Source organism: Zootoca vivipara, chromosome Z1 (genome assembly GCF_965207765.1).
Source record: "Zootoca vivipara chromosome Z1, rZooViv2.hap1.1, whole genome shotgun sequence".
Classification (NCBI taxonomy): Eukaryota; Metazoa; Chordata; class Lepidosauria; order Squamata; family Lacertidae; genus Zootoca; species Zootoca vivipara.
In genome coordinates, this window is record NC_142583.1 from 53,737,012 (window position 1) to 53,877,900 (window position 140,889).

The 140,889-nt window shown below is 44.5% G+C and overlaps 5 protein-coding genes and 1 long non-coding RNA gene across 13 annotated transcripts; all 6 read left to right on the forward strand.

The window, feature by feature from the left end:
- Window positions 1-7,882: 7,882 nt before the first annotated feature.
- Window positions 7,883-13,294, forward strand: LOC148687386 (uncharacterized). The gene is made up of 2 exons (XR_015947792.1): window positions 7,883-8,697; window positions 12,161-13,294. It is a non-coding gene; the product is annotated as an uncharacterized LOC148687386 (long non-coding RNA).
- Window positions 13,295-25,758: 12,464 nt separating this feature from the next.
- Window positions 25,759-34,684, forward strand: LOC118083852 (radial spoke head protein 6 homolog A). Of its 2 annotated transcripts, none has more exons than XR_015947793.1 (6): window positions 25,759-26,503; window positions 28,135-28,369; window positions 28,847-29,605; window positions 30,918-31,142; window positions 33,165-33,282; window positions 34,326-34,684. XR_015947793.1 is itself a non-coding variant. In XM_035112820.3 (6 exons), exons 1-6 carry the CDS (start codon window positions 25,848-25,850, stop codon window positions 34,555-34,557), a joined length of 2,139 nt encoding a protein of 712 aa, XP_034968711.2. In that variant the 5' UTR covers window positions 25,759-25,847; the 3' UTR covers window positions 34,558-34,684. The 2 variants fall into 2 exon arrangements, 1 of the variants encoding a protein (XP_034968711.2); XM_035112820.3 differs by having other exon boundaries at window positions 30,918-31,056.
- A 2,478-nt stretch (window positions 34,685-37,162) lies between these two features.
- On the forward strand, window positions 37,163-77,597 carry CENPE (centromere protein E). 4 transcript variants are annotated; one of them, XM_035112329.3, is made up of 37 exons: window positions 37,254-37,590; window positions 40,814-40,908; window positions 41,146-41,235; window positions 41,316-41,434; window positions 42,139-42,261; window positions 42,528-42,609; window positions 43,495-43,562; window positions 44,148-44,213; window positions 46,808-46,859; window positions 47,887-47,974; window positions 48,545-48,674; window positions 49,472-49,591; window positions 50,606-50,740; window positions 51,485-51,620; window positions 52,623-52,720; window positions 53,391-53,447; window positions 53,534-53,689; window positions 55,015-55,089; window positions 55,300-55,434; window positions 55,582-55,713; window positions 56,470-56,647; window positions 58,086-58,237; window positions 58,975-59,283; window positions 60,651-60,962; window positions 61,693-61,851; window positions 62,563-62,781; window positions 64,248-65,138; window positions 65,693-65,995; window positions 66,308-66,610; window positions 67,083-67,241; window positions 67,626-67,808; window positions 69,070-69,270; window positions 71,532-71,641; window positions 72,309-72,406; window positions 73,366-73,528; window positions 75,386-75,741; window positions 77,380-77,597. In XM_035112329.3, exons 1-37 carry the CDS (start codon window positions 37,535-37,537, stop codon window positions 77,493-77,495), a joined length of 6,225 nt encoding a protein of 2,074 aa, XP_034968220.3. In that variant the 5' UTR covers window positions 37,254-37,534; the 3' UTR covers window positions 77,496-77,597. The 4 variants fall into 4 exon arrangements, with proteins under 4 accessions (XP_060134466.2, XP_034968220.3, XP_060134465.2 ...); XM_060278482.2 differs by having other exon boundaries at window positions 37,263-37,590; window positions 55,585-55,713; XM_060278483.2 differs by lacking the exon at window positions 55,015-55,089 and having other exon boundaries at window positions 37,163-37,590.
- A 3,858-nt stretch (window positions 77,598-81,455) lies between these two features.
- On the forward strand, window positions 81,456-95,184 carry BDH2 (3-hydroxybutyrate dehydrogenase 2). Of its 2 annotated transcripts, none has more exons than XM_035113436.3 (10): window positions 81,456-81,571; window positions 82,527-82,606; window positions 84,289-84,367; window positions 86,542-86,638; window positions 87,081-87,189; window positions 88,592-88,652; window positions 91,081-91,194; window positions 91,390-91,448; window positions 92,429-92,521; window positions 94,535-95,184. In XM_035113436.3, exons 2-10 carry the CDS (start codon window positions 82,535-82,537, stop codon window positions 94,586-94,588), a joined length of 738 nt encoding a protein of 245 aa, XP_034969327.3. In that variant the 5' UTR covers window positions 81,456-81,571; window positions 82,527-82,534; the 3' UTR covers window positions 94,589-95,184. The 2 variants fall into 2 exon arrangements, with proteins under 2 accessions (XP_034969327.3, XP_088517243.1); XM_088661117.1 differs by having other exon boundaries at window positions 81,544-81,571; window positions 81,989-82,606.
- A 3,186-nt stretch (window positions 95,185-98,370) lies between these two features.
- Window positions 98,371-114,686, forward strand: LOC118084406 (sodium/hydrogen exchanger 9B2). 2 transcript variants are annotated; one of them, XM_035113891.3, is made up of 13 exons: window positions 98,371-98,784; window positions 99,736-99,884; window positions 101,335-101,434; window positions 103,124-103,304; window positions 103,415-103,585; window positions 105,059-105,201; window positions 106,226-106,353; window positions 107,335-107,510; window positions 108,079-108,185; window positions 108,381-108,530; window positions 110,597-110,705; window positions 112,980-113,116; window positions 113,983-114,686. In XM_035113891.3, exons 3-13 carry the CDS (start codon window positions 101,345-101,347, stop codon window positions 114,220-114,222), a joined length of 1,632 nt encoding a protein of 543 aa, XP_034969782.3. In that variant the 5' UTR covers window positions 98,371-98,784; window positions 99,736-99,884; window positions 101,335-101,344; the 3' UTR covers window positions 114,223-114,686. The 2 variants fall into 2 exon arrangements, with proteins under 2 accessions (XP_034969782.3, XP_088517241.1); XM_088661115.1 differs by lacking the exons at window positions 112,980-113,116; window positions 113,983-114,686 and adding an exon at window positions 111,419-111,676 and having other exon boundaries at window positions 98,568-98,784.
- Window positions 114,681-140,312, forward strand: LOC118084407 (sodium/hydrogen exchanger 9B2-like). Of its 2 annotated transcripts, XM_088661116.1 has the most exons (13): window positions 114,681-114,819; window positions 114,917-115,027; window positions 119,509-119,606; window positions 120,288-120,426; window positions 122,136-122,306; window positions 124,039-124,181; window positions 125,269-125,396; window positions 130,392-130,567; window positions 134,006-134,112; window positions 134,730-134,879; window positions 136,100-136,208; window positions 136,743-136,879; window positions 137,824-140,312. In XM_088661116.1, the coding sequence occupies exons 3-13, from the start codon at window positions 119,550-119,552 to the stop codon at window positions 138,037-138,039; spliced, it is 1,533 nt and encodes a 510-aa protein (XP_088517242.1). In that variant the 5' UTR covers window positions 114,681-114,819; window positions 114,917-115,027; window positions 119,509-119,549; the 3' UTR covers window positions 138,040-140,312. The 2 variants fall into 2 exon arrangements, with proteins under 2 accessions (XP_088517242.1, XP_034969784.1); XM_035113893.3 differs by lacking the exon at window positions 114,681-114,819 and having other exon boundaries at window positions 114,889-115,027.
- The last annotated feature ends 577 nt before the right edge of the window (window positions 140,313-140,889 follow it).

The window sequence follows — 140,889 nt, forward strand, 5'->3', positions numbered from 1 at the left end:
GAGTGGTTTTGTCCCTCCCAAAATGACCCGCCGTTGGGTTGTCGTGCATCTGCTTGAGGACCGTACGTCTAAGCTGGGTGGTGGGCAGGTACAGTGCACCTTTGTAGAAAAGCAGCCCCCTGCGTTCTGCAAAGTCTTTTGCCTGCTCCCCCCCCCCTCTCGGTTCTCTGAAGATGCGGTTGGCAAATTCATCCGCTGCCGTCAGTGCTGTGAGTTCTGCCTCGCTCACCACTGCTGCTCCGCAGGACCATGCTGACGGGGGGAAAATGTGCCTGGGTGCCGGTGGCGCCTCCTCCTCCATGTACTCTGGCTTGCGGGAGAGGGCATCCGCCCTGACATTCTGCTCTCCCGGGATGTAGTGTATGGAGAAGTTGAAGTTCGAGAAGAACTCTGCCCACCGTATCTGCCGCTGGTTGAGCACCCTGGCAGTTCTCCAGAACTCCAGGTTTTTGTGGTCCGTGCACACTTGGATGGGGTGCTTGGCGCCCACCAAGAAGTGTCTCCAGTGCTGGAACGCAGCGTGGATCGCAAGAAGTTCCCGATCAAACACCGTGTAGTTTCGCTCTGGCTGGGTCAACTTCCTGGAGAAGAAGGCACAGGGTCTCCACTCTCTGTTGGCGTCCAGTTGCAACAAAATGGCGCCCACAGCTTTATCAGAAGCATCTGTCTCCACGCGTAGGGGCGCGTCCTGAACCACGTGGAACAGGTTCTGGTCTGAGGCGAACACCCTCTTGAGGCTTTCGAACGCTGCTTGCGCCTCTGGTGTCCACCTGAACTTCTGCTTGCCTCTCAGGCAGTCAGTGATGAGAGCCGTAACGCGAGAGAAGTTCTTGATGAACTTCCTGTAGAAGTTGGCGAAGCCTAGTAGGCGTTGGCAATCTTTGCGCGTCCTGGGGCTGTGCCAGTCCAGGATGGCCTGCACCTTGTCCTTGTCCATCGCCAGCCCCTTGTCTGACAGCTTGTAGCCCAGGAAGTCCACCTCCTTGGTGTGAAACTTGCACTTCTCCAGCTTCACATACAGGTGGTTCTCCTTCAGGCGCTGCAACACCTCCCTGACATCTTTCACATGCTGCACTGGGTCATTGGAGTAAATAAGGATGTCATCCAGGAAGACCAAGCATTTCCTGAAGAGGAGGGACCCCAGGACGTGGTGCATGAAGGCCTGGAAGCATGCTGAGCCCCCTTGCAACCCGAAGGGCATCACCAGATATTCAAAAGAGCCCAGAGGCGTGAACATCGTGGTTTTCCATTCATCGCCTTCCCGGATCCTGATCAAGTTGTACGCCCCCCTCAGGTCTAGCTTGGTGAAAATCTTGCCCCTGCGTGCCGCTGTCAGGAGATCATCCACTCTGGGCATGGGGAAAGCCACTGGCTCTGTCACTGAATTCAGTCGTCTAAAATCCACCACCAGACGGCGCTGTTGCGTGTCTTTCTTGTCCACCCAGAAGACCGGGCTGCCCCCTGCTGCCTTGCTTTCTCTGATGAACCCCCGCTTGAGGTTCTTGTCGATGAAAGCGCGCAGATCCTCCAGTTCCTGGTCTGACATGGCGTACAGCTTGGCTGGGGGTATAGTTGCCCCTGGCACCAGGTTGATCTGGCAGTCAAAAGGCCTGTGTGGGGGTAGGTGGTCGGACTCCGCTTCGCTGAAGACCTCCTGCAGGTCCCAGTACGGCTTGGGTATCGCCTCACCCCCTTTGACGTGCATGGTGGCCACCGTGGCTATCGGAGGCCCCTCCCCTGGTTGGTGCTGCATGCAATGTTCCAGGCAAAAGTCCGATCCAAAAGTGATGCATCTCTGGTGCCAACTGATGGAGGGGTCGTGGCGCGCCAGCCAGCTCATGCCCAAGACGATGGGGGGGTCTGAGATGGTGGTGACGTTGAATGCCAGTGTCTCTGAGTGCCTTCCCACCGTCATTTTCATGGGGGGGGGGGTTTGATGAGTGATGGCCCCTCCCAGCAGCTCTCTGCCGTCAATGGTCGCCACGTGCAGAGGAAAATCCAGCTGCAGAAGCTGGATCTGGTGCTCTTCTGCAAAGTTCCTCGAGAAGAAGTTCGCTGACGCCCCACTGTCAATTAAGGCGAGGACTGTCAGGGGATAGCCATTTGGGAGCGTGAGCGTCACTTCTAGAACCACTCCTGCTCTGGGAGGGGTGGGCTGGCTCTGCTCCTCTCTGTGCGGGTGGGTGGGCTGGGGCTGTTGTCTGCTGACTGTGCCTGGCTGCTGCCCCTTGTCTCCTGCAGCCAGGCTTTCCCGTTTCCCTGCTGTGGTGCTGCGTCAGTGGGGGAGGGCACAACCGTTCCCGCCTTTCCTTGCCACTCCCTGCGATGTGGGCAGTCTCTGACGAGATGCTGGGGGGAGTTGCAGAGAAAGCAATTCCCACCCCTTCCCTCCTTGTGTCTTGGCGCCGCTGGGGTTTGAAAAGCCCCCCCCCGCGCGCGCGCGCTATCAATCTGCATGGGTTCCTGGTCCTGACTGGCCCCAGGCGTGGCTTGAAAGGGTTGTTGGGGGGGTGGCTTCTCCTGCGACCGTGGGAACCAAGCCCGCTTTGCGCGCGTTGCTTGCTTGTCGCTCCACCGGGATTCCTGTCTCACCCCCACCGCCAGAGCCGCTTTGCTCAGCTGATCCATATTACTGGGCTTTGGACCTCTCGAGAGCTCATCCTTCACCTCCTCATGCAACCCCAAGTAGAACGCCGCTTGCATTGGGGGTGACTCTAGTTCCCACCCCAATCTGTGCACCAGCATGGTGAATTTCGCCCAATACGCGCGAACTGTCATATTTCCTTGGCGTAAATTGTGAAGTTCCTCCTTAGTCTGGTCCATATGACTATCGGACGAATACATCGTTTTCAAACCTTCTAGAAATAGTTTGACATTCTTCATGCAAGGATTCTTTGTTGCAATTAACGGTCTTAGCCACTCCCTGGCTGCCCCGGTAAGGTGCTCCACAATAAACGCTACCCTGTGCTCATCATCAGGGAACTCATCGTGGTGCAGCTCAAGAGCATACACAATCTCAGTCTCAAAGCCCTGATATTCCTTCGGGTCTCCATTAAACTTGCTTACTAGCGTCCCGGCTCTCCTTCCTGGCAGCACTTGGACTTGGGGTGCCCCTCCCGCCTTGTTTTTCTCTGCATCCAGCTTGTTTTGGAGGTCTACCGCCACCGCCCTTAATTCCTGCTCTCTTTCCTGTAGCGCTCTCACCTGTTCCGCAAGTTGTAGCCGGTCGTCCTGGACCTTCTTAGTCTCTTCTTTAGCTGCCTTCAATTCCCCCTGCGCCTGCAGCGACAGCTGCTGCAGTTCTTGCTGGGCTTGCTCCGCGATCTGCCGCCATCTCTCCGCCTCTGACACGCTCATCCCGGCAACTCCAAAGTAGCCCAAAAAGGATTAGGAGGTTGCTGTCACAGTGGCCGGAGCGGACTACTTCAGAGTAACGACGCTACGCAGCTCTGCATTTTATTCTTTTATTGGTGCTGCGTATTTACAGTGCTTAAGTCATTGCTATTTACACGGAGTGATGTGGTCAGTCGGTTTCAGAACCTCCTAATGGCTTTTGGCGCGTCTTTCTCCAACACAAAAGCTTTGGCAGACCCATCCTCTTTCCCCTCCTCTTTCTGCGTAATTCCGGAGTTGGGGGGATGGGTCTCCCGCCCTTATTCGCCCCTTCCTGTCCCACCTGGGACCCTGGCTCCTCTACCTTGCCTGAGCCTCGGACACGACTTCCTGCTTCCCCACTGGAATCGGAACTCTCTCTGCTTCCCCCTGTGCTCGGGGATTGGCTTGAACTCAGGAGGGGAGGGACTTCGCGATATCCCCTGTCCCTCACAGGTCCATTTTTAACTACGCAAACTGTAGCTTCCGCGAAAAACAACACTTTGTTTACAAACACTACTGTTTTGCAAAGAGGCAGCGTGCGCCAGGGAGGAGGGAGGGGAATGGAGAAGACAGGGTACCTGCGCAGTAGCGCACAAATGAAGCCGACGTGCGCAAAGCATCTTGGGGAGGTGAGCGTTAGTAGAATGTGTGCGCTGCCTCTTTGCAAAACAGCAGTGTTTGTAAAGCGCCACCTAACGGCATACAGCAGAACTACTGCCTCTATCTAATTCTAGTTTTGCGCTAGACTCTGCTCATGCAGGAAGCGGCCAAAACAAAAAATCTGTTATCATACGAAATATATTTAATATATTTTTTATTCTAATAGCATCTTGCGGACCCCTCTGGCATAGCTCGCGGACCCCTGGGGGTCCCCGGACCACCTGTTGGGAACCACTGGTGTAGGGTGTCCTTATAGAATTTTCAGGAGCAGATTGTGGGGAAGGGGTCTATTTTTTAATCAATCAATAAACCACAAGGGGAAACCCGTATTTATTTTGCATTCACCAGGTCTGGAACTCCTGAAAGGCGTTTTGCTTTTTATTCTGTAATGCATATCCTGCCTTTCCTCTGAGACAGAGAGCAACTCCAAGATGACTAATTACTAGACCTACCTCTGTTGTGCTTTTCCAGATTCACTTGATGTTCAATGTCTAGGTCAAGCCACAATTTCTCAGTCTATTAAAAAGCTGGGAAATTGGCCAGATCTGTTGGATCCACTGTGGGATCTAGGGAAAGGAACTACCTTTAGAGGAATTGCAAAGAAAAAGCTACCTAGATGTGAGATCCAGGATTCCCACTGCCATTTCTGTGCTTTAATCATCACTTGGTAGGAAATCAAACTTTTTACCCCCGGCAGGTTAACACCAAATTCACAGCCCATGAAATTTTAATTAGTGTAGTTCCATATTCTAAGGGGATAGTCATCAATTGAGTTTAAAAGAGATTATACAATAATATTATAAATTAACAATTTGTTGTTGTTGTTTAGTCGTTTAGTCGTGTCCGACTCTTCGTGACCCCATGGACCATAGCACGCCAGGCACTCCTGTCTTCAAATTAACAATAATAATTTAATAATTAGGGATGCACTGAAATGATTGATGCTGATCTGCATGTGTTGACTTTCAGCTAGATCAATTATTTTCTGTGCACATACATGGCCAAAAGATTTGGAGGACTCCAACATCTTCTTTCAAGGCAACTTAAATTGGGCCTTCCTTGTACGTAACAGAACGTGCACACAATTCCCTTGAAACGGAAGCACCTCACATTTTCAGTGTTTCAAAATGGTTATCTTTGGAGCATACAGAACAACAACTCCTCCTCCTAGGTGTCCTTCCTGTGCACCTTCCCCAGAGTGACCCTAGGAGTCCATCCTCAGTGGCTGACTCACCTTTGTTCACTCTGATTGGCTTCAGTCAGCCCAAAGTGTGAAACCCCAATTCCTTTCACAGAGCAACCATTTCAAGAGTGGTCAACTCTTCTTCCCAGGGAACTCTGTCAATTGTATCTCTGTGAGGGGAATAGAGAATACATAATTCTCCTAAGAATTATGGTGCTGGAGGAGACTCTTGAGAGTCCCATGGACTGCAAGAAGATCAAACCTATCCATTCTGAAGGAAATCAACCCTGAGTGCTCACTGGAAGGACAGATCGTGAAGCTGAGGCTCCAATACTTTGGCCACCTCATGAGAAGAGAAGAATCCTTGGAAAAGACCCTGATGTTGGGAAAGATGGAGGGCACTAGGAGAAGGGGACGACAGAGGACGAGATGGTTGGACAGTGTTCTCGAAGCTACGAACATGAGTTTGACCAAACTGCGGGAGGCAGTGCAAGACAGGAGTGCCTGGCATGCTATGGTCCATGGGGTCACGAAGAGTTGGACACGACTAAACGACTCAACAACAACAACAACTCTCAGCCCCCTTAACAAACTACAGCTCCCAGAACCCTTGAGGGGAAGCCGTGGCTGTTTAAACTGGCACCATATAATTTTGAACACATGGTCTGAATGCAGCCGAAATAAAGTGTGCTAGGAACTTTTCATTTTTGCTTTTCAGAGCCCATCTCACTCCCACTTTTATCCTTGCAACCAAGGCCAGAACTTGGAAACCTATACTGGGCCTACTCAACTGCCTGGTGGGCATTCCAACTACTGCTCCATTCAGGTTTGGCCTTCGTCTGAAACTAAAGTGCATCCTCCCATGAAGGACTGGGATATTGACACAATCTACCATGCCTGCAATTTCCTCTCTTGTATCAATAGCCAGCAGTGTGAGCCTTCCCTCGAATGCTAATCAGCTGGTCTCACTAGCAGATGGCCCAGCAGCTGCCTGGCTTATATAGAAACCTTGCTGTATCCCTCCTTGGAAAAGTGTTCCCTTTGAAAAGACTGGCAGCGGGCTGGTTGGGTGGGAAAGAAGATAATGGAGAGGGAGAGAGAGAGAGAGAGAGAGAGAGAGAGAGAGAGAGAGAGAGAGCTCAGTATTGACCAATTCTCCATTCGGAAGGGGCAGACATCAGAAAGCAAACAGCTCCATGAAATACAGAGAAACCCTTGTTGCAAATTGGCACGGCTATTGTTTCTGGCAGAGCTGCAGCCCTATTTGAATCCCATCCCATGTATTTAAGGGAGCTTGCCCCCTTTTGTATGAGGTTAGCCTAACAAATGTTTACAAGAGATAGAGTACTTTGCAGAGCAGCTAATACTTATCTGCTGTAATCAACTGCTGTTTTTTATTCATGGAAGAACTCTGGCGATGTGACTACACTGCCTAAAATCTGTGTGACTTGCCATCCTGCTGGAAAGTGTGTTGAGGCTCATATAAATGATACAGCCAGCCATCATTATAACTTCTCTGGAGAGTCATTGTCCAGCCACGTACTTCTGAACCTGTGCCCTCTTTTAGTTGTCAAATGCCACCATGCTCCAACCAACTGTGCTATCTGGGATGTCATGTGGCATAGTTAGGCAGTTGTAATGCTGGTGCAGAATTGTTGGAACAATCTATACAGTATAAGAACTGGGGGCTCTTTTCCTTCCAGAAAGAAAGTATGGCCAATCGTTAAGGATGATGGGATCCCATGTCCAACAACATGGGGTTGGGGACTATTTCCTCTGCCCTAATAGCAGAGGAAAAGGCTTATGAAAAAGTAGATAGCAGCTAAGTAGCATTTAAAGTAAGTGCGCATAAATATGGAAGGAAAGAGAAGTCAGATATTCCAAAGGTCAATAAAGAGCTTTTCAATCAGATATCCACTCCACAGCCCTGCACAATGCTTGCTGGCATCCATCTGCCTCAAGAGAAAATGGAGGAGTGTGTCTTTGTAGGTGAAGTCAAACTGTTAGAAGGTTACAGCATCTACTGTGGTTGTAGCAGGGCCGGCCCTACAGCAAGGCTGGGTGGTGCAGGGCACCAGGGCGCAGGGCCACCAGGGGGCGCCACATAGCTGCGCCCACGGCAGCCACGCTGCGCCCACCAGACAGCCGCGCTGGGAAACAGGGCGGGGGGGGGACGCTGGAGGGATCTTCGCACCACAGCGCCAGGGCGCCAGATATGCTTAAGACGGCCCTGGGTTGTAGAGACTATCTACTGCAGGCTTCCTCAAACTTGGCCCGCCAGATGTTTTGAGACTACAATTCCCATCATATCTGACCACTGGTTCTGCTAGCTAGGGATCATAGGAGTTGTAGGCCAAAAACATCTGGAGGGCTGAGTTTGAGGAAGCCTGATCTACTGCATAAGCATACTAAATTGAAAGCATTATTGTTTTAGTAGCATTTTGCTTTGATAACTCCTAAACACAGAATCTTTGCCACTGCCCCGTGTCAATCTCAACTCAATTTACTGAACACAGTGCTAAGGTTGGGGTGGCTGGTTCTATTTATTACAGCCAACAAGAAAATCAGAATTACTGTTTTGTGAGAAAGACTAAGACAGGATGTGCCTCAAACTCAGTAGAATAAAACAGGATGCCTGTCAGCTAAGTTAGGATAGGACAGGATGCTAGGACAGGATGCCTGTCAGCTAAGTTAGAATAGGGGGTGCTATGTCAGCTAAGTTAGGGTAGAGATAAGGAAGCATAGCTCCTACTTCCTAATAAGGTTAAACTTTAAAATAGCGAGCGTAGATTGGTTAATGTATAGAAATGTGTCTTACTCAGGTAGATTGTAAGCCAAGCCTCTAAAGGAGGGGCGGCAGCAGTAGGGAAGGATATAAAACTTATGTCTGTACATTGCTCTTGGCTCTTCGCACCACTCAGGTCGTGGAGCCCGCCTTTGCAAACGCGTTACAATAAAAAGGAAGTGGTAAGACTTATCTCGGTGTCTCCTTGTCTGATTGCAAGTCCACGTAAGGGACTTCTCACAATTTTGGCGCCCAACGTGGGGCCCTCGACGGTCTGCACGGCGGGAATCTCGGAAGAGGGTCAGCCGGCACTCCGTTCTTTTCGGAGAGACCCACTGTCCGGACCCCGTGGTGACAGATCCCGAGGGCTGAACGACGGAGAACCGATTTAAGTGGGTCTAAGGGAAGTAAGAGAAAGGAAACGGTCAGGGACCGTTGCAGTAAGCGACTGCCTTGCCCTGCAGGGACGCCTGCCAGTTCACCAGCCACCGAGAAGGAGGCACTGGACTGAAGGGGGTGAGTATTGTGTGATTTCCTGAGAAGGGAAAGAGAAGGGAGAAGGGTGTATTGCATTTGGAGTACATGTGTTTTTGTAGTTAAGGAAATAAGGTGTTGGCCTGTTTTCGCGGATGAGCGGAGTGACAAGGAATGGAGCCGGCTGAAGGAAAGAGACTGTCTCAACCCCGCAGGATGGGTGAGTAAGGGACCCCGCAGCAGAGGTAGGGGCAAGAGGCCTGATCAGCCTCGTGGAAGTGGTCTAGTAGGCACGCAGTAGAGGTAAGATGTGACCGAACCATCCTTCCATAGGGTAAAGGTAAAACGCGTAAGGTAAAAATAAAAATAAAATAAAAAAATAAAATGAAAATGAAAATGGGAAGGTAAAAGGGAACCAGGTTAGGTTGGGAGGCTGTTTGTGTGAGGCGCCTATATGCATGCAGTGTGAAAGAGTGGGGGACCGTAGAGGAAACCCAAAACTGAGTGTGGGTCTCTGCCTTGGCAGAGACCGGACTGGGCAGTAGTGCGTTTCCTGCGTGTGGGCGACCACCCAGGCCACGAAACCCAGGTGCGAGTGTGTGAGTGCAGTGAATAATTGAGGTGAAGGGAAAATGGGGGGAGGCTCATCAACCCCAGTGTATAAGAGTTTAATGGAACAAGCAAATTCCTTAAAATGAAGAAAAGATATATATATATGGTTATATGTTACATGTTGTCTGTTATGTGTGTTTGTTAAGTATATGTGAGTCTGTTCTTTGTGTCTCTGTCAAAAGGCCAGACAGAAACCCATAAATAATTAGAGAAAAATCCAGCCTGAGAGTCTGTATGTTAGAGATCTCTGTTTTTCTTGAAGTAAATAAGAGCTGTACTCAAGACTGAAAATGTTCAAGGGATTTGTTTAAATTTGGCCATAATATCCACAGATAGTTATAATTGCAAGCTTGCTCTAAAATTTTTAGTTTAAAGAAGCCATGTTGGACCTGATCAATCTTAAACATGGCAATGTGAGAATGAGGTGTGCAAATGTTTTGTTATTTGAAAAGGGCTCCAAAATAGAGTCTTCCTCTAAGTGGTAGAAAGGAAAGGAAAGAATTCCTGTATGTGTTAAACTGTATTCTGAGAGGGGGATTGCCGCCCTTGCAATTAAAGAGGAAATAAATTTGGAGCTTATGGGGAATGTTTAGTTGGAATTGAGTTTATGAGAGAGCTAATTTACTGTCATGTTCTATTCTACTTTGAAATGTGCTGTGAATTTAGCCTAATGTTTTCAATATGGCGTGCCTTCTAGGAAAATATTATTAAAGGTAGAGGTTCCATAGCCAGCAATTGTCTACCTGAGTTCGTTTGGGCAGAAGGGCTCCTACAGTCTCTGTGAGAGCAGCCAGGATTTACTAATAAGTAAACTTACTCCCAAGTAAGTTTCCTTTCATGGGAAAGCTGAAAGGGAGGGGGGGGGAAAGTATTGCTAGGAATTCCATTTGGTGTGAAAAGTACTCACCCCTTCTCAGTTTCTGTATGTGCTTATTTAACCCTTAAGTTACTCCTATCCTTTACGTTAGGCATACCATGCAAATGAGGATGATTCTTCTCTAGAAAATTCACCCAACTTGGGTATCTTATGTGTTATAAGCATCCCTTAGACTTTTTAGTTTAAGGAAGTAATTTCTGTCTTGAACTGTTTATCTTAAGGGTTGTTAAAGGCTTCTATATAAATATTGGTATTTTTATCTTCCCCTTCTTCTTTTTCCTAGTACACTTGTGTGTTTGCATGATAGGGCATAGCCTGGGATTCCTTTCCCAGTTTTATGTCTGTATTTAAATGTATGTGTCTCTCTGGTAGCACAAATCTTGCTGTGAACCCTGTATTTTAGAGCAGTGGTTCCCAATTAGCTAATTACTGAGGACCCCCTATTTTTCAAAAGCCAAGCCACGGACCCCCTACTTTTGAAATTTTTGATAACTCTATGGTAGTTACCTCTGCAAAGCAAGTTTTTGAACAAAATGTGGGGTAGCTCCTAATAAGCAATGGATTTTAGGGATACTAAAAAACAGACTAGGGCTGGGTGATAGCTGGTTTTCAACATCATGGTATATCAGCAGCTTAGCATCATGATATCCTGATAAACCATGATGTGTGCTCCCCCCAAATATGGACCAGGCGGTGGTAGAGGGTGGGGGGAAGTCTAACAGAGACCTCACCCCCCCCTCTTCACCCATGATACACCGCTGAGTGAAGCCGTAGTTGCAGTCTGTCCCTCATGCTGGTCCTGGGCAATGTATCAGCCAGGCCTAGTGGGGTTGAGGGAAGGAGCAGCCACAGAGGTCGGATGAAGGAGGTCAGGATATGCAGTGGTAAAGGAAGATGGGGAGGCTATAGAAAGCGGGGCGCTCCCCAACACTTGGTCAGCTCAAAAATGTGAAGTGATGGCATTGACTCGTGCCCTAGAATTAGCAAAAGGATTGGATGTAACCATATGGACAGATTCAAGATACGCGTGGGGAGTAGTTCATACTTTTGGCAGGACATGGAGGGAGAGAGGTTTTATTAAGGCGGATGGGAAACAGATTGAGCACGTAGCCTTGTTAGAACGGTTGCTAGAATCTCTGATGGGGCCTCGAAGGATAGGCATTGTGCACATATTAGCTCATACCAAAGGAAACAGGCCGGAGGAACAGGGAAATGCTTGAGCAGACCTCAGGGCCAGGGAGGCAGCAGAAGGGGTACCGAGGAAAGAAGTGATTCAGCAGTGTATTTTGCGGATACCAGTTGTGGATCCGCAGGATTTAAAGAATCTCGCCTTCACCCCGAAGGAAAAGGGATACATGGAAAAGGAAGGATGGGAAAGGAAAGGAGATGGATGGGAAACCCCAGAGAGGCAGATAGTCCTTCCAAAATCGGCTATGTTGAATATATTGGAGAAAATACATGAGGGAAGCCATTTGGGCACTGAGGGAATGATTAATCTGGTAAAACCTTTATATTGGAGCAGGGACATGTGGCCCATGGCGCACACTATTGCATGGAAATGTTTAATATGTCAGAAGGTTAATAAGGCCCGAGCCAGAAAGACAGAAAGGGGCGGGCGACCGTTAGCGGTGTGGCCATTCCAAAGAATACAAGTAGATTTTACTGAGTTACCAGAAAGAGGGGGGCAAAAGTATTTATTGGTGTTCAAAGATCACCTAACTGGATGGGTTGAAGCCTTCCCTAGCCGCAGAGCCACGGCTCAGGTGGTCAGCAAAGCTATTTTAGAGCATATCCTTCCCCGCTATGGAGTAGTGGAAGCAATGGATTCAGATAGGGGAACTCATTTCACCCAATTGGCAATGCAAGTAGTGATGAGGGCGGTAGGAATCACGTGGAACTTTCACACCCCCTGGCATCCTGAGAGTAGTGGGAAAGTGGAACGGGCAAATGGAGAAATCAAGAAACACTTGACCAAGCTGTATCTAGAGAATGGGTTGCCCTGGACAAAGAATCTCCCCCTGGCCTTATTGAGAATGAGGGTGGCACCTCGGAAGGATACTGGCTTGTCCCCGTTTGAAATGATGATGGGCCACCCCTATCTAGCTCTCCTAGGAAACCCTCAGATTGAATTTAGGGATCAGTTCACCCAGAAATACCTGCAGTCACTGTCCCAGTCTTTGTTATCCTTTCACAGGCAAGGCATACTAGCACAGAGGCCCCCACTTTTGGAGCAACAGCACAGCTTCCAACCTGGAGACCTGGTCCTGATAAAAGCGTGGCGAACGGAGAAACTCACCCCGAGCTGGGAGGGCCCATACCAAGTCCTACTTACCACTGAGTCAGCAGTACGGACCAGAGAACATGGATGGACCCATTACCACCGGGTAAAAGAGCTCCACCTGAAAGTTGGACGGCAACGACTAGTCCAGATGACCCGCTGAAAGTGACACTCACTAAATCAGGAACCAGGATCCAGCAGGACACACCGAGACTGTAAAGCAAATGTGTTTGTTCTGTACTTGTGTGTGCTTTTTCGAATGTTGTTGTTGTGCTCATTATGAGGGGTGCGTGCAATGTGTGCATTGTTCAGAGGAATGTAATGTTATTTTCATGGAAGACATAATCCTTCAACACTGTAAGATAGCATTAGGAGGAAAGGTCCAGTGTGAGCTGGCAGAGAGTCCAACAGTGCGGCAGGCATTGGAATATCTGTCCCCCGAAAGGGCCCCATTCTTTCTGAGTAAGAGGGCAAGGTTGTGGTTTGCTTTGATGCCTGTGCTGCCATAGATAAGGGCCAGGGACCTAACGGGAGAGCTGGAGTTTGGTGTGGGAATCACGGATGGGAACAGTCCTATCTGCAGGAACGGAAATATCTGTTCAAGCGCATCCAGGGCAGCAATATGGGAGGGAGTCCACACACAGCCCACCTATAAGAGACCTAGCGGATAAAATACAAAAAAAAAACAGCACATGTCCCAGTACAGACCTGGGAAGGGTGGGACATGTCCTGGTTGGAGAAGTTTTTACCCAGTGGATGGTTGCGAGGAATCCTTTTTGCATTAGCAGGACCCCTTGTGATTTTAATCCTTTTCTGCTTTTGTATGCCCTGCTTGCTACAATGCTTACAGTCAATGATGGAAAGAATGATGGATAGGACAGTTCCCCCTCGCATAATGATGCTAATGCAGGCTTATAAGTCCCTCCCAACAGGTGCGCCAGAAGGAAGTCTAGAGGAAGATGAGGAAAGTGGACTAGGCCACGAACTACTCTGTGAGTTTGAGACAAGATACAAAAAGAGGGGGGATTGTGAGAAAGACTAAGACAGGATGTGCCTCAAACTCAGTAGAATAAAACAGGATGCCTGTCAGCTAAGTTAGGATAGGACAGGATGCTAGGACAGGATGCCTGTCAGCTAAGTTAGAATAGGGGGTGCTATGTCAGCTAAGTTAGGGTAGAGATAAGGAAGCATAGCTCCTACTTCCTAATAAGGTTAAACTTTAAAATAGCGAGCGTAGATTGGTTAATGTATAGAAATGTGTCTTACTCAGGTAGATTGTAAGCCAAGCCTCTAAAGGAGGGGCGGCAGCAGTAGGGAAGGATATAAAACTTATGTCTGTACATTGCTCTTGGCTCTTCGCACCACTCAGGTCGTGGAGCCCGCCTTTGCAAACGCGTTACAATAAAAAGGAAGTGGTAAGACTTATCTCGGTGTCTCCTTGTCTGATTGCAAGTCCACGTAAGGGACTTCTCACAGTTTCAAAACTGCTGAGTTTCCTTTCCTGCTGATGTACTTCACAATTTCAGCCTTTAAACGGGTTCTTTTGATGTCTGTGATTGCTTCTGAACCATTAAGTCGAACTCTCCACTTTGTTAACCTCGAACAGCTATTTGTGCTTCTGCAGCCATTTTTAAAGGCGTGAAGCATACAAAGGAACAAAAACGAACTCAGGAATGTACCTGAAAAGAGTCAGAAGAATCTTATAACCTTTATGCACATTCTTATGCACATTCAAATTAATTCAGGCAAAGCTGTATAACAAATTGGATTGGAATTTTTGAAACCTCGCTCATAGTCAGTTTGAATGCTGCCATTATGTTTTTCCTGTTAAAAAAAAAAGTTCATCTGAGATCTGAACACAGGAAGAGCCCTGCAGGATCAAACCAAAAGCCTATCTAGCCCAGGATCCTCTTTCCCACAAGCTATACCTCTCTGCCATTGTTGTTCTCCAGTAATTGATAGGGCCACAAATCTGTCTAATTCCCTTTTAAATCCAAGTAGGTGGAAGTTATATCCTGCGGAAGCAAAATTCTGCACTTTAACTGGGTGAAGACGCACTTCCTTTTGTCTCTCTCAACTTCACTGGATGATAGCTAGTATGGGTGATATGGCAATGTGCCCTATCCGTGTTATAGAATCATAGAATTGTAGAGTTTGAAGGGACCCCCCAAGGCTCATCTAGTCCAGCCCCCTACAATGCAGGAATCTCAGCTAAAGCAACCAAGATAGATGGTCATCCAACCTCTGCTGAAAAACCTGCAAAGGAGGAGAGTTGACAACCTTCCGAGGGTTGAACAGCTCTTAGTCAGAAAGTTCTTCCTGATGTTTAGTTAGTATCTCCTTTCTTGTAACTTCAAGCCATGGGTTTGAGTCCTACCCTCCAGAGCAGGAGAAAACAAGCTTGTTCCCTCTTCCATGGGACAGTCCTTCAGATATTTGAAGATGGCTATCACATCTCTTCTCAGTCTCCTCTTTACCAGGCTTAACATACTCAGTTACCTCAACCACTCTTCATAAGGCTTGGTTTTCAGACCCTTGATCATCTTGGCCGCCCCCTCTGCACACATTCTAACTTGTCAACATCCTTCTTAAATTGTGGTGTCTTTCTCAGAGGCAAGCAGCACTGGTAAGCATATGGCTACAGTATTGCAATTTTGCTTCTCATTTTCATACGTTACTGGAGTGACTTGGGGCTGTACTACGTCTGAGCAGCCCCCACACCTCAAGAGTAACATGAGAATTAGGCCTTAATTCAGGAGCAGCCAGAATTGTGCCCTCCAGATGTTGTTAGACTCCGCCTGCTATCAGCCTTCTGAGCATGGACAGAGGTCAGGCATGATGTGTGTTGAAGTCAGACAGCTGGAGAGTAAGTATCATGTTGTGTACCTTGGCCTTAATTAAAGTGAACATACACTTTGAAGTTTTAGGGAAAAAGTTATAAAAGTTCCTATTGTAAGTTTATACATATCTTAGATACCTTTTGTATGTGTTTTATATTTTTGAGACTACTACATATTTGTACTACTGTATATCATTTCTGGTTATTTCAGTTAACTCCTTTGGGGTTAATCTAGGAATTTTAACGTGTCACATTTTAATACATTAGCTATGATCTCACATGGGATCCTACGGTATGCATGTCTGAAAGCCACAATGGGTTCAGTGGGGTTTATTTTAAGGAAGGCTTCCTCAAACTTGGCCCTCCAGATGTTTTGGGACTACAATTCCCATCATCCCTGACCACTGGTCGTGCTAGCTAGGGATCGTGGAAGTTGTAGGCCAAAAACATCTGGAGTTTGAGGAAACCTGATTTAATGCATAAGATTGCAGCCTACATAAAAAAATACCATTTCAGACCATAGCAAGAACATAAAAATAAAAGATTCCAGCCCATATCTTTCTCTTTTGTAAAGAGTTGATGAACGTAATTGACACCTAAGAAACTACTATGATTAACCTCATCCGGTTGCATTGACTTCTGTAAATGAAAAGGCCACATTACCATGAGGAGGCACAATCTAAACCTTGATTCTTCGACATATATAGACTTTACAAGAGACTGAAATGCAGCATAGGATAATGAAATATATTGTCTTAGCTCCCCCCCCCCCAGCAATTATGTTACACAAAGGACTCAAGTGTCTGCAGAGTGAGAGACAGACAGAACAGATTTTTTGTATCATTTATCCACTTCAGGCAATATTTATTGCAACAGGTAAAAGGTTTTTTTCTGGTTTCTCACTGAAATTCTCCTCAGAAAACTGTACTGTAAAATGGCTGTCTTGGATGTTATGGACTACTAAGTGATGATAGAAGCAAGAGCAATGAAATGATTTCCCAGCGGCTGAAATCCATGAAGTTCCAACTGCGTAGATTTACAAGTTGAGCAAATTCACCATACAGTGGACCCTCTAGTTACATACTGCTCAGGATATGTAACTTTCGGGTTACAAAAGCGGCAAACCCGGAAGTGTATACTTCCGGGTTTTGCCGTGTGTGCATGCGCAGAAGCGCTCTGCACACCGCGCATGTGCACAGAAGCGGAGCCTCTGCCTACCGACGTTTCGGGTTGCGGATGGACCCCCCGGAATGAATTTAATTCATATCCGGAGTGGGAATGGGAAAATTGCTTTGACTTATCAGTTCTATTGCCGTCAGCAGAAGGGCCCACCAGATTTCCCCATTTGGCCCACGAGACCATTTTGGCCATGGTACACACCCTTGCCCTCCAATTGAGGTGTGGGGCAGTAAAAGATGTGGCCTGCCAATCACCTGATAATCTGCTTGCAAGCACCACCATGCTTGTTGTCACTTGCAAAGAAAAATGACTTGGCAAGCACCCACAATCACCTGATTGTCCAGGCATGCAAAGTCTCACCCACCTGTCCAAGTTGGCCTGGCAGTGGGGGGAGGCAATGATCCACTTCCTCACTTCTGATATTATTATCATTATTATCATTATCAGTGCTTTTTTTTTCTGGGAGGATGCAGGGCGACGCATACCCCTAAACGTTTTGTGAATCTTTGTACTTTTTGTCCATTTACTGTATTTATTTTTCCCCATTTGAACTATAAAATTGTGGTTTTTCTTGAGTCAAAATGAGAATACCCCTAAACATATTTTTTTTAGAAAAAAAGCACTGATTATTATTATTATTATTAAATTTGTTAGTTGCTTTGTTTTGCCAGGGGTAACCCAAAGCGACTTAAAAACAAATAGACAAACAGAAAATAAACCCCATATTAGTAAATTAAAACCAAGAGGAAAGAGAAATGCATTAATAAGCATCCCACCCATGTCTAAAAGGCCACAGACAGTCGAAGGCCAAAGGCCTGGTTTTAGAGGAAATTTTTTGCCTGGCACCTGAAGATGTATAATGCAGATGCCAGACGACCCTCCTGGGGGGAGCATCCCACAAATGTGGAGACACTGAAGAAAAGGCCTTTTCTCATATTGCCACCCCCGGACTACTTATGGAGAAAGCACACAAAGAAGGGCATCAGATGATGATCACAGGATCTGGGTCGGTTCATATAAGGAGAGGTCAGGGCCGGATTTAGGTTTGATGAGGCCCTAAGCTACTGAAAGTAATGGGGCCCTTTATATGTCCAGCTGTCCTTTGTCAACGACAAATTGTCACTGTTTTTTTAGTCGACTATATGCCATAGCTGCCAAGTTCTCCCTTTTTTTAAGGGAAATTCCCTTATGCTGAATAGGCTTCCTCGCGAGAAAAGGGAAAACTTGGCAGCTATGCTATATGGTAATTTATGGACCTAATAGGTATCTAAAGCCACTTGACACTGTTGCTGTATCCAGGTTTTATTTTATTTGTTTTTTTATCTTATATTTTGGAAATGTACACCCAGTTGTTGTTTTTCCTTTAAATTTTTTTGGGACTATAGCTTGTTTAGCTTGTACGTAAATCCAGCACTGGGAGAGGTGGTCCTTGAGGTATTGCAATCCTGAGGCGTTTAAGGCTTTATAGTTTAAAACCAGCACTGAATTGGGCCCAGATACTGATTGGCAGCCAATTGGCAGTCGGGCCAGGATTGGTGTTATATTCTCAAACTGTCTTGCCCGTGTGAGCAACCTGGCTGCTGAATTTTGCAGCAGCTGACGTTTCTGAACTGTCTGCAGAAGCAGCACCACATATAACACATTGCAGTAATCTAACCTAAAAGTTACCGGGACATAGACAACAGAAGCTAGGGGTACAGACAGGGGTACAGCTGAGCCACCAGCCGAAGCTGAGTGGACCACCACACCACCTGAGCCTCAAGCAACAGCAATGGACCCAGAAGTACCCTCAAGCTACATACCTGCTCCTTACAGCATCTTACAGAGCAAAAAAACCCCAACTCTACAGTGCCCTGGAAAGTGCCAATTACACTGCTGAAACTATATAAGCCACTGCCACATCAATATGCTCTTACCGCCAAGGAGCTTGAAGTGTGAAACAGATCATGGGGAAATAACAGAGGGAAAGAGGGAAAGGGAAAGGCAGCGAGGGACGACTGTGACTAAGTGCCATCATAGATCCTTAAGGCTTGGTTACATTGGAAATGAAGATTAAGAGACCACATCCAGCTTGTGAAAATCCTATTTGCAATTCTGCAGCGAAATATAATAATGGATGCATACCAAACATTAGAATCAGGGTTGATACATCAACCCGGATTCATCAATAACTTGACTACATGAGCCACAGGTGCTTTCCTGTTTGTATGCTTTGCAATAGCTGCCCATTGATCTAGAAGTAGGGGATCATTCAATTAATGCATTTTATTAGCATGAGCAATGCCTTAATTCCAGTAACCCAGAGCTCTAAGTGCCAACGTATGGGAGATACAACCAACTCTGATGGGGTTCTTTCCCTTTTCAACTTTAAAGCAGCTGCAGAAGACTCTGGTTTCAATCAGAGCAGCAACATTGTGGACAAGAATATTTAATTCCTCCTCCTTTAAAGTAAAGCAAATCTTGAGCAATATGGCAACCCCGCCCCCAGTCAAAGAAAATCAACAAAAAAAGTCAAACTTTTGAAATGATGATTGTTATTGAATGGCTGCATCAAACCCACACATCTACAGCATAGAGGTCTTATTCTGCATGCAAATACATAAGGACAATTTTATGTAAGATCAAAGAAGCACAAATTCTGCAATCAGAATACAGTACAGTATACAGTACCGCTATATATGCACATTTTCAAAAAAGAGCATGCATTTAATAATTTACGTCTTTCTTGCCCCCAATGCCGCATTAGTTTGTTGTGGCAACATTTGGAATGGAATATAGTCAAGGCTTAGCTATAATAATAATAATAATAATAATAATAATAATAATAATTTATTATTTATACCCCGCCCATCTGGCTGGGCTTCCCCTGCCACTCTGGGTGGCTTCCAACAAACATTAAAATACATCAAATATCACAGATTAAAAACTTCCCTTTAGGTATTTTCTAAATGTCAGGTAGTTGTTTATCTCTCTGACCTCTGATGGGAAGGTATTCCACAGGGCGGGTGCCACTACCGAGAAGGCCCTCTGCCTGGTTCCCTGTAGCTTTGCTTCTCGCAGTGAGGGAACTGCCAGAAGGCCCTCGGCGTTGGACCTCAGGCAGAACAATGGGGGTGGAGACGCTCCTTCAGGTATATTGGACCGAGGCCGTTTAGGGCTTTAAAGGTCAGCACCAACACTTTGAATTGTGCTCAGAAACTATGAACATCTGCTGCAGGCATCACAATTTACAATACCCCAAATGCAGGAGGGGGCGGAGTTCTGCAATCAAAACCACAGCCATAATCATACAATCCAACCAAAGTGAAGTCCCGTTGATTTCAGTGGGAGAGAGTTCAGCATGAGTCTAATTCTTCCACTGAAGTTAATTGGACTTGAAAGTGCTTTAATTTTTGTCCGGATAGTATTTTGCAGAATTTGCTTCACGGGTAAAGTATTGATGCTGATATATGCAGGTCATATGCCAATCTATATCCAAAGCTGAATTTTACATGGCAATCAGGCTATTCTTGGCCAGGATACTAATGGTTTGTTTCAGTGCCCTACGTTGATGGCAAGGCTTCCACTTCTTGTCATCAGCTGAGAGGGAGCCCTAAGAGCTCTACAAATGCGTTATTCTCTTCTGAGCAACAGCTGCGCTGCCTATCAGCCCCCTGCAGAACAGTAGCTTCCTCTTGGCTTCCCAACAGCATTTCCACATGGGGAAGAGTCTTTGAGTGCCTTCACTAACCTTTCCGCCTTCGGTCTCAGCGGGGTGACCCTCTAGCTTAGTCAACTGTATGCAGGAAGACAAAGTGGGCGATTCTGCTATGTCATAGCAGAATTCTGTCAAAATTAATGAGTGATGCATTAATACATCATTATAATTAGCTGCAATTCAGCATTTAAGATCCTAATTGTGCTCCGAGTGTCTGGTCCTCTTTCTCTGGCAGATAAACTATTTCTCCAGAAATCATGCCTATCTGCTTCTGACTCAAATTAACTGTGCTTTCAATAGGAACCTGTTCATAGCAAATAAGTCACGTGTTGCCAAGCTTGGCCTAGAAAATGTCAAAAAGAAATGTCTTTACATTTATTGGTTGTTTTAAAAAATGTTTGGAAGGCTTTCAAGCTGTACATGTTCTTCATCAAGGATTTGATGAAGCAAAAAGCAAAAGGACCTCAAGATGGATGTTAATTTCCCACATCTAGGTTTGGTGGCTTCATAAAATAAGATCGCCAAGTTCTGTATGGCAGGTGGTCTGCCCAGATAATAATTGGTGTAGATCTCAGGTCTTTTAAGGAAACATACTGCAAATAAATTATAGTGATTTTTTTTGGGGGGGGGGCAGATTTTTAATTTCATTGGGGCAGCACAGAACCTGTTTAAGGCAATTAACATTGGACTTTTACTCATCGAGATGCTAATGTTTTTGTGCCAGTAATTAAAATGATTCAATGAAAATTGACCATTTAGCTTTCCCCTGACAGACTAGGCATGTCAAACCTGCGGCCCTCCAGATGTTTTGGACTACAATTCCCATCTTCCCCAACCACTGGTCCTGCTAGCTAGGGATCATGGGAGTTGTAGGCCAAAACATCTGGAGGGCCGCAGGTTTGACATGCCTGGAGAAACTTACTGACATATGCATGAAAGAGCCTTATCATGCCACCAGTGTTTCAAGTTTATTCAGACATTCATCCTCTCTGGATTAACAACTGCAAGGAAGAAGAGGATGGGAGGATCCACTGGCTCCTCCAATACATTTGAGGCCCCACCCCTTTCCTCCATGCATTGGAAAGCACATCTGTAGAGGAGGCCAAGCATCAAAATATCACATACTCCCCATTACCACTTTTTAAAAATTTGCCTAGAAATATGGGTGGGGTAAAGGAAATGATATCTCCTTTGGAATCTGGGGCTCAATATGACTAGACAGGAAAGTTAGTCCTGTTGGGGGAAATGTCCTTTCAGATTCTTCCACTGAGTGGTGATTTCACAAATAAGAGAATGAGTTCTCAGCGAAATAATGTTCACCTATGGATGAGCACCAAAATACTTCTTCCCTCCCTTGCACCTCGTTTGAAACTCTCCCAAGAGAAAATATTATTTCTGCAGACCTACAGAATCAGAGATTGCCACCTCTAGTGTACAGCTGCCATCTGCTGGGCACATGCCTTGCTATATTCACTATCTGTCTCTGGCTGTCCCTGTTTGTAGCAATCGTCCAGTCTTCATTCTCTTTGGTTGTCCGCATGGGTAGACTGAGGTTGCTAAGAAAAATATGAATTTATACATACCAACATTTATATCATAGGAACATAGGAAAGTGCTTTATACTGAGTCAGACCATTAGACCATCTAGCTTAGTATTATCTATGATAAGTTCTCATCTGCACTATACATTTAAAGCAGTGTCATCCTATTAGTATTTCATGCCTCTGATGCTGCAGATGAGATTGTTGTAAATCACATGCCTGTCTGAGAAGAACGTGAGAAAGGAAGACAGTCTTATTCAGGCATCCCCAAACTTCGGCCCTCCAGATGTTTTGGACTACAATTCCCATCTTCCCTTACCACTGGTCCTGCTAGCTAGGGATCATGGGAGTTGTAGGCCAAAACATCTGGAGGGCCACAGTTTGGGGATGCCTGGTCTTATTTCTTCCACTGTAATGTACTTTCACTTTTACTTGTTCATTTTGTTCTCTTGGAGCTGGAGAGAACGGTCACCAATTTATGCCTTTGTGTGTACACAGTGTGTAAATAAATAGTAGATTAGATCTAAGATGTCTCACTCTTCTTGCTGTGTTTTGCCAGAAGATTGTGCATATATGTCGCTCAGCGCACTGGAGAAGAGGGGAAATGCCTTTTCCAGGGCTGCACATACTGGAGGACGTTCAGAGTTTTGAAGGGGCTTGCAGGCACCCCCACGGCATTTTTCCAACAACCCCCCCCTTTGACTTCTCCCAAAGAATCCTGGGTACTGCAGTCACTTAAGGGCATTGAGAGTTGTTAGGTAAAGGGACCCCTGACCATTAGGTCCAGTCGTGACTGACTCTGGGGTTGCAGCGCACATCTCACGTTATTGGCCGAGGGAGCCGGCATACAGCTTCCAGATCATGTGGCCAGCATGACAAAGCCGCTTCTGGCAAACCAGAGCAGCACACGGAAACTATTTATCGACTTGCACTTAGACGTGCTTTCGAACTGCTACGGTAGCAGGAGCTGGGACCGAGCAACGGGAGCTCACCCCGTCGCGGGGATTCGAACCACCAACCTTCTGATCACCAAGCCTTAGGCTCTGTGGTTTAACCCACAGCGCCACCCACGTCCCTGAGAGTTGTTAGGAAACCCTATATTCCTCTCACAAAGCTAACACCCCGAGAGTTTCCTAGCGAAAGGGGTTGAATGTTAAACCATCATGAGAATTGTAGCTTATGAGTAGTAGAGCATGACATGGGTTCAAGCCCCACATTGGACAAAAAGATTCCTGCATTGCAAGGGGTTGGACTGGAGGACTCTTGTGGTCCCTTCCAACTCTACAATTATATGATTCTATTATTCTCTTACATCTGGCCACCCTTCTGCACAGTGTCTAGCACAATAGTGACACAAACATACGTGCCAACCACATTCCTAAACACTTGCCAAAGAGTAACCCCATTGAACACAATGAGAGTGGTTTCTGAAAAAACACCATTAACCTTTTCAACATTGCAGAAGTCCACCAAAACCTCCCTTTTATAAGGGTAGGGTTGCCAGACTCAATAGAGGACAGGACTTCTGTGCCTTTAATTGCCCTACTCTCTTTTGAGTCTGGAAACCTTAAAGAGAAACCAGCAGGCCCTTTGTTTAATTTCTAAGCAAAGGGTCTGCTGGTTTCTCTTTAAGGTTTCCAGACTCAAAAGAGAGCAGGGCAATTAAAGGCACACAGAAGTCCTGTCCTCTATTGAGTCTGGCAACCCTATATAAGAGAGTTACAGGTAGGTAGCCGTGTTAGTCTGAGTCGAAGCAAAATTAAAAAAATCCTTCAGTAGCACCTTAAAGACCAACTAAGTTTTTATTTTGGTATGAGCTTTCGTGTGCATGCACACTTCTTCAGATACACTTGAAACAGAAGTCAGTCCCTTATGTATATACAGAGGGGGGGGGAATGGGTGATGGGCTGATGGGAGTGGTAAACCTGTAGATGGCTGTTAACGACTGCTGATGACTGCAATTGGTCCTGCGGGGGAAAAGCAAGGGCTGAGGCGCTAAAGAAAGCTTGATCATGCATAATGAGATAAGAATCCAATGTATTTGTTCATCCCAGGTGGCTCCATGGTTTTAAGCTTGGTAATGAGTTCCAATTCAGAAACTTCTCTTTCCAGTCTGTTCCTGAAATTTTTCTGTAATAAAACAGCTGCTTTGAGATCTTGTATAGAATGTCCTGGGAGATTGAAGTGTTCTCCTACTGGTTTCTCTGTCTTGTGGTTCCTGAAGTCAGATTTATGTCCATTTATCCTTTGGCGTAGGGTTTGGCTTGTTTGTCCAATATAGAGAGCTGAAGGGCTTGCTTGTGCTTTCATTCTCTTCTACACATAGAAGTTCTACAATCATACCTTGATTGTAGGGTTCACATACATGCCATATTTCTCTTTTATATATTCTGCTATTTTTCTCCTCCTGCACTCATGGATGAGGCCTGCTGGTTGCACCAGGTTAACTTAGTCGTAGGTAATTCTGTTGGGATTTAGGACAATTCCTTTTATCCACCATTGAGCCCATACAAGCTTCATGCTTTTCGTAATGAATCCAATTATCCAATCTAGTAGCTAATTAATTAACCTCCTTGTTAAACACGGGAGAGGATTTCCAATAGTGCCATTCCCAAGTACCAATTAAAAGCCTTTTAGACTCATAGGCAAATAATTGTGCCTCTGTTGGGGGTTTTCAGCCTCTTCCAAGCAAGCATCTTAGCGCCTGAAGGAAATGCAATCAAATGATATTAGCTACTCAGCAGCTGCAGAGGATACAAAGGTCTTGCCCACAGTAAGCATTTAGGAGATTACACTTCCCCATTAGTTCATCAGATGAACCAGGTTGTGTGGCTAGTATAGAGTATTTTTGTTTACAAAGTGACTTCTATTTCTTTAGGAGGAATGTAGAATTCATGTAGCATGAACTGACCTTGCCTTAAAAAGTGGTTTGCAAGATGGCCTACTGTCACCTGATTAAAGAAACCTGTCGTTTCCTGCTTTGGGGTTCATACAAGCTTGGAGTTGGGGTGCAACTTTGGGTTGTTGTTTGTTGTTGTTATTAATACCGCACTTGTCTGACTGGGTTGCCCCATCCACTCTGGGCAGCTTCCAACAGAATATAAAAATACAACTACGCATCACAAATTAAAAGCTTCCCAATCCAGGGCTGCTGATCTGAGATCCCACAAAGCTGTTTGATCTCAGCCAGGAGTTCCATAGAACTGGGACCCACAAAACTGAATGCACAACTCCTGGTGGATAAAAATCTGAGTCACTGGGGACCATGGATAGCTCAGTTGGTTAAGAGCATAGTGCTGATATGCCAACATCGCAAGCTTGATCCCCATGTAGGACAGCTGCATATTCCTGCATTGCAGGGGGGGGGTGGACTAAATGATCCTCAGGAGTAAATTGCCATTCATTCCATTTATATAACCCTTTATCCGAACATCCCAGGGCAGTGTACAACATTAAAAACATAATCTACGTAGCACAATAAAAAATAATAAAATCTTTCTCTGTTTCTCTCTCTCTCTCTCTCTATATATATATATATATGTCATATACATATATATATGTTTTCTGCTGCTCCAGAGAAGCGGACACGGAGCAATGGATTCAAACTTCAAGAAGATTCCACCTAAACATTAGGAAGAACTTCCTGACAGTAAGAGCTGTTCTGCAATGGAATTTGCTACCAAGGAGTGTGGTGGAGTCTCCTTCTTTGGAGGTCTCTAAGCAGAGGTTTGACAGGCATATGTCAAGAATGCTTTGATGGTGTTTCCTGCTCGGCAGGGGGTTGGACTGGATGGCCCTTGTGGTCTCTTCCAACTCTATGATTCTATGATATAGATGTGTGTGTATAGCCTACATATCTGTATATATATACACACACGTAATAATAAATATGTTTCTCAGTGTTTGTTTCACAGGAATTACTTTTAGGATCTCCCTGCCGCCCCCAAGCACCAGAAGTACCCAGACGACGACCAACGAGCTTCTTCTTTGAGCGGCAAAGCATTTGTCCACACATATCGCCTGATGAACACAAGGAGGCGGGACCTTCCACCCCTTCTTCCCTCAGCAATCCTCCTATCAGGATGAGCCTTCGGCTTGCCCTCCTCTCCCCCCTCCGCGTTCCCTTTCGCTCCCACCTCCAACGTCAGCAGCCGTTTGCTCTCCTTGTGGCTCCTCCCCCTCTGGGCGTCGCGGCCAATCCGCTCCCCCTAGCAACGGTGTCAGGTTTACCTTAGCAACGCCCGTGCAGCAGGCAGCTGGTGTAAACCGTTGCTAGGGAGAGACAGAGAAAGAAAGAAAGAAAGAAAGAGGCGAAGCTAAGGAAGACAGCAGATCTCCCACTTCCCCATGGCAGATCCTCCAGGCGACCAGCCTCAGAATGGGGAGAACACCCAGCAGCAGGAGCCCCCCAGGAGGCCCAGCCAGCCAGACGCCGGGGGCCAGCAGCCAGAGGCACCAATGGTTTATGAAACTGAAGGAGGCCAAGGCCCTGACCAGGAGGGCTCCATCATTTCTGGTGAATTGCCGGATCAGCTACCCCGAGGCAGCATGTACCAACCCCAGGAGCCAAGGCTGAGCGTCTATGAACAGCCAGACGGAAGAGGCGGCATATACCAACCTCATCAGGCGAGGGGCGCCCTGCTTCAGGTGAGGGGCGGCATGCCGCCTTGGCAGCAGCAACAGCCGCAGCTGCTGCAACCGCCGACCCAGAGGGGAAGCCTCCCTCAGATTCAAGACCCCGTGGGAGGCATGTATCAGGACCAAATGCAGCAGCCGGTCCTAAGAGGCAGCTTCCACGTGCCAGTGTCAAGGGGCAGCCAGATCATGCAACAGGAGAGCTTAGCACACGGCCCTTACCAAACTCACGAGCCTGGCTTGGGCCTCTACCAGTTGGGGGCCACCTTGATGGAAGATCAGATCCCTGATCCGGGACCCAGAGCGTTGGCGATAAAGAATGCCAAAGCCTACCTGCTGAAGACGAGCCTCAAAACTGGCGTGAGCTTGTGAGTACGGGTAGAAACGGAACCCGGGCGGGGAAAGGAAGAATCTCTCGTCAAGTGGGACTGGGCAAAATGTGGGTAGGCAAAGTAAAGGAGTCCGCCAAAATTGAATACGTGTGTCATAGGATGTGATCCTGGGGCTAGGGAAATGGCTGTAGTCCTCTGGGTGTTCTTGGGCTCTGACTATCATTAGCCCTGGGTTAGTTCAGTCGGTGGAGCGTGAGACTCTTAATCCCAAGAATGTGGGCTTGAGCCCCGCATTGGGCAGAATATTTCTGCATTGGGAGGGGGTTGGACTAGATGACCCTTGTGGTCCCTTCCGACTCTATAATTCTGTGATTTGATGATGGGAATTGTAGTCCTAATAGCAGAATTGAATGTCTTGGAAGAGGGCATGGAAGCCTAAGCAGGTGCACTGTGCACTGCATGATTTTGTTGCAGGTCCCACTAATTTCTTGTTGGCCTTATGTGCCAAAGCACCCACCAAGTATGTTTTAGCTTATGTGGAATGGGCATATGAACAGCAGAAAAATTTATATATCTATACTTCCGTTGTATATAGTTGATTACTGTATAGGAAGGGACTCATCCTGCTGTAGATGGGATAGCAAGATAGGGAGCAGATGGAATTTATAGGCTGCAATCCACTGCACATTTAAATAGGAGTAAGCCCCTTTGAAACACAGTGACACTTTCAAGTGAATATACATAGGAATGCTCGGTAATTCACCATTAAAAAAACCCAAAGACATTGTTCCCTCTGCGTGCTTTAGGGCTGGATAAGGGGGAGGTTCTCAGATGTCAGGACATTATGGCAGAGAGGATAACATTGTTCATAAATGTAACTGTTTCTTAATGGTGGACTGAGTGCCCTCATACTATAATATTAAAGCAATGGAGCACATAGCTTTTAAAGAGATTTAGCAGTACAGTGGTACCTCTACTTACAAATAACTCTACTTACGAATTTTTCTACTTACAAATAGAGCTCCGCCCGCCATCTTGGATGCGGTTTAGATAGGGTTGCTTCGACTTATGAATTTTTTCTCCCAATGCATTCCTATGGGATTCGACTTACAAATTTTTTCGACTTACAAATGTGTGTTCGGAACACATTAAATTCGTAAGTAGAGGTACCACTGTACTTGATAAATAATTGTTCATTTTAAATGTGACAAACTGATGTGGGAAACTTGTGCCAATTGTCAGCAGTCGCATTATGGGCACTGTCCAATAGTTGCCTGTGAGATCAGCACAACATTCCACAGCACAACATTCAGTCTCTAGACTGAAGTAGGAAATTGCATTTTCCCAGCAACCAAATATAATACTGCAATTAGGATTTCCCTACAACAGAAATGCTGTCTCCAAAGAAAATGCTTAGAGCATGGGTGGGTGAACTGTGGCTCTCCTGTGGACTACAACTCCCATCACTCCTGACCATTGGCCATACTATCTGAGGCTGTTGGGAGTTGGAGGCCAACAACTTTTGAAAAGCTGCAGTTTCCTCACCACTGTCTTAGAGATTACATTGTGCTTTCACAAATATATGAAACCAATTCTATTTGGAATGCATTGCAGTAAGCCGATGTCTCCTCTGGAATGGCGTGGCATCTCTTTTCCTAATTTCATAGGTATGACCATCTTTCTGACATGCTGGCCAAGATTCTGGATGAGCGGCCTGAAAACCCAGCTGACATAATTGAGAACATCAGTAAGGAAGTGAAGTGTGCTCGGTTCCAGAAGAAATTGGACACACTCCGAGACGAATATGAGAAACATCCAACTTTTGAACTGGCTGAAATGTATAAGGCATTATTCCAGAAAGCTGGTGGAGAAGGAACAGACCAAGAAATGGAAGAGGAATTGGTGAGTCACTGCAACACATAAAAACTGAAAAACTCATTGACATCTGTCCAACTTTACTCTTCCCCATTCAGAATGCTAGCAATAAACTGTTAAAAGCTAGAACAGGCCAATTCCCCTTTCTTCAGTTTTCTTTCTCTCCCCCTCAGCTCTCTCTCAACATTCTGTAAGTCCTGGAAGCTCAAAGGTCCTTGTCAGAACCACTGGGCTCAGTCATTGTTGTAGAAAGAACATAAGGAATTTGTGTCTGGTTAAACCTAATTATTAAGCTCACCATAGCCTTAACATGTTTCTTTTTCAGGCCCCTTAATTTGCATGCATATAAGCAAGGCTGCAATTTTGTTCATACTTAAATCCCATTGAACTCAGTAAACTTGCACAGGATTGGACTGCACGCAAATTTAGGATCACTGTGTATAGAAGTAAATAATTATTTACAATAAATAATTGCTTATCTAATTCTGGCACTTTCCCCCCTAGCCAGAAACTCCTCTACCCAACGTCATGGAGACAGCCTTCTATTTTGAACAGACTGGAATTGGCTTGAGCTTAGAAGAATATTACCACATATTCCTGGCCCTCAAACAGCTGGTCAGCACACATCCAATCCAGACTTGTCGCTTCTGGGGCAAAATCCTAGGCATTGAAGCAAACTATATTGTAGCTGAAATTGAGTTCCGTGAGGGAGAGGAGGAGGAAGAGGCAGAGGAGGAGGAATTGGCTGAGGAGGGACAAAAAGAGGGGAGCGAAGGCAGAGATGATGATGAAGAGGAAGATGAAGAAAAAGATGAGCCACCAAAGCCAAACTACAAGCCGCCACCAGTAATACCAAAAGAAGATAATCGAACTGGCGCCAATAAATACACTTATTTTGTTTGCAATGAAGCAGGGAAACCCTGGATGAGATTACCCCAGGTGACACCTGCGCAGATAGTGAATGCCCGGAAGATCAAGAAATACTTCACTGGAAGACTAGATGCTCCCATTGTGAGTTACCCCCCTTTCCCAGGCAATGAGTCCAATTACCTGCGAGCCCAGATTGCCCGCATTTCAGCAGCGACCCAGATCAGCCCATTGGGCTTTTATCAATTTGGAGAAGAGGAAGGAGATGAAGAGGAAGAGGGAGGAGCTGGAAGGGACAGTTATGAAGAAAATCCTGACTTTGAACCTATTTCCGTGCCAGAGTTGGTAGAATCCCTTGCCAACTGGGTCCACCATGTACAGAATATTCTAATGCAGGTATGCTTAGTGAGCCCTATGTGATGCTCGGCAAACTCCTTAAGTGCCCTTTATTATTATTAAGGGGTATATCAATTAATAGTGATAAATACATCTTACTATCATACCAAAAATATATTTAGATGAAACACTGTCTTCTTTGCTTCTTGCTTGCAGTTCTGTACCACCCATCAGTTTCAACTGGATGGCCTTATATCCTCCCTTTTCCAACACCAATGCAGATGGGCTTCTTTGTTGAGTGTCCTGAACAGCTGCAGCAACTCGGCCTCTGCTTTTACAAGGGGTGGGTGGGTGGGTGCGTAGGGGGCTGCTGTTAAAGAATATCAATGCAGTCGTACCTTGGATCCTGAACGTCTTGCAACTTGAACGTTTTGGCTCCCGAACACCGCAAACCCAGAAGTGAGTGTTACGGTTTGCAAATGTTTGTTGGAACCCAAACGTTTGACGGGGCTTCCGATTGCGTGCAGGAAGCTCCTGCAGCCAATCGGAAGCCGCACCTTGGTTGTCAAACGTTTTTGGAAGTTGAATGGACTTCCGGAATGGATTCTCTTCGACAACCAAGGTACAACTGTATCTTTCCCCACACCCCATCTTCCACTGCTGCCCAGCCCTCTTTTAATGGTCAGGAACATCTGGCTGGGGAGGCAGATATCTGTCTATCTGGCCCCTGGAACACTCTCCAGGCCACACCCCGAGTTCTTCCCTCACTGGAATGTCTCCTTGAACTCTGATGAGGCCTGTTGCTCATCTGGATGGAGAAAATAAAGCAATGTGTGAATACACATAGAAATTAGCCTATTGTACAAAGGTAAAACCTACATTAATTGCTCCGCTCACTTGTTTCTGGCTCTGCCCATACACAATAGAATTTGGTCCTTGGGCTGAAAGGTTCCCCCACCTCTGCTCTAGATAGACAACACTCTGTCTTAGAGCATTCAGCTTCTTAGTCCTCCTTTTGGTTCATGGCATGTAGTGTCCTCCAGTTGAAGCAAGTTCAACATTTCACATTGGGGGCTGTGCATGAAAGCCAGAAGAAACAGGTGCCTTATGAGAGGCTGCTCTGCTTTTGCAGGGCATGGGATTACAGCCAAAAGGCATAGCAGAAATGGAGGTTAACACAAAAAATGAACACACACAAAGAGAAACAGGAAAAAATAAAGAGTGCTTTAAGAATCCCATCGAGTATAAATTCCCTGTGTTCCTTCCTATTTGTAAGATGCCTTCATATTATTAGCAAAGGAATATTGCCTGACCGGATGATAACCGAGTTCACATTAATCTTGCTTTGTAACCTGTGGTATATTGGATGTAGGGACGCTGTACTTGGGTTAATCCCTATCAAAAATCAGAGGAAGAAGAAGAGGAGGATGAGGAAGAGGAGAGACCAGATGAACAAGAAGAATCACAAGAAGTAGGACCCCCACTTCTCACGCCACTCTCTGAAGATGCAGGTAGACCAGAGGCCAGACATGTTTGATGCTTTCCCTCTTTTCCTTTACAGATATTACAGACTTGGAGGCTTTGGCCAGTGCAGAAAGTAGGTGGTGGTTTGAGATTGTAGATCATTAAGTGTATAGTACTGTATTACTAAAATGAATCAACTCTTCATAGTGATTTTAAGTAGTATGGTTTGAAAAGGGGGAACTTCTTTTTCCTCAATCAAACATGGAAGTAAGGCAACAACAGGGACTTCAGTTGGAATGTAGATTAATGCTAACATTTTTATAAGCCAAAGAAAATCCCGTGTTGCAAAACAGAACACTCTAAACAACAAGAAGCAACACGTTGGCTAATAATATACTAACAAAATCTTTATAACATTATACTGTTTCAAAATTCATAAACAGAAGACATATGATATGTGCATGGAGTCACAAGTAATAGGTATCAAATAAATGTTCCATAAACAAGAATGGTAGGTGTGGTAAGTCACTGAGATGGAGGCAAAATGCCTTTCCAAGGTCAATATCCTATAAATGTAAGATGATAGGTGCTCTAAACGTAGCAGTAGGGTACTCCAAGCCCAGCAGCAAACAGAACAGTTCTTCCAGGATAATGAACTGTTTCAATGATAATTCTTCATCAACTGGCAATGATATAAAATGAAATACATTGCAATGAAATACATTACATTCAAATACAATACAGAGATTGAAATGGCAGGCTTGCATATAAACAACCAATAATAAATACATACCAAATTAATTGTCCCCAAAGGTACATCAATTAGCCATGGATCAGCAACCACTTAAAAGTGTAGCAAGCTGATACTGTTAGCAGAACCCTACTAGCATTATAAAGGCTATCCACAGGTACAATGAATCACATTAAATTTCCGTATAGGAGAGCATCGATCCCGCATTAGGAATCGAGTCATGGAGGCACCTCTAGTTGAGCATTTTGTAAAACACCATCATGCAGATACAGACCTACTTTACCATAGCTGTCGAGTTTTCCCTTTTCTCGTGAGGAAGCCTATTCAGCATAAGGGAATTTCCCTTTTAAAAGGGGGGGGAACGTGGCAGCTATGCTTTACACGGTCCTATGGGTTAATCAGAGAAAAGTTGGGATGAGGAGAGATCATGTTAAATTACTGCACCAACAAGAAACCAGACTGATTTACTTATTTAAATCCCTGCACTTGGAGAGTTTGAATACTGAATTAGATTTTATTTAAGTTTTCTGATAAGATGGCTACTGTTTGTGTTTGCTACTGTTTGTGTTTGATAGATGGATACTGTATCTTTGTAACTTTGCTAGATGGATACTGTATCTTTAAATTTCCTCATATTTTATGTGATTCATTGCACCTGTGGATAGATAATACTGATACTGTTGGCAGAACCCTAGTAGCATTATAAAGGCTATCCACAGGTGCAACGAATCACATAAAATTTCAGGAAATTTAAAGATACAGTATGTTTAGAACATTTTTATCAGGGCATCTTCAATAAATCATTGGCTTAATTCAGGCATCCCCAAACTGCGGCCCTCCAGATGTTTTGGCCTACAACTCCCATGATCCTTAGCTAGCAGGACCAGTGGTCAGGGCTGATGGGAATTGTAGTCCAAAACATCTGGAGGGCCGAAGTTTGGGGGTGCCTGGCTTAATTGATCTATCTTAGCATTGCTTGTCTCAGTCCATTCAAAGAACATGGGGGCATTCTCATTGAAATATCAGTGAAACTAAAAAGATTGAAAGCATTTTTCTCAGAGAGACAGCCATACTCACGTTTCCTTCCTTAGGTTAATATCAACATAAAGTTACAAATGGTGTGATGTATTTAAGAGAAGTATGCCTGTTCAGGGTTTGAGCCAGCTTGGAAGACTTAATATTGTATGTGCCTCACATTAGGCAAGGTTTTTGTTTATTCCAGTCCTTCCTGAAACTTCCCTCACTGTCCTGATGCTGCTTTTTCTTCAAAATCAAACTGGTGATTTAAGAACACTGTTTAAGAAATGTAGCATGTTTTTTTTCCTCAGGTAAAAGTTTTACAAATGCAAAATGTCTTACTTAATTTTTCTCAAGTAACCAAGAATAAATTTGTTTCTTAAACAGACATTCAGAACATCCCACCATGGTCAGCAGAGACATCAACAAACTTAGTTCCTCAATATGCCCTTGCAGTTCTTCAGGCCAATTTATGGCCTGGAGCTCATGCCTTTGCTATTGGAAGGTAAGAAGCAGGGATCACTTGGGTTGCTTGATAATCTGTTGTTTCTTCTTCTAATTGTATCATCTTTCCAAAGCTGTTATTAGGTTTTCCAAGGAAATGATGCCAGTAGAGGCTTCTCTTGAAATACTAATAGCGATTTCAGGGAAGCCATTTTTGGCAAGGCTGTGGAAGGGAGTGAAAGGGTTAAATGTTCACTTCTCGCCTTTCATTTGGCCTTAAGTTTATTTGTCGTCATATCCGGAAGAAGCAAGCAGTCAGTATATTTGTCCCCTGAACTGTAATGTGCAATTCTGTACAACTTCTTGTATCAGTTAATTGGAGGAGCATGATATTGTTGTTCCAATCATTTTGGAAATGATCCATAGTGGAGACTGCGGTGTCTTTGTGATTTATACAACCTGAGCCTACAATGGAGGGGTTCACAGCACATCACCCCAGGAGGTTCTTTTGCTTTTCCTATAGCCACAGCCTTGAATTCCAGCAGAAATTAGGCCTGGTTCTTTCTGCCTTTCCAGCCTGCTGCTTTTGCATCAAGCTTCTAGCTCTCATAACTCTCTCATCTGGCCTTTTGTCTTTCTAACTATAGCAGGCCATTACCAGGATGGCCTGGATATGCCAGCAATCGAAAACATGCTGGATCCAGGAATTAGAACGGGGGGGGGGGGGGTACAGCCCCCCAACAACTAATAACACTATGATGTGATGTGATCATGGTATGATCATTTCTTTCATTTGCTGTGATCTTGGGGAAAGGTAATGCAATGTCACTTCACATATTTTACTTTACTAAGGTGGCAATCCTATACTAAGCTTCCTGGAAGCAAGTCCCATTGAACTCAAGAGGGGTTTCTTTTGAGTAAGCATGCAGAGGATGTTAACCTTTCAGGTGGTAGGTGGTACAGAGGAGGAAACCTTGCAGTTAAGCTTTTGGCAGTAGCCATATGTCATACATAAAATATAGATCCAGCCTCAAGCCTTGGAGAGAAAGGACAGTTGGATTTTTACTTTCAAGTAATGTTATGATATTTCGCTTCTTCCTTTAGGAAATTTGATAACATCTATATTGGCTGGGGTCACAAATACAGTGCAGAAAATTTCAGCCCTCAGTTGCCACCGCCCGTGCAAACTGAGTACCTTAGCGGGCCAGAAGTCACAGAAACAACAGACCCAACTGTGGAAGAAGAGATGGCACTCAAGGCTGCACAAGAGGAAGCACTGGCAGCTGAAGAGATGGAAGAGATGGATGAGGAAGAGGATGAAGAGGATGATGATTAAACTCCAAAGAGCAAAAATTGCTATAGTATTTTTTTCCTAAGCATGTATAAACTTTTCTACTAATGTATTAGAATAAGCAAAGTATAATATATAGAAATATATGGATAGCTGTTGGATTAATTTCAAAGAAGTGTTTTGTCTTACTGTTTTTGGGACTGGTGCTTTTACTGTAGTAGATGAAAAGCTTTACCTGTTAATGGAGTCACTTGGAGACCTTGGCAACAAGCAACTAATACATCTCATTAATATTATCATTATTAACAATATTAGAACAAACAGAGTGCTGAATGATCACAGATAGACAAACTTTGTCCTAATCCTTCTCACACTGTATAACAGCACAGGTTATTTCTATGAGTCAAACCATAAGAGGGTCTGAAAGGTAGGATATAAACATTTTAATACAGAAATATAATTATTACTCTTCATGAAGGCAAGCCAGTACTTTTCTGGTAGCATTCAGGCCCAAACGAGAACATTTGGCCCGGGGGGGGGGATGGTAACTTGATCTCCTAACTTAAAAATCAACTTTAAAGCTGCTCTGAGGGCTCCCATTTTTTTTTGTAGCAGTGCTAGGGAAGGGGATGTTTAACATTTCCCCCATGCTTATTTGGGGATCTCATTTTTTGACAGAATTACAAGCCTGGTAGATGAAGGGAACGCTGTGGATGTAGCCTATCTTGATTTCAGCAAGGCCTTTGACAAGGTGCCCCATGATATTCTTGTAAAGAAGCTGGTAAAATGCAGGCTAGACAATGCTACCATTCAGTGGATTTGTAACTGGCTGACTGACCGAACCCAAAGGGTGCTCATCAATGGCTCCTCCTCATCCTGGAGAGTAGTGACTAGTGGGGTGCCACAGGGTTCTGTCTTGGGCCCAGTCTTATTCAACATCTTTATGAATGACTTGGATGATGGGCTTGAGGGCATCCGGAGCAAGTTTGCAGATGACACCAAATTGGGAGGGGTGGCTAATACCCCAGAGGACAGGATCACACTTCAAAATGACCTTAACAGATTAGACAACTGGGCCAAAGCAAACAAGATGAATTTTAACAAGGAGAAATGTAAAGTACTACACTTGGGCAAAAAAAAATGAAAGGCACAAATACAGGATGGGAGACACCTGGCTTGAGAGCAGTACATGTGAAAAGGATCTAGGAGTCTTGGTAGACCACAAACTTGACATGAGTCAGCAGTGTGATGCAGCAGCTAAAAAAGCCAATGCAGTTCTGGGCTGCATCAATAGGAGTATAGCATCTAGATAGTACCACTGTATTCTGCTCTGGTCAGACCTCACCTGGAGTATTGTGTCCAGTTCTGGGCACTGTAGTTCAAGAAGGATACTGACAAGCTGGAATGTGTCCAAAAGAGGGCAACCAAAATGGTCAAAGGCCTGGAAACGATGCCTTATGAGGAACGGCTTAGGGAGCTGGGCATGTTTAGCCTGGAGAAGAGAAGGTTAAGGGGTGATATGATAGTCATGTTCAAATATATAAAAGGATGTCATATAGCGGAGGGAGAAAGGTTGTTTTCTGCTGCTCCAGAGAAGCGGACACGGAGCAATGGATTCAAACTACAAGAAAGAAGATTCCACCTAAACATTAGGAAGAACTTCCTGACAGTAAGAGCTTTTCGGCAGTGGAATTTGCTACCAAGGAGTGTGGTGGAATCTCCTTCTTTGGAGGTCTTTAAGCAGAGGCTTGACAGGCATATGTCAAGAATGCTTTGATGGTGTTTCCTGCTTGGCAGGGGGTTGGACTGGATGGCCCTTGTGGTCTCTTCCAACTCTATGATTCTATATTTCTCAATCTAAATCAGCCCCTCACAGCTGCTGTTAGCCACACCAGGGAACAGATAAGAGGTACTTTGGAGTGGAGATTTAGATTGGGGAAACAGTGCAGGGGGAAAGAGTTAAAAACACTAGCAAATGATTCCTGCTGGATCCAGGGATTATTAGAATGGTGTGGCATACAGCCTACTTCCTCCCCGCCAAACACGTAACAAACATCTGCGGTGACCACTCACAATAGCAGCTTGAATAGCAGCTCTTAGCCACCTCCCCTCCACTTGTGATAATAACTAGGTATTAACTGCTAAATTAAAAGATGTTCGAAAACCCTCGAAATTCACACATACCCGACGCGACCTAGGGAGGTTTTCCTGCCATTTATTATACAGGGGGAGGGTGACACCGCTGCCCAATTACATTCGTGATACGTTATTGAGTTCCCCGTTGTTTTTAGGCTGCTCTTATTTTATCTGTAAGCCGCCTTGAGTCTTTGCCAAGCGCGAAACGATAAGAAATAATTTCCCACGGGCAGCTACCGGTAGCACTTTCAATCAGCTGGGGGGTGGGGGAGGCGCTCTAAATAAACAGGAAAATATGCCCCGCTTTGTCTCTCAATCCAAAAACGCTTGAGGAACTATTGGAACAAAAGGAGTAAAGAAACAAGGCTTAGCAGCTTCTTCCGCGAACAACGTAAGTGCTTTAAAGGGGACGCAATTAATCAACGCGCTCGCAAGGCTGAGAATCCGATCCAGCCAATCAGCAAGTGGCTTTCTTGCCTGTCCTGACCTCACCCAAGAGCGACAACGGGGCGGAGGGGAGGAAAAAAACAAAACCAAAGGAACCTTTTTAACCCCAACACCACCGTGGCCCTTTTAAAACAAGGAAAAGGGGGAAGCTTTCGCTCATTTCCCGAGAGACAAGAAGGAGGCTCGAATCTGTCGAAACTCCCGCTGGTACTTTATACAGGATCGCGCGCTCTTTGTCTCATCGCCTCTCCTCCGCCCAGGCGCCTGAGATCGATTCGCCCACCCACCCCCTCCTCATAGAGTAGACATTACTGCGGTCCAACCTGTGGGCGGGGATTGAGCGCCTACGTCACCAACGGACCGGGGGGAAATTCAAACTGTGGAAGTGAAACAGTGAAACCGGTGGCGGGTGAGGGCCGAGGCGGCTTCATTTGGACAGATGGCTGAGGAAGGTGGCGTCACGGTCTGCGTGCGGGTGCGCCCGCTCATAGCGAGGTGAGTTTCTGGGTGTGGGGAAATAGGAGTGCAAATCAAGTCTACTTCGAAGTAAGCACGCGTGGAGAGGTGCGCGGCCTTAACAGCCTGGCCAAATAGGGATGCGAAGCCCTGAGAAGGAAGCTTGACTCTTGAATAGGGCGCACATCCTGTTCCTGCGGCTGTCCTCTGCTTCTATTTCTGTTTGCTATTAAGTGCTTCTCCCCTCCCCCCCTTTTATTAAATGCGCGTGGATTAAAGGGGGGGATCCGGGTTTTAAAATTGCTGTAAACCCGGCTTGATGGTGAAGGGCGGGTAATACATTTGATGCTGAAAATAATCATAAAAGTCCTTCCAATCCTGCTTCCCCACTCTCCTTAAATTTTATTATTTATACCCCGCTCATCTGGCTGTAGTTAGAGCAGTGGTTCCTGACCTTTGTTTGACCATGCCCCACCTAAGCATCTCTAAAAATCCTGATGCCCCACCCTGCCCCATGACATATAATTTTTATTCTCAAATTGCCCCCTTGTAGGGGGTGTGCCCCATGTTGGGAACCATCGGACTAGGAGCTGGGAGAGCAGCTTGACCAGGCATCCCCAAACTGCGGCCCTCCAGATGTTTTGGCCTACAACTCCCATGATCCCTAGATAGCAGGACCAATGGTCAGGGAAGATGAGAATTGTAGTCCAAAACATCTGGAGGGCCGAAGTTTGGGGATGCCTGATCTAAGGCCAGGAACAATTCATCTTGTAGCTGAATTGTGCTGTAAATGTCAGATGCACTTGTTTTATAATCTTCAGAATGTGAATATTATGTTGTAATAAACAAAACCTGCCCTTATTCCCTTAAGGCAGGCATAAACAACCTTGGCTCTCCAGATGTTTTGGAACTACAACTCCCATGATCCCTGACCACTGGCCCTTTTAGCTAGGGATCATGGGAGCTGTAGTTCCAAAACATCTGGAGAACCATGGTTGCCTATGCCTGCCTTAAGGGGTATACAAGAGCCCTTGTAGAGTCCTTTGGAGGTTCTCCATCGGTAGGAGAAAATAACAAAGGCCAACCAAAGAATATTGAGAAGCAAAGCAGCTAATAAGCTTGATCTTTATTGACTGTTGCAACAGGGTGTTCACACAGGAGGAAAGAGACCCAGAACAAAAGCGTGCCTGCCCCTATATAGACACTTAAAATTGCCCACCCTCCAGAACAAGGCCACCCCCAGAAGTGTCATACATGCATCACAGAAAAGGGTGGTCTACAGCAGAAATCTGAGTACCTTGTTTATCTCCTGTCTGGCAGTTTACCTGTTAATGTTGGATTACCCGGGAGCCTGGCCATTCTTTTGTTATACTACTGGAATCCAGGTCACAGGTCTCAGGCTCACTCCATGCACACCTTAAATGTGCCCTTAATGGGGAGGTTTTCCCATTTCCTACCTCCTTTCAGAGGAACATTTGGTCAGATTTGGGAGAATCAAAATGGCTTCAGGATTGTCTTCTTGCATGTTTTAGCTTGGTACATTTATGAACATTTCTTATATATAGATAAGACCCTAATTTGTTTATTTCAGTGTCAAAAATGCTCCAGAAGGGTATGGGTACTCTAGAGCAGGCATACTTCTAAAAAGGCATTTAATCAAACAGGAGCTGGATTTTAAAAGTTATTCTCAGAGGGACAAAGCAAACACTTACTCACAGGTGCTTCATTCCTAGGACTTGTTCTACCACCCTTAAATTTGGGTACAAATAAGTGCTTACAATGCGCTTTGCACATGCTCTGCACAGCAAGGTACTCAATATAACTTGCACATGGTCATAATGTTAAGTCAACAGCTGCAAACATCTCTAGATACTATTTTATTGATTTTTATTTTTTTAATTTCTATACTGCTTTATATTTTAAAGAAAAATCTCACAGCTGTTTACAGCATATTAAATCAATAAAACAATCTGAAGAAAGTCAAATATAGAGTATACAGTCAAAGCAACATAACAGAAAACTAAAATATTATCTTAAAGATTTCAAAATAAAACATTATGAAGGAGGTCAAATACAGAATACAGTGGTACCGAGGTTTCTGAGACAGCGAGAGAAAGGAGGCCGCCCAGCATCCATCCAAGCCGGGCAGGAGAGCCCAGGAAGGCGCGTTGGCTGCGGCGAAGGCGAGGCCCGTAGGCTGCGAGGAGCCAAGGGGAGCCGGGCCCGGCGCTGCCTTACCCGCCGTGGTGCTTCTTCTGCCGGACCGGCTGCAAGGGGATGTTGTCAGTCATGGCCGCGGCGGCCGAGGAGGCGCACCAGCGGGGAGGATCTCGCCGCGCACTACCGTAGCACCCTCGCCAGGCGTGGCCCAGCCTCTCCGCGCTCTGATCGCAGAGGCGGCGCTGCCGAGGATGACCGGGCAGGCTAGGGGCTGGGCGGTGAGGCCGGCAGGGCAAAGGCGCAGCAGCAGCCGGCCTCGCCGAGAGAGCCGCGGCACAAAGACAGCAAGAGAAAGGAGGCTGCACTGGCGTCCATCCAAGCTGGGCAGGAGAGCCCAGGATGGCGCGCTGGCTGCGGCTCTCTCAGTGAGGCCGGCTGCTGCAGCCCAGTTGTGGATGCTCCAATGCCTTCACGGAGGCCCGGAGCGACTGTGGAGGCATCAGAGCGTCCTACAGAGGCCCCGCAATTGGCCTCCAGCTGCAGAGGCCTCCACAACTGCCCCACAGGATGCCTAGCAGGTAGTTTTCCAGCCCCAAAGTTAGGTAAGGAAAATACAGTAAATGTTAATTTTTTTCATCTACAATACTGTCTTAATTATTTTATAGTACAGTACATTGATTATTGCCTTCATTTTATGGATCAATGGTCTCATTAGACAGTAAAACTTGTGTTAAATTGCTGTTTTAGGGGGTGTTTTTCATTGTCTGGAATGGATGGGAAAGTTCGCTTCAGTTTATGAACGCTTCAGTTTATGAACAGACTTCTGGAACCAATTGTGTTCATAAACCTAGGTACCACTTTACATATTTAACATAGTAGGGCTGGCGAGTGTGCGCCCCTCCCCCTAGGCCAGGTGGAAATGGCCTTGCAGGGAACGGCCTTCCTTTCGGCTCATGAGCCTCTTCAGTAGGGCTGGTGAGTGTGGGCCCCTGAGATAGTCTCAGGACCAGACAATTAGAAGATCAGTGTGGGTCTAAGTATTTCCTTAACACCATCGATTTCTCTATACTCTGGAATCTCTAACAGTGTTTTGTTCCTTAAGAGAGGGTGCAGATCCTGAAGACAAACGGAACATTTTGTGGAAAACTGAGGAATGCACCATATCTCAGGTTGATGGGACAAAATCTTTCACCTTTGGTAAGCACTTGATAAACACTGAAATACTTTGTAAACTTCTCTGAGTGTTTGTTTACAATTAAGTGCTGTATAAATTTTATTAAGTACATACATTTGGTATACCATAAAAACATGCAAGCAACTTTTTTGAAAGCAGCCAGGTGTGCTTCTTCCAGTCTAACTTACAAGTTGGCAAATTGACAAATCTTGAAGATGGAGTTTGATTTCTGTGAACTGAACCTTTTTCTTTTTTTGAAGATCGGGTGTTTCATTCTTCAGACAATACCACAGAAGTCTACAAAGGGGTGGCTGCTTCAATTATAAAGTCTGCTGTTCAGGGATATAATGGTACATTAAACATCAACACATTTGAATGCTTGCACTGTATTTGGGTAGTGGTCTGAGCTAACCATTGCTTTTCCTTTTAGGAACTATTTTTGCCTATGGCCAAACTGCTTCAGGAAAAACTTACACAATGTTGGGGACCAAAGATTGCCCAGGAATCTTACTGATGGCCATCAATGATGTTTTCAATAGCATCTGTGGAGTAAGTTTTTCTGCTAGCTGAACTTTGTTTCAGATACCACATTAGTGCTGCAAAGCTGCGTATTGAACCTGCTTTTCTTGATTTCCTAGCTCCACTTAGGAGAAAAGGCTGTGCAGCCCCTATATAGCAGTTTCCATTTCTCATGTAATAATCTTGTTGGCCAATAAGTATTGTGAGTGGAACCAATACAGTAATACCTCCGCGAACATCCGCCTTGTCTATCGTCCATTCCTGCGAACATCGGTGGCAAACCCAGAAGTACTGGAACGGGTTACTTCCGGGTTTGCTGCTCACCCATGCGCAGAAGCACTAAATTACGCAGAAGCACAAACTGCTCCTCACATGTGCACAGACGCAGGGATTTGTTCTGCGTCCTTTTCGGTTAGTGGCCGGGGCTTTGGAACGGATCCCGGCCGCAAAATGAGGTACGACTGTATAGAGATCAGAGATGGGAAACTCCGTTGCTCTTCAGATGTTGTTGGAGTCTGATCCCATCACATCCATCAGCTATGCTAGCTGGGGCTAATGGGAGCTGCAGTGCAACATCATTTGGAGGTCCATAGTTCCCCATCTGTAGTATAGTTCATAAGGCAGGTGGGAATGTTTTAGTGATGGCATTGATGGGGTGGGGGCACAGGGAGTCATGTTACATTAGTTCTCAACAATTAGGGATGCTGATGCATGCATTCTCTTTACTTTTTTAGATTCCTAACAGGGAGTTCCTACTCCGTGTATCATATATGGAAATCCACAATGATACAGTTCAGGACCTACTGTGCAGCAACATAAGGAAAAGGAAACCCTTGGTTGTTCGTGAAGACATCAATGTAAGTAACCATTGTTACCTTTCCAAGTGACAGTGCCAAAGCTCCCACATGGCCTTGTAACAGGGAAAGTAAAATTCTGGAAGTCGGCATGTTGTTGACAGTTGCCTACTTGGACTCTGTCCATTTAGCTTCTGCATTGATTAAAATCTCTTTTTCTTGAAAGTTGACCTAAAGTTAGCTAACTGCCTATATACAAAGAGGTAACACCTAGAATCAATACTGTGTCATGTTATGTGATTTATTTATTTATTTAAAATCTTTTGTAGAGGAATATCTTTGTTGAAGATCTGAGTGAAGAGGTGGTGGTTTCTCCAGAGCAAGTTGTGGGCTGGCTGCAGAAAGGAGAAAGTAAGACTTAATATCTGGTGTGACTTAAACACATACAGAGATTCCTGTGCAGCTCTGATACAGTGGTACCTTGGTTTATGAACTTAATCCGTTCCAGAAGTCCATTCCAAAAAAAAAAGCGTTCCAAAACTGAGGCACACCTTCCCATGGAAAGTAATGCAAAATGGATTAATCCATTCCAAACTTGTAAAAACAACCCCTAAATCAGCAATTTAACATGAATTTTACTATCTAACAAGACCATTGATCCATAAAATGAAAGCAATAATTAATGTACTGTACTATAAAATAAAGTATTGTTGATGATAACAAAATTTTTAAGAATTCTTATCTGCACTGATGATAGTCATTGTTTGGATTTATCCATTTCCACAGTCACACAATCAATCAGTAGCTGAACTGGGATCCACACAGACACCCCCCCCCCCCCGCTGCTGTGGGAAATGTTCCCTATTCCCTAGAGCACGTGCCTCCCACAGCGGCATAGGGGGGAGTTGTGCGCCCACCAACCAGATGGCTGGAGGGCACACAGCTTCCCTCCCAAGCCTCTGCAGGGATTGCTCTCCTCCCGCATCGGCATGGGGCAGAGTTGCGTGCGCGCCTGCCAAATGGCTGGTGGGCGCGCAGCTTCCCTCCCTGGCGGCTGCGGGAAGCGCTGTGATGACCCCCTTCTCTGCTGCCGGAAAACGGAAGTGTGGCACTCAATGGAAGTGCACCCCCAAACGGAGTACGTTCGTATACCAAAAAAAATATGCGACCCGGAACTCATTTTTGGGTTTGACGTGTTCGTAATCCAAAAAGTTCATTAACTAGGCTGTTCGTAACCCAAGGTACCACTGTAAATCTAAATCCATCAACTTTATCTCTGTGTTTTGTTCTGAATAGAAAACAGGCACTATGGTGAGACCAAAATGAATGAAAGAAGTAGCCGCTCGCATGCAATCTTCCGTATGGTAAGTGATCATGAATTTTATTTTACTGATTTCTTTGATATTCTTGGACTCCAAAGTCGCATCAGCCCTGACCATTGGCCATACTGATGGGAGATGGAGTCCAACAACATCCAGAGGGCAGCAGGTTCCCTATTCCTAGTTAGTACCTGGCTATGATGTCTGGCAGGTTATGAGAGAGAGATTATTTATTATTATTATTATTATTATTATTATTATTATTTATTATTATACAATTCTTCCACTTGGCGATTTACCGTATAAAAACACAAAAATATATGCCATAATAATAAACAATAAAACGCATAGTTTAAAAGGCCATTGATCATTTAATTAGCCAAAGGCCTAGGAGAAGAGGAATATTTTTGCCTGGCACCTAAAATATGTAACAAAAGCACCAGGCATGCCTCCCTGAGGAGAGCATTCCACAAGATATGCAAGTTCTAGGTTCTGTTGGTCGAGGGTAGGTGTGCTACAGTATATAGACCCACATGTCACAAACTGCTATTCGTGTTGGCTATTTTTGTTAGTCTCTAATCTGTGATCTGATAGTAAAACAAGTTCACAACTTTGCGTGCTTTTTTTAAGATAATTGAAAGCAAAGAGAAGACTGATAGTTCAAGCTACGACGGCGCTGTAATGGTTTCTCACTTGGTGAGTTCTTTGAAAGATAGAACTGAGGTTTGTAAATGGGTTGGTAGAAAAAACTACTATTGAAGGATGCTGCAGCTTGTGTGCATTACAGGAACATGAGACAAGCCCTGCTGGATCACACCAACGGCCTGTTTATTCTAGTATCCTGTCCTCACAGTGGTGAACCAGGTGCCCGAGATCCAAGCAGGACCCCAGCTTAACAGCTGTTTCTCTACTTATGATTCACAGCAGCTGGTAGTGGAGGCGGAACTTAGCCATCATAGCTAGTAGTCCTTGATAGACTTGTACTCTATGGATTTGTCTGATCCTCTTTTAAAGGCTTCCAAGTTGGTGGCTATTACTATGTATTGAGTGAGTGAATTCCATAGTTTAACTATGTACTGTGTGAAGAAGTTCTCTCTCTTGTCTGTCCTGAATCTTAGCTTTGTTGGCTGACCCTGAGTTCTAGTATTATATGAGAGAGATGGAGAGAAACTTAGCCCTATCTGCCTTCTCGATACCATACAGAATCTTATTCACCTCTAGCACGTCCCTCCTTAACTTGCCTTTCCTCTGAAAGCCCCAAATGCTTTAACATTTGGAGGAAAGAGGTTTGTGTGCCATATGACCCACTCTGCCCCCTAAGCTAGGCTGCTGTCCTAAGATGAAGTAGAGCAGGGGTCAGAAACCTTTTTCAGCCGTGGGCCGGTCCACCGTCCCTCAGACCTTGTGGGGGGCCGGACTATATTTTTGACAAAAAAAAGAACGAATTCCTATGCCCCACAAATAACCCAGAGATGCATTTTAAATAAAGGCACACATTCTTCTCATGTAAAAATACCAGGCAGGCCCCACAAATAACCTCGAGATTCATTTTAAATAAAAGGACATATTCTACTCATGTAAAAACACGCTGATTCCGGGACCGTCCGTGGGCAGGATTTAGAAGGCAATTGGGCCACATCTGGCCCCCGGGCCTTAGGTTGCCTACCCCTGAAGTAGAGGATGTTGTCTTGCCACCAATCTGGTTAACTTGGCTATACAGAAAGAGGTGCTTCGGTTCAGGGAGGAAATATATTGGGCCAGCCTTGTGTGCTTTCTGTTTGCGATCTGTCCGGCAGAGCCAAATATATATTGGGACTGTGGAAGGCTAATGAACTTCTGAAGTGTTTAATAGGGCTGTTTCTGCCTGGGAAATAGCAGCAACAGAAATTCAGTTGCTCTGGGTTTCAAGTCCGTTTGGCACAGAAGTCCTAATGTTTATTCAAAAGCAAGTTCCATTGACATTGCTGGAACATACTGAAGAGGTGCAGACTAAACAATGCCCATATTATTATTACATTTATGTCCCACCTTCAAGAAGCTAAGGTGGCCTACTTGATTTTGTCCCCCTCCATTTTATCCTTACATCAACCCTACGAGGTAAGTTAGGTTGAGAGACCAAAGTCTTTGTGGCTGTGTGGGGATTTGAACCCTAGCCTCCTATGTCCTAGCCAGACACCACTATGCCACATTGGTTCCTTGGACTATAGTAGAAATTCAGTTACAGTGGTACCTCGCAAGACGAATGCCTCGTCCAACGGAAAACTCGCAAGACGAAAGCATCTTGCGATTTTTTGGGAGACTCGCAGGACGAATTGTTCTATGGCCGTGCTTCGCAAGACGAAGTAGCCTCACCACCCTGTGCTCCAGAGGCTGCGCGCGAACGGGAGAGCAAGCGCATAGACAGCAGGCAGGCTGGCTGTCTGGAGGGAGGGAGCCTCTCCCTGACCCTCCTCCTGCTTCCCCCTCCCCGCCCGCACAGCCGCCTGGGCCGGGCTTGGGCCGAGAGGAAGAGGCGCTCGGTTTAAAACTTTCCGGAGTGGCCCTGGCACTTGGGGGCAATGTGGCTGCTGTGGCTGCTCCTGGGCTCTGCGGGTGAGTCGGCGCCAGACGCGAGGCTGGAGGGCGAGCTGGGGGAAGGGGAAGTAAGCGCGCCACGGGGACGGACCTGCAGGAACCCCGGAGGGTAGCGGCGCCTCACGCCCCCCTCGCGTCTTATGTCCCCATCAGGCTGAGGATTGACTTCGTTCTGACTTTTTTTGCCCATAGGAACGCATTAATTAAATTTCAATGCATTCCTATGGGAAACCGTGCTTTGCAAGACGAAATTTTCGCAAGACGAAACGACTCGTAGAACGAATTAATTTCATCTTGTGAGGTACCCCTTTATGTCTGTTCTTAAAGTGATCAAAACATCAAATCAGAGAGTATGCACATCCTTCTACCTTTTTCTTCTGTTGCAGACCATCATGAATCTGAGATGCAATCTACAGATGACTGGCTCCCTTTAACACACATTTCCTCTGTTCTTTCGCTTTCATGACGGTTAAATGTTGTTCAGTTAAATGTATTTTCTCCCAGATGTAGTGACCAGTGCTGCACAAAATTGTTGTTGTTCCTTTGATTTAAACTCGTGGCCAGGGACCTTTTACTGCTCATGTACAGTCTCAGAAACTCATTTATCTCAGGCTTTCATCTGCCGCTGTTTGGAATTCAGTCGTTCAATCAATAGGTGATTTGAATAGATCTTGTGTGAGAATGGTGTCTTAACACAGTCTTACTTACATTTTCAGAATTTCGTAGATCTGGCAGGAAGTGAAAGAGCTAGCCAAACAGGTGCTGAAGGTATGTAGCTGATGATGATGATAAAGCTTTTCTGGTAATCTGCTAAATCCTAACTTGTAAAACATGTAAAAAACCTGACAAGTAATTCCCACCCCCAGGGTTCTGTTGCTGGGCATGCTTGCTCTTATTTATGTAAGCCATTTACAGCTTAACAGTAAAATTCATCATATTTGGAACACAAGAGTGATGCAGATGTAACTTTCCCTACTAGGAGACTCTTGCACAAAAATCTAACGGCAAGGATGAGGATCTGTGGTGCTCTAGAAGTTGGATACAAACTCCTAGCAATCCTAGCCAGTATGGCCAGTGGTCAGCAATGATGGAAGTTGTCTTCCAACAACACATTGGAGGATCACAAGTTCCTCATCCCTGCTTCTGCAGAGACTATTGTAAACTGCCCCATGATCCTTAGATGAAGGGTGGTATATAAATTTAATGAATATAATATTTGGTTATAGGCCTTCTAGCATTATCTTCCTCCTTTTGGCTGAAGTTATTCAATATTTCTGAGTTAAATGGCATAATTCATCACAGCACTAATAATGTTGAAGTCTTATTGGGTGTCTCCAATGCAGTCCTTTCATTGACAGAAGGAACAGGTTGGCAAAACAGGGGAGAGAATTTTTTTTGGTGATTCACCCTACACAGGACCCTGTGCCCCTCTTTAATCTGTTGCAGAGGATTGAGGAAACATCTAGAGCAGATTTAAGGACGGAATGGGGAATCGCTGAAAATTGCCCATTCTGCTGATAGTTGCCTTCTGTCAGGAGATGGGCAACTTTGGATACTGCCCAGTATTGTTATTTAACACTTGTAAAGTTCCTAAAAGTTTCTTTTAATAGGAATCTATTTTCATATCTGAAAAGCTTGTGAGCCTATGGGTAGGTAAAAACAATAGAAGAGGAGGAAAAATGGAGAATGAAGAAGAAAGCAATCACATTCAGGAGCTCTATGTTAACTCCCAATATGGTAGCTGTGAGGGACAACTTTTTTGTTGTCTGAAAATAAAATTATGTTTGATGCCTAGGGATTCGTCTCAAGGAAGGCTGCAATATAAACCGGAGTCTCTTCATCTTGGGCCAAGTTATCAAGAAGCTTTGTGATGATCAGGCTGGGTAAGGACAATGTAGTTAAGAAAAGTTCTTTAGTTTGTGCTGTATTGAAAAGTGTTCTCACTTGATTCTAGACCAGGCAGCCAATGTAGTACAGTGGTACCTCAGTTAACGTACTTAATTGGTTCCGGGGTGCCATTCGCTCCCCGAAAAGTACTTAAACTGAGCGCCGTTGGTGTGCGAAGCACCGATAGAGCGCTTCTGCGCATGCACAAACTGCGCAGATCGCTTCTGTGCATGCGTGGACCGCGCAGATCGCTTCTGCGCATGTTCGCGCGGCGGAACCCAGAAGTAAACACTTCCGGGTCCGCGGAGTACTTAAACTGAAAGTACTCAAACCACAGCATACTTTAACTGAGGTATGACTGTACCATCCCTAGGTTGTTTGACTACAGTTCCCACCACCGCAGGCAATCTGTCTGGGCCTGATGGGAGTTGTCATCCAACAACCTTTGGAAGGCACCACATTGGGCTGTTTCTGTCCTATGTAATAGATCAGCTCTTGGGCCAATTTTCCTCTACTTAATAAGTAAAAACTTCATTGTTCCTTTTTTGTTCATCCTCCTTCACCAGAGGCTACATTAACTACAGAGATAGCAAGCTAACACGGATTCTCCAGAATTCACTGGGTGGAAATGCTAAGACTGTTATTATCTGCACAGTCACTCCAGCATCCCTAGAAGAAACTTTTAGCACGCTCCAGGTAAAACCATACAGTTCCATTTCCTTCCTCGAAAAGTTTTGTGGGCAAAGTTGCCCAAATTGACAAGTAGGCAAGAAATTATTTCCCTCTCTTTAACCTGGCATGCTTTGTTCTAGTACAGGCATCCCCAAACTTCGGCCCTCCAGATATTTTGGACTACAATTCCCATCATCCCTGACTACTGGTCCTGTTAGCTAGGGATCATGGGAGTTGTAGGCCAAAACATCTGGAGTGCCGCAGTTTGGGGATGCCTGTTCTTGTATATGTATCTGGAGTTATAGAACTATGAGAAATCAGACTTCCCCTTCAAAGACTTCCTCTAATAGCTGGGGTGGATACTAACATTTGCAGAAACAACCCCTTCAACTCTTTTAAAAAGGGAGCCTGTAAAGACTAAGCTTTCATGGTAGTCATGGAGTCTTGAATATCAGGTGGAAAAGGAAAAGGTGGGGAGAATGGCCTACTTGAGCTCCTGATAGCTTATCTGTTGCCCTCCAGATGTTGGAGGACTCCAGCTCCCATCAGCCATGGTCAACATGGTCAGGTGATGGGAGTTGTAGTTCAGCAACATCTGGGGGGCACCAGGTTGGCTAACCTAGGCTTATCCCTCCTGTGGGGAGGTGAAGGTATGCTGAAAAATTTCGTTTAATGTGTCCCATTTGTATTTACTGTAATAGCAAATGTTGATTTTTATGATTCCATATTTCTGTAATTTTCAAAAGATTTTGCAGAAATGAATTTTTTTCTGACTTCTCCTTCAAAGAGCGGTTGTGACTCCATGTACCCATCTCTCCTAGTTTGCTAGTACAGCTAAAAATATGAAAAATAGCCCCATAGTAAACGAAGTTCTGACTGAGGATGCCCTTCTGAAGAGATATCGTTTAGAAATAGAAGACCTGAAACGACGCCTAGAAGAAGTAAGTTGTCTACCTTGAAATCTAAGAGTTCTAGGCTGAAACGGGTCAAATTGCATCTATAGATATTTTGTTTTGTTTTTAAATAGGATTCATGCTCTGTTTTGCCAGCAATTATACCTTAAAAGCACAACACATTTATCTTTTAGAAGTTCAAATATCTGTGGGTAATCTCGAATGCCGGTGGCAATACCATTCTTTTAGTTGGTGACTCGGATTATAAAACTTATTTCTGTTTAGGGTCAGCTGCCTATACCAAGTGAGGAGGCCATAATCTGTTTTTAGACGCAGTCTCCATTTTCAGAGTCTGGCCGAATTTCAATGGCAACTCTTAATAAAGTTGACAACCATTTCGTGTGGGGGTTCTATTCCCGGCCCCCACATATGTTGGAGGAGCATGTATAAGTGTACCCCAGCCCTGTTACGCCCATTTCGTGACATGCTGAGGAACATTTTTGGGTCACTTCCAGGTTCGTTGCCATATGCAATCTCATGTCTTTCAGTTGCGCATTTCCGTAATTGGTTGTTGCATGTATGCAACTCTTTCCACACAGGGGGGGTTCAGACTCAATTTCATAGAACTGACTGAGGAACTTAAATGCTTTCCTTGTTTAATGCTGATGTTTAACCTTCACAGCCATTAGTACTTATAGTACATTATTACCATCACGTTAATATACAAATTAACAACCACAATCCAAGCAAGGAGGGGTCTACACAAAAGAACACGGGTATCCTAGTATGTTAGGGTAATTTTTTCTATAATGTAAACTTCAATACCTTCTCCAGGCACCACACACATGGATTTGTTTTGAAGGATTTTACTACCCCAAGCTAGATTGAAAATTTGGCTTGGGGTAGTAAAGTATTCCCAAAAGTGTGTGTATGTTTTCAGCGGGTCATTTACAAAAAATACCCTTCATAACAGATTTTCCTTGCTTGGGAAATCATGTACACCTTACTATGAACAGTATTGTGTGCCTTTTGACCTTTGTTATTGATGCTTTCCCTTTGTAGGTTTCACCACAATCCCAGCTGGCACAGATCCTTGAAGAGAAGAATGCTCTTCAAAAAGAACAGCAGGAGAAAATAAGGACTCTCACTGAGATGCTGGTGACGGCACCTTCTTTTGCATCCGCGCAAGAGTTCAAGGTAAGATTTAAAAATTTTTAAGTGTTGTTGGTCCTTTGGTAAAAAACTGGTGGTTCTTCCGCATTTCTTGTAGCAGCTGTTATTAAGTAACCAAATGGGGTGAAGGAAACCTGGGAATGACTAGAAGGGTACCACTGTAGAAAAGGCCCTTCCAATGTGTGGAAGCTTAACATAGCTCTGTTAAGGCATGCTTGAAGCAGGAAGTTCAAATTGGGAAGCTGGTATAAGAACAGGCACCAGCGACTGAGTGTGCTTTTATTGTGCCAGGAGTGCAGAGCGTGGAGGGTGAATGGAGCCTGCTGCTCTCCAGTCCAGCCCTCGCCACTGAGGGCCCTGCGCAACTTTGCGGTTCATGGAGGGCAGTGTAAGAAGGATGCCATGTACCCTTCAACCCCAGCCTCACCCCCGAGGGCTGGGATTGAAGGGCATGTGGCAGTTGTGTCTTATGTCACTCTCCCCGGCTCACAGCCTCGCAAAATAGAGCTTTGTGTAGAATTCTGAAGCTGCTACTTGTCACCCGACTAGTGAGACACAGTGAGTTCAAGTTGCTTATGGTGCTTGCAAACATATTTTGCTTATATAAATGCTTATGGTAGAACCTACAAACACTAGCTTCAACTGAATTTGTCATCACTAGGCCATGTACAAATTCCAAGACATCAGCAAATGGGATTGTGCTTATAAAAAGATCTAACTTCCTTTAATTCTCCTATGTGCCTTGATTTTATTTTTTATTTTTTTAAGATTCGAAGGAAGAGGAGAGTGACCTGGGCTCCAGGAGCAATAAACCAGGAAGGAGGGGAATGTCTCCTGGGAAGCTTTCCCCCAAAAGCCAAACAGTTTAAAACATCTTTGTCTTGTCTATCAGAAATGGAAGAGTGTAAGTTTGTTATGCATGGAAACTATTTTAAAAGGTGCTATATAAAATATGGGCTGAAGAATTGTAGGTTGGGATATGTTAGAACTTAGATAATACATTGTTTAACCAATATCCACAGTGAGCTGCAAATAGTTAAACTATTGCACCTATTTTGAAGGCTGTCTTTAAGCTGCATATGTTTATTCTACTGAATGCTATTGCTAGATCTGAAGAGAACAGAGAAGCTCCAGAGATCTGATTCTGAGTTCGATCTTTAGGCACTAGGGAGAGCTGGTTTCCTTACAAATGCTAGCAAAGGCTACTGTAGCTAACACTCTCGCTGCTTGCATTTGGCTGCTCATGTTCTCTTTCTCCCATGGCAGAGGAGAATTAGACCCATTGGGTCCCAAGGTAACCAAAGCTCAGTTCCTTTCTCTACATCTTTCTGCATTTGTCTCAAGAACTTAGTCATAGAATTGTAGTGTTGGAAGGGATCCCAAGGGTCATCTTGTCCAACCCCCTGCAATGCAGGAATCTTAGCTAAAGCATCCATGACAGATGGTCATTTAACTTCTGCTTAGAAACCTCCAAGGAAGGAGAGTCCACCACCTCCCGAGGAAGTTGGTTCCACTGTTGAACCACTACTCCTGTCAGAAAGTTCTTCCCAATGTTTAGTCGGAATCTCCTTTTTTGTAACTTGAAGCCATGGGTTCAAGTCCAACCTCCAGAGCAGGAGAAAGCAAACTTGCTCTATCTTCTACATGGCAGCCCTTGAGTTATTTGAAGATGGCTATCATATCTCCCTGTAGTCTCTTTTCCAGGCTAAACATACCCAGCTTCTTCAAACTTTCCTCATAAGACTTGGTTTCCAGACGCTTGATCATCTTGGTCACCCTCCTTTGCACACGTTCCTGTTTGTCAATAGCCCTCTTAAATTGTAGTGCCCAGAACTGGACCCAGTTTTCCCCTATCTGCATCTTAAGTATACACACTTTTATTTTGGCAAAATGGGTTGTCTTTCAGCTGTATCCTCAGAGTCCTCAGAACGTGATGATCAATGGATGACAGCCAGTGTTACAATTCCTGAAGAGGAATGGATTCCGGGAACTGAGGTTGGTTTGGTAAGTGGTATTTATGTGTGTGGAAACTAGCCTGCTGCACCAGAGGTGAAATTTACATTCATTGTACCACCCAATTTTTCTCTGACCCCTCCCACCTCATGGATATGGCCCCCAGAAGGTTGCTGAGAAATGAATGTCACCCTTGGAATGGAAAAGGTTCCTACACCTATTGCAAGAACAAAGCTGGGAGTGGAGAGTATCCCCCTTTGCAGGCTTCCTAACCTTTCCTCTTTTTTTGCAACAACAATTTCTTAATTACCCCCTATTAACTATGTTGGAACAACATGACTTCTTTTACATTTGGTTTGATGGGGTGGAACTGAGTGCAGAATTTAAGGGAGAGAAATTCTGTGGTTTGGAAAGCTCACCTCTCTTTTTCAGGGTTTTTTGCAAGCCCTGAAAACTGGCTGGAACTTAGTATACAAATGATGTCTAGCTCTCAGTATTGCTTTGGCAACAACAGTTTTGAGCTACCAATATATTGCTGAAGGAACAAGCAAGTGCTTTCAGTATTAAGGTTTTTACATATTTGTAAGTCACTTTGAGATTCTAATGGTGTGAAGAGTGACCGTTAAAAATGAGTTTAAATAAAATATTGGTAAGGAGATGAAATTTTACTAGGTAACAGAGGAGGCATCTTGTAACTTTCAAAAAAAAATATTTCTTCTAGATTCATAAAGATTTTGCAGATTCTGTCATCCTTTGTGAAACCCTAGTAGATGAGAGGGTAAGTCAGCTTCAGCGTTCTCTAGGAATTTAATTTGAAAGTGTAGGTAAAACCTTTTAATCTCACTCTGCCTCTCTCCTGGCTAGGATAATGCTGTCTCTGAACAAATAGCCTTAAAAGAAGAAGTAAAAAATCTGCAAATGGAGAAAGAGGAGATTGAATGTGAGCTCAAAGAGCTGAAGGAGAAAATGTCCACTTATGAGTTTGTGGCTCTCGAAAGAGAGACAGCAAACGAACAAGAGGTAAGACAAAGTGGGTGTGTAAATAGTCCTATTTCTAGGCCATCTTTTCTTTTTACAATTTCTGAGTGGCTGACAAAATCATTTAAACAAGATCAAAATTAGCTGGATCCTGGCTCTGTTGCATGCATATCTCATTTAAATTAATGTGAACATTGTTTTATGACTTAAGTGAACTCCGATTGAAAGCAATGGGATTATGGCAACTAACTTAGTCTGAATTGAACTCAGTTAATTGCTTCTGCTGCTTTAATATTTAACTATCAAAACAGTAAAACTCAGTAGTGCTTATATACATCAGCAGGATTAAAGCAAGAGACACGCTTGAATGAATGCCTGTAGAAATAAAAAGGATGCCACTGCAGAGAATATCCCCTGATCACTGCCCTCCTCAAATCAAATCAACCCAGTCTTTTTAATTTTATGTCCTCATTAGAAAGGGGGTGGCAGAAAACATCCTTTGGTGCTAGTAAAATGGCAGGTTCCGGTGATACTGGATCTCAAAGCCACATAAGATTTTAAAAGTAAGTGCTGCCACTGTAAATAGGGTTCAAGCAGGCTGGCAGTCAGTACCTTTCCTTCAGGGAAGGTGAGATGTGTTCCCTTCACCTGTATTTAAGAATTGTCTAATTTTTTCAGTCTTCCAAAGCAGCCCCAGGTACGACACACTGCAGTAGTCTAGTCAGGAAATGGTGATGGCATGGATCACTGTGGCCATTAGGGGGACAGGGATGCACAGCTGATGGAAAAGTGCTGCTGAAAAGTGCTGCATCTCACACCCCTAGCAACAAAACTGGGTCTAACACAATTGTCTTGACCCTGCTCTGTTTCTTCCACTGTTTTCAGTATGGCCTATGGACATAAAGGACATGGTCTTCCCTATGGTAGTGCCAAAAGAATTTCACTTGACCCCCATCTCCTTTCAACGTGCAGCCAAGGCTTCTCTCTTATTTCATATTTTATTTTATTTTGTTAAAATATCTATGCTCCACCCTTTTCAGTCTGCAACCCTGAAAAGAGTGGACCTGTTCTTCTGTAAAACACTTGTCAGCGTATATTAGCAGTGTGTTCTGCCATTAGTGTTTTGAAGGGTTAAAAAGCCCTCTGTTAGTAATGCGACGTTAAGACTTGATTTCCCAGGGCTTCTCACCACTGTAAGCTCGCAAAATTTTCTGCTATGTGTTCTACAGTAACAACTTGGCTCCGCTGTGGTTTGGAGGGGAGCTGAATGCAGGGCCTGCTTGTTTTCGTGGTGGGTGACTGCAGGTAAACCTGACTGAAAGGTGCTTCCTAACTCCCTATGCCATTTTGCTTCGATTGCTCCACAGATGCAACTAATGCATGAAATTTCCAGCTTAAAGGCTATTATTACAAATGCTGAAGCTTGCAATCAAGATCTTCAGGTGAGCTGCTGCTGGTGGTAGGCCTTGCATGTATAATGAAACGGAACACTATTGTTTAGTCTTAGCCAAATGCCTTGAATTCTTCGGTCGGTTTGTCAATTTTAGTGTAATGCTGCGCAACCCCTAAGCCCCCTATCAAGCTGGGAAATAGAATGGTGTGCCTAAACACCTTGCACTTCTGGTGTGTTTTCCTCTTGCTTGCTTTATCAGGAGGAAGTAATGTCAAAAGACTTGACGATCGAGGAGCAAAGGAATAAAATCAAAGCACTGGAAAACCACGTCAGTGAGCTAAGAAATCTTACAAGAGAAGCAAAGACAGAAAGTGGGGAAAGAGACATGACATCAGTACGTCTAAATCTTTCATCTTTTTTTAAGCAGGGTTCTTTTTTTATTTGTCCTTGATTCCTGGGGATTCTTGCAGGGTGGGTGGGTGGCATATACATATACATATACATACACTTACACACTACCCTCATGCTCTCATACTTTCAGCAGATTTTGAATAACTCGGCCGAAATGCAAAAAATGAAGCAGTCTCTCAGCGATGCTGAGGCAGTAGCACTGGATTCCAAGAGAGAATCTTCATTCCTCAGGAGTGAAAACATTGCACTAAAAGAAAAAATGGTGTGTATATATGTGGACTTGGGATGGAGTCGGTTTTTACTTGCCTTTTATGTAATGTCTGAGTGGCCTGGGGGGGAGACAAAAAAAACCCCCATCTTTTTCTAGTGGCTTATGTCTGTGGAATGTCTTCCCCACTGAGGTGTGCCTCTATATTTGCTTAGAAACCAGGTCAAAACTCACCTTTTGGAGTCAGGTTTTAAAAGGCTGATGGGTATAGTAATTTCTGAGTTGTGATGCTGCTAATTACATCCTTCGTGCAATTTATGAGAATTTTTTATCTTTGTTTTCTTGTGATATGCTTTTTTATTGCCTTAAATCAGATGTAAACTGCCCTGTGGCCCATTTTTGATGAAGAGCAGAATGGCAATAGCTTAAGGCAGTGTTTCCCAACCTTGTGCCTCCAGATGTTTTGAGACTACAATTCCCATCATCCATAGCTAGCAAGACCAGTGGTCAGGAATGATGGGAATTGTAGTCCGAAAACAGCTGGAGGCACAAGGTTGGGAAACACTGGCTTAAGGAAATACATTAAAATAATAAGCTTCCAGTAGGGCCTTTCCTGTGATCAATGCTGTTTCCTAGTAGAATCCCAATGGTGCCTCCTTGGGGTGATATGGGCTGGGATAACAGTGCTATTACAATCTGGAAGAGGGAGAGGATGCTGCTACTGAATTACGTGGCGCTGTGTACAAATCTGTCACTCTCCTGGCATGTAAATGGACAAGGGTAATGGCATGTTAACTTGCTCCCATGTAGGACCAGCTCTCAGAAACGTACAAGCAAATGGAAAAAGACATTGAGTGTTACAGAAGACAGTTAGATTCTGGAAAAGTCACCTACAAGAAAATGCAATCTGACTTGCAGAACGAATTGCAGTACTACCTGCAGGAAAATGCAAAGCTGGCATCGCTTTTGGAGGGAAGAGTTCCAAATGGTACCTTTTTAATGGAATTGATTTAGAACAAGAAGGTTCTTCACATAATTGGGCTTTTTCCTGAACTTCTGATAGCTGAGGAATTTTTTAAAAATGAATTAAAACTGGTGGCACACATGTTCAGGCCCCTAAAAGTTAGTTTAAATATTTATAAGGCACCGTTTTAATAAAAAACAAGACAATGCGCAACACGGAAACATAATGCTACAATAATGTAAATGAAAAAATATCAATGTGGGTTTGGCACAGAATTTGCATCCCTAAGGTTTGTCTTAACAGCACAGTTCTGAAAAGATGTCTAAGAGCAAGCAGGCGTTGACTCATGCTCAACTTCTGCTGGCAAGAAGTTCCACATAGCAGGTCCTGCCACATTAAAGTCTGGGTCCCTGATAAAGGCAGGCTGAATGCAAGGGGCATGGCAAACAAGCAATTTTTAAATTATTTGCTGCATCTCAACTGGGATTAGTTGGTTCATTTAGCCAATCCTGATGTATAGCAACTGACCATTCATTCGTGATACAGTGCACCAGGATTAAAACAAAAAACCCTGGAGAGGTTTATGGCTCTGTCCTTCTTTGCCCTTGCATCCTTCCAGCCAGTCATGGACTTGGTTGGCAGACACCTTACTGACTGGGGACTTTAGGCTCATGGCTTTCAGTCAGTTTATGTCCTGATAGCATGCTTTACTGATGTGCAATTCAGACATTAGATTAGACCAGGCATCCTCAAACTTTGGCCCTCCAGATGTTTTGGACTACAATTCCCATCTTCCCCAACCACTGGTCCTGTTAGCTAGGGATCATGGGAGCTGTAGGCCAAAACATCTGGAGGGCCGCAGTTTAGGGATGCATGGATTAGACAGTGGCTGCATGGAATTAAAATAAAAATTGTGGCTGCCCCTTAATATCAGGATTATGGAGCGGGCTGGAGAATTAGGGGGGGTAAGCTTTTGAAAACGAGATGCATAGCAAGGGCTGTGGGAGGGACAGTGCTGTTTTTCGGGGGGTGCAGGGGGATGTATACCCCCAAACATTTTGTGAATCTTTGTATTTTTGTCCATTTACTGTATTTATTTCCCCGGATTTGAACTATAAAATGTTGATTTTCTTGAGTCAAAATGAGAGTACCCCTAAACATTTTTAGGTGGGGAAGCACTGGGGAGGGGGAGAAGTGGACTGGTGGGTTTAGGCTGAGCCCCCCGAGAAGATGGAAATTGAGCTTCAGGGGTGCATAGGCAAGTAGATTCTTTCAAGGAAGTTTGCATGTCGGAAACCAGGGTGTAAACTGCTGGAAAGGGTGCATGCTTTAGCGGGATATTTTCACAGAAGCTGAGAACTACGGAGCAAGAACTGTATATCTAGAGTTTGCTTGCAACACAGTGGTAGTGAATCTTTGTCAGTTTTATCCATTGAAATCTTTCCACTCACCCCACCCCCAGACTTACTCTCATGTATGGAACTGGAAAGGAAGATTGCGGGTTTAAAAGATGAACTGAATAAAGCTCTGGAAGAGAACTCAACTTTAAGGAAAGAAGCAGCTGCATCATTAGAAGCCCGTTCGGGACCTGACACTGAAATCTTCCAGAAGGAGGTCAGGGCTTTCTTAGAACACATTTCACTTTATGGAAATATATTTTTCCCTACCCAGAATATAGTTAATTATGCTGGAAGACTGGCCTGCTTCTACTACAGTAACTTCTGTAAATAATTTTAATCAGTAAAAAGTTCTGGCATCGCAAGCAGTTGCAGAACTTGCATTCCTCTTAATTTTTTGAAAGCTTCTTCTAATAGTTGTCCCCCATGCCTCAGAAACCCAAGTAGCTTTAGCCAGGAGTCAGGCAATTAGTGATGCCAGTACCATGCCATGGAATATTCCCTCAACATCCCTGTTACTAACTTTCAGACTTAAAAATAAATAAATAAATAGGCCTATTCAGTGGTTTAAACTTTCTAAGATGAGCCAGTCGGTTTTATGACTATTCTGTGTTGCTTTTATGGTGTATTTTTGTAAAGTTGGTTATACACAGCCCTGATATTTTATATGAGGGGAAGTCTCTAAATATTTTTGTAAATAAATATTGCTGGGGATATTTGGGTTCAGTTCCCTACTAGGCTATGTAATTTGTTGGATCAGTCATCTCCTGTTAACCTGAAGCTTTTTTTCTCTAGTCTCTTGTAGAAGGTAGTTTTCTTCCAGTTCAGGGGAACAAAGTACATCTAAAAACCAAACTTAGCCTTCATTCAGCTAGAACACGTATTATAAAGCACAGCTGAGATGATAGCTGCCTACTACATGCTCATACTCTGTGTATATAAATGTGTGTGTAGGTGCTTGAAAAATCCGAAATGATTGCTTCTCTGGCTTTGGAAAAAGAGATGCTGCTTGCTCAAGTATCTGAGAAGGAGAGACTCCTGTGCGAAGCAACTACCGCGCTAAAATCCAAAGAAGATTTTGTAAATTCTGAAGCAATGCGCCAAAATGACCTAGCTTTTCAGGAGCTGAAATGTCACTGTGATGAACTGGAGCAGAAATTATTGACTGCATCAGAAGAAAACAAGCAGATGAGATGCCAAGTAGATCTTCTAGCTGAAGAAAACCTCAAGCTACAGGCAACCATTCATGAAGTGACTCAAGAGGTGAGTCCTTCCTGGTTCTCTGACTGTTTTTATACAGCAGCTGATGGCTTTTCTTGATGCAAACATTTCTGTACTTCAGTCTTTGTTTAGCTCTATCTGAAAAGTTGAGTGGGCCCTTGCTTCTATTTTTCCTTGTATTGCAGCAAGGCCTGGCACATAAATGTGCTGTTACACAAAGTGCTCAACCCTACTACACTAACGAGGTTGCTTTGGATCACAACCACTTTCTGAAATATTTCTAAAACTTCTTTTTAAGGAAACCTGAACCAATCCCACAATTCTGGAATTCTGCGTACTCTTTCTCATTTCTCTGTCTCATTGTGCGTACTCTTTCCCTACACACTTTTAAAATGCCCATTTTACTCACTAAGCTAGAAGGAGCCAAATTTACCCCTTTTGAAATGAATGGAAAGTGAAGCTAACAAACCCATGGAACTGGGTTCCATGCTATCCCCATCAGCTTCTCAAAACAAGGCAGGAATATGACTTTTTGGTAGCTACTACAGCAGGTGTATTTTCTGTTTTAGTAAACAAAACATGTTTTTACTATGTTTTATATGTGTTGTAAGCTGCCCAGAGTGGTTGGGGAAACCCAGCCAGATTGGCGGGGTATAAATAATAAAATTATCGTTATTATTATTATTTATTACATTCCTGTGTGCATGCACAAAATAGCAACCACTAATTCCAGGAATACCGTAAATTCTATTCTAGGGTATTCTGCTTCTTAGCAGTATTTTGGCATGCTCTCATTTCTTTTTTTGCAATTTGGCAGGAAGTAAGCCCTTTTAGGCTACTGGAGTACACTAGATCCCTTGTGTTACTTACTATGAGCCTAGTTTGAATCTGACTAGGTTTGCATGTAACACGAAGCAAAACCATGGCTTAGCAAAAGCAATATTCCATATGGGTTGTTGGGAGTAAATATTATGACAGCAGCACTATTTCCCCCAGTCCTGCTCCCCTCATGCTACCCAGGACTAAACTGGTGTTGAATCCAAACCTGGGTTTATGATTTGTCTTGTTCTGCAACACTAGGCCAAACCATGGTTTAGCCCTGGGTTCAGCTGCAGCAGGACTGGGGAGGAGAGCTGTGGCCATGATCTTCACTCCAGAAACTCACAGGTTTGCTCATTCTTGGCAAGCATAAATTGACTTAGTGTTAGATGTTAATTGGGACTGTGTAACTTCGCTGAAATCAGTATTGTCCACAGGTAACAAAAAGCTTTGTGGAAGAAAATGACCACTATAAAGACCCTTTTAATGACAAGATTCAAAATTTGGTGTTTCTAAGTTGGACTTGAGCTTCATTCTTCCTTATTAACGTCAAAGTACTTTCTGTCTTTCCATAAATAATAATAACGAAGCTTTCTGGCAAGATCCAAGAGATCCAAGAAAAGGACTTGGAGCAAGAGAAGCTTCTTGGTATGAGAGAACAACTTGATGAAGCACGTCAAAAACTGAGTGAAATGGAGCAACTCAAAGACCAGTTGAAGACCTGGGCATCTAAAATGGAGGCTGAGGAAATGGAGAAACTGGGCCTAGCTCAAAGGCTCCAAGAGAGTGAAGAAGAGATGCAGGTGCTGACTCGGGAAAGAGATGACCTGAAGCAGAAGGAGGAGGCTCTCAGACATGAGAGAGATCAGATCAAAGAAGATATCCAAGAGACTGTGTCCATGGTAAGCAAAACCTCCCACTTGGATTACTGCAATGTGTTGGACATGATGCTGCATTTGAAAATCGTTCAGACCCTTCAGGACTTCATTATGTGATCATATCACACCAGTGCTTCTCCATTTCAAAGTTCTGGTACAGTGGTGCCTCGCTAGACGAATTTAATTCGTTCCACGGGTCTTTTCTTATAACGAAAAATTCGTCTAGCGAATCCCATAGGAATGCATTGACTTTTTTTTGAAATTTGTTTTGCCCATAGGAACGCATTAATTGAATTTCAATGCATTCCTATGGGAAACCGCGATTCGCTAGACGAATTCTTCATAAAATGAATTCGTCTAGCGAGGCAACCTCCGCTCGAAAAATCCTTTCGTTAAGCGGAAATTTTGTTAAGCAGGGCATTCGTTAAGCGAGGCACCACTGTATTTAGTTTGAGGTGGAATGGAACATACCTGTAATTGAGCACACGTGAAACTCACATTATACCGAAGTTTTCAATGTTTGATATTGTATTCTGTTTTTATATGTGTTGGAAGCCTTCCAGAGTGGCTGGAGCAATGCAGTCAGATGGGCAGGGTATAAATAAAATTATTATTATGTGGCTAATTCATCTGTCCCTACATCAAACTAGAGAGCTTTGAAAGGGTAGCAGAACAATTCATAGCACTACTGCAAGGAAGTGTAGGTCAGGCGAACTCTAATGCACGTATCTCTCTTTTGTTTTTAATGTAAAAGAACATTGAATCCCAAGAAGAACTGAGAAGTGCGCAAAATTCTCTGAAGCATTCTGAGAAGCAAATTAAAGAACTGAAAGAAGCCATTGTGGAGAGAGAATCACAGATTTCAAGTGTTAAAGAATCTCTAGGGGCCACTATTGAAGAACAGAAGCAACAGGTAACATCTGTCTCAGTTGCAAAGGGACATCGGGCAGAGTTTATTGGTCTAGGTCAGTGTTTCTCAACCAGTGTGCCTCCAGATATTTTGGGACTACAACTCCCATCATTCCTGACCACTGGTCTTGATAGCTAGGGATGATGGGAGTTGTAGTCCCAAAACATCTGGAGGCACACTGGTTGAGAAACACTGGTCTAGGTTGGAGCATAATTAGGAGCATAAGAAATGCCCTGTATAATCTTGATCCTTAGTCCATGTAGCTCATTATTGTCTTTGCTGACTGGAAGTGGCTTTCCAGGTTTTGGGACAGAGGACATTCTCAGCCCTCTCTAGAAATGCTGGGGATTAATTCTGGGACCTTCTGAGTGCAAGACAATTGTTCTGTCGCTGAGCTGTGGCCCTTTTTAGTTTGAGTGTGAATCAGAGCATCAGAGGCACCAATTTTCTGAATGCTGGTTGCTGGAGAATAAGGGGGCTAATGCCCTCATACCCTGCTCTGCAGAGGCATCTGGTTGGCTGCTACAGGAAAAGAGGATTCTGGAGTCAAGAAGCCTCTTGGTCTGATTCAGCAGGGCTGTTCTAGCACTGCCCTCTTCTTCTTGCCAAACACCTCTGAATGTTCTGCACTGGATTGTTGATCACTGTTCGTTCACCTGCCTTGAATGAAACATTTTCTAGAGTAGAAAAAAAATGTTGTGTTTCATCTTGTAGATATTAAAGTTAACAGAGCACTTGGACTACCTCAACACAGAGAAAAATCTGTTAACTGGAGGAGAAAGGGATGCAGAGGAAATCAAGCTGGAGGAAAATAACCAGCTTCAGTCAATGAAGGAGAAAATCTTGTCTCTTGAGCAAGAGAAGTCTTTGCTAAAGCAACAACTGGAGAGTCTGCAAGAGCAGAAGAACTGGGACCTGGAAAGCAGTCAGCTGGTAATTGTTGTGTATTGCTTGTTGTTGGCATCAATCTGTCCTGAGAGGCAATGGGGTTAAGTCAAATCGCACTGTTAACACACAGAAGTGACCTCCCTGGGAGCAAGCCTAGGCCTCACTGATGTGGTCCAAAGAGAAGCAGAGCAATACGTTTAGCACCAACATGGTAACAGGAGTTGTCAGCAGGAGGCATGCAAGGCACTATCCAGCCATCTTAGGGACTCCACTCCAGATTTGTGTAGGGTTTACTCCTTAGCCTTTTCTTCTCCCAAAGATATTCTGCAAGGCAGTTGTGAATTACAGGGGTACACCTGTATTTGTGTATTAGGTAAAGGTAAAGGGACCCCTGACCATTATGTCCAGTCGTGACCGACTCTGGGGTTGCGCGCTCATCTCGCATGATTGGCCGAGGGAGCCGGCGTATAGCTTCCAGGTCATATGGCCAGCATGACAAAGCCGCTTCTGGCAAACCAGAGCAGCACATGGAAACTCCGTTTACCTTCCCGCTGTAGCGGTTCCTATTTATCTACTTGCATTTTGACGTGCTTTCGAACTGCTAGGTTGGCAGGAGCTGGAACCAAGCAACGGGAGCTCACCCCATCACAGGGATTCGAACCGCCAACCTTCTGATCGGCAAGCCCTAGGCTCAGTGGTTTAACCACAGCACCACCTGGGTATTTGTGTATTACAGGTGGGCATTTTAGTGTCATGTCAAGCCATAACCCAAGGCTTACTGTGCACAAACAAACTGGAAATTGGAGTAAAACAAACCACAAACAAACCATGATTGGTACACCAAAAACAAACCTTGGTTTATCGTCATGGTTTGTTTTCCCTTACCCCAGCACTAGCAGAGAGGAGCAAAGAAGACATAATTTGCTCATCTCAGGGGCAGAGCTTCATGCTCCGGCACCGGGGGCAGAGAGCAGGCGGGGGCGGGGCTGGCGTGCATCCCGGGGGCGGAGTGTGCTGCCCGCATGGGCGTGGCGCGCCGCCTGCAAGGACGTGGCACACGTTCTAGGGGCGTGGTGCACCACCCGCAGGGGCGTGGTGTGCGTTCTGGGGGCAGGGACAGCCGCAATGGCACCCTACTGGGATCGCGCTGCCGGGGGTGGCAAACTCCCATTGCCCCCCTCTTCCTACGCCCCTGGCTCTTCTACAGTAAGTCATGACTTAACAGTGATGTGCACAGATGGTCAGACACAAGTTGGAGCCTGTCTTTGAGAGAAACTGATAAAGTTAGTCTTTGATATTTTAAATGGAATTTTTAAAAGTTTCAGCCCATAATTTTAGATAAACTTTAAATAGCTGAAACGGCTTTTTGCAAGCAAGTTTAGAAGAATTCAAAGAACTGACTACATGGTGTGCTAAAGGTTCTTATAACATTTTTGGGATAAAGTTAGAATATTGATACTTGCAGAGCTAGAGCACATCACTGACATCTTGCCCATTTTCCTTTTCTTCAGCCACCTAGCAAGATCCAAGAGCTGCAAATAGGAGACACTGAAGAAGATAGACTTCATATGAAAGAAGAACTCTGCCAAGCTCTAGAGAAGTTGAGTGAAATGGAACAACTGAGGGACCAATTAGAAGCCAGTGAGTCTAGAATTGAAGCGGAGGTAATGGACAAGCTGACAGTAACTCAGAAACTTCATGAGCAGGAGGAAGCGATGAAAGCGATAATGCAAGAACGAGATAATTTGAAGGACATTGTGGGTTCTCTCCAAATAGAGAGGGATCTCATCAAGGAAAAGATTGGAGCAGATGCAGCTCAGAAGCTTGAAGAAGCAACGGGAGCCTTAATTCAAGAACTAGATGAACTGAGGAGGAAGCTGGATACTGTTCAAATAGAGAGGGATCTTGTTAAGGAAGAGATTCAGAAGCTTCATGAGCATGAAGAAGCAACGGGAGCCTTAATTCAGGAACGAGATGAACTGAGGAGGAAGCTGGATACTGTTCAAATAGAGAGGGATCTTGTTAAGGGAGAGATTCAGAAGCTTCATGAGCATGAAGGAGCAATGGAACTCTTAATCCAGGAACGAGATGAACTGAGGAGGAAGCTGGATACTGTTCAAATAGAGAGGGATCTTGTTAAGGAAGAGATTCAGAAGCTTCATGAGCATGAAGGAGCAATGGAACTCTTAATCCAGGAACGAGATGATTTGAGAAGGAAGCTGGATGTTCTCCAAGAACAGGGGAAGCTTGCCAAAGAAGAGGCTGAAACAGAGGTGCTTCATGAGCATGAAGAAGCAATGAGAGCCTTGACCCAGGAGCGAGATTTCCTGAAGGACAAATTGGATGCTCTCCAAGTAGAGAGGGATCTCATCAAGGAAGAGATGCAAGCAGCGAAATCAATGGTAAAATAATAGTTTTTATTAAGTTCATTTTTCTTTTTTACTATTTACAGTTTATTGATTTTTGTAAAATTGCAAAAGTGCATCTGCCAACCAACCTTTCCTTCCCTTTTTATAGCTTGCACTTTCATAATTGTGCTGGTCTTTTAATGGAAGGGGAAAGTAAGCCAGAAACTTTTACCAGTTGGATATCCTACCATCACAAGTTAATTACAGTTCTAGGAATCGAGAGCAGATTTTCATAGACCAAATAATGTGCACAGACTGGGGAAGTGTTGTGCATGCCCGTGTGAAGCCAGGAGCCTGTTCAGATGCATGTTTGTTTCCAGAATATTACCAGGGTGAAATGGGGAATGGGCCTCTAGGTTGTGCACACACCCTCCCAACACACTGTGGGGGGAAAGTAATTCTTATATCACACCATGGTGAGAGTAAAAAAGCTTGAGGCTAGGAGTGGACAGGCCCTGGGGCCATAAGGGACGCATGGTTTGTCAGAAATGAGACTGATCTTGAAAAGTGGCAGGGTTCTGAAACTGTTAATTTTGAACCCATGAAAGCTTTCTCTTAAGCGGCAAGACGACGAGAGAGCGCTAGAGAAGCTACTCGGACTGAAAGAACAGCTTTGCGAAGCCCAGCAGAAACAGAGTGTCATGAAGCAGCTGGATGCAGATCTTAAGGCCAGAGAATCTGAACTCGAGGCTGAAAAGATGGAGAAGTTGGAAATGGTGCAAAGGCTTCACAGCAGCGAAGAAGAGAGAAAATCCCTAACCCAGGAGATGGATGCACTAAAGCAGAAGTGGGAAGCTCTCCAAACTGAGAGTGAGTTGCTCAAGAGACTTCTGGAAGCAACTACTTCAAAGGTAAGTAGCCGTGGGCCACAAAATGGTGGCAAAGTAACAGCTGGTGAAGTGGAAATGAAGCTGGTGGTCTAAAGCCTGACCTTAAATATGGGAAGAGGAGGATTTGTAAGCTATTGAGGGAAGGCTTCTGCTTCAAATCTAGTGGCAGGGGATGGGTCTTTTTGCTCCAACATATGGCAACTTGGAGAAGGGTTTGGGCACTAGGGAATAGGAGCTCCAGGTTCTACTATTTAAGGTAAACTCTTCATAAAACTGAGTAAGAAAGCAGAACTTGCTTGATTAGTGTTTCTCTTTATATAAAACCTGACTCAGGTCCAACAGCTAGAAGAAAAGAATCTTGACCTGAGTCAACTGCTTGAGTCGAGGGAAGAGCAGAGTCGGGCGGCTGCTGAACGTCTGAATGAGATGGAGCAATTGAAGTCCAAGACAGAAACCACGGAGAAGGAGAAAGCAGAATTGCTTCAGAAGCTTCACAGTGCCATGCAGGACTTCAACACTGTAAATCGGGAAAAGGGGGATTTGAAGACCGCAGTAGATGCTCTTCAAACTGAGAAGGAGAACATGATCCGGACCATCCACCGCCTTGGCAAGAGCGTAGAGAAGATGGTTGCAAATGTAAGAGTCCATTTTTAACACCTTTAGACCAACAGCAGTGAATGAGATGCAATCAGTGGACAAGATCCATATCTTCCACACACTGCATGTGACATATTAATGGGGGGGGGGGGTTTCCCAGCTGTCAATTGCCTGACATTAATCAGTTGACCCATTTTCTCCCCGCACAGTTTGAAATCAAACTGGATGAGCAAATCACCAGTGTCTGCAAACCCTTTCAGCCTACCTGTGTCTACCTGCTGCACACCTGGCATGTGTATGGGGTGTCAGGTAGAAGACAGGTGGGCACCGTGTGGCTGAAACTCTCTCATGGTCCAGATGGGAAGGCCTGCCAGACCTAATGAGGCCCCTGGTCTGGAAGTTCCCACCCCTTTTTTTTAAGAGAGAGACCTTTGTGATATTGTAGAAAAACCATGAACACAAACGACTATTGGTGGCTTAACAGTGCATGGTGGTTGTTCTGTCCTTAAAGAATCTGAAGCTGCAAGAACAACTCGAGCTTAGCATTAGCCATAGGGAAGGAGCTAGTGGAATGGCAGAGGAACCGGAAGGAAGGATCTTAGATGAGAATTCTCGGGCCTCAGAACTTCAGGAGATACTGAACCAGACAACTGATCAACAGAAGAGAGAAGTAAGAAAATGCTTGCTATTTTTTAAAATAACATTTGAGTATTCAAAATGGGCCACCTTCCTTCTCATTAATTCTTACTTAAAAATAAAGCTCACAGTAGCAAAGGTTTTTCATTGTGAGAGAAAGGGCCATTTATACTGTTTTTCAACTTCAGTGCTTGGGAGCTTAAAAAAAACAGAATAAGATGACATCTTTCAGAACAAAAATACATGGGATATTATTGTGGGATCTTTCCTGTATTGGTGGCAGTTAAGCTATTATTTCTTACTTAAAGCATTTTAACTTGCTGTTCAGCCAAAAGCCTGGAGCAGATCATGATTCATCCATATGAATGATGTTGCATTGCAGGCCTTACTTCAATCTCAATCTCTATATACTAAACAGGCCGAGTACTGCCGAGAAGCTGAAGCTGCCCTGAAAGCATCTAAGGACCGAAGCCAAGAACTGCTCCTAGAATTGAATATACTGAAAGAAGAGCAAACACATTGTGCTGCTGCTAATCTTGCCTTGGAAGAAGAAAACTCTAAATTGGGGAATAAATTAAAAGCAATGGAAGAAGAACAGAAGGTGTGCTTTTATTTATCTTACTCTGGTTTTTCTCAGGACTGCGAGAGGACACATTGATGCGTATCTTTTGAGGATTTGCTTAGTGTGACTTTCACTGGGGTTGGCTCTTGTGTGAAAGAAGCTAATCCCGTTAAACGTAGTGATGGGTGCCAGGCCCAGATGTTGTAGGGTGTGTGCGACTGCTGCAGCCCAGCATCACCTCCCTTGAAGTCTACCAAATGCAAAAGCTACCTCGTGTTGTTTTCTTTGCCCGACTTTGTTTTTGTTTGCTGCCGATTGAGAAAGTGGGCAAACTGGATGCTGTGTTCTCATGCATACTCAGGTGGGGGAAACAGAGGAAATATGTAACTCCTGTGTGAGGCTGGGGGTACAAAGAGTGGGTGTGTCGTCGTCCTCCCCCCGATCACCTGTATTGTTGTTAGGTCATCCTTCCTTTTTAAAAGTCTGGCATTCTGAGAAATATTTTGAGTTGCTATGAACAAGGCTGGGTAGCTCAGTCGGTTGGAACGTGGTGTTGGCAGTGCCACGGTTTCAGGTTCGATCCCAGTAAGGGACAGTAAGGGCATTGTAGGGGTTGAACTAGATGATTCTTGGGGTCTCACTCCCTTCCAACTCTATGATTCTGTGAGATCTATGAAATACCTTTTAGATCAGGGGTTGGGAGCATCTGGCCTGTGGACCAAATGTGGCCAACCAGGACATCACATGTGGTGCACAAGGCCATTTTTGGGGAGCCTCAGCCCACCTGCCTTACATCATACATTCAGGGGATACCACTTTTCGCTCCTAATGCTGTTCCCTGAAAACTGGAGGTTTACAGAACAATGTGGGGCTGTCACAAAGCCTTTTCCCAAACAAAGACCCTCACTAAGTCTCTGCTTGAAAGAGGTTTCAGGAGCAGCAGGGAGGTGTTTGAGGGAAAGGGCTTTCAAACAGCCTCATGCTGCTGCTGCTGCTTCATTGCAAGTTTGAAGTGCTTAATGCAATACTGAAGAAACTACACCTAAGAAGCAGTGCAGGGATGCATCCAAAAGGGCCGTTTGAAAGTTCTTTGCTGTGCTTCGAAGTCCCAAAGATCAGGACTTCAAAGCGTAACCTCACCCAACATCACGGTGGCATTAGGTCAGTTTTTCCCCACCTCTGTTCTAGACTCTGGTTTAGTAACTTAAGGGAAGTGGTTGTCAACAGCATGGGGACACACTTGTTCAAATGGCATTTTCAATTGTCATCAGTGATGCCTCTAACTGCTGTTCCTCTCTAGAGTCTGAAGCTGAAAATCCAGCAGCTCGAAAATGCTATGGGAGAATCGAGAAGAAATTTCCAGGAAAGGGAAAAGAAAGCCCAGTTGGCAATGGAGCTTAAACTGCGAGCATCCAAGAATGATGTGGTACGTCTTGGGGCTGTATTAAAGGAGAAGGAGAACAGCCTAAGAAGTGCACTTGAGGAGCAACAAACTCTCAAGGTATGCACTGACTTCCTAAGAGCCATTTTCATGCTTTCTATTCCAGATGGAAGTGAAGCTTCTCCAAATATTGGGTTACATTCGTTACAACATTTTATGTTCCCTCCACTCACCTTTCTCCCGATCTGCTCCAGGCAGCATGCATGTCTTCCTCCACCTCCATTTTATCCCCATGCTGTTAGGTTCACAGATAGTAAGTGGCCCAAGGTGACCCAGTGAGCTTCATGGCTAAATGGGGGTTTGAACCTTGATCTCCCTGGTCCAAAGCCAGCACTCAAACCCAAGCATTGTGAACCTCTGCCCCGCAGGCCAGATTAGACCCAGCAGGGGTCCCAGTTTGGCCCACGAGGCTGTCTTTCCCCAAATCATGCCGTCTGCCCCACACCAAATGTTATGTGCTGCTGGATGTGGGGGCAGATAGATGCAACTGGAAAGGACCAGCCAGAAGCTCAAAGTGGGTCCCTGGTTGTTATTTGAGAGTGTTGCTCAGCAAGCCCTACTGGGATCAGCTGCACCCAGGAATTCTCCTATTAATAATAATAATAAATAATAATATAATTTATTATTTATACCCCGCCCTTCTGGCTGGGTTTCCCCAGCCACTCTGGGCAGCTCCCAGTAGAATAATAATAATAATAATAATAATAATAATAATAATAATAATAATAATAAGCAATCGCTAAACAGGGCTGCCTTCAAGTGTCTTCTAAAAGTCAGATAGTTGCTTATTTCTTTGACATCTGATGGGAGGGCATTCCACAGGGCGGGCGCCACTACCGAGAAGGCCCTCTGCCTGGTTCTCTGTAGCTTCACTTCTCACAGTGAGGGAACGGCCAGAAGATCCTCAGTATTTGGACTGATGGGGGTGGAGACGCTCCTTCGGGTATATTGGACCAAGGGTGTTTAGGGCTTTAAAGGACAACACCAACACTTTGAATTGTGCTTGGATACATACTGGGAGCTAATGTAGGTCTTTCAGGACCGGTGTTATATGGTCTCGACATCCATTCCCAGTCACCAGTCTAGCTGCCGCATTCTGGATTAGTTGTAGTTTCCAGGTCACCATCAAAGGTAGCCCCACATAGAGCATGTTGCAGTAATCCAAGCAGGAGTTAACTAGAACATGCACCACTCTGGCTTTGTCCAATTGCAGGCATGGTTTTAAATTCATTTTTGCTTTGTGGACAGTGTTTTTCATAACGTGATTGACAGGTAAGTGGCTCATGCTTCCAGCAGAGCAGCTTCCCACCCCTGCTCTAACCACGAATCAACACTGGCTTTTCATAAATCCATGCGAAACACAAGAATGTGTTGTACCTTGTATATGGTGGCAGATATAGTAAAAGGTAAAGGGACCCCTGACCATTAGGTCCAGTCGTGGCCGACTCTGGAGTTGCGGCGCTCATCTTGCTTTATTGGCTGAGGGAGCCGGCATACAGCTTCCAGGTCATGTGGCCAGAATGACAAAGCTTCTTCTGGCAAACCAGAGCAGCACTCGGAAATGCCGTTTACCTTCCCGCTGTAGCACCTTGACGTGCTTTCAAACTGCTAGGTTGGCAGGAGCAGGGACCGAGCAACGGGAGCTCACCCCATCACAGGGATTTGAACCGCCGACCTTCTGATTGGCAAAGCCCTAGGCTCTGTGGTTTAACCCACAGCGCCACCTGCGTCCCTGGCAGATATGGTACCCTTAGCCAAAGCGCTTGAACCCAAGTGTGAGGCTGGAAGTTTACTTAAATGAATAATTCTTAATCTTGACTAGTAGGAGGAAGTTGCTGCTGCTACTGTAAAACTGGTAGCCTGTTCTCATATATGATTTTTTACACATATATTTTCCAAACTCCACATAACATCTTATACAATATTTTTTGGACTTCCATCAACTACGTCTAGTGATTTTCGATCTCACTTAGTCCAGCATTTCATTTTTCACTATTACTTTTACTTCCATAACTACTAGTCCTTTTCATAAGTTTTATCTGCAATATTTCATATATTCTGAGGTTTTGGGGGGCTTGCAGCGCCCACACAAAAACCCCTCCCCCCTAAAAAAAGCTGGATTCTCCCCCCAAGGGCTGAATCCCGCTTGCTCACAGCTTCGCAATCAACCAGAAGTGTCTCTGGTAGCCTGTTCTCATCTGGAAACTGTTGGTGATTTTTAGCCATTGTCTGTAGCTTTCGAGAATAGCTTGCTTGCCAAGGGTGCGTAGCAACTCTTCCCCTCCTGCTTAGACGTCTTCTTGCCTCCCTTTTAATTTTAGGCCAAACTTGAAGGTGCTCAATCGAACAAGGACGAAATCGAGGACCTCAAAACTCAGCTTGCTAAAGCAGACATGGCAAGAATGAAGCAGTGCAAATATTTTGATCAAGAGTAAGACCCGTTTTACTTAGCTGACTTTTCTTTGGTGGCCCCTGAATAATAGTCTTGAGATCCAATTTCCCTGGAAATCATTAGCCTTACAGGATTGGGGCTTGGACTTCTGTGGCTTAAGCTGGACTCCACTGGCTCCTTAACTCAGGGGAGCCTAGTTGACAACATTGGTCCCTAAGCAGGTGGCCCTCTTGTCTGTTCTTTAAGGGGCAAATGGAACTGATGGGGAGGAGGTGCCCCATCTAGCTGGTGAGAGCAGCAGTGAGTGGAGGTAGCAGTTATTGCTGTCTGATTCTTCTCTTCCTCAAATGCCAATTGGAAATAATGGCCTCTGAAAACATGTGTTAAATAAATTAGTATTTAAAGTTTGTATGTTGCTTTTTGATGAAGCACAGCTTGGCCCTTGGTTGACTCCAGTTTTATGTCAATAAATTTCCCACAGTGGGAAACGAAGAGGCCTTTGTCTTCAATCCAGCTGGGCTTTTCATAGGTACTTAACAACACCTTTGCAGTGCAACCCTATGCATACCTATTTAGAAGGAAGCCCCACAGTGTTAAATGGTGCATGCTCCCAGGTATAGTTATGGCTTTGAGGTGGGAGAGGGATTGCAGCCTTGATTTATTTTTCTTTTTTATAAAAAAGTTGAAGAATCAATTCCTTTTCCAGAATGGCTAATGCAAAAGCTCTCGTGGAGCACAGAGAGGAGCAGTTGAGAAAACTCAGGGAAGAACTTCGCAGAGTCCAACAAGAGCAGGATATGACTGGTAAGCAGATATCAATTGAGCAAAGTCATATTCTGACTGTATCAACTGTGTTTTTAAGTTGTAGATCAGGGGGTGGAACCTCAGGCCTGGGGATCAAATGTGGCCTTCTAGGCCTCTCCAAGTCACGCCTCTGATCTTGCCCGTTTTTTCCACTGGCCGTTCTTGCCACTGGGGTGCAGCCTCCAAAAGGTTTACCACCAAGGAAATGCGACCCCATGCTGCAAAGGGCCAAATGGGCAATCGTTAAAAAGGCCTCTTTTACTATTCTGATTTATGGAGCACAATAAATAAAAGATGTCTAACAAGAAAAGCGAGCATTTCATCTCTGTAAGGCTAGTATTCACAGATTCCATTATGTGTCTCCAAAGTACTTACAATTACTGTGAAACCAACTGATAAAGCTTCCCTTGAAATGTGATGCAATGCTTATTTTGATTTGATTGTAAAATCGGTATTTTTTAAATTGAATCTTACTTTAACAATTGAATTATCCAGGATTTTATAGAGTTCTTTAATTTTGGAAGTTGAGAATTCTGTGCTAAAATGCCCAACCTGAACCTATATACCTTGTACTGGTAAATTTGTATCTTTGATTAATCTTCTAGTCCAGGCACCCCCAAACTTCGGCTCTCCAGATGTTTTGGACTACAATTCCCATCACTGGTCCTATTAACTAGGGATCATGGGAGTTGTAGGCCAAAACATTTGGAGGGCCGCAGTTTGGGGATGCCTGTTCTAGTCTCTCTCTGCTGGCTTGGAAAAGGGTGTATTCAGTATTAAGGATATATGCATCCCCACCTTCCAGGCACCTCTGCAAACCTGGGATACTGGCACACATAGGCATAGCAGAGTTCTTAAATGGTACAGTTACCATCCAACCATTCGTGTTGTTTGCTTCAGTCAGTCACTGTGATGTTTTTAGTTTTTAACAGGCTCCTTTCGTTTACTCTCTTTTTCAGTAATAGCATCGCACAAAGACAATTCTCAGGCACCACTAGCGATTACTTGCGGCGGTGGAAGTGGAATAGTACAAAGTACCCAGCTTCTTGTGCTGAAATCTGAGCATGCGAAACTGGAAAAGGAACATGCTCAACTGAAGAAAAAACTGGAGATTATGTTAAAGTAAGCCCTAAGGTTCATCTGGAATCGTTCTTCTCCCATTATCAGTTGCATGTGACGCTCTTAACAGTGGCATTTCTGTCGAGACAAATATGCTTGTGCATAAGTTTGGTAGGCCATGAATCACAGAATCCTAAGCTGCCAGCCTGCCTTGGACCACAGTATGGCCTGGTGAACCACAGTATGTGGCTGATTATCAGAATGTGCCAAGCCTTGGCATGGGGGTCCCCAACCTTTCTGGGCCACCAGGACACATGTGGATGTCTAAAGTTCTTGTGCACACCACAAAATACCCATTTCACAGAGCTCACCCCAGTATGAATAACACCTCTGTGCCCCCACCCAAAGAAATAATCTACAGCCTTGGTGAGCACTTGTGTGTGTGTTAGGGGGCACTATGGTGCCCACAAGTGACAAGTTGGGGACCAAAAGTGTAGCACATTCCATTTAGGTGTCTTTACCTAATGAGGCGTAGGTGGCGCTGTGGGTTAAACCACAGAGCCTAGGGCTTGCTGATCAGAAGGTCGGCGGTTCAAATCCCTGCGACGGGGTGAGCTCCCGTTGCTTGGTCCCAGCTCCTGCCAACCTAGCAGTTCGAAAGCACGTCAAAATGCAAGTAGATAAATAGGTACCGCTACAGCAGGAAGGTAAACGGCGTTTCCATGTGCTGCTCTGGTTTGCCAGAAACGGCTTTGTTGTGCTGGCCACATGACCTGGAAGCTGTACGCCGGCTCCCTCAGCCAATCATGTGAGATGAGCGCTGCAACCCCAGAGTCGGTCACGACTGGACCTAATGGTCGGGGGTCCCTTTACCTAGGAGACCACTTTTAGCATGAATTTAGGAGGAATGCTTTTTTCCCATTTACAAATCTGCACTCGGCCACAATGTTCAGTTGTGACCTCTTGACCCAAGCTATATCCCAGATCTGTTGTGAGTAGGGAAAGGGGTGTGGGAGAAGAGTCGTGCCTGCTGCCTTGTGTTCCTTGGAGTTGAAAGGCAAGCTATACAATATAAAACCAATCAATACCATTGAATACATTTGTCGATTGCAGTGTCAGTTCACGACAGGTCAGTTTGTAAGCAGGCCAAAGCTCAGCGGCTTAGCTTGCATCGTTTTGAATGAAGGCATGCTAGAGGTGTTTTTAAAATAGTGCTGCTGCCTCTATTCGGAAGGGGCGGAGGTGGAAACCAGTTTCAGGGGGTGGGACGTTAGAAGCAGAGTCTGATCTCTCCCAGAGAGGGGCCCTGGCAGCAGGCCTCCCATTGCTAGCTTGCTCCTTTCTCCAAATAGGAACTAGTAGTTCAAATCTTAGGCAGCGATCACATATCTGACAAGAGGACTGATCTCATCTAGGCCACTGCAGAGAGTCATGTGCAGAATTTCATGGGAGGCAGTATTTAGAATGAGAAGACTTCCAGTGGCAGCAAGCTGAATATCTTCAGGTAGATCAGCCTGAGGGCCACATTCCCTCCCAGGGGTCACATGCCAGTGGTGGGCAAGTCCAGAAGCAGGAGTGGGTGGCGCAATAGGAATGGAAATTTTACCTTTGTACACTAATTTCTAAACACGCTTGCACATCCCCAGGCCTTTATCAGAGTGCAAGGACGCCTTCCAGGCAGGCAAAAATATTCAAGAAGGGTGGGAAGGAGGGCCAATGTCCTGGGGAGATTGCCAAGGGCCAGGCAGAGAGGTCTACAGAGAGGGCTGCCTTTGACTCCCAGGGCTGAGGTTCCCCACTGTTGTGCTAGATGACCCAAGCTATATCCCAGATATTTCCCTCTACTTGTAAGAGGTGGGTTTTGTAGGCTGAGAGCACAAAAATGACTCTTCTCTTCAGCGTGTCTCCTTTGTGTTCCAGAAATGAGCTGCTCTGGAAGGAGGAAGCTAGGAAATGGAAGGAGCGGTCCTTGAGGAGACAGCAGCCCACAAGTGAGGAGCAACAGCTAAAATCACCAAGGAAGACGGCTCCTCCTTCTGTGTCGGAGCTGCCATCCTCCCCCTGTAGGGAGTGGCCCTTGAGGAGGCAGCAGCCCACAAGCAAGGAGCAACAGCTAAAATCACCAAGGAAGACTGCTCCTCCTTCTGGGTCGGAGCTGCCATCTTCTCCCTGTAGAGTGCGCTCCTTGCAACCAGGTCTGTCGTTGGACATGCCCGCTCCTGTGTTGTTGAACTGTCCGACCTTCTTTGATAACACTCACTTAGGAGATTTTAAAGGTAGGTAATGGCGTGATACAGGGGTGTGCAGAAGGCAGACTGAGAACTTCTGGGAGATTTGCTGCAGATTGGCAAGGATTTATGAATTCCAGGAGCTGGACAACTGCAACAACGAAATAACTGTGTCCTCACTCACTGAGGGGGGGGGGGAAATACTGCCGAAATGAAGCAGGAACCACAGGAATGGCTTGTTTCTCAGAACAAATCCTTTGTTTAGCAGCTGCTTGGGGCACTATGTTCTTTCATGCATGTTACAATTAGTGGATGTTGGGGTTCTCAGAAAACACAGCGGTATTATTTTTTATTAATATTTATCTACCGCACTTCATTCGAAGATCGCAGAGTAGTTTACAAACCCCCCCCATTGTTTTTTTAGAGATGTAAATAAGTTTATTATTTACAGAGGTAGATCTCACAAGCCTGAAGTCTGTTCTCCCTTGCTGTAATATACTACCTGGAAGGGAAGAACCTCTAAGAAAAATGCAAATCCCATGAAAAGTGGCACATGATCAGCCATGTAAAGTGCTTCAAGGGTGCCCTATAACCTTTAGTGCAGGACTAATCAATAATAACTTCAGTTACTTCTCATACGCACACTCAGAATAGGTGGCTCTGGTAGGTCCAAAGTAGCCAGCAATAGCAGTTACACCATCTCTCGCATTCCAGTGTTCAGTGTGCCTTTTGGCCCACAGTTGCCCATATGCTGTGGAGATAAAGTATAGCCACAATGCCACAGCAAGAAGCAGGAAAGACTGTGCAAGGGTCTGGGAGGAGCAGGTGTGTGTAGTTAAAATTGCTTTCGTTAAAGCAAGCTGCAAGGTCCTCCCAGTACACTGATGTGCAGGGTTGTGTTGCGCTTTGCCATTTGCTGGAGCAGTTTTGATTCTGTTTTAAAGGCTCTGGAATCTTGTAACGCAATAGCTAGCAGACTTTGTTTCCTTCTTCCATTGCTCACTCAGTCATGCTGCTATTCATTGTAGTACAGCAATTTGTTGGCACTTGAGTTCAACTTGGAAACGTAATACCGAGCCGGGTACAAATCATATCTGCCTGTGACTCTTTAAACTTGGAGTCAGCAGCTGTACTAAATTAATATTTCAAAGTCTGAAATATAGTGGGGTTGTTATGGTTGGGATGAATCTCAAATCTCAACATCTTTTGAGAGAGGCGACTGCTTAGAAGCACTTAAGCATTGTTTTTAGCATAGTTGCAGTGCACTCTTTCTGCCCACGTTTGCCACCCTTGGCAGTGTAATTCCTTAAACATCACTCCTAGTACAGTTTTTCATCTCCGCACCTCCAAAGCATGGCTCTCAGCTGCACAGGAGACATGATTTAGTTGCAGGACATCTAACACAAAGCACACCAACAAAATTAAATGACACAAGTTCAGCTCATTGCCATTTTGAATTAGTAGGGCATATGAGCTTCAGTTGTCACAACGATTAATGGTGTGTGTTGTGCTACGCTTTATACAAAGGCCCCCAGAACCCTCTACCCACAAATGGTCATTCTCTTCTGAACAATTGTTTTGCCCTCTGGTTGTCTCTAATAATTACAGGTGTCTTGAAAACATGTACTGTACTTGATTGCAGCCATTTTTATTTAAACAGATGCCCACTATTCTTTTCTCCAACAGGCACAAAGTCTTCAGGTGTCCAGTCCACTGACACAGCAGCAGAGTCTACAGACAGTTTTAAGCAGTGGTTTGCGGCTTCAAACAATGATGATGCTTCTAAATGCAAGACACAATAGCTCTCTCAATATTTTGTGGACACAGGTTGATTAATAGATTTCCATCTTCTTTTGACTTATTCATACTTTTAATGTGTTTTTAAAAGAATAAATAATGTTGTTGTTTAGTTGTGTCTGATTCTTCGTGACCCCATGGACCAGAGTACACCAGGCACTCCTGTCTTCCACTGCCTCCCGCAGTTTGGTCAGACTCATGGTGGTAGCTTCAAGAACACTGTCCAACCATCTCGTCCTCTATCGTCCCCTTCTCCTTGTGCCCTCAATCTTTCCCAGCATCAGGGTCTTTTCCAGGGAGTCTTCTCTTCTCATGAGGAGGCCAAAGTATTGGAGCCTCAGCTTCATGATCTGTCCTTCCAGTGAGCACTCAGGGCTGATTTCCTTCAGAATGGATAGGTTTGCAGTTCATGGGACTCTCAAGAGTCTCCTCCAGCACCAAAATTCAAAAGCATCAATTCTTCGGCGATCAGCCTTCTTTATGGTCCAGCTCTCACTTCCATACATCACTACTGGGAAAACCATAGCTTTAACCATATGGACCTTTGTCGGCAAGGTGATGTCTCTGCTTTTTAAGATGCTGTCTAAGTTTGTCATTGCTTTTCTCCCAAGAAGCAGGCGTCTTTTAATTTCGTGACTGCTGTCACCATCTGCAGTGATCATGGAACTCAAGAAAGTAAAATCTCTCATTTCTTCTCCTTCTATTTGCCAGGAGGTGATGGGACCAGTGGCCATGATCTTAGTTTTTTTGATGTTGAGCTTCAGACCATATTTTGCGCTCTCCTCTTTCACCCTCATTAAAAAGTTCTTTAATTCCTCCTCACTTTCTGCCATCAAGGTGGTGTCATCAGCATATCTGAGGTTGTTGATATTTCTTCCGGCAATCTTAATTCCGGCTTGGGATTCATCCAGTCCAGCCTTTGCACAAATATTTCTGTTGTTGGAACTGAAGTCATCTTTCTAAAGTGTGGTAGTACAGAGATAAATTGAGACGTGTGTGAGCTCATCATGACAACCACTCCATAGCCACATCTCCAAGGGGAGTCCAAAAATGTAGGCAGCTGTAGTTTATCCCTCAACTGGCAAAAGCTGATATAGCAGTCAAAGGGCTGGAATTTGGATCGGATGGCCTGGATTTGGGTTATTAATCCAGCCTTGTGCATAACTAGTACTATGCACTGTTCTGTGGGGGGTTAGCTCCATTTAAGCTTCTGAATAAAATAGGCTCAGTTTGTAGAGCTCTGAGCTTTAAACAAAGGTCTTCGGCCAGCAAACCGTCTTGCAAAGTGTTAAATGGTTAGCCTGAAGCAGAAATCCCGTTAAAGGAAGTCTTTAACCTCTGCTCAAATATTTTCCCATTGAAAGCCTCGCTATCTCCTCAGTCACTTGCCACAGCAAGGAGAATCCATCAGTTTCCCCTGCCAGTTCATGCAAGGGATGGTCCCAAGTATCCGGGGAACCAGGTTCGCATCCCCGTTCCTCCACATGCAGCTGCTGGGTGACCTTGGGCTAGTCATACTTCTTTGAAGTCTCTCAGCCCCACTCACCTCACAGAGTGTTTGTTGTGAGAGAGGAAGGGAAAGGAGAATATTAGCCGCTTTGAGACTCCTTTGGGTAGTGATAAAGCGGGATATCAAATCCAAACTCTTCATCATCATCATCATCATTTTTATTTATATCCCGCCCTCCCCGGCCAAAGCCAGGAGCAGCTAACATCATACAAGTAAGACAATGCATAAAAACAAGCAATCAATAAATTAAGATGCATCCCACAATTCAAACAAAATTAAACTGGATAAGTGGCGATCTTCAGGTTAAAATTGAAGGCGGTTACCAACTGTCTCCACTGATACTATAAGCACCTGTTAGCAGGCTGAGAACCTCCTTCGTGCTTGTTCTTATACAAGGAGAAAATGAGTCCGACTGAACCCTGCCCAAAGACCTGGCGGAACAGCTCCGTCTTGCAGGCCCTGCAGAAAGATGTCAAATTCCGCAGGGCCCTAGTCTCTTGTGAGAGAGTGTTCCACCAGGCCGGGGCCACGGTCGAAAAGGCCTTGGCTCTGGTCGAGGCCAGTCTGATCTCTGGGGCCCGGAATCTTTAGGAGGTTGTTATTTGCAGACCGTAAGGTCCTCCATGGGGCATACCAGGAGAGGCGGTCCCATAGGCCATATAGGGCTTTAAAGGTTAAAACCAGCACCTTAAACCTGATCCTGTACTCCACCGGTAGCCAGTGCAGCTGGTATAGCATCCACATTGAGGAACGCATAAGGCCCTTCACACAGCTGAGATGGGACAAACTATGCAACATGATCCTCTCCCCTATTACATGGCAGGTAGAATATCACTGAGCCTCTTGTGCATGCCATGAACACTGTTTTCCTTAGGCTAAACTTATGGTAGAATGCTATTGTCCTGAGTGTTTGGCTGGCATTACAGCTCCACTGATATTGGTTCATCCTCCCTCTAAAGAAGTAAAAATACGCGAAGTCTAAATCCTAGATAAGACGGGCAACTCAGGGTTACCACAGCACATGTTAGCTTCCAGGGTCCCGTTGGCAAAACAGATGCATATTTTTGTTTAAGTTTCTAAGTGGTTCCCAAACTTCCATGGATCGCTTGAAAATTGCTGAGGGTCTTTGTGCACCATTTAATGGCTTTTCAGCCTGTTGTAGCCATTGTAACATGCTGCGATGAGACAATGTATGATCTTCAATGGCATTTTTATTGTCGCTTTTATTTCCTGTGTTTCATTCATTGTAATACCTTAAACTACAACATGGGGCATAAAAAAACCAACAAAAATTACAATTAAAAATTTAAGTGAATTATTAAGGCAGACCACCGGAATGAACCACAATTTGAGAACCTCTGTTCTAGATGATAATGTATGACTGTAAATTGCTGATAAATATTGGAAGCAAGGCCTAAGCAAGATTTTAATTTGGTATGCAGATGGGCATAGGCAAAATACATGTGGATGTTTGCCAAAGTGTATGCAAGTTGCAGAATCTGCTTGTTTCCTTGTGAGGTAAATGAATTTACCTGGTATAGAAATAAGCTTCCTTTTTTCTGATGGTTTACACAACGCTCAGCATGGTCTGCATTCCCTGAGATTCTCCTTAGTATAGCTGGCAACTGCCAATATTAATAAAAATTAAAATAGGTAGACCTAGCACTTTCTCAGTCATGTCCTTCCCAAAGCCAGTATTGTGGAGCTTGCCCATTCATATACGGCAATCTTTTTAGAAGTAATTTATTGCTATTCATTCAGTGCAGTGGGCAGTATTCAACTAAATGTGTGTCAGTGGGGCAATTTCAGTTTGCACCGTGGGAATTTTTCCCACACTCCTCTCTACACATGCTCCACCTGCCCTCCCCAAATCTGCTCCAGGTGGTTGAGGGAGCCATGAGAACAGATTTAGGGGGTGCTGTGTTGAATACAACCAGATATACCACAATTTTATCTGATTCATTTGTGTGGCATGGCCAACTGCTGAACAATTTTTATGAATTACATCTAGCACGAAAAATCAGACCTGTTAGCTATCATGATCCTAGCATCTTGGTCAATCCACTTTGGCCAGAACTTTCCAGGTGGGCGACACACCTTTTAGACATGCATCATTTTGCAACACAGTAATTCAGTTTTACTAGCAAACTAGAGGTTAAACTAACCCCTTTCCAGACCCTGGAGTAGCATGGGGAGTGTCTGCGCAACACAGCCGACACACCCAGTTTGGAAAGCTCTGGCTTAGACTATCGACAGTAGCATGAATTAGAGATATATTAGACACATATTTAAACTCCTTTCCAGGTAATTGAAAGCAGTGCTGTTTTGCCAGTTGTCTTTTTTTCATAAGTAGCAGTCTGATGCCAACAGTCTCTTATGCATTGCCATAAACTAGCTTAATCCTAAACTTCACTAGATGGCAGTATTTACTTCTACCTCAGCAATGAATTATCTTAACTCGGAAGCGATTTGCCAGCACACTTGAGTCGAATCCCAGCATGCTCTCTGAAAAACACAAGTAACCGCCTCCTGGACAAAGTTCTCCAAAGAGGTCTTCGCAGCACTCCTGAGGTGAATTTTTCCTCCATTCTTGTTTTTTTTTTATTACAAATAATAGACTTTTTCATTTGAGAATGTATTCTGGCAGATGAGAATTGTCTGCACACTGACAGTTTGTGTGTGTGTGTTTCTGATGAAGTGTGCATGCACACGAAAGCTCATACCAAAATAAAAACTTTGTTGGTCTTTAAGGTGCTACTGAAGGAATTTTTTAATTTTGTGTGTGTGCTGTTAGCATAAGTAGCTTTGAATTATCTTTGCCTTCAGAAAAACATTTTGCCATGTGGAAAATAAGTAAAATAACCTAGTCAGGTGGGTGGCATATAAATAATAAGGAATTTTGTTGTTATTGTTAAATACTTAAAGCAAATGTCTAGCCATATGCTTAATCAAGGAGGTCCTAATCCCGCTCTGTTCTGCCTTGGTCAGACCACACCTGGAGTATAGTGTCCAGTTCTGGGCAGCACAATTTAAGAAGGATGTTGGCAAGCTGGAATATGTGCAAAGGAGGGCAACCATATATCTAAAGGACTGTCACATGAAGGATGGGACAAGCTTGTTTTCTCCTGATCTGGAGGGCAGGATCCAAACCAGTGGATTCAAGTTACAAGGAAGGAGATTCCAACTCAACACCAGGAATAACTTCATGACAGCAAGAGCTGTTTGACAGTGGACTAGTCTCCCTTAGGAAGTTCTCCTTCCTTGGAGTCTCTGCTATCCCGCATGCCAAGGAAACCAGACTTGGTGTCTCGCACCTCTCAGAGCTTGTGGTGGCATGCAACAAATATATTAAAAGCAGTTGATCAGCTCCTAGTTGCGCAAAAAACAAAACCCTGCAAATATATTGAAATATGTGTGTGATTGGCTCTATAACCAACATGAAAGATAATGTGCATTTCTCGCAGCTGTTCCTTCTGTAGTTGGCACTGATGAATCAGATACCACAATCTCTTTGAATCACCTACAGGGGGCACGATGGGCCGGCTGGATGGGAAGGTAATACTGATGTCTGCTGCAGCACAAGGAATTGGTCGAGCCGTGGCTATTGTAAGTCTGGGAACTCTTACTGGGTTTGCTTTTGGTTGGGTTTTGTACAAATGCATCTGCAAGCAGCCGTCACGAAAGTACTTGTGCTTGAATGTATTTAGATAGTGGCGGGGACTTGAGCAGGAGAACGCCTAGGGCAGGGGGTGGCAAGGTTTACCTTGCCTGGGCCGGTTCACTGCCACGGAGCCCCCTCCGTGGGCTGGATCATGGGCGTGATTTCCTGCATCTGTGCAGATGCGATTTCCGGCGGCGCAGAAGTGAGTCCCCACACCGCCGGTTTAGCACAGCATGCGGAGACTCGCCAAGTGTGTGGCTTGGTTCGAGGGTGACTCGTAGGCTGGTTAAATGACCCCCTTGGGCCGCTTGTGGCCCAATGGGCCTTAGGTTGCCTACCCCCGACCTAGGGGTTGGCACAGGCCCAGCGGGGCGCAGAAATCACGCCTCTCCACTCTGGTTTGGAGTGGCTAGAAGGCCATCTATCCATCGGCTCCCTTGGCTGCCCCTATGCTGCTCTGGGCAAGACATCCAGGCTCCTCTGGGCGCCTTGTTGGAGACATCCAGTCGCTGGCGTTGGCCATCGCAGCAACACTGCAACAACCTCCCCATCGCAGCAACTTCCCCAGTCGCTATTAGAAGTGTGAGCAGTCCTTGGAAAGGGTGCAAGGGGTGGGGTGCCAAATGCCAATACAGCTCCTTGCCAAGGGCACAAGGGAGTCTAGGTAAGCCTACGCTCTGAGGGAGGGAAGAAAACACAACAGGGAACCCATGGCGCTACAGACACTATTGGACTCCTGCTCTCATCAGCCCAAACCAACCTGTCCGATCATAGAATCACAGAATTGTAGAGTTGTAAGAGACTCTTGGGGATCGTCTAGTTCAGGCATCCCCAAACTGCGGCCCTCCAGATGTTTTGGCCTACAACTCCCATGATCCCTAGCTAACAGGACCAGTGGTCGTGGAAGATGGGAATTGTAGTCCAAAACATCTGGCGGGCCGAAGTTTGGGGATGCCTGGTCTAGTTCAACCCCCTGCAATGCAGGGATCTCAGCTAAAGCATCCATGACAGATGGCCACCCAACCTTTGCTTACAGTAATAAAAAAAAACACTCAAGGAAGAAGAGTCCACCAACTCTTGTGGGAGTCTGTTCCGCTGTCAAACAGCTCTCGCAGTCAGAAAGTTCATATTTACCACACCTCTTAATTCTATTCTGTTTATTTATTGAGTTAGATTTCTTTAAAAAAACCTTGCTGTTTATTGTTCAGTAGGGCTATCTAAAGATGTCTCATTTCTACCTTGGAGCACAAATGACTAGCATAAGAATTTTTTTGCGTTCAGAAAAGCTGGTCTGTGAAAATGCCTTCATATTTAGGAACAGAACATTCCAAATACAAAAACATGTTATTTATTTCACATAATTTTATATGCCACTTGATTGTGACAACAACAATAGAGGTTTGATTGGACCAACACTGAGAACTATAAATGCAGTGAGAGGATGTGTCATTTGAAGCCAATTCTTTGAGAAATCAGTCTCACCTAACTCTGTGTTTGATGTTTTGATGGTAGCTCCTCACAACAACCAGAACATTATCAAACCAGCTAACTATCCATGGCAGCTAGGAGGCAGAGCCCATGTTTTAATCTGTTCAGATATTAACTACATTTGGTTTGGTTTTGAAAGGCTTTTGCAAAGGAAGGAGCCAAGGTGATTGCTACAGATATCAATGAATCAAAACTCAGAGAATTGGAAGCCTATCCAGGTATTTCTTTAGTTATTTTGAGCCTGAGCCTGCTTCAGATTTTGGATGGATTTGGGGAGTGGAGTGGAGCAGAACAGAAATACAGTGGTATCTCGGTTTACAAACACAATTGGTTCCGGAAGTCTGTACTTAACCTGAAGCGAACCTTCCCATTGAAAGTAATGGAAAGTGGATTAATCTGTTCCAGACAGGTCCGCGGAGTACTTAAACTGAAAATACTCAAACCGAGGTGTACTTGAACCGAGGTATGACTGTATACCTTCTGAAGAGCAATGGGGGGGGGAATCCAATACATTTCACGTTTAAAGGTGAATTTACCTAATTTGCAGAATTTGAAACAAGATGTCCATTGAAATCCATGCTTCTCTTAATTTTGTTCTCCAGCCAAGTAATGTGTACATAAATACATATACTAGTGTTAAGTGCACATATAAATACATATAATAGTGAAAATAACATACAAAAATGCATTTTATTAGAAAAGGGAAGAGTGGAGCGCAAGGAGTTTTGAATTATTATTATTTTAAAAATGCTTTGTGCATCTGCATCTAATCTTGCCCCCTTCTAAAACTTATTTATTGGTGTGTTTTTCTTTTTGTAAATCTACCAAAAAATAGAATAGAATAGAAAAAAATAAAATCGGGATTAAGTGGTGTTCTCAGGGCAGTGGAGGGTGTGTGTGCTGTATCCCCTTGGTACAGTGGTGGAGGAAATGCTCTGGGGTGTGTGTGACAAAATTGTGGGGGTCAAGGCGGGTCAGTTGGAGGGGGTGAGAAATGTCCCTATTTTCATCTGAGGAATGCTGAAGGGTATGAATCAGTATCTTTGTACTCTGTAAGGTTTCCTTCCGTGTAAAACGTCTGTTGTAGGTACCTTATAAAAGTAGCCTTGAACACTGCTGGGTTTGGCAGCAAATTCTCTAGCAATTTCTTTTCCTCTGAAAATAAAAAATGAAACTCCTGACCTGCGTTGTTAACTGAACCCTTTCAGAGCATTGCCTGGCTTCCGATGAATCCCAAGTTTTGTAGCAAAGAAAAAAAGCTTAATAGCACTTCCTGTCATCTATATTACTCAGTAATAATGGTTTGATTATAGTTATTAAGCTGCTGACACCTGGGTAGTGTTAATTTTCTTTTGTTAAACACCGATGTGGAAAAACAACAACACTTTTTCAGCTGAAGGGAATTATTCATCAAGATTCAAGTGGAGCTGTGTCATTAGGCCTACATTTACAGCAATGTAATGTACAGTGGGACCTTGACTTATGAGCTACTCGACATCCGGCATTTTCGACTTACGAGCTGAAAAAGTGGCTGCGCGCTTATGATTTTTCCGACATCCGAACGGAAAACCCGTTCGCGGCTAGATGCGGTTTCCTCGACTTACGAATTTTTAGATGCGGTTTCCTCGACTTACGAATTTTTCCATTTCCAATGCATTCCTATGGGAAACCGCTTTTCCTATGGGAAACTCGACTTACGAAGTTTTCGACCTACGAGTGTGCATTCGGAACAGATTAAATTCGTAAGTCGAGGTCCCACTGTACTTTGAGGCCAGCTCACTGATAGGAATGAAAGCCACCCATGTAGAGCTGGGAGAGTCTTTTGATAATTTGAATTTCTGCTGGCTGTGGCTGGGGTCGCTGTGACATTAGAGTGATGATACAAATTTTGAGCTGGAATTCCTCTTCCTCCCGCCACCACAGTAATCACGTGGACTAGCAGCTTTTTGCAAGTTATTAAAACAAAAAAGGGGGCATGTGATTCGCTTTTGTTTTCTCTTCTCTTTCTTTGAAAGGTGATCACACTGCCCCTGGAAGTCCTGTTGACTTTAATGGAAATATATTGACATTCTAGCCCCTTTCGCAACTTCTCTTCACATGAAGTTGTCTTGGAAGAAGGGCGTGAATATGCCCACTGACCGCACTTCATGCACAGAGCCAAGGGTCTGAAAAAGGGTGCTCCTCTGTGCATACAATCCTACATAAGTGAGTGATTGATGTGATGGAGAACCCTGTACAACTGAGCTTCTGGCTGTGCAGAACACTTACATGAATTAATTTGTATGTGCAGAGCTATAAAGTTGCTCACTGCACAGATGTGTACATACATGCAAGGTAATCATTCTTTATCATGAAATCAAAACAATATTGCATATTCTGATTTCCTCAACAGGCATCCAGGTTCGTGTGCTGGATGTCACCAACAAAGAACAAATTGAAAAACTGGCCAAGGAAGTGATGAGAATTGACGTTCTATGTAATATTGCAGGGTAAGCTGCTGTCGGGGTCAATTGCCTTTTTTCCCCGATGCTTCTTTTTTAAACAGAAGTACTGGGCTTTCAAACAGCTCCACACTGTGCTTTGAAGTCCCAACCATTGGACCTTCAAAGCTCAGCACTGCCTGATGTTACTATGACCCTCGTGGTCCCTTCCAACTCTACTATTCTATGATTCTCTGAAAGGTGGGCAACGCAGCCCACCTGTCAAATTTGACCCTGCAAGGGTGAGGAGATGAGAGTTTAGCCCACTGACCAGGAAAAGATATATCCAGCCAGGTATATGGCTTTAGAAGCTTTGACAACATAAGCAGCATAAAAATAACTAAAATAAAATAAAAGCTGCAAAGCCTGGACAACTTCAGCTGCTGAGGGTATATTTGAAAATCCCTGAAAGCACAGGAAAATAACCTGTTCCTTGTGTCTTTTATGCCAGATTTGTCAGTACTGGGACCATTTTGGAATGTGAGGAAAAAGACTGGGACTTCACTATGAATGTCAACGTTCGCAGTATGTATCTGATGATCAAAACATTCCTGCCTAAGGTAAGGCCAACATGCTGTTCTCTTATCCCAGGCACCCCCAAACTTTGGCCCTACAGATGTTTTGGACCACAATTCCCATCTTCCCCGACCAGTGGTCCTGTTAGCTAGAGATCATGGGAGTTGTAGGCCAAAACATCTGGAGGACCGAAGTTTGGGGATGCCTGTCTTATCCTGTAGAGGTGTAGCTAACTGTGTGCTCAGTAAAGGGTTGGTAAAAGTGATGTAGGAGGAGAAGGAGCCAGGCCAAGATAATATTTGCAACTTACAATTCTCAGAGTGGTTTCACAATCCTTCTCTCTTCCCAGGGAACTCTGGGAATTGTAGCACTTTGGGGGGGATACGAGTCTCCTAACAACTCTCAGCACCTTTAGCAAACATTACTTCCCAAGATTCATTGGGAGAAGCCATGACTGTTTAACCTGGTATGATTCTGCTTTAAATATATAGTGCAGATGGGGCCTTAGTCTAACCTCCTCCTGACTAATAATTTTATTTTATTTTTGAGTTATTTACTGTACCATACCCGCTAACAAATTTTCTGATGCATTTCTTCTGGGGGCCCTCCACACTAGTGTTTTATTGCAAGTGTGTTCTGCAACATGGTTTTGACCATTGTTCATTACTGCTATATTAATTCTGCTTTGGCGTGTGTTGTGATCCTCCCCCAATGCTATCACATTATTGCTGTCCAGAGAGACTATAGTGGGACCAAGGTGGGAAACGCACCAGACCCCCCAAAAATCCCTCAGGACATTTGTGACATAAAAAGTGAGAGAATTTCAGCAGGAAGTTGCAAGATATGGGAAATGCACTGATGGGAAATGAAGCAATTTGGCTGTCCCAAAACTTTTGCGGGTGCAACTAGCATTGGAAACAGAATCACATAGGACCATCGTGAGCAATGTATGTGCAAATGAAAGGATGTTTGGGGGGGGGCCCTTAAAGAATAATCCTGTCATAGAACAGCTTATCATGAAATAATGTGAGAGCAGAGAACCACACTATGTATTCCATCACTGACTATGAGACTCATGGCATGAGACCAACAGCATATCTTTTATTTGCCTATCAAATATGTGTTAATCCTTCTATGATCTTTGTGCGTGAAGTTTAAAGCATCTGACAAAAGCTTTCTTTTTCAGTTCAATAGCACCTTTAAAAAAAAAAAAAGATAATCTACATTTGTGAACCCAAAGTTCAAATTTAATTGTTTAAAATGACACGGTATTGCATTAATGTCTTGCTTGCGGGCTTCCCATAGGCTTCTGGTTGGCCACTGTGAGAACAGGATGCTGACCTAGACTGGCCTTTCTTTCCCCTGATTCAGCAAGGCTTTTCTCATAGTCATCTGTTTGGTGTTCTTGTGGCGTCAAAACATTTTGTGTTTGCATTTTTCAAATAGATGCTGGCGGAAAAATCTGGTAATATTATCAACATGTCTTCTGTGGTATCTAGTATCAAAGGTCAGTAGCTTCACAGTTTGTTTTAGCGCAGCAAGGTTCGTGTCATCCTTACCTTATTTTACACACTCTGGAGGATGCAGGTGGCCCTGTGGGTTAAACCACAGAGCCTAGGGCTTGCTGATCGGAAGGTCGGCGGTTCGAATCCCTGCGACGGGGTGAGCTCCCGTTGCTTGGTCCCAGCTCCTGCCAACCTAGCAGTTCGAAAGCACGTCAAAGTGCAAGTACCGTAGATAATTAGGTACCGCTACAGCGGGAAGGTAAACAGTGTTTCTGTGTGCTGCTCTGGTTTTGCCAGAAGCGGCTTAGTCATGCTGGCAACATGACCTGGAAGCTGTACGCCGGCTCCCTTGGCCAATAATGCGAGATGAGCGCCACAACCCCAGAGTTGGTCACAACTGGCCCTAATGGTCAGGGGTCCCTTTACCTTTAAGGCATATTTTAAACTGGACTAGTGCCTGTGATTTAGGATATTTGGGGGCTATGTCCTTCTGTTGTCCTGTTGCTCTAATACAAATCTAAGGGTCATTTCACATGAATATCTGTATTCATCTTGTCTGATGGGGACTATGTATTCTTAGATGCAAGTGACGGGTACCCAGTGCAAAAAAGCCCCACATTTTATAAAGGTTTATTACTGCAGGAACTAGTTGCTGTCTTTTAGCATGTTAAAGATTTGTTTCAAAATGTTCCTGTGTAGTTTGATTATTGTAGTTGCCATGGGCTTTTTTCAAATGGGGAAGCAGGTTATAAATTTTCGGTGGGGATGTAAGACAAACAATTCTGGATTAAAATTCACGAAGAATTCAAAAAAATCTTTAAAAAACCAGAAGCTTATTTGCTGGGGTTGGTAACAGAAGATATTCCCAAGGAAAAAAAAGAATATATTTCTTTACGGAACAGCTGCAGCAAGGATATTGGTGGCAAAGCATTGGAAAACAGGATTAATACCAGAAATTTCGGAATGGAGATCTAAGCTGTACGAGTATATGGCAATGGCAAAATTAACAGCAATAATTGGGGGGGGGGCTCTATTCAAAAACTGAAGAATGGAAAATTTATACGAAAGATTAAAAGAGATCGTGCATGGGTGAGGGAAGTTGGGAGAGGGAGGGGGAGGGAGACTAGTAGGGGAGGAGGGAAAGAGAGGGGGGAAAGAATTAGGTTGAGATAAAGTGGCAGTATTTGGATTAGTTCTCTTTGATTCTTATTTATCAATGGCTGTATATCATTTTGTGGACTATCCTGCTATTCTGTTTACTCTGTTTATTTTGTTTACTTTGTATATTATATTTTGTATACTATATTTTGGAATACTTTGGGATATTTTGGAGCATTTTGTAAAATTCTAAGAACTGCAATAAAAAGTGAAATATATTTTTTTAAAAACAGAAAAAGGGGGGGGAGATAAAACAAAGTTTTCACTAGGCATGACATTACATGCCATTTCTTATTATATTATTGACTTGTCATAAACATGAAACTAACACATTAACCATACAAACAATAACAGAACCGTACAGAGCATGTTCAGTATAAAAAACAAATTACAGAGATGTAGTTGCATGTTGCCAAGTTTTTAAGATGAGTCTCTATAGCCCAACCACAATGAGGAGTGCCATTTCTTTACCTTTTATAAAGGAAGCTGCTTCAGGGCAGCTCCATGAATACCTGGTCTGCCACATCCATTACATTTTCATGGCTAGAGTGGCTTCTTAGAGCCAAGGGTGCCCTCTGGAAACATCTGCCTCTGCTTAGCACTTGTACCATGGCAAGCATCACTAGATGTGTCCAAGATGGTGTTGCCCTTGTCAATGCTAGAACACTAATAATATAGTGTACCTAACTTTGTTTGGCAGTCTGTTCAAGCTTCCTTTCGTTGTGGGATGAGAACAAGTTTTGGAGCAGAATGAAGCATCAGACTTTGAGCAGGAATGGGCGACCTTTGGGCATCCAGATGTTGTTGGACTCCAGCTTACATCGTCTTTGGCCATCATCCAAGCTGCCTGGGACTGATGGGGCTTGTGGTCCAACCACACCTGGAGGGCCACAGGTATCTTACACCCTTGCTTTTATGGATTGACCAGGGGAGAGGCAAAACTGGGGTGACCTCCCAACATCTGTGAGTAATAGAAACCTTGGGTAGAAATGGAACAGCTGGAGAAATGGGGTCTAAATAGTTCCTGGCGATATTCTCAGGGGCACACAATGCAAACACACACACACACACAACCCAAAAGCTTTCTTCTATAAAAATCAATCTTTGTGCAATATGTTTTTAGAAGAGAACAGGGATTAGAAGTTCAGCTCATCACAAGACTATTAGCCAATGAGAAGGCAGGATGAAAGGCTATATAGAGATGCAAAATGAGCTTTTGCATTCTTTGGTGTGATTTGATTTCCTGATTCCCACCCCTGATCTCTTTCTCAGGAGCTGTTAAGAGGTGTGTCTATGGTACCTCAAAGGCAGCAGTTATTGGACTTACCAAATCCATAGCTTCTGACTTCATTGGGGAAAGAATCAGATGCAACTGTGTTTGTCCTGGTAAGAAGCATCCCACCATCTTTGCTCTGTTTGCAAGTTCGTGCAAAGGCATCTAAAGTTTACATTTGGGCTATGTTTAAAGAATTACATAAAGTTTACTCTGGGCTATTTATTAAAGTAACTAATATTTTCAGACAGAGGAGTTATCATCTGAATACCTGATGCCATTTAATTAATGTTTGGGTATTTTCTTAGGCACTATTGACACTCCTTCTCTGCAGGAGAGAATCCAGGGCAGCTCTGATCCAGAACAGGTGGGCAATACAATTTCATTTTTTACATTATGACACACAATCCGGCAGTGATTAGTCATTTAAAGCACCTTTGTTCTCCACAGGCTGCTTCAAAACATTCATTTTTCACCATTTTGCACCCAGGATTCATAATAAGTAAACAGAGTAAAAAGTAGAGTAAAATGTAAAAAGTAAACAGATCCTCCTCACCTCTGAATGTAGATAACTTACTCACTGCAAGTCTTTCTTGCAGAATGTATTAATTGGCTTTGTTTAGCCATCATAGTAAACTATAGTTTATTCATAAACAATACTGTAGTTGGTTGTAATGGGAATGAGCCTAGCCTCCCCCCAGGCCTATGTACTCCCCCCTGCTCCTCTTGTTTCCAATTTGCGTTAACTATAGTTAAGCACTAATAAGCCATAATGATTTTAACTATGATTTGTTTGCAACAAGCCAACCTCAAACCATGGTTTGTGAAGATGGCTTGTTGCAAGCAAACCATAGTTAATATTAGCATGTTTTGTCAGGTTCAGATAACACAAAAACAGAAGATAAAGCTTTTGTCTGTAAGAGGATTATAAGGGAAGTTTGTGAGTCTGTGGCAGAGCTAGGCTTGCCTAAATGCAACAACTGAGCTCACAACCCTATCATTTAGAAGGGGCAGAATGCTCTTTTGCTTGTTGGCAGCTGTTGCTTTTACAGCCTCATTGGAGAGCCACTACACATCCTTTAAAAATATTGACATCTCTGACCCCATGTCCAGGTCACATTGACAGAGTTAGATGTCTCAATTTGCCTTGGCTTTCTCCTCTATTTTCTTTGAATGGTATCTCGGGAACAACATTCGCACGGAAGTTTGATATACTTCCAAACTATTCTAAATGACCTGGGTGTGGACTCGAAGTATTGCATGATGAAAAATAATGCCAGGGGGGAAGTCCTGTGTTTGAGAACCGTGTCTAGGCTTATTGATGCAGTGAATGCTTTTTATCTCCAGGCACTGAAAGACTTTATGGCCAGGCAAAAGATAGGTAGGTTTGGGACAGCTGAAGAAGTAGCCCACCTGTTTGTATACCTGGCTTCCGATGAAGTAAGTACACTGGGTCAGCCACATGGCAGTACACCAGGTTGTCTAAAATAGTGCCTCTTTAACAGCTAGTGCCAACAGTGTTTTCAGGGCCCACCCTATTCCCTTGACTGTGATCGGTTTCAGCTGTTTCCAACTCTGAAATTTAAATTATTGCAACCCACCCTGGGAATTGCTTTTGAAGGACGAGTAGTAGTAGTAGTAATATAGAACTGGGGGGGGCTCAGGCTCCCTCTGCCTGGCCCCCAGAACAAGCCACAGGCCCCATTGCTCACCAGTTCTTGTTTGAGTGCTTTTGATTGGCTGGAATGGGTCCTTGAACTCTGATCACGCCTCTTATTTGTCTAGGAGGAGGGTAGAGAGGGGTGTTTGTATAGCAGAAAACTTATGGTATCAAGATAACGTGTTCATTTGTTGCTTCAGCCACTCAGAACCTTTAATTTGAAGCAAGTAACGTTAGCGAAGGGACCCAGGTGGCGCTGTGGGTTAAACCAAAGAGTCTAGGGCTTGCTGATCAGAAGGTCGGCAGTTTGAATCCCTGCAACGGGGTAAGCTCCCGTTGCTTGGTCCCAGTTCCTGCCCACCTAGCAGTTCGCAAGCACATCAAAGTGAAAGTAGATAAATAGGGACCGCTCCGGCAGGAAGGTAAACGGCGTTTCCGTGTGCTGCTCTGGTTCGCCAGAAGCAGCTTTGTCATGCTGGCCACATGACCCGGAAGCTGTCTGCGGACAAACACCGGCTCCCTCGGCCTATAGAGCGAGATGAGCGCCGCAACTCTGGGGACTTGAATCCCAAACTGTGTCAGCGAATCGGAGGGGTGGGCAGAGGAGGCATGGTGGGATGGTCCAGGCAAAGGGGTCAGTGATTTGTGGGGTTCTGTGCCACCCATGAGGAAGGAGCCAGAGAAAAGAGCCTGGGCAGTCAGGGACTGAAGGAGAGGAGGTCGGGGGAGAGTTGCAGGAAGCTGCAGAGGTGGAAGAGGCAGTCTCAGAGAGAGGTGGGCCATTAGAAGTTCCTCCATCTCCTCCCTCACCGACTCCAAGGACAAGGAAGGGTTTACAGTGACGGAAGCAGCTGGAGCTGCCACACAGGAGACGTTGTCAGTTGCTTGCGTGCACCACGTCAGTGTGTGTGGTTGTGTTGTTGCATCCCTGGTGTGTCTCTTCCTTGCACCTTAGGAACAGATGTAATCAAGTGCTTTGCGAATAGAGCTATGCTTTCAATCGCTTGTCCCCACCGGGGCTGGGTGGGCTCGGGACAAACTGTAGTTGCAATGCCTACTACCTAAGACCCATCTTACATACTTGCACAGTTGTCTCAAACTCTTCCTCCCTCTGCTGCCCTGCCCCATCCAGCGAGAGCCAAACTAAGCATGACATTATCAATGCAATGAGCAATGCGCTGATGTTAATGTAAGCTGGTGCCGTGACTGGGCCCAGTGCCATCAAGTGAAGGCAGTGGAGCCTGCTCAGAATCTAGCGGATCCTGGGTCCTCTGTCTCATCCGCACAATGCCCCACTTTGGGGATTTTCACAGGCTACTGCTGGCAATCTACCTCCACTTCCAGCTCCACCCAAACAGGGTTTAGATTGCAGCCTTAATCCTTTTACAATCGTCATTTACTCATATGGAATTTAATCAGCTTCTGAAACATTTAATATTGGTTGAGACCACTAATTTTATAGTACAGTGGTACCTTGGTTTCAGAACAGCTTAGTTTATGAACAACTTGGATTAAGAACGCTGCAAACCCAGAAGTAGGTGTTTTGGTCTGTGACCTTTGCCTTGGAATAAAAACATGTTTCGCTTCCTGTGGAGTGTGTTCCATTTGTAAATTGAGTCCTCTGCTGCTATGGGAAAAGCACGCCTTGGTTTAAGACCGCTTTGGTTTAAGAACGGACTTCCAGAACGGATTACGGTAAGTTCGTAAACCAAGGTACCACTGTACTGTATTTATTGAGGACACAATGACTTGAATAATGCTATATGGTTAAACTTTGTCCTTGCTTTCTTCAGTCAGCATTCATGACTGGCCGGGAGTGCATCATTGATGGGGGCTGGAGCATGTGACCTGGTGCCTGGAGATTTCTGTTTGCAAATGCTGAACATCAGAACTTGCAACGGTTTTAATGCCTAAAATGAACAATTTCATCAATTGTCTAATAGATGCTAATCCAGTCTTTCTCTATACAATGGATTCATTTTACATTTTGTTTCTCATTTATCATGACACCTTCACTCCAGCTTTTGTGTCCACTTCAATCAGATGCATGTAATCCTAAATTGCTAGGTGTGTGCACTCATGATGCGCACATAGTGGGATGGGGGAGGATCCAGAGGAGTGAGCTCAGAGACAAATAAGGAGCATAAAGAACAAACACTGCCAACTGCATAATGCAAAAAGTTTTAGTGATGGCAGCAGAAGCATCCTGGCATTAATAACATGATTAATACAAGAGATAGAATCAAAAACCCTCATCTCAGTTCTAAGTCACAGAATTTGATTTCCGAATCGATTGCAATTCAACATTCTTATGCTGGAGCTTCCTTTGAGGAACTAGGTGGCCCTTTCAATTCCACAATTACATACTGTGCCTTTGTTCCAGAATGGCTACACGCTATTGCCTTATAAGTGCCTAATAAAGTTAATTCCACTACCAATTAAATGTAGTTCTTTTCAGTTCCATGCATGTGTGGGTACAACCCTGCTTCCTCTTCTAGAGAGCCATCAGAATTAAGGAAGGCTATGGAAAGTGACATGGGTGGTGCTGTGGGTTAAACCACAGAGCCTAGGGCTTGCCAATCAGAAGGTCGGCAGTTTGAATCCCCGTGACTGGGTGAGCTCCCGTTGCTCGTCCCCTGCGGAGGTACCGCTCCGGTGGGAAGGTAAACGTCGTTTCCGTGTGCTGCTCTGGTTTCGCCAGAAGCGGCTTAGTCATGCTGGCCACATGACCTGGAAGCTGTACGCTGGCTCCCTCGGCCAATAAAGCGAGATGAGCGCCACAACCCCAGAGTCGTCTGCGACTGGACTGGACTTACCTTTATGGAAAGTGACGGCTAAGAACAGGCTTTTAATAATTGCCAGTTGGAAATCAAAAGGAAGGCTTCAGTTGCTTGCAGTGTCTCTCTTTTCCCCTTTCCTCAAAAGATACCACAGGCTTACCATTTACTCAAACTGTATTTCCCATCTCACTGTTTGCTAGCTTGTGCCAGAGTTGTGCCCAGGATTGGTGCAGGGTAAAAGAACTGGGTACATCTAAAAAACAGCCGCCTTGCTTTAGCAGCAGACCTTATACTTCAGAGAGGGGGGAAGCGTCTTTTTACACAGGGCCATATTTGGCAGAGGCAACAGTGGGAACAGCAGTGATTGTGAATTTCACCTTTGTATAGAAGGGTGGTTTCCACACGCACACAAACACACCTTTCCATCAAAGGAAGTGTTATGTACTGAGCTGAATCATAGAACAATAGGATCCAGAATCAGCAGTCTGATTGGTTCGCAGGAGCCACCCAATCCAACTCCAGGTGGAAGTGAATCCGCAACCTGATTGGCCTGCAGGAGCAGCCAATCAGGCTGCTGGCAGAAGTCAATCCACAAACTGATTGGCCCACAGGTGTAGCCCTGAAGTAGCCAATCACGCAAAGCCCATTGTGTAAATAATGTATATAAGCAGATGGTTTTGGGGAAAGGGCATTCTTCTTCTTCTCCTTGATGACTATGAGCTGAATAAAGAGCATGAAATTCACTCTCGACTCCGAGTATATTTCACTTCAGCTCAGTACATAACAGGAAGCAAGAGGCATTATCAGTGCTGCAGGACATATTCCACCCAGTCAAAAATATATGAAGCAAGGCCAATAGCAGGGGTGGCCTGGGGAGAACCTCACAGGCTAGAGAAGCTTGGAGGGGGCTGCATTTGAACCCTGGGCCAGTGTAGAAGACAATATTTACCTAAGTGGAAGACCACTTCAGGTATTCGTTTGTTCAACATCTCATAACATGAAACTGTAGGAAGGGGTCCATCCCATTGCCACTCGACAATAGAGCTTTTGTTTCCATACTATTCCTTTTCACAGAGCTTGCCAACATTTCTTAACTGGCTTCTTACAAGCCAATCTATACCACATGTTTGTCAAATCATTGCAATCCTTTTCCAGACCTGCTTTGGGGGCGGTGGAACGCCACTGCAGCATCAATGTGGACAGGCAAAGGTTTTTCAGAGCTCCTCTGACATTTCAGTAAATTAATGTGACACATTAAGTCTGCAGTGGAGGGGTGTGTGCGCCTGCTGTTTTATTAATGGACCGCTATGTGTAAGAACAAATAAACATTAAAACAAATGCATCTTCCCTAGCAAACAAAGCAAACCCTAATACTCTAGGGCTGCAGGCATCCCCAAACTTTGGCCCTCCAGATGTTTTGGACTACAATTCCCATCTTCCCCAACCACTGGTCCTGTTAGCTAGGGATCATGGGAGTTGTAGGCCAAAACATCTGGAGGGCTGCAGTTTGGGGATGCCTGCTCTAGGGTGAAAGGTTCTAACTTAACTTGCCTAAGAAGAGCTCAGGGGGCTCAGGTCACCTAGTCCAGCATCCTGGTCTCACAGAGGCCAACCAGATGCCCATAGGAAACCCACAAGCAAGGCCTAAGTGCAATACCACCACCCACTTGATTCCCAGCAACTGGTAGAACCTACTTTGTGTGTACACACTATACCATAGGGCAGCAATGTCCGGCCCATGGGCCGCCCGTGAACCGAGCCACCTGCTCAGCAAGTCCCCCCACCCCCCGCGCTGTGGTAAACTGGTGTGGCGTGGGGACTCGCCAAGCGACGCCGGAAATGGCGCCTGCGCTGACGATGGAAATCGCATCTGCGCAGCCGCAGAAGTGATTTCCGGTACTGCGGACATGCGCAGAAGCCATTTCCGGTGTTCTGGACATGGGCGGCACGGCACTGGAAATCGCTTCTGCACATGGGCGGCCCATGTCCAGCCCACCGACGATAGTCCGTGCGAATGCTCCAGCCCACGGCCAGAAAATTTTGCCAACGCCTACTCTATACCTTTAAAGCATATTATTTCTCAAAGAATTCTGGGTACTGTAGTTTACTCCCTCACCGTGACAATTCTCAACAGTCCTGAACAAACTACTGTGCCCAGAATTCTTTGAAGGGATGAATGTGCGTTTTAAGGGTATAGTGTGTACACTGCTGGCTGGTAGCCAATGCTACTCTCATTCTCCGTGAATTTGTCTTAACCCGCCTCCCTTTTAAAAATCAATTTAGTGGCAACCACTGCATCCTGCGGCAGACTGTTTAACTTTTCTTGTCATGTTTGCTTTCTACTTGCAATAAATGCTTCAAGTGCCTCTTTTAAATAGTGTTTCCTGAGCCCCAGTGTGACATGATGCAGTTAATGCTATCAATTAGCGCATTCTGTGAGAGAGAGAGAAGCAAAACAAAATTCATTTAGCACCAGAGAGCAGCCTTGCTTGAAAGTACAGCCTGGGCAGCCTCCAAAAACACAGGAACTGCATCTCTCTTGGCTTGAAATAGGCCAAAAAAGGACCTCCTTGAGAGGCACAAAGCAGAATTAGATACCCGAGTTCTGAGACAGTATAAGGATAGCAACTTCAAAGAGCCATCTGCGGAGATGTTATCAAATGTCCTCCGTTAGCGTTTCTCTCTCTCTCTCGCAGAAACGAGGGAATTGCTATAGGCCTGGAGAGCGTGATGGCAGCTTTAAGAGAAAGGCCACCTTTAATTGGCGTGCACGTGCACCCTTAGTCTTAAGTGGAATAGGCCGCTGGGATCCTGACCCACGGTGCTGCATTTGCAGACCAGGCCTCTGCCAGTCGGTTGCTTCCTGGAAACAGATGCCCGCTTCCCTTTTATCTGCCTGCGCTTTCCAAGGTGCGGGGTATCTTCCGTCGCGCTGCCACTTTGCTATTACCGGTACATCTGATCCCTGCAAGCGGAGCTTGGCAGCCCGCTTCCTCCAAATGGGAAAAAGGGAGGGCCCCTTATTAAGGCGGGCGCGACCTGCGTTGGAGGGAGGCTTGGCAAAGGATGGAACCCGGGCGCAATAGGCGTCTCCAAGCCGGCTCTGCCCGCGCGTCTTGCTGCAGCGTTTTGAACGGCCTGGCGAGCTCGCCTTCTCGGCCCCCACCGCTAGTAGCGGCAGAAAGCCGGTAGCCTGCGGATCAGCAGCCACCCTCGTCGCCTTGCTGCAATCTCTAGAAGGCCTGAGGCTCTTCATTTCCTAGGTAGGGACGATTATTCCGCGCGCCCTCCTCTTTCAATCCCCCAGGAGCTGAACTGGAAGCAGGTCTGTGCGCAAAGGTGCGCGCGCCGCGGAACCGGCCGACTTATCTCCCACGATTCTATTCTATTCTATTTACAGAACCGCTAAAACATAGAAAAATGGATCATTTAAACCTTGATCAAAATAAAACGATCTGCATATATGTGACGAAACCGAGGCAAAGAAAGCTGTCCATCAGACGCATGGTATTAGCGGCAATCTAGGCGTGAGGACGCCATTCTCTCCGCTAAGAGGAAGGGGAGGGAGCATCTGTCGACCAGATTTCCCTGCGCGGGGGAAGGGCGTGTGCGCTCAGATGCGCCACCTTACATTATCTTTTGGGTTGTTGTTGTTTACGTAGGCAGGGGATTGGCACTTCCAGGCGTGCCATCCTCCCTTGGCAACGCTAAGAATCAGTTGCTTTGACTTGTTGGAAAAAGCAATCATTTCGTGTCTGTCTAGTTGCAGAAAGCAGAACTCTAGAGAGTTGGCAGTGACCAGGCCAGCTTGGCATTCTTGAGAATGAGCACATGCTCTTCTTGTGGCTTGGCAGGCACTGGCCCCCGTCAGTCTTTTTTGCCTCCTGGACAGTGGTGGCCCAGGACGTTTTGCCCTCCAGGGTGGCGCACAAAATGACGCACTGACCTACTTCAGATGTGCCAAATACCCACAGCCAATCACCCGATTTTGGCACCTGAGGCAGAAAAGCCAGCAAGCCTCTCCTCCCTTGCTGCTCTTCCACAACTCTCCAGCCAGCTGCCTATCTCAGCCACCTTCCTTTGTCTAATGATAGGACCAGCATTGCTCCTGAAACCTTGCAGCAGTTGTATGCCTCAAGGGTGGAATGGTCACCTACTTGGATGCATATATGGTGGCAAAGAAAGTCATTTTCAATTTTGTAATGTATTCCCAGGGCTGACAATTAGAAGCTCCTAGACTGACCATACTGCCAGTATTTTGCAGGAGAGAGTAAGAAGACCATACCAGAAAATTTAGGACACGTTCCAGCTTGTCAGTATCCTTCTTGAACTGTGGTGCCCAGAACCGGACACAGTACTCCAGGTGAGGTCTGGCCAGAGCAGAATACAGTGGTAATATTACTTCCCTTGATCTAGATGCTATACTCCTATTGATGCAGCCCAGAATTGCATTGGCTTTTTTAGCTGCTACATCACACTGTTGACTCATGTCAAGTTTGTGGTCATGTCAAGTTTGATGTGCAAAGCCAATTCATTCTGAAGTCAGCCTGGCCATATTTTCACTGCATACTCACGCTACTGCCTGCCTGTGATTGCTTGTTTCATACTGAGTGACACCCCCCCCCCCAGCCACTCACAGTTCATCAGGCAGTTAAATACAGAATGCATGCATGTGGCTGGTCAACACTACACTGGTGCACCCTTAGAGACCCTGAGTCAACCAAGGTTTACTCAGAGTAGACCCATTAAAATTAATCAACCTTACTTAGTCATGCTCATTCATCTCAGTGGGTGTACCCTGAGTAACACATAGCTGCTTATCACCCCAATTTCAAATAATCCAGTTGTGTAAACTGACAGTTTGGGCTACGTTGTGGGTTCAGATACTCACCATCAGGGCATCTGACCACATAGCAGGCCTGCTAGGGTCAACCTAGACTTTACTTGCACAGCTAGCAATGACACCAGTATTTTTTTAAATTTAATACTAGATGCAGGGAAGGGGGCAATTCTAATCAGGATGGCAGCACGCATTTACCAGTAATCCTTTCCAGGCATGATCGTGATTTTAAAAAAAATCCCCCTGCTTAGAACAACAATTAACCTGGGTGGGGGAGCTGCCATTGAATTATGGGAGTATGAAATATAATTTAGAAACCCCTCGGTCTTCATTACTTTATAGCTTTTGGTGCTTAGAAAAGCTTCTTTTTGCCCACTGAAAGAGCATTATTGTGCTGGGAGTGTGTAGTCCTTGCACAACTTTGAAAGGTCTTACTAATTGGGGTTTATTGCTGCTTGCTTTTGTATTTGTATGTCACTGTTTTTTCCGATGAAGTGACTCAAAAAAATTCCAAATACAAAACTGGCGACACGCTTCCTGGCTCAGATTGAATAGTTTGGTGTATGCCTTTCCCTGTGATCAGGATTGGGGGCAACCTGTCCCTCCTCCAGATGATTTTGGACTCCAGTTCCCTTCAGCCCCAGCCAGCCAGCAGGACCAATGGTTAGGGATGGTGGAGATATAGTCTAGCAACATCTGGAAGACCACAGGTTCACCAATCCTGGTTTAGTGCAGACAACCACTGATGAAGTTCAAGCAAGAAAGGGCAGTTTTTTTTCCTTCCTTCCTTCCTTCCTTCCTTCCTTCCTTCCTTCCTTCCTTCTTTCTTTCATTTAAAAAGATGAATAGCAGAAAGTCATAATGCTGACCAAAAAAAATCTGGAACTGGTAGGATTTATTACACCTGAAAGTTCTGTTTGTTGATTGATAGGCAACTTTACTTTTTGTTGTTGTTGTTGTTGTTGTTGCATAGGTTGGTCAAAATGCCAGAGGACCTGGTGGCAGAGAGTGAGGAAACACTACCTGCTGCAAATGCAAGCTCAGATGTTATTCCCATGCATCTAGTAGCTCAGGTACTGCTGGTTCAGATCCTTTACAACTATGGATGACCTGAATAGAAGAACGTAAGAAGAAGAGCCTGCTGGATAGGGAGGGTGGCCCACCTGATCCACCATCCTGTTCTCACAGTAGCCAGCCAGATGTCTATGGGAACCTTGAAAGCAGGACCCGAGTACAACAGCACACTCCCCACTTGTGATTCCCAACGACTGGCATTTGGAGACTTGCTACCTCTGGCAGCGGAGGCAAAACATAGATATTGTGGCTAGAAGCCATTGATAGACTTCTCGCCCATCAGTTTGTTTAATTCTCTTTTGAAGCCATCCAAGTTGGTGGCAATCACTACACCCTGCGGTTGTGAATTCCATAGTTTAAGTAATGTGCTATGTGAATAAACACTTAATTTGGCTGTCCTGAATCTTCAAACATCCTGCTTCATTGGACGTCTGCAAGTTCTCAACTTGCTGTACCAGAGGCACAGCGAGATCCCTGTCTTTTCAGTCCTGGGGTCGTCTTCTCTGCCCAGTTGTGTTCTCGCTAAGGGGCAGGCTCTAGGTTATGTTATTCATGCTTATTAAAAATCATACTTAAGCAAGCCACTTTTATTTTGAAGAAAAATCTGCCATGCAGGAACATGGCCATTAGCTCAGTTGGTTAGAGCAGTGTTTCCCAACCAGTGTGCCTCCAGATGTTTTGGGACTACAACTCCCATCATCCCTAGCTAGCAGGACCAGTGGTCAGGAATGATGGGAGTTGTAGTCCCAAAACATCTGGAGGCACACTGGTTGGGAAACACTGGGTTAGAGCGTGATGCTGATAACGCCAAGGTCGCCGGTTTGATCCCCATATGGGCCAGCTGCATATTCCTGCATTGCAGAGGGTTGTACTAGATCAGGCATCTCCAACCTGCAGCCTTCCAGATCTTTTGGCCTACAATTCCCATGATCCCTAGCTAACAGGACCAGTGGTCAGGGATGGTGGGAACTGTAGTCCAAAACATCTGGAGGACCGAAAGTTGGGAATGCCTATACTAGGTGACCCTTGGGGTCCCTTCCAACTCACACCTGATCTAGATGGGGTCCTGCTGAAAATTCCTCCACTGACACTCAAGAACCTCTGACTGAGATGGGAGTTGGCCCAGATAACCTCCAAGATCCCCTTCAGCTCTAAAATTCTGAGTCTTCTTCAGAGAAATGCACAGCCCACCCTAAATGCATTTACAGTGGAACCTCGGTTTATGAACACCTCGGTTTACAAATTTTCGGTTTACGAACGCCACAGACCCATCTGGAACGGATTAATTCACTTTCCATTACTTTCAATGGGAAAGTTCACTTCAGTTTATGAACACTTCAGTTTATGAACAGACTTCCGGAACCAATTACACCCATGCTTCGGGTTAAGTACGCTTCAGGTTGAGTACTCCGCGGACCCGTCTGGAACGGATTAATCCACTTTCCATTACTTTCAATGGGAAAGTTCCCTTCAGTTTATGAATGCTTCAGTTTATGAACAGACTTCTGGAACCAATTGTGTTCATAAACCGAGGTACCACTGTACTCAGAAGTAAGCCCCATCAATTTCAGCAGTGCTAGCTTCCTTGTAAATATGACGAGGACTCCAGCCTTGGCGATTTGGTGCTTCGGTGGAAGTCTGCAGATTATGGTTGTTATCGTTGATAACATTTCCTCGTTTTAATTCAGGAAGCCAGTATTTTGGACTCCAAAGCTGTTGACGGTCATACGCAAACTGAAGAGACTGCTCTGCTGAAGAGCTGTGGGCATCAAACTCAAGAGCCTGTGGTTGAGTCAAAGACATCAGGGAAACTGAGGCGAATATGTGCCTGTCCTCCACAAGGCATAATTGCCAGAATCGTGTCAAATGGTATGTAAAAAGAAAAGGAAGAGGCAGGAATGTGTGAAGTTATTTTAGTTACATATTCACAAATGCTAAGAAATATATTCATGCCTCTCCAACTTTATTTCTTCTTCCAGTGGCAGCTGTGGTGCTGGTCTGGGCTGTGGCCTGGTCCATTACAGGCCACGAGTGCCTTCCTGGTGGGAATCTCTTCGGAATTTTGTTCCTCTTCTTTTCCGCTGTAATTGGTGGAAAATTTATGGGCATCATTAAACTTCCCGGTCTGCCTCCATTCCTTCCGCTTCTTGGTAAGTTGTCAATGAGCCTGCCATCATTTTGCTTTTACAAAAATTTGATTTGTAAACGGCCTCGGTCCAGTATACCTGAAGGAGCGTCTCCACCTCCATCGCTCTGCCCGGACACTGAGGTCCAGCACTGAGGGCCTTCTGGCGGTTCCCTTGCTACGAGAAGCCAAGTTACAGGGAACCAGGCAGAGGGCCTTCTCGGTAGTGGCACCCACCCTGTGGAATGCCCTCCCACCAGAGGTCAAAGAGAACAACAACTACCAGACCTTTAGATGGCATCTCAAGGCAGCCCTGTTTAGGGAAGCTTTTAATGTTTGATTTCTGTATTTCAATGTTTTGTTGGAAGCCGCCCAGAGTGGCTGGGGGAACCCGGCCAGATGGGTGGGGTATAAAGAAGAAATTATTATTATTATTATTATTATTATTATTATTATTATTATTATTATTATTTCTGGAGATGACAGGGCAGAGATGACAGGGAGGTTTATCTGCAGTCAGATTATATAACCTGTTGGTGTTAAGTTTAATTGTTAGATTAATCAACTGTAGCTTTAACTGATTAATTAGAGAGGAACAGTTTTATTTGGTGATGGCAAATTTTAATTGCTTGGGCATGGGTGGGTTTTTTTCTTGGTGGGGGGTAGACTAAATTATTCCTGGAGAACTTCTTTAATATGGAGTTAAAAAGAAAGGAAATGGTCTTCTGTAAAAATTAATAAGCAAAAATAATTGTCAGAATCTCAAGAAGCCATTTGCACTGTTAAATTGAATTGATTAATCAGCTAAAGGGCAAGTGATTACTCACTTAAAGATCAGCTCTAATCAGTTGACAAACTTGATGTGAATCCATTCTGTTAACAGTGCAGGTATCCTCTAGGGCCGGCTACTTAAAACTTTCACAGAGATTTTCTTGGTGCTGAAGAAACTCTTAGAGTGGGGAGGTACTATTTTTAGTTCAATTGAAGCATGTTTAATTTTTTAAATCTCTGCAGCATCTTGAGAAGGTAGGTAGATTCTATCAGGTTATGGTCCTATGAGTGAGTGACTTGGTAGTTCTACACATATGCTAACTTTCCCAATCTACAGAATGTCATCTTTAAGTTCCATTGAGAATGTGACTTTTTCAGATCAGGTACAGTCTCTTTTTGCTTAACCTGTCCCATAGGATTGTTGTGAAGCTAATAGGGGAGAACCTGTTGTATACCTTAACAGAGTTCCTAAAAGGAAGGCTGGAATACAAATACGAAAAATTATATGCTGGGAAGCATATTTGACTCAATGCCAGGAGTATGGAAATGGGATTTTCCATTAGATCTTCAAATTCAGAAATTGCTTTAATCTACCCCCTGTGTAACCACTGGCTCATCTTCTTCCTCTTGAGCTGTGTTTCTGTGAGGACAGAATGCTTTAACCTGTGAAGGCATCTAATTTTATTCAGAATTTTTTCAGGCAGTATGTTTTCCCGTTTCCTTTTAGGAATGCTGCTTGTTGGATTCCTCCTCAGAAATCTCCCACTGATCAGTAACATAGTCCGGATCAACGTGAAATGGGCAGTTGCGCTGAAAAATATCGCCCTCTCCATTATCTTGGCTCGTGCTGGCCTTGGCCTTGACCCAAAGGTAGAGCATTAAATGGTACTGTTGAATATCTCTTACTGATGTTTAGTTGGAATCTCCTTTCTTGTAACTTGAATCCATTGGTTCAGGTCATAGCCTCCAGAGCAGGAGAAAACAAGCTTGCTTCATCTTCCATGTGACAGCCCTTTAGATATTTGAAGATGGCTATTATATCTCCTCTCAGTCTCTGCTTTACCAGGCTAAACATCTCAAATTCCCTAAACCGTTCCTCATAAGGCTTGGTTTAAGGTTAAGTTCTTGTAAATTTTGCATGAGGAAAACATCTGCTCTACACAGGGAAGCCTGTTATCCCCATGGAGAACTGATTGCTCAGTTCGTGGCCTTTTTGAACCTGTAACTAATTTCAATCTATTTCTAAGCCATGTTCAGATGGCAGAATTTAAGAAACTCTGAGTTGTGTTTGGATGTAAGAATGAGGCACTCTCTCACACATCCCTCACCTGTCCTCTTCTGCTGTGGTTGTGAGGCAGAAATCAGGAGCTTCTGTTTTTGATTAACCACAGTTCAACATATTGTTCAAATCTTGGATTATGGTTAGTCTTAACAATGGTTTGTCGCAACAAACCAGCTTCATGAACTGTGGCGTGAAGTTGGCTTGTTTCAGTCACAGTTTGTCCAGGTTTGGACGACACAGCCAGCAGTGGTTAATATCAAATGAAGGCTTCTGCACTTCTTGTGGCTGTGTCACATAAGCTCACTGTGGCTCCATGGTTTAGCATGGCTCCCGGACAAGGTCATTGTAAGCTCAGCTCACAGGGGGAAGTACTCTTCCCCATCATCAATTCCAACTCCACATGCTCGCTTGATAATATCCTGATCTCTTCTCTCTATCCCTGTTTGCTCTTGTAGTAAGAACCTCTGATGACCCCAGAAAGAGATGAACTTCACATTCTTTACCTCCAAGCACCCTTCTTCTGTCCTATATTATGAAAGCTGAGCAGAGCAAAACTCAATGGTGTTTCTTCTGTGCTGACACTGCTGATGTGTTAATATGCTTGTCTTTCAGGCTCTGAAAAAACTGAAGGCTGTCTGCTTAAGATTAAGCGTGGGGCCCTGCATAGTGGAAGCATGCGCTGCAGCTGTCTTGTCTCACTTTCTCATGCACCTGCCTTGGCAGTGGGGATTTATGTTAGGGTGAGCAGATTTTCCGAGCTTAGAAATGATGTGTTTCTTTTTCTTGAACCAAAACTACCTTCCCTCTTATGGAGCGAATGTGTGGTCCCTGGAGCTGAATTGCCCAGGGGCTAAAGGCAGATCGTGGTTGTTGTTTTTTTAATAAAGAGCTAAAGGCTACCAAGAGGGAATGAGCTGAAAGGAACCCGCTCAGCAGCTGATTGCAAGAGATAGGGGAGGGAGATAAGAGAGCTAACTCCCTTCCCGGCCCCTCCCGGCCCCTTGCCTAGGCCTCAATTGTTTTCTGCAGAGGGAGACATATGACTGGCTGATTAGATTATCTGTCTGGAAACTGTAGAAATGGGTCCATTTCCTTTCCTATAGAAGAAGCTGCAAAACTGTGAGTTGAACCCCATAAAACAGGATTATTTCCCCTTTGCAAGGAAACTCAGCAACTTTGAGCTGATCCTAAAAAATGGAGCTTTCCCCCTTTGCAAAAAAGATGCACAACTCTGAGCTGACCCCCCCCCCATGGGGCTTTTCCCATTTGCAAAAAAAGCTGCACAACTTTGAGCTGATCCTTAAAAAATATATGGAGCTTTCCCCCTTTGCAAAAGAAGCTTCCTCAAATATTTAATGGGGGGGGGCAAAGGCACCTAGGCCTCTAGGAGTTGGCTGCTATGCCTAGGACAATTCAAGAAAGCAAAATATTTTTTTTCTTGTTTTCCTCCTCTAAAAATTAGGTGCATCCTATGGAGCGAAAAATACGGTAGTTGGTATCCATGCTCTCTTCTAACAATTATAGGAAACATAGACAGCTGCATTAGGCTGAGACCGTGTACACATTATTGGCTTGAAACGCAGCTAGGTCATTCTCTCAATTTGGATGGAAGCGAGTTTGTGTGAAAACGCATTGAAAATCAGTATTGTGTTTCATAAGAGGAAGTGGAGGAAATGTGCCCACAAACGGGCATGAAGGGTTGATTGTGTGTTTTTGTTCAGATTTGTTTTAGGCGCTGTGTCCCCTGCTGTGGTTGTCCCCTCGATGCTGATTTTACAAGCGGGAGGCTATGGTGTTGACAAGGGCGTCCCGACCTTGCTCATGGCTGCTGGGAGCTTTGATGACATCCTGGCTATCACGGGCTTCAATACCTGCTTAGGGATGGCCTTCTCCTCAGGTATCCTGGCTACTTCATAGAATCGATGAGCATCTCTGAATATGCCTTTCTTATTGATGCGATCGTTTGCTACATACAGACGACAAATTGCATGGAATAAAAAAACCCACAATGCACCCCACTTGCAATCTGAAGTGACACTCATCTTTGCTTGTGAAACCTGGTGCTTTAGGGTGGAAGCTGGTAGGAGGCTGATTCTGTTGCCATAAGGCTGGAGTGGGCAACCTATTTTTGAGTCTGGCCTGGAGTAAAAAAGTGGATGCAATGAATCCTTTCCTCTTTCTTCCACTCCCCTCCTTTCTCCTCTTTCCTCCCCCTTACTAACACCTCCCTTTCCACCTTCCCCTCCTTGCTACCTGCTTGAAATGTGGTTGAGGGCAACAGATTGCCCACTCCTGCCATAAATAATTAAATTAGAATGCCTGTGGCTTCCTTCCTTCCTTTCTCCCATAGTCCTACCTTTTGCATAAAACTAATCACCACTTTGGATACTTCCTCTGGTAGTTCCTTTGCAAGGAGATTGTTCAGAAATCCATTTGAGCAGCCTTCTCCTGCTTTGTCAAAACAGGCTCCATCCTTGAAAATATCTTCCGTGGTGTGCTGGAAGTTGCTGTCGGTGTAGTAGCTGGTGGCCTTTTGGGAGTTTTCGTTTGCTACTTCCCTAGCAAGGATCAGGTAAAGAGGGAAATATTTTGGAGACTCTCAGTTTTGGAGCATGAGAAGCAGGGAATGGTTAAAAAGAACTCTCCATGCTTTAGCTGAAAATAATTAAAAGTGATGTAAAATAATAATAATAATAATAATAATAATAATAATAATATAGATTTTTCACTCATGCAGATCTATCCATTTTTTATCTCCTGATCCTAGGCATCCCTTGTATGGAAGAGAGTATTCTTTGTGGTGGGTCTATCTGTGTTTGCTGTTTTTGGCAGCATGTATTTTGGCTTCCCTGGATCCGGTGGGCTCTGCACAATTGTCTTGGCATTTCTGGCTGGTATGGTGTGGTCTGATGATAAGGTGAGCGTTCAGTTAACACACTGTCCAAAAATCACACTGATTCCGAAATATGAGAGTTGTGAATAGGGTTACCAGACTCAATAGAGGACAGGATTTCTGTGTCTTTAATTGCCCTGCTCTCTTTTGATTCTGGAAACCTTAAAGAGAAACCAGCAAACCCTTTGTTTAATTTCCAAGCAAAGGGTCTGCTGGTTTCTCTTTTAAGGTTTCCAGGCTCAAAAGAGGGCAGGGCAATTAAAGACACAGAAGTCCTGTCCTCTATTGAGTCTGGCAACCCTAGTTGTGAAATAGATCTAATGCCATTAAGATTTCCTTATAGTAGCTGGTTATTATTAACTTAGGCACTGGAAACCATTGTCCTGGCCAGCAAAGGAGATTCTTGCGTGAAGGTGGGCTTCTACTCTTGATGCAGATGCAGATCCCATTGAACTGACTGGGTCTGTCTTCCAATGAGAATGGGAATGTGCATCTCTGTCCCACTATTTGTTGCAAATGTCTAGAGCAAGATCAGGGCCAGTAAATCCTAGAGGCTGAAAGTCTGGGAAATAGACAGTTACAAGCAGGGGCTGCAGCAAAAAGTTGCAATAGGAAATGCAGCAGCTCAGGGTGGTACTTTTGCTAACCTTGGGGTTGCCCGGAGGTTGCAGCTGGTGCTGTTTTCTGGCTACATAAAGCAGTGGCCTCTAAACTTTGGAAATAGAGGGATTGGTATGTTGGAACAAGCTGCTGAACAAATAGGCTTAAAAACCATCACACCAAAAAATATGTCAATTCAGCCAGCATTCATTCTAAAAGGTGTGTCTTGCATAATCTAAGTTGTCTTATCAAGTCAGGCCTGCGTTTAAAAACAAGCCTGGTAGCCCTTGGCAACCAGGAATTCCACACAGGTGAGAGTACAAGCAAAGGAGAAAGAGAACTTGCTGCCTGCAAAATGTTTTCCAGCCTGTTTTTTTTTTTTGCCCATAAGACAAGCGCCTCTTATAAGTAAAAACCAGGAAATTATTTATTTATCTTTTTAATAAAATGTATGCACCACTTGATTGCAAAAAAAATCCCCAAAACCCTCAAAGTGGTTTACAAAAAAGTTAAAACAATAAAATGAAGAAACTTAGAACCATACTTTAAACCAGGGGTCGGCCACAAGCAGCCCATGGGGGTCATTTAACCTGCCCATGGTCCCCCTGCGCCCGCCCGGGGATCCTCACTGCCCACTTGGTCAATTCCCGTGTGCACCTTCTGCAACGCTGGCTGGCTTTCCATTGGCTGCAGGAAGTTCCTGCAGCCAATGGGAAGCTGTGCACATGCACTCCGGCCCACAGCAGCGTCTGCGGGACCATGAACCGGCCCAAGACATGCCAACCCCTGCTTTAGGTAAAGGTAAAGAGACCCCTGACCATTAGGTCCAGTCATGACTGACTCTGGGGTTGTGGCGCTCATCTCACATTATTGGCCGAGGGAGCCAGCATACAGCTTCCAGGTCATGTGGCCAGCATGACAAAGCCGCTTCTGGCGAACCAGAGCAGCACACGGAAACGCCGTTTACCTTCCCGCTTGGAAACCTATTTATCTACTTGCACTTTGACGTGCTTTCAAACTGCTAGGTTGGCAGGAGCAGGGACCAAGCAATGGAAGTTCACCCCGTCGCGGGGATTCGAACCACCGACCTGATCGGCAAGCCCTAGGCTCAGTGGTTTAACCCACAGCGCCACCCGCGTCCAACCCCTGCTTTAAACCATACTAAAAACAGATTACAATTGCCTCAACTTTCTAAGCATCTGGCTTGTCTGAAGAGGAATCTTTTTAGCAGGTGCAAATAAACATTTTTGCAGGCAACTTTCAGGAGCTGGGTAGCCTAGTTATCAGAATAGTTCTTCCAGGACATATTTGAAAGTCAATTAATACTGTTTTATGAATAAAAATATAATCAAACGTGCACTGTTTGAACAACTTTTAAAATTCATGCTTGATATGATTATTGAAGGGGTAAGTTTACATGTGTCTCCAGCCCTCCCAGTCCAATACTAGTGTGGGAAGCAATGCTGCCTGTCTTTGCTCTCCCCCTGCAGAGGAAAGTTGAAGAAATTGTTGCGGTTGCCTGGCAAATCTTTGAACCCTTCCTGTTTGGTTTAATTGGAGCTGAAATATCTATTTCATCTCTCAGACTTGAAACAGTTGGTAAGTCTCCTCAACCGCGGCTAGACTTCTGCTAGCCCAAAGATGGAAAAATGCTGAAATACTGTACCATTGAAAGAACATTGGCAGGAAAAACTGTTGGAGTATGCTGAAATGGCCAAATTAACTGAAAGACTAAGGACGATAGAGATTTTTTTAAAAAAAGATTGGGAACCATTTATGAGGTACTTACAGAAGCAATGTGAATAAATGGACTCCCTAGCAGGGTTTGAGTAAATACTTACAACATATAAAGTAAATAAAGGTATAATTAAGGATGTAATATGAAGCAATAATACAAGTAGCAGGGAAAGCCAATATGCTAACAACCAGAAGAGGAAGTTGAGGGAAGTCTGAGGAGGGAGGGAATATTGGGGAATTGTTCTTTATTTTCTATGTCACATGCTATGTTTTTATTACTGTTATAAAATTGTAAAATCTAATTAAAATATTTTTAAAAAAGAAACAGTTGGTAAGACTCCTAAAGAAAGCAGTGACATTCTGTGAGCTAGCTAGCACACCTTTTGAGGGGCATTATTATTATTATTATTATTATTATTATTATTATTATTATTAGAATTTATATACCACCCTATACCTGGAGGTCTCAGGGTGGTTCACAGAGTCCTTCTTCCAAAGCTAGGGAAATCTGAAATTTTTCATAAGAAAATGTGAAAAGTCTTACGTTATTATGTTGTTGTAACCTTTATATATAGGGACCCAGGTGGTGCTGTGGGTTAAACCACAGAGTCTAGGGCTTGCTGATCAGAAGGTCGGCGGTTTGAATCCCTGCGACGGGGTGAGCTCCCATTGCTCGGTCCCAGCTCCTGCCAACCTAGCAGTTCGAAAGCATGTCAAAGTGCAAGTAGATAAATAGGGACCGCTCCGGTGGGAAGGTAAACGGCGTTTTCGTGCGCTGCTCTGGTTCGCCAGAAGCGGCTTAGTCATGCTGGCCACATGACCCGGAAGCTGTCTGCGGACAAACGCCGGCTCCCTCGGCCTATAGAGTAAGATGAGCGCCGCAACCCCAGAGTCGTACACGACTGGACCTGATGGTCAGGGGCCCCTTTACCTTTACCTTTAACCTTTATATCTGCCCTGGTACAATGATGGGCAAGATGGTTTAAAATTGATTTCAATGCAGGCGTGTGCACACACACAAAAAACCCCATAATCTCAAAATGCACACAACCCAGCAGCTTTTAATCCCCTGGTGATGGTTTGGGATTCCAGGGTGTTTGTTGCAGTTTTGTTCTTTCTGGCAGGGAATGGGGCAATGAAGCGAGCTCCTTTCACCTGTTCCTTCTCTATCACCTGGGTGGAGTAATGATCTTCTTTCCTAAGTCCAGTTTGTCGGTGGCAGTTATTGCCATATTATAGTTGGGAAACTGAGGTTGGGAGAGACCAACTCCCGAACAGGTCATCCAATGAGTTTATAGCAGGTGGAAGATTCAAACTGGGGACTTCCCGATTCATAGCCACTATCTGACACCAGCGGTTGCCAGCTTTGAAGTTGAACTCACTTGCTTCTGACTTCACAGCTCCTAGCAACTAATAATGTCCTAACCAAATCAGTTACAGTATATTCCTGCGTATAAGACTACTTTTTAACCCAGGAAAATATTCTCAAAAGTCGGGGGTCGTCTTATACGCCGGGTCGTATCTCTTATACATCGAGTATATCCCAAACTCTATATTTTGACTGGAAAAGTTGGGAGTCGTCTTATACACCCAGTCGTCTTATACGCCGGAATATACTTACGGCAGTGTTTCAATAATTGTTTTAAGTAAAATATAAATTTGGGCCTAGGGTTCTCAGGATATTCAGTCTTGTTTTGCTCTGCATTGCAAAACGGCTTCATCTTGTTTCCGTGTTTGTCTTGTCTGATCTGGAAGCGACCTACAGCCTTCAATCACTGCACACAGATTTCCCTTTTCTGTTTTCTTATGAAGATGAAATCTGGCAGAGGTTGTATGGGATGAAAATGCATCAGTTTGACTCTGTTAGGTTATTAATTAGCTACCATGAACAAACACATCTACCTTGAGTTCTCATTTTGAAGGTAGACAGGATGCCAACAGATGAGTAAAAATAGTGTTGCTGTTGGCAGCTGTGTTTCCAAAAAACAGTTGCAAAGGGTTTCTAGCTGTTGCTGGTCCATCTGAATAATATCTGCCTGTCTCTATTGACCCATGCCTTTGGTTGTTCTTACTAATAAGATGAAGGCCAGGCCTGTTATTCCAAGAGGACCAATGAGTCATATTTCTCTGTTGCAGGGCTTTGTGTGGCTACACTGGGCGTTGCACTGATAGTCCGAATTGTGACAACATTCCTGTTGGTGTGTTGTGCCGGCTTTGACCTCAAGGAGAAAATATTTATTTCACTGGCATGGATCCCCAAAGCAACCATCCAGGTGCAGTATGCAGTAACAGACCTATATGTTCTACAAACAAGGGTGTTAACAGTGTACTGCTTAAAGGTATTTTTGCTATGGTACACTATGGTATACTACTATGAATGGGTATTTTTAGCCCATCTAAAAAATTGTCAAGAGCGAGTCCTGGGCAGCAACTAATTGGTAATGGGTCATATTTTGACAGAGTCAGAAATACAAACTAACAACACACCATGGCCACCAAAGGGGATCGAAGCTTTAGCATAGCCTTTCTGCTATGGATTTGCTCCCATTTGGTTGTGTCTTGGCACATGCTCAGGACATAAGACAAGCATTCTGCCCCAGTTCTTGGTGCTTTTTTCTTTGTCCCTCGATTAAAAGAAAGCAACCGAGCTGCATAATAAAGGTGGGAACATCGCTAGAGGTGGATTGGGCCCCTGCGCCACCAAAGGTAGTCAAGAATAATCCATCTGAACTTTAGAAGCATAGATAGATTATTTGAATTGTGCTCCCAAGGCTCTTGAAAGCCAGCAATGATCCCGAACGATTGCCGAAAGGAGGAAAGCTGATGCATTCTGCATCAATCATAGCAATTGAACATGAGGGGGACCTTTGAAGACTGGTCTGTTATGTAATCAAGCTTTGAAGATACTGCAAGAAAGGACCTGTTGGATCCCCACATGAGACTCTTTTTCACACTTCTGTCCCTGTAACACCAACATCGGGAGACTCTGCACCGGAAGGTGGGTTTTTTAAAATCCGGTTTCTTGAATGCTTTAGCTGAGATTCCTGCATTGCAGAGGGTTGGACTAGATGGCTCTTGCGATCCCTTCCAACTCTATGAGTCTTCATAATGATGGTTTTGTTGTTCTGTCTCCTGCCAGGCTGCAATTGGTTCTGTTGCCTTAGATACAGCACGAAGTCAAGGTGAAAAGGTCACAGAGATGAAATACAGCATGGATATCTTGACGGTGGCTTTCCTGGGAATCCTGATCACAGCTCCAATTGGAGCGCTGATAATTGGCCTGGCAGGGCCCCGACTTCTACACAAGGCTACTGAAACAAACAGTGATGGTAATGGACATGAAGGAAGAGAAGAAATGGAAACATCTGGAGCAGTGTAAGAGTCAGGGAATGCCCCCAGAATCATATAAATCAGTACTCTGCACTGTCTAGGTATCACAGTGTCCCGTAGTGGCTTGCAGAAGTCTGAAAGTCCATGGAATACATTGCAATCTGAGGACTGATGGAAAAAATATGATTGAATTAAATCAACCTCTTCAGCCTTGACTTGGAACTTCTTGAGAGCTGTCGCAAGCAGAGTACATCCTTCGGACATGCCACTTCACTGCTGAAATATGATCAGTCTGATTTGGGAATATGAGTGCCAACAAAAGGAAACTTTTGAAGTGGTTCCTGAGAATTAATAAAGTTCTAGAGCAGGAAGGTATACAGGATTGATAATGTAAACAAAGAACCAAAAGTGAGATCTTGGATTTTTCAAACAGCTGGTAAAAGCATTCCATTGCTAATTCATGTTCAGTAGACAGAATGTTCCCAGTCTTTGGAATAAACTTTCACCACTTGATATTTAGTTTCCTTTCTTATATCCTAAAATATTAAAGTGTTTTAAATAGAGGTTTCACCCAAATAACAGAATATTCCAGTGCAATTGTACACACGTGTACTCGGATGTAAGCCCCGTAGAGCTTTAATGGCAGGTAAGTCTGCATATGATTCAAGCTTTAATTAATCTATTTGATTACTTGAAAAACGGCACAAATGTTCTCAAGAAAGGCTATGTACTTTGTTTTTTAGATGGTGCCGTGCATGTGCTGCAGTAGGCATCAGAACAGGTATTCCCCGTTCTCACCGCGCCGTCAGAGCACGATTTCTGTTCTCATCCTGAAGCAAAGTTCTTAACCTGAGGTACTACTTCCAGGTTAGCAGAGTCTGTAACCCAAAGTGTTTGTAACCCGAGGTGTTTGTAACCCAAGGTACAACTGTATGTCTATATGTATTTGGTATAATATTTTTATAACAACTTTTTATTTGAAGAAGGTATGATTCACATTTTACAAATTCTGCATTTTATAAACAAAACAAATACCCCCACCCCCCCCAAACCCTATTCATTCACTAATGCAGACATCCCCAAACCTCGGCCCTCCAGATGTTTTGGACTACAGTTCCCATCTTCCCCGACCACTGGTCCCATTAGCTAGGGATCATGGGAGTTGTAGGCCAAAACATCTGGAGGGCCGCAGTTTGGGGATGCCTGCACTAATGTAAGAAAATTCAAAAATACAAAATTACCCAAAATAAACATCCCTTTTATCCACCTTGACAATCTTGTTCTCTGTTGTAGTCATGTGTTGGTGGGACCTGAAGTCCAACAACACCTGGAGTACCTACCCCACATTGACTACCTGTCCCATCTCACTGGGCAGCACACCTGGAGCCCTCCAGCATTCCCAGGTGAAAATAAGGATGTTCTGTTCTACATCAGTATCACTGCTAGTGAGTTGTATTTATTGATTTAGGATTTCCCCCCCCCCAGGCTTCCCTGAATGCAGTGCATAAATTCAAAGATTTCTGTGCTTAAATTACTTCCATTTTGTATGTGTGTCCTCTAATAACTTTTGTACTTGACCTGGAAGAAATCTGCAAGCAGTGAAATTGATGTAGAACAGAGTGTCCCTATTTTCACCTGAGGAATGTTGGAGAGTATACACTGGGGGGGGGGAGGAACCCACCACTTCTTTCTACACATTTGTGCCCTCACGTTCCTGGGCTGAATGCCTGAAGGGGTTTCTTGTACATACCCTTAAGCTCACACCTAGCACAGTTTTGAGAAGGATGAGAAATATTGGCTGGTGCAAGGAACGAAAGCTGTAATTTCAGTTGTTGACTACTAGAATGCACGTTTTCAGGAGCACACACACACACACACCATGCTTTTTTCTAAATAAAAATGTTTAGGGGTACTCTAATTTTCCTACTCATATTGAAGTACTACCCCTCAATGAGGCCAAACTTAGATTCACAAAATGTTTAGGGGTGCGTACCCCTGTGTCCCCCCCCAGAAAAAAGCACTGTACATACACACGTGTGTGTGTGTGTGTGTGTGTGTGTGTGTGTGTGTGTGTGTGTAAGACAGGAGTGCCTGGCGTGCTCTGGTCCATGGGGTCATGAAGAGTCGGACACGACTAAACGACTAAACAACAACAACAGTGTGTGTGTCTGTCCAATTATATTCTAAGTTTTCAAGTTCTTGATGCAGTTAAGCACTTCGATCGTTAATGACTGCTGGCTTATTTTAGATATAATGTGTAAAACATGCAAACAATTATAAAAAAGGGAAGCAGAAACTCAAATGTATTGCTGCGTGAAAGTGGCTTCAGATAATTGTCAGTGCCCCTTTGTGGGTGCAGCAGTCCAAGCCTCCTGCTTGTTGGTTTCCTGAGAAGTTTCCTTTGTAAACAACAAAAAAAGCAAATTCCCGCCATGCTCTCCACACAAACAGCTGAGGGGAATGCTCCTCCTGGTTGCCAGTTGGCTTTCTCTCCCGCTGCCTGGCGCTCTTTCTCCAGGCCCTCCTTCCTTCCGGAAGGTCGGGAGCGACCGTTAATCAAGCGGAATGTTGGAGAGGGTGGGATTTAATCCACACCATCTTGGTTTCCATGGCTTGACAGAGGGTTGGGCAAGTCCCCAGAGAGAAATGGTCACCTCAGAGCCGGCCTGGCCATCTGCCACTGAAACGTAGCTTGAGGGACGGAGGTTGACTCTTCAAGGCCGCCCTCCTGGCCTGACCACTGGAAGGTGTAAATCGGCCTCAGCCGCTTCGGTGGTCAGCTATTCTGGGCCCTCTGTCTCCTCTTGCCCGCCATGGGTGAGCAGCGGCTTCTGTGTAACTTTCCGAAGACAGGTAGAGATTTATCTCTTGAGAGGGCCAGCACACGCGCTTACATTGATCCGCCGTTGAACTGGCCCACATTGTTCAGCCGAGCTGCTTGAGACAAAAAATGTATTGCAGCTGGGCCCAGTTAATGGTTTATTAAACCCCACTGGGTTCGCTGGAAGCTACTCCCATGTAAGTCAGTGCAGAGGTGAATGAGCGCTACAGACAGTGTTTTTTTTCAGGGGGTACGCAGGGGTACACATACCCCTAAACATTTTGTGAATTTAAGTTTGGCCTCATTGAGGGGCAGTATTTCAATATGAGTAGGAAAATGAGAGTATCCCTAAACATGTTTTTTAGGGAAAAAAGCACTGGTTACAGCCCAATCCCAAGCATGTTTACTTGGAAGTAAGGCCCATTGATTTACACCCTAGTATGTGTCTTAAGGGTTGTAGCAGTCTTAGTCTCGGAAAGCAAGTGTTTAGGAGGTGATCTTGATATGACGCTTTTGAAAAGCTGCTTGCAATTTTTTATCCCCACTTACCCAGGGTCCATGTTTCCTTTGGAAATGAGGCACAGCGGAGACTGTGGTGTGGTGTATTTATAATATATGGCTTATTTACACACACACACAAAACAAAAACAAAAACCTGAGCCTATGATAGAGAGGTTCGAAACATTGCCCTCCAAGAGTGTCCCTTCTCCCTTGCTTCAGCCTCTGATTCAAAACAGGCAATTCACATTGTCCTCTGGACCCCTTCTCCAGCTTGCTAAGTTTAACAGACTGACACCTTTTTCACATCAATCACAACGCAGCCAACTGAAATCCTAAAATGTCGTTCTAACAAAAACTCTAGCACTGCCTTCTAATGCTCTCAAAGCTCAGGGAGGGGCTCCTTGCATTTGCTGGCTGGCACAGAGTCTTTGCTTTGCTGATAACCCACCTCCCCTTGTTCTCTGCAATTGGCAATCTTTTGAACACGGGGAGCTGAGTCCAGTTATTAAGGGTCTGGCTTCCAGTTTAACTCTCCAAGTATTGATTAAATTCTAACACTTACTAAATACAGGAATTGTGGGTGTCTTGCACCCACAAACCCTGGCACACACAAACTCATAACAATATCAGGGTTGCCATATTTCAAAAAGTGAAAACCTGGATAGAAAAGTAGTTGTGCTTGTGCCTGCAGTATTCCAGATATGTCCAGGAAATTTCGGGCATATGGCAACCCTAAACAATATACACCTGGGCTGCTAGAGATGTTCTCATTCTTGCCATAGTTCTAAACAAAGCAAAAACATTTGGCCCCTCCACCTTGCCAAACCACAACTATAACTTTTCATTGATTTTAGCACCCTAAGGTCATCATTGCTGCTCACGCTTTGCCAGCTAAATGGAACAGCGCCGCTTTGCCAAACCACTGTGTTCCCATCTGAAGTCAGTTTCTTTTACATGTTGGCAGCCTACCAAGGCTTTGTACACACTATAGGGACGCAGGTGGCGCTGTGGTCTAAACCACTGAGCCTCTTGGGCTTGCCGATCAGAAGGTTGGTGGTTCGAATCCGCACAACAGGGTGAGCTCCCGTTGCTCTGCCCCAGCTCCTGCCAACCTAGCAGTTCGAAAGCATGTCAGTGCAAGTAGATAAATAGGTACTGTTGCAGCGGGAGGGTAAACAGTGTTTCCATGCACTCTGGTTTCCGTCACGGTGTTCCGTTGCGCCAGAAGTGGTTTAGTCATGCTGGTCACGTGACCCGGAAAGCTGTCTGTGGACAAACGCCGTCTCCCTTGGCCTGAAAGCGAGATGAGCGCTGCACCCCATAGTCACCTTTGACTGGACTTAACCATCCAGGGGTCCTTTACCTTTTACCTTTGTACACACCATAATTTTAAAGCTCATTCAAAGCACATTCTTTCCCTCAAAGAATTATGGGCGCTGCGGTTTACTCCTCATAGTGTTCCAGCACCTCTTAAACTACAATACCCAGAGTTCTTTGAGGGAAGGAATGTGGTTTAAAGGTATGGTGTACACAACCTAGAAGGCTTCCCTCCTCTGCAGCCAGCATGGCAGCACAGGCTACTAATCTTTTACTAGGTCAGGGGGGGAAAACCAAATACAGTACACAGTTTAGTAAATGTTGTGAGTTGATCTGCAAGATTTTGCTAGAGCTAGAAAAAAGAAACCCAAATCCAAAGATGTTCTTTTACTCAAGAGTTTATGCAACTTCAAATACATACTTGATGCTCAGGCAGAAACCGGAGTATTCTTGTGTAACCTGCCTATTATAGCACTGTATGAACTTGCACAGACATTTGCAGAAGAGCATTGACTGTTTTTCCTTCTACCTTTGGATCATTGGATCGAAATCCACTGTAATTTAGCAAGTAACCATGTGGCTGGGAAGCTGAATGTTTAAATATTAATAGAAAGAAATTCCAATGCTGTTGGGGGGGGGCCCATTTAAATCAGGTAGAATATATGGCACCTGAAATACATTTTGTTTAAATCATAGGTTGGTCAGCATGTCGGAAGATGTTGTGAAGAACAGTAAGGATGGGAGGGTTCTTTGCAAAGAGCAATAAGGTTGATGACGAGCCCGAAATAGCTCAGGTATTTGTATAAATATATTGGCAGTTTGGGTCAAAAATGATTACGTCAGCTGGAACAGGGAAAGGTCTTCCTTTCCCCCATTCAAAAGAACTTTAGGAAGACCCAGTTAGTGGGTGAAAGCTCACTAACAAAAGATAGCTGTGCCTGGTAACTTCACAAAGGAGAATTAAGCAGTGGCCCTTTTGACGTTGGGATGCAGGTGGCGCTGTGGGTCAAACCACAGAGCCTAGGGCTTGCTGATCAGAAGGTCGGCGGTTTGAATCCCTGTGACGGGGTGAGCTCCTGTTGCTCGGTCCCAGCTCCTGCCAACCTAGCAGTTTGAAAGCCCATCAAAGTGCAAGTACAGCGGGAAGGTAAACGGCGTTTCCGTGTGCTGCTCTGGTTCGCCAGAAGCGGCTTTGTCATGCTGGCCACATGACCTGGAAGCTGTACACCAGCTCCCTCAGCCAATAATGCGAGATGAGCACCGCAACCCCAGAGTCGGTCACGACTGGACCTAATGGTCAGGGGTCCCTTTACCTTTTGACGTTATTCACCTTGTGATTTCCAAATCCCCAGTCTTGTCACAGTATATCCTCGGAAGTAAGCCCCATTGAGTTGAGTAGCACTTGCTTCTTAGGGAAAATGTGTGGGACTCTGGCATTATTTGGTACGTCAATTGCTCTCCCCATTTTAAATCAGGAGGAAATTCTCACTGCAGAAAATGAAGAGGAAATGTCCCTGAAGGATTTTGAACTGCAAGAGGAGGAGCCACCAGGAAGACTGCGGCAAATATGTATTTTCCCTCCACAAGGCATATTTGCTGAAATAGTAACAAATGGTATGCAAAGGGAATGCAAAGGGCGAAGAGAATACAGCCACCCTTTGGTTTTCTATTGGCTATAATTGTCTTGGGTTTTTTTTTCCAACCTAATATCAAGTTCCAGGGTTTTATATTTAAAAGAGTATAATTTCAGCTGATCAGTTGGTGACTCCCCTTTTGTCAGGGATGGTGAACTCCAGCATGTAGCTAATCCCAGTGAAGTCACCGACAATCAGCTGATCCCTCAATTACTGGCTTTTATTCAGACATCGCTCTGCTGGCCTATGGAGCTGTGAATTCTGCACAGTGCCACAGCTAACAGTACGGGGATTGTTTTCATGGTCTCCGATTTGTGTGGGGATGTTGACCTTCAACCTCTGATCCACCTCTACAAGGCAGAAACAAACCAGAGGTTTAAGTAAGTTGCAAGGCTGATTATCCCAGGATAATTCATTGTGGGGTCGTCAAGCACCCTTCAGAGGTGAATTGGCAAGAGACATGTAACACATTCTAACGTTTTCATGTCCCAGGGAATGCTCTGAAAGTACACGTGTAGTTCTTCAGCAGGTTTGGCTCAGTTAACCTGCCTGGATATGTTTAGCCCCACTCAGAGCTCCTTGGAGGAAAATCAGAGTGTGATAAATCAAGTAAAACCTTCAGGAGCCTTAACCAAAACCTTCAGAACTCCACCGAAATTCTTTTGTCTGCTAAACCGACAAGATAACTGATATCCCTTCCATTTTGATCCATCAGCTCTGCAGTTCATTCCTAACCGTTATTGTTTTCATCATTATTGTAAGCTTTTAAGCCCGGTCTTAATGTTCTCTCTTGTAAGTGAACTCCCAAAAGTCTATAACCCTCACTACATTTATGCAGATTTATCTTGAAAGTGGGTCACGACCAAGCACACACTAAGAGATGCTTTCTCCTGTAATGTGTACAGATTATGACCCAAATAATTTGATCTACGGAAAACATTACGATTCATGCCTGGCCACTGAGTGAAAATCTCTAAAGATCCTAGATGAAATGGCTACATAGGGGAAAGTTTTACTATTTATCAATCCGTTTATATTATTTGCAATGGTCTTTATTGCTTTTGATTTTTGTTGGAGATAATATTCATGGCCCAGGAATAAAGAAAGAAGGGTAAGTATGGAAGCACCTTTGTGCCATTGGCTCCCTGTAACTTCCGTTTCCATTCGCCAGAGCTGTGTAGGAAATTGTTCTAAAATTGCACCTGCACTTTCCAGCGCTGCCATTCTGGTGCAGTGGGAAAGAACAGTAGGGGCTGCCAAAAATTCCCATTCTCAAACAAATAACAGTAAGTGGGAGGAGATCTGAAACTTCTCTAAAATCTATTTAGATTGCAGAACAACAATAAAAAAGCAATCACGCTCATCTGTGGCCCGGGTTGCGTGGTAGCACATTTAGCACCATAGCTGATTTGCAACAGCCCCTCATTGTCGTCTGGATGACAACAAGCATTTCACAGTAGCTTTAAATAAAGAATCAAAGTAAACAAACATTCAGAAGAATTTATTCTTACGGTCACAGACCAGCTTATAAACAAACATTTGAAAACAAACACGGCACAGAAAAGTGCATTGCTAGCACAAGTTTTGTTTCTTTCATTACTTTAACCAGAAATTGGTTTTCACGAAGCTCTGAAGAACGTAACATGATTTCTGAAGGATGCTGAAGCATTTATTCCCCTGTTTTTCCAGTAGCAGCAGCAGCGCTGATCTGGGCTGTGATCTGGGTTGTTGTAGGCAAGGAGTGTCTTCCTGGTGGAAATATCTTTGGACTTTTGTTCCTCTTCTTTTCTTCTTTACTTGGTGGTAAAATTATGGAGTCCATTAGAGTACCTGGCTTGCCTCCACTCCCTCGTCTTCTTGGTAAGTATTGCTTTATCAGGTACTGTGCATCCATCCTATTTTTACATAAACCTGATTTTTTTCGATATGACAGCAGAGTTGTCCAAATGTCAATTTAGGCTCCCAATTTTTTTATTCATTATGCATCATTTCAAGAGGTTTCCACTGGAGATCAATTGCAGGCTTATTATTTCCTGCAGGTAACCAAAATGTTGCAAAGGGTATTTCTAGTTTTTAAGAGTTTCTTTGTCCATTTCCCCCCTCCACCCAGTGAGTAATAGAGGACTCTCAAGTGTAAGCAAGATATATAGCATATTTGCACCACCCTACACATGATCCCATCCAGGCAAAAGAGGAAAAGGTGTCAGTCTTGTTAAACCCATTGAATACGTATGCTTAACTACCTCTCAGACTGAGCTGGACTTGGGCCCCTTGTATTTTGGGCAGGAGAGGGACAAAAGGCAAGGAGCTGTTTGTTTAAGAAAAGCTGGTAAGTTGCTGTTAGGATCTTTATTTGTATGTTGATGGTCATATACATGCTTCATCAAGTATGTAAGCATGTTAGGGGAGTTTGAATTCCACCTGATGCACAGTAGCATCAATCCCAGGGATCTCTGTGTCTTGTCAAATAGAAAAAGGAAGAATGGCATCTACTAGTCACTGTCAGTTTAAGATGGGAGGCTGTTTTCCTTCTCCATCTGAGACAGCACAGAGTGGTTGGGGCAGAGTGAATCCTATCTGCATGTCTTCTTCTTCTTCTTCTTCTTCTTCTTCTTCTTCTTCTTCTTCTTCTTCTTCTTCTTCTTCTTCTTCTTCTTCTTCTTCTTCTTCTATCACTCGTAGCCAAGTAAGACTGTTTTCCACAAGCACCAGTTTTAACAGTGAGTCCATAAGTGACTGTGGAGGCCAATTCTGGACCCCCACACCCTTCCACAGTGGGGACATAGGTTTCCAGGCAGGAGTTAATCACAGTGAGGGTTTGCCAAGCATTCCTTCCTCTTAGCACATTTCTCCCTTTCGTCCTGAGCTTGAGCATCTTCAATTGGAGCACTCACAGGCCAGTGTTTCCCAGTTGTGAGTGAGATCTCCATGTAAATTAGATACAGTGGTACCTCGGTTTGCGACCACAATTGGTTCCGGGGAGCTGGTCGCTCCCCGAATTTGTCACTCCCCGAGGCACACTTCTGAGCGTGCGCGAAGCGCCGATAGAGCGCTTCTGCGCATCCGTGCACTGTGCAGATCGCTTCTGGATGTAAACACTTCCGGGTCCGCAGTGGTTGGAAACCGAAGTGGTCGCAAACGGAGGCGGTTGCAAAACCGAGGTATGACTGTAAGTAGATACTGTTTTTCAGACTTATAAGCAGCCACAGAAAAGGGCTTGAACAGGATCTGGGCTGCAGTTCTGGAGAAGAGATCTTTTCACCTTTGCACAAAACTGTTTCCCTGACTTAAATTCGTGCCACAGTTGTTATTTGGTACAGACTGGAGAAAAGGCATTCATATGGTGCTCTCTTCCCCAGCTGCCTGCAACTGTTAACTACGGGTAGTTCCCAGCAGATTTAAATTGTGAAAGGGTAGAGGGCGAAGGATTCAACCCCCTCCCCCAGTGATATAGTCCAATCCCAGCCCCATTCCATATTGTTATTCTGGCACACTATTTAACACTGCAGCCACTTTACCCCATGCTTTTCAAACGTTGCTTGCTGCCTGTGATGTCAGCAATGAGTGACATGCCTTTCTCTGTTCCATTTAGGGATGCTGCTTGCTGGGTTTCTCATCAGGAATGTCCCATACACTAGTAAACTAGTCCAGATCAATGTGAAATGGGGAGCTGCCCTGCGAAACATTGCCCTCTCAATTATCTTGGCTCTTGCTGGCCTTGGTCTTGACCCAAAGGTGAAGTATGAAATGGTCCTTAACATGTGCAAAATCTTTTTGAACACACTGAGAAGTATGGCAAAGAGCTTTCCTGGTGACCACACAAAAGCAAAATGAAAGAATGTGGCCCGCAGAAAGATTGTTTATTCTTTAAACTCTTCCCAGCTCCAAATATTCACTAGATAATATGCTAGATATAATTTCACCACCCTACCTCTCTCTAAACATCAGAACCCAGAAAACAGAGTTGTAACCTAGATGCCAAACCCACATCTCTTGGATTCAAGCACCGTTCGATTTACATTTTCCATTCCTAAGGAAGAATGAAAACAGATACAGTATTTTTATGGCAGTTGTAGTGGTATGATTTGGTACAAAAGTACCGGTATTTTTTTTGCTTTGGAGCAAGCTCTGGAAAATCTTTTGGAGCAAGTTTCTTGCAATGCCAAATGTGCGTTGGGGAAAATGCATCTGTGAAGGCAACTATTGGCTAGCACCAATTCAACACACTTCTACTCCTAATCTATGTCACTGTTTTTTATTAAGTTTCTGAATTTTTTAAGTTGAAGGCTGAGCATCTTACTGAATATATTGTTACAGCTCCTGATCCACAGACCCTTTTTTTTTATTAATTACTGTTTTATGTTTTATGAATTACTTCCACTTACGCTCTGCTTGTATATTTGTAAATGAAGGGCATTGCAAGTCTCTAATTCTCTCTCACCCAAAGGGAATTAAAATTAGATAGTGTTGCCTGTGCATGCATTGCTTGAAAAAGAATGTGGGGGAAATTTGCAAGCCCCCTAATTCTCGAAATTAGGGGTGAGATTTACTGCCAATCCAGTATGCAGTTTTCTGGAATGTATATGTGTAATGCACTTTGAAGAGCTGGGTTCACACTACAGGTGACGAACTTAAAAGTGTACCTCTCTTCATCCTAAATAGCATGAATCCATTTCCAATCTCCTATTATAATGCATTGTATTGTCCCATATAAGAAAAGTTATGTACAGCAGACCAAATCTCAACTGATTTTACGTAACAGCAAAAAAAGAAGTTGACAACAGTTGTTTTTTTATATAAAAAAATGTGTTTTCTCTTTCAGGCTCTGAATAAGTTGAAAGCGATCTGTTTCAGACTTAGCTTTGGCCCTTGCCTCACTGAAGCATGTGCAGCAGCTGTCCTGTCCCACTATATCATGGGCCTGCCATGGGAATGGGGGTTTATGTTAGGGTAAGAGATAACTCTTTGCTTTCTCGTGCTTACAAGCTGTACACATATCTTCTAGCAATACTTACAATTGCAATCTTAAACACAGTGCGCAAAGTCCCGAGCCATGAGGGGATGCATTTTTTGGGTTCTTTACTGTTATTAATAAGAATATGGAAGCATGGAATCTTTTCCCTCCACTGCATTCCATTACCAGTCTGGATAATGAAGGCGCTTGGAGTGTTTCATAGAGTGGCAGCCCTGAGAAACACAGAGAAGACACACAGCCAGGGCTGGATTTAGGTTTGATGAGGCCCTAAGCTACTGAAGGTAATGGGGCCATTTATATGTCCAGCTGTCCTTGGTCAACAACAAATTGTTGCTGGTTTTTTTTGTGTTGAATATATGCTATATGGTAATTTATGGACCTAATAGCAGGCATCCCCAACCTTCGGCCCTCCAGATGTTTTGGACTACAATTCCCATCTTCCCCGACCCCTGGTCCTGTTAGCTAGGGATCATGGGAGTTGTAGGCCAAAACATCTGGAGGGCCGCAGGTTGGGGGTGCCTGACCTAATAGTCATTTGCACATGTTGCCATGCAAGCAGTCCACCGAAAAGAAGGTTTTTTTGCACCAAGAACTCTGGCCAGAAATTTCAATGTTAGGAATGAATCCTACTCGCGAGTTACAGTCAAATAAGGTATGTATTCTGGTAAGACTAACAGTCTTGAACAGAACAAATGAATACAAACAAAAAATGAGCTTCAAGTTCACTAGAGTATATATACAGTGGTGCCTCGCTAGACGAATTTAATTCGTTCCACGGGTCTTTTCTTATAACGAAAAATTCGTCTAGCGAATCCCATAGGAATGCATTGACTTTTTTTGAATTATTTTTTTTTGCCCATAGGAACGCATTAATTGAATTTCAATGCATTCCTATGGGAAACCGCGATTCGCTAGACGAATTTTTCATAAAACGAATTTGTCTAGTGAGGCAACCTCCACTAGAAAAAACCTTTCGTTAAGTGGAAATTTCGTTAAGCAGGGCATTCGTTAAGCGAGGCACCACTGTAGTTTAAAGTGTTACAACTTAGAAAATAATAGCACATTACAGTGTAAAGACACAAAAGCTATCAACTAATAATATCCGTAAATGTCAGTCCGAGTCCAAAGGTGTTCAAAAGGGTCATTTCATATAGAGCCGGAATGCCGAGTCGATTCAGTAAAAGAACCCAGGACAGGGCCCTGTTTCGATATGGACGTCTTCATCAGCTGGTAATATCAAAAACATCAAATAATAACAAATAATACATAGATTAATGCAACCAGTCCATGCAGAGTGTAGGCACCCTATATATAGAAATGAGCAAACCAGTGATATTTTAGGGGGTAGGCTAGCAGGCGGGGCCCATTACTTACATCATAGGAGCCTACACAACACAAAACACTGTTGCTGTACGTGTTGTTGTTTAGTCGTTTAGTCGTGTCCGACTCTTCGTGACCCCATGGACCATAGCACGCCAGGCACTCCTGTCTTGCACTGCCTCCCGCAGTTTGGTCAAACTCATGTTCGTAGCTTCGAGAACACTGTCCAACCATCTTGTCCTCTGTCGTCCCCTTCTCCTAGTGCCCTCAATCTTTCCCAACATCAGGGTCTTTTCCAAGGATTCTTCTCTTCTCATGAGGTGGCCAAAGTATTGGAGCCTCAGCTTCACGATCTGTCCTTCCAGGGAGCACTCAGGGCTGATTTCCTTAAGAATGGATAGGTTTGAACTTCTAGCAGTCCATGGGACTCTCAAGAGTCTTCTCCAGCACCATAATTCAAAAGCATCAATTCTTCGACGATCAGCCTTCTTTATGGTCCAGCTCTCACTTCCATACATCACTACTGGGAAAACCATAGCTTTAACTATACGGACCTTTGTCGGCAAAGTGATGTCTCTGCTTTTTAAGATGCTGTCTAGGTTTGTCATTGCTTTTCTCCCAAGAAGCAGGCGTCTTTTAATTTCGTGACTGCTGTCACCATCTGCAGTGATCAAGGAGCCCAAGAAAGTAAAATCTCTCACTGCCTCCATTTCTTCCCCTTCTATTTGCCAGGAGGTGATGGGACCAGTGGCCATGATCTTGGTTTTTTTGATGTTGAGCTTCAGACCATATTTTGCGCTCTCCTCTTTCACCCTCATTAAAAGGTTCTTTAATTCCTCCTTGCTTTCTGCCATCAAGGTTGTGTCATCTGCATATCTGAGGTTGTTGATATTTCTTCCGGCAATCTTAATTCCGGCTTGGGATTCATCTAGTCCAGCCTTTCGCATGATGAATTCTGCATATAAGTTAAATAAGCAGGGAGACAATATACAACCTTGTCGTACTCCTTTCCCAATTTTGAACCAATCAGTTGTTCCATATCCAGTTCTAACTGTAGCTTCTTGTCCCACATAGAGATTTCTCAGGAGACAGATGAGGTGATCAGGCACTCCCATTTCTTTAAGAACTTGCCATAGTTTGCTGTGGTCGACACAGTCAAAGGCTTTTGCATAGTCAATGAAGCAGAAGTAGACGTTTTTCTGGAACTCTCTAGCTTTCTCCATAATCCAGCGCATGTTTGCTATTTGGTCTCTGGTTCCTCTGCCCTTTCGAAATCCAGCTTGCACTTCTGGGAGTTCTCGGTCCACATACTGCCTAAGCCTGCCTTGTAGAATTTTAAGCATAACCTTGCTAGCGTGTGAAATGAGCGCAATTGTGCGGTAGTTGGAGCATTCTTTGGCACTGCCCTTCTTTGGAATTGGGATGTAGACTGATCTTCTCCAATCCTCTGGCCATTGCTGAGTTTTCCAAACTTGCTGGCATATTGGGTGTAGCACCTTAACAGCATCATCTTTTAAAATTTTAAATAGTTCAGCTGGAATATCATCACTTCCACTGGCCTTGTTACTAGCAATGCTTTCTAAGGCCCATTTGACTTCACTCTCCAAGATGTCTGGCTCAAGGTCACCAACCACACTACCTGGGGTGTATGAGACCTCCATATCTTTCTGGTATAATTCCTCTGTGTATTCTTGCCACCTCTTCTTGATGTCTTCTGCTTCTGTTAGGTCCTTACCACTTTTGTCCTTGATTATGGTAATCTTTGTACGAAATGTTCCTTTCATATCTCCAATTTTCTTGAACAGATCTCTGGTTTTCCCCATTCTATTGTTTTCCTCTATTTCTTTGCATTGCTCATTTAAGAAGACCCTCTTGTCTCTCCTTGCTGTTTTTTGGAAATCTGCATTCAGTTTCCTGTATCTTTCCCTATCTCCCTTGCATTTTGCTTGCCTCCTCTCCTCCGCTATTTGTAAGGCCTCGTTGGATAGCCATTTTGCTTTCTTGCATTTCCTTTTCCTTGGGATGGTTTTCGTTGCTGCCTCCTGTATAATGTTACGAGCCTCCATCCATAGTTCTTCAGGCACTCTGTTCACCAAATCTAAATCCTTAAACCTGTTCCTCACTTCCACTGTGTATTCATAAGGGATTTGATTCAGATTGTATCTTACTGGCCCAGTGGTTTTTCCTACTTTCTTCAGTTTAAGCTGGAATTTTGCTATAAGAAGCTGATGATCTGAGTTACAGTCAGCTCCAGGTCTTGTTTTTGCTGACTGTATAGAGCTTCTCCATCTTTGGCTGCAGAGAATATAATCAATCTGATTTCGATGCTGCCCATTTGGTGATATCCATGTGTAGAGTCGTCTCTTGTGTTGTTGGAAGAGAGTGTTTGTGATGACCAGCTTGTTCTCTTGACAGAACTCTATTAGCCTTTGCCCTGCTTCATTTTGAACTCCAAGGCCAAACTTGCCAGTTGTTCCTTTTATCTCTTGATTCCCTACTTTAGCATTCCAATCCCCTGTAATGAGAAGAACATCCTTCTTTGGTGTCATTTCTAGAAGTTGTTGTAGGTCTTCATAGAATTGGTCAATTTCACTTTCTTCAGCACCGGTAGTTGGTGCATAAACTTGGATTACTGTGATGTTAAAAGGTCTGCCTTGGATTCGTATCGAGATCATTCTGTCATTTTTGAGATTGCATCCCATTACAGCTTTTGCCACTCTTTTGTTGACTATGAGGGCCACTCCATTTCTGCTACAGGATTCTTGCCCACAGTAGTAGATATGATAGTCACCCGAACTGAATTCGCCCATTCCCTTCCATTTTAGTTCACTGATGCCCAGGATGTCGATATTTATTCTTGTCATCTCATTTTTGACCACATCCAGCTTACCTCCACTCATGGTTCTTACATTCCAGGTTCCTATGCAATATTTTTCTTTACAGCATCGGACTTTCCTTTCGCTTCCAGGCATATCCGCAACTGAGCGTCCTTTCGGCTTTGGCCCAGCCGCTTCATCAGCTCTGAATCTACTTGTACTTGTCCTCCGCTCTTCCTCAGTAGCATGTTGGATGCCTTCCGACCTGAGGGGCTCATCTTCCAGCGTCATAACTTTTATATGCCTGTTGTCTTTGTCCATGGAGTTTTCTTGGCAGGGATACTGGAGTGGTTTGCCAGTTCCTTCTCCAGGTGGATCACGTTTAGTCAAAACTCTCCACTATGACCTGTCCATCTTGGGTGGCCCTGCATGGCATAGCTCATAGCTTCTCTGAGTTATTCAAGCCCCTTCGCCACGACAAGGCATTGATCCATGAAGGGGGTTGCTGTACGTAGGTTTTATTTTATTTGTTTTTAATCTTCCATTTTAGAAATGTACATCCAGGTTTTTTTCCCCTTTAATTTTTATGGGGGCCCCCAAGAGAGTGGGGCCCTAAGCTATAGCTTGTTTTGCTTATGCGTAAATCCGGCACTGCACACAGCTGTGTCTTGTTTTCCCTTTTTTTACAGCATGGAGTGCATTGTTGTGATTATAAAGAGGGGGGGGGATTTATTTCCAGAAAATTCTGATACATCACCTCCTGTAAAGTTTTATCTGAAGGAAGCAATGTAGTGTTCCCTTATTTCGCCAAGAGCTAATTTTGTGCCCTTTCAGGTTTGTTCTAGGTGCCGTGTCTCCTGCTATCGTTGTCCTTTCGTTGCTGATGCTGCAGTCCAAAGGATATGGTGTGGATAAAGGCATCCCTACTTTGCTAATAGCTGCTGCCAGCCTGGATGATATCGTGGCCATTACAGGATTCAACACCTTCTTGGGCATGGCCTTTTCCAAAGGTACTGGAACTACAGTACTCCCTAGAAATGAAAAGCAACTGCATTGGACCCATTTTTTTAAAAAAAAGCATAGGCAGAATTGGGAGGCTGAACGCGGTGCTAGTTCTCTTGAGGATGGGAGAAGGCTGGCTTCCTTCAGGAAGGGTTCGTTTTGATGTGACCTCTTTCTTCTCGAACGGAGAATATGTGTTGTCAAACAGCTGGGATTGGGAGAAGGAGAATTCCATTCCATTCACGTTAAAGGGAAAATTACTTAATTTGCACTTTCTGAAATGACGCACAGGCTGCAACTCGGCCATCCTTCAAACTTCACACAGCTATGAATTTTGCAGTGCAGTTTTCCAACTTAGTGCTATGCATGAAAGAGGTAGCAAAAACAGCACATCACACGAGACAGCTGTGCTGAACTTTTCTATTTTATGTGGTAGTTCACTACAGAGGTGAGCTTTTTGAAGACCTGTTATTGAGTATCCATCCTGAGTTGTTTGCACAAAGCTTGTGTGGCGGTTATATAGTGTCTGCTATTTATTAAGCACTCATTTTGATCTCTTCCTGCAGAGGTTATACAATAGCCACTGCTGAGTGAGCACTAGGGTGATGACTTATTTACAACCTCACTTCCCTGTATCATAATTTGATGAGTTTCATTAAATCTTACTTTCAAAGAGATTTGATATAAAAAGACCTCACGCACAAAATGATTTTTAAAAAATTATTTATCAGTTTTTTGACCATTTTTGAAGTCGCTGTAAGCAGATAAAAAATTGAACCGAAGCTTTAGAGTCACATATATACAACATTATATAGGGTCATCAAACACACAAGGAAGCTTTTTTTAGCTGCAGTAACAGTATAGACGCCGCTAGAGGACGATGTTTTGCTACCTCTCCTGTAGGTTCTTTTCCCAGCATGCCCGGCAGGGTCTGCTGGCTGAGTTTTGAGGTCCCAAAAAGGGGCTTTTACCTTCTGCAGGTGTGACATTTGTATACCCTATGTTGCTAAGAACACTCCCCATTGTGGAATGTGGCGTTGTGTCCAAATTTGATACGAAATATATATAGAATTGTTAATACAATTTTATGAAATGGTAAAACGGCATACAAAATTTTTTAAAATGGTTTGTGCGTAACCTTTTTAAATATTTCAATGGAATATACCTCATTGTAGTCATTAATAGGCAAAAGTTCATCCATTTGTGCTACAGGAAATATTTTTTGAGAAAAAAATGAAAAAGTCATCACCCTAGTGAGCACTCATCCTAATTTGTTTGCACAGAGATTATTCGACTTCTCATCAACTGATTGTTATCCCAGACTTTTTAGTGTGCCTTCCCATCACTCTCCTTACTACAAAAAAGTCTGCTTTTTAAAAAGAAGAAGTTGGTTTGTTACTTGAAAACCTAAATTTGCAGGTATGAATGAAGTTGAATACATCCCACAGTATAGTGACAGTCTGGAGGGAACCCAGCGTTCTGGTTCTGAACTGAATTACATCCGCTCTCTTTCCTCTTATATTCATTTTTGCACTTTAGATACTGTGTAGAAAAATCACAGTAGGCAAGCACCATTTCTTTTTTCTTTTACTTCTGCTGTGGTACAGTGGCTGCCACCTGCTGGGCAAAGAAGCAATTGCAACTCTTGTATAGAATCGTAGAATCTTAGAGTTGGAGGGACCCCCAAGGGTCATCTAGTCCAACCCCCTGAAGTGCAGGAACCTCAGCTAAAGCATCCATGACAGATGGCCATCCAGCCTCTGTTTAAAAACCTCCAAGGAAAGAGAGTTCGCCACCTCTCTTGGGAGTCTCTACAAAGCCTCTCAATTCAGTAGTTGGTTTTTTAAAAACAACAACAACAAAGATCCCTGGAAGACATACTCTTAACTCTGTCTGCTTTCTACCTTGAAAACACTCTTCAGGACATTTCTTCTCTCTGCACTCCTCCCAGCTGCCCTCTCTCCTCTGGTAACTACTGTGAATGCATGACCTGCTGTCTGTCTGCAGGCACTGGAGTCGTCTGCAAGGGATTCCCACACGGCAGGGTTGATGTTGCCAGCCTTCATGTCTCATTTGCAGATATCTTTATAACGCAGAGTTGGTCTACCAGCCGGCCTGGTGCCTGAAACCAGCTCTCCGAAAAGCACAGCCTTGGGGATCCTGCCATCTTCCATTCTGTGTACAGGACCAAGCAAGGTGTAAACCAGGCATCTCCAAACTGCGGCCCTCCAGATGTTTTGGCCTACAACTCCCATGATCCCTAGCTAACAAGACCAGTGGTTGAGGAAGATGGGAATTGTAGTCCAAAACATCTGGAGGCATGGGCGTAGGCAGGGGGGCAGGAGGGGGCAATTGCCCCCCCTAGAAGCAAAAGGCTGAGGGGCGCAGCTTGGCAGCCCCAGGCTCCCGCTCCCGGCGCGAAGCTCCAGAGGCGTGCGGGGAGCGTAAGCAGAGGAGCGCTAAGCGGGAGCGGGGAGCGTAAGAGGAGGAGGAGGCAGCCACAGGCTCGCGTTCCCCGCACACCTCTGGAGCTTCGCGCCGGGAGCGGGAGCCTGGGGCCGCCTCCTTGGAAGAGCGTAGCCCCACCCACATTCCCACTGTGACCCCTCCCCTCCCGCCCCTTGCCCCTGCCCCTTGCCCCCCCTAATTTTGATCCTGGGTACGCCCCTGTCTGGAGGGCTGAAGTTCGGGGGTGCCTGTAAAACCATGGGTAGGCAAACTAAGGCCCAGGGGCTGGATCTGGCCCAATTGCCTTCTAAATCCAGCCTGTGGACAGTCCGGGAATCAGTGTGTTTTTACATGAGTAGAAGAATGTGCCCTTTTATTTAAAATGCATCTCTGGGTTATTTGTGGGGCATAGGAATTCGTTCATTTCCCCCCTTCAAAATATAGTTTGGCCCCCCACAAGGTCTGAGGGACAGTGGGCTGGCCCCCTGCTGAAAAAGTTTGCTGATCCCTGGTGTAGACGCTGCTGAGACAGAAGTATGAACATGCTGGGAATGTGGGCTTGAAGTGAATTAAAGCTCTGTTGCCCTAGCACAACAACTCCACTTTTTTGAAGGACTTTAGGAAAGTGGGGGGGGGGGCACCGAAAAGTGTGGGATGATGAACTAATGATTAATGGAAATAATATAACCACTGCTCAAGCAAATTAATGCTCATTGCCATATAACCACAAACAGATTAGAACTCATGTTCAGTAAAGGCCAGACATAATCTATCTTCTGCATAAACTTTATGCAAGCAAAGCAGGATCAATGCTCAATAAACGGGTCGCCTTGTCATAGTTGATGTACCGAAGGCTTTTTGATTTCCAGTTCTGCCAGTGTTCTACCACCATACCCTTTTTGCTTTGTTTCAGAAAATATTTTGGCTATACTGTTATGACCAGATCAATTTCATGAAAATCTGTGTTTACACCATTTTCTTCTGTTGTATCCAAAAAGGCTCTGTCTTCAAGAGTATCCTCCGTGGTTTAATAGAAGTTGTAATCGGTGCAGGAACTGGTGGCCTTCTGGGAATTTTTATTTGGTACTTTCCAAGCAAGGATCAGGTAAAAAAGGAAGCTGCTGGGAAGTTTCAGCCTTGCATCTCACTCATCAAGGGGAAATGGTAGGGGGATGCTGCAAAAGACACTATCCATGTCCTAGTTTATAACTGTCAAGAATGTGATCCAGAGATTGTCAATGTTACAAAATCACTCTTTTCCAAGGATGTGAATCCAGTGTATTTTATTGGCATTTCTTTTCCTGGTGCCAATGGGACCCAGGTGGCGCTGTGGGTTAAACCACAGAGCCTAGGGCTTGCTGATCAGAAGGTCGGTGGTTCGAATCCCCGTGACGGGGTGAGCTCCCGTTGCTCGGTCCCAGCTCCTGCCAACCTAGCAGTTCGAAAGCACATCAAAGTACAAGTCGATAAATACCGTAGGTACCGCTCCGGCGGGAAGGTAAACGGCATTTCCGTGCGCTGCTCTGCTTTGCCAGAAGCGGCTTAGTCATGCTGGCCACATGACCCGGAAGCTGTACACCGGCTCCCTCGGCCAATAATGCGAGATGAGTGCCGCAACCCCAGAGTTGTCCACGACTGGACTTAATGGTCTGGGGTCCCTTTACCTTAATAATGCTATAGTAATATTTTAAAGACACTTTCTATTTTCTGCCCTGGTCTTAGGCATATGTTGTGTGGAAGAGAGCATTCTTTGTGTTGGGTCTCTCTGCGTTTACTCTTTTGGGCTGCAAGCATTTTGGCTTTCCTGGATCTGGAGGCCTCTGCACAATTGTCTTGTCATTTCTGGCTGGGCTGAGATGGTCTGCGGAGAAGGTGAGCATTCAGCAAACATACAGCTGAGAACTCAGGAACAGATTTGTGCATAGCTGCCAAGTCTCCCGTTTTTCGCGGGAAACCCCCGGATTTTAATCCTTTTCCCGCTGTTATCCCTAATAGAAAAAAATCCCAGAAATTCCCCGGATTTCCTACCTGCCAGGGAGGCTCCATTTCGGGTGCTGCTCTGACCATGTCTGGGCACTGGAAATTGGGCAGAGCGGCACCGGAAGTCGCTTCTACGCATGTCTAGACATGCGTAGTAGCGATTTCCGGTGCCGCACCGCTGCTGATCCCGCATTTTTCAGCGGGAGACTTGGCAGCTATGGATTTGTGTGAAGGAGAGAACTCAAGGTGGACTGCTTTACAGTAGCACCCCGGGCTCCTTTAGCATCAAGGGCAAGATAGGAATGTAATGCTACGAATAACAACAACTACAACTACACAATAAGCTAGTTATTCATAGCATAAAATGAATATAAGTTAAAAATTTCTAGAAGTTTGGGGGAAATGGAACAAATTGAAAAGTGGGCTCTTAAACAAAATTAATGTTGGACACGTTGATCAATTACACGGCTAGTTTGTGGGGGAAAGAATTCCAGAATCCACAGTTGGTAACTACCTGTATTGATCAGGACCAACCAACATGCTGCAGAATAATATATCATGCTAGGGACGCCCTCTATTTTGGGGGACTAAAAATTAAGAAAATGGGGGGAGATTGCCCAGAGTTGTTCAGCTTTGGTGGGGAGGATTGCCCAGAGTTCTGGAGCTTCTTGGGGGGGGGGGCAGAGTTGTTGAACTTTGATAAGGGGGGATTGCTGAAAATCACTCACCTGCCTGACCTATGCTAACACTCGCATGCGTCATAACAGCCTCCTAATGTCTGTCCCATCACTGGCAGAAGCAGCCAATTGCCTGCCCAATTGACGCAGCAACAGCCAATCAATACCATCCCTTGTCACACCCACCAATAACACGCTGCTGACAATCTTCGGCTCATGGCATCAACCAATCCCACGTCCCCCCAATGCACTATCCATGTATAAGACGCCCCTCTATTTTAAACATAATTTTTATTTGAAAAAAACCCTATTCTTATACATTAAAAAGTACAGTAATTGCTTGCTACATTAAAAATGGTTATATTTTTTAAAGATCTAATAAAAACGGATAATACTAGTTCTTGTAACGCTTTGTGTGCACTCTTCGTCTTGCAGAAAGCAGTGGAAGAGATTGTTAGACTTGCCTGGCAATTTTTCCAACCCTTTCTGTTTGGTTTAATCGGAGCTGAAATATCCGTTGTCTCTCTCGGACCAAAAATGGTTGGTAAGTCTGCTAACCAGTGCTGGCAGGGGTGCCAACTTGAAAGAAGACATTGTGGGAGGAGGTGCAGGTAAGCCCCACCCTGCACACACAAACCCATTTGAATGACAATGCAAACAGCAGAGGGTCAACTGCTGCATCCCAGCTCCTACTGCTTATGTGAGCCACAGGGTGGAGAGGCTTCTTGCCCATTTTGCACCGTGGCAGCTCTAGGCGCCCTCCAATATGATGTGCAGAAGCTGGACCACACGAGCATCTGAACCTTCTTTTAGCACTGGGGACAGGTCAGTGTCCCTCCAGGGTTTTGAGAGCCCCTGGCTAGCTTAAGGAACACAGGCAAGTCCAAATGGCCCACAGACAGTTCTATTCCCTAACATTTTGCAACTGCTCCCCACCATCTCAGTTGGCCACCTCACTCTCACTTAATGTTAGGGCTTTGTCCTGCTGGCACATCACCCATGCTTTTGACTTTTGTTCCTAATAAGATGAGGATGAGGGCTGAGAGGAATGATGAAGTATATATCACTCTGCCTACAGGATTTTGTTTGATCACAATGTGTTTGGCTCTCATAATACGAATGACTGCTACATTCCTGTTGGTGAGTTTCGCTGGCTTGAACTTCAAAGAGAAAACATTCATCGCGCTGGCATGGGTCCCCAAAGCAACTGTCCAGGTAGAGTGTGCCTATATAAGAGACCCTGTTTCTTCTGCAGAAAAGATGCTAAAATCACTCGCCATGGTGCACTACTCTAGGTGGGGAAGGCGTATTGCTTTTGACTCTTGCAAGCAACCTGATAATCAGCTTCCTTACTCCATAGTTTAATTTCTTCCTCTGTCTGAAGTGTTTTCTGTCCTTTCCTGTGCACCACCATACATTTAACAAAAAAGTAGAAATGGAAATGTAGTTTCCAGCCCCCCTAACCACGGATAGGAAGTTAAAGAGAACCATGAGCCAGATATTCTTGACCAAAGTTTTTCTTTAATGCCACAGCTCTCTTAGGAGATCACTTTCACCATGCATGCAGATTTGCCCTCAAAATTGATCTCACTAACAGAAGCCCCTTTTAACTGAAAATTGAATACCCTTCTGTGGACCCCAAAAACATTGTTTTTACTTTGGGGAGATGTCATTTTGCTTCCTAATACATACATTCAGCAACCCGGTGAATTATAATGGTAACCATACTGATTACTTGACCCATACAGCAGCGACAGCCCAGGCCTCCCACTTTGCAAGTCAGAAGCTGATTATCATTTCCCCCACAAGCTGGATTGAGCCCCAGGGTCTCCAAATTTAAGAAGGGCTACCGTGAACTGTGATTGTAAGGCTATTCAAATCTGGCTCCTGTAAGTCCTGAACTGGCCAAATGAAAGAATCCTGCTTGGATTCTAATATTAGTTAATGAAGTTATATGGTGGAATATAAGGTTTCCCTTCCCTCGCAATTGCAGCAGCACTGTCTGTTCAGGGAGGCCCCCCTCTAATTCTCCAAAAAGGCTTCTTTGTGGGGTGCAGGTAGCTTCAGAGTGTGGGACACGTGGACAGGAAACTTTCCTTCTGTGAATATAACATATGATCCAATTCAATGTCCTCCCACCCCCCACCCCTTCCCTGCAGGCTGCAATTGGTTCTGTTGGTTTAGATACAGCCCGAGAGATGAAGGATCCAGTCCTAGAACATTACGGCCTGACCATCTTGACAATAGCTTTCCTGGGAATCCTGTTAACAGCTCCAACTGGAGCTCTGGTCATTGGCCTGGCAGGACCCAAACTCCTTCACAAGACTGACATGGGCGATGAAGAAGATGGGGGGAAAGCATCTTCGCCAATATAGTGAAGTGTCAGGGAATACCTAAATCGGTACTCCGGGCTTCCAAGAAATCGCAGTGCCCTATAGTGGCATACAGTTGTCTGAAATCCCATGAGGAATGCATTGTAGGTCCTGCTAAAACAGCAACCCAAGTTGAGGAGAATATAGTTACATTAAATCAGCATCCAGGTCTTCCTTCATCCTTCACACAGGAATTTTGGGTGACTGCAGCCACAAGTGGAGTAGATCAGTGGCCTGGTTCAAAGAGACAAATGGCCGCAGGGTGTGAGAAAGCATTGAGGGTGGCTCGATGAAGTGTCACTGGAAGTTTATATACGGTGGTCTCAACAGAAAGACGTGCCAGAAGCACCAATCCCAGCAGTAAATAATCAAGAGAAGGTTCATAGACTTTACAACCGATAGTCAAAGCTCCCAATGGCTTTTGCAGTAACCAAAGGCAGTTACGTTCTGGCAACAGATGTGGAGTCTTTGGGACCATCCAGGGAGTGTGATGTTTCTTTTCCTATCCTGAATGCTTGAAACAGTGAGGTAAGGGCCCAACACACAAATGTCGTAATGGTGCAGTGGACAGTTGTGGATTTTGCACATGGAACGAACAAAGTTCATCAAAGTTTGTCCGTGTATTAGATACTAATCTGACTGGTCTGGCATTGCAAAGATTTATATCCTCTGCCATCGATTCCCCATCTACACGTTATAATGTTAAAACAGCAACCACCACCCAGCGAAAGTAGTAGCTTCAGAGCTGCCTGCCGGCCTCTTTGACCTAATGGGTTGAATTGGATCCAGGAAGAACTGTTGGAGTCTTTTTGGCTTCTTATGAATATACTTGCAGAGGAGAGAAGAATGAGGAGGGCAGCAGGAAACGACTGCTATTGGATGAAGGATGTGTGATCCTGCTGGGATGAATACGGAGTATTTTTCTTTTTACAGCTTTTACAGTTGCTGGCAATCACGCATATGTGTGTGTTCTGTAAAACGAAAGGGTTGCTGAAATTCCAGAGGATACATGAGTTTTAGGAAACTAGATACTAGCAAAACTTGAGTCAAGAGCTGCATGTGAACCTTAGAATGCTGCCTCCAATTTCACAAGTGTGGGGAGTGTATTACTTTAAAGATTTTGCAGAATCATACATATGTCATTTAGGAAAACCTTTTTTTCCATACCCATGAATATTGCATGGGTTTCTTTTTGGTGTTTTTTTTTAAAGAGCAATGTTGGGCATGGGTTAGAAAGAAATTGGGGTGTCCCCCCCAACCCTTGAGACCCATCACCACTTCATCACCACTTCATAAGATGCTGCAATTCCTTTGAAAACTATTGAGGGCAGTGTACTACCGAAAAGAAACTGCTCACAATTCCTCCAGTACACCCAGTTTTAAAAAAAATTATTTAAAAAATGGGTGCTGGTTTGTAATGCTTGCAGTGTTTTTGCTGACTGCTTTGTAAAAACAAAACACCAGAGGATTTTTAATTGCAGATCAGGTGAGTGTGTAAAGCTGCATTATCTGCATTTTTATCGCTTGTGGCAAAAGCAGTGCTTTTAAAACTGTTGTATGGAGGGGTGCTGGAGTGCCAAATAGCATAAGATAGCCCCCCTGAATCACATTGCTAATCATATGATTTTAAGGGGAAAGTTTTAAAATGGAACTTTCCCTTATCGCTAGCTTTGATTCCCACTACAAATACTCAAGGGTAATAATATTGGCATAGTGCACTTAGAGCTGCCATCTGTTGGGAAAGAGAAACAGAATGCTAAAAAATATGCACTTTCTAGCTTTACTGTGATGTTTCACCAGAGGGAGCAAAAAGCTCAGACATGCATTGTTTTCCTCCATTTTGGTCTTGGAAGAGTCTGAGTTTTCCCTGAATACTCAGATCTGATTTCTACAATAAGTCTTTTAATGTTCCTTGGGTAGACATAGTGTTATTTTTTTACAACAAAGACAAACGTCCAGTAGTCATTTTCTAAAACCAGAGCCGAAAGCCAATTTCCTGCAACCTTTAACTCTGGCAAGGTGTGAAAAGTACTGTGGAATCAGATTGCTGCATCTGGCTGAGTTTCGGCTGTCAGTCATACAGAAGGCACCAGCAAGCTGAACTCAAGTCCCTTACTTGAAATACCTTCCAGGTGTGAATTCCTAAAATGGCAAATTTGCACCCTTTGCTCGACAGCAGCAGCAGTTACAACTGGATTTGCTTTCTTTCTAGTGCATGACCACTATAATACTGGGAAACGTAAAAAAAAAGAAATAAATAAATGTCAATGACTTTATAGAGTAGTGTTCTTGTTACTTTTAAAGTCAAAGGGTCAAAGGGTCTATTGTTTAGGTAACCCTTTTTACTCATCACATATATGCTTGCATCATGCGTGATCACTTCCAGATCTCTTTATAGAGCATTCACCCTTTGTTGCTTGCAGAAAGTTCATGGGAAGTGTGCTATTTATAGAGCATTCATTTTGATTTGTTTGTGGAGAGGCAATATTATGTTGCATCAAACAATTGCACTTTCAAGGACATTTCCCCATCACCTTCTCTACTAAAAAAAAGCCTCAAGGGGGATATTATTTGTGCAAGAGTGCAAAACTCACTTTAATTGCAGAACTTGAGTTTGCCAGTATGCAATTGAAATCCCTCACCCAACACAAAATATTCCAGAAGTGGCCTGTGTATGTGTGTGCACACATGTAGATTTATATTTTGAGACTGAGGGTGCCAGTTAGTGTTAGAATTTAATCAAGGCTTGGAGTGTTAAACTGGGTGCCAGACACTGAATCCCTGGATTCAGTGAGTGTTAAAATATAAGCCAGGTTAGGGTCCTGATGGGGTAATTGCGTGGGGTGATGAGCC

What these genes read in the sequence shown, in the direction of transcription:
- CENPE (XM_035112329.3), top strand. Translation starts at nt 37,535, where the DNA reads ATGGCTGAGGAAGGTGGCGTCACGGTCTGCGTGCGGGTGCGCCCGCTC. An exon ending in CTTTGTGATGATCAGGCTGG is followed by an intron (nt 47,975 to 48,544) that starts GTAAGGACAATG and finishes CTCCTTCACCAG; the next exon opens with AGGCTACATTAACTACAGAG. An exon ending in TTCATGAAGTGACTCAAGAG is followed by an intron (nt 59,284 to 60,650) that starts GTGAGTCCTTCC and finishes ATAATAACGAAG; the next exon opens with CTTTCTGGCAAGATCCAAGA.
- BDH2 (XM_035113436.3), top strand. Translation starts at nt 82,535, where the DNA reads ATGGGCCGGCTGGATGGGAAGGTAATACTGATGTCTGCTGCAGCACAA. An exon ending in TGTGGTATCTAGTATCAAAG is followed by an intron (nt 88,653 to 91,080) that starts GTCAGTAGCTTC and finishes TCTCTTTCTCAG; the next exon opens with GAGCTGTTAAGAGGTGTGTC. An exon ending in ATGCAACTGTGTTTGTCCTG is followed by an intron (nt 91,195 to 91,389) that starts GTAAGAAGCATC and finishes GTATTTTCTTAG; the next exon opens with GCACTATTGACACTCCTTCT.
- LOC118084407 (XM_088661116.1), top strand. Translation starts at nt 119,550, where the DNA reads ATGGGAGGGTTCTTTGCAAAGAGCAATAAGGTTGATGACGAGCCCGAA. An exon ending in ACGAGCCCGAAATAGCTCAG is followed by an intron (nt 119,607 to 120,287) that starts GTATTTGTATAA and finishes ATTTTAAATCAG; the next exon opens with GAGGAAATTCTCACTGCAGA. An exon ending in ACTTTCCAAGCAAGGATCAG is followed by an intron (nt 134,113 to 134,729) that starts GTAAAAAAGGAA and finishes CCCTGGTCTTAG; the next exon opens with GCATATGTTGTGTGGAAGAG.
- LOC118083852 (XM_035112820.3), top strand. Translation starts at nt 25,848, where the DNA reads ATGGCAGATCCTCCAGGCGACCAGCCTCAGAATGGGGAGAACACCCAG. An exon ending in CTCAAAACTGGCGTGAGCTT is followed by an intron (nt 26,504 to 28,134) that starts GTGAGTACGGGT and finishes CTAATTTCATAG; the next exon opens with GTATGACCATCTTTCTGACA. An exon ending in AAGAAATGGAAGAGGAATTG is followed by an intron (nt 28,370 to 28,846) that starts GTGAGTCACTGC and finishes TTTCCCCCCTAG; the next exon opens with CCAGAAACTCCTCTACCCAA.
- LOC118084406 (XM_035113891.3), top strand. Translation starts at nt 101,345, where the DNA reads ATGCCAGAGGACCTGGTGGCAGAGAGTGAGGAAACACTACCTGCTGCA. An exon ending in GCCTTGGCCTTGACCCAAAG is followed by an intron (nt 105,202 to 106,225) that starts GTAGAGCATTAA and finishes CTTGTCTTTCAG; the next exon opens with GCTCTGAAAAAACTGAAGGC. An exon ending in AGGGATGGCCTTCTCCTCAG is followed by an intron (nt 107,511 to 108,078) that starts GTATCCTGGCTA and finishes TTGTCAAAACAG; the next exon opens with GCTCCATCCTTGAAAATATC.